A 144179-nucleotide genomic window follows, 5' to 3' on the forward strand; every position below is an offset into this window, starting at 1 on the left:
TAATCAGGGGCAACATCTGTCTACCAGCAATGAGGCAAAACTGCCACGCACTGGTCTGGTTTCCCATAAGCCAAGGTGTCTTCTCCAGGTGACAGGGGAGTTGAGGACCTCACGTAACCCCCCCATCCGTCCCAACCAAATTCCCATAAACGCCAGAGAAATCACATTCGGTGGAAACAAACTGAATGAAAAGAAAGCAAAACTTTTTATGAAATCATTTTTAGCCATTTCAGTCACAGCTCTGTTGGGATAAAAAGTCTTCATTCAAAGCAAAGACAAACTAAGCTAGTATTCCAACTTCTCGCTTTCTAAATGTGTGTTAATTGATCGAGGTGGCTGCTCGCAGCAGTGGCTCTTTACTCACTGGGGACGTTGGGTGGTGTCTGAGGACATTTTCTGTTGTTGTGACTTGAGGGGCTGGGTCCTGGCATCGAGTGGAAAGAGGTCAGGGGGCCCTCAAGAAACACCTGGAGAGCACAGCACAGCTCACACACACACCAGGCGTCGATTTCAGGGTAGGTGCGAGGGTACAGAAAATTTGCTTTTATGAGACATTAAAAAAATCACTTCCTAGGCCAACTCGTAGTACAGACATAACTTGCAAAGGAACGCTTAATTCAGCAACGATCTGCGCATCGCCCACACCCACCCAAGCAAAATCATTACGAGTTTTTCTCTACACCCTGGAGCAGGTCTGAAGCTTCACTTAGCATCATAAATGCAATTATTATTATTACACGTAAAAAGACAAATATTTATTCAGCAGTTACTACCTTCCATGAAATGAGGATGCCTGCTTCCTTGTAGCTGTGGGAACTGATGATCAAATGCAAACAGTAAGTGCTCAATTAGTATTAGTTGGAGCTGGGCGCTCTGACCGCCATCCCAGGGGCTCGTTTCTCAGGTTAGAGCATACGGGGCGTTATGCGGTGAGCTGTCGTCCTCCGGTTAGTCCTTCACCCCCGCCAGCCAGCTGCCTTGTCTCCCACTCTGTGTTCCCCAGATGAAATGCCCGGGCCAGGGAACCGGCAGAGCCCAGCCCGGCTTGCTTGGATCCCCTGAGGAATCCAGGGATCAGAGGCGCGCAGGGCCTCCGGGCCACACGCCGCACCCCCGGAACGTCGAGGGGGGCGACAGGCTAGCCTAAGCTGGGCTCCTTGGCCAGCGAGGCCCAGGACCCCCACGTCCCGTGGCGCCTCCTGCCGAGCTCTTGAGGACATGGTGCTTTGGTCTTGGCGTTCGGGCAGCCGCAGGCCGGGTGGGGCGGCCACGCAGGGAGCGGGCCCACAGCGCGTGGCCAGGCCACAGCCATGCTCGGCAGCCCGCGCTCCCCGGTGGCGGGGCCCAGGCCCCGGCTCTCCTGGGCACCTGGGTCCTGCGCAAGGGCTCCTTCTCCACCTGGCCTTCCTCGGGAGCCAGAGAGCTGCGCCCCAAGAGAGCGGGAGAGGACACGCAGGAAACGCAGGAGTAGCCATGGCCCACGGCCCCACGTGGCCTTGACAGTGCCCCCAGCACTTGGTCACTCCCTCACCGGCAGGACGGTGGAGGCGTCACGGGGTGAGGGCTACTCGGGGTGCTGGAACCCAACAGCCAAGCCGCCGTCTACACCTGCAGGACAGTGCCATTGAGGAGCGGGAACGTAGCTCTGAAGTCCAGTGCCGCGACCGCATCCCAGGCCAGTTCCACCAAAGGGGTGGCTTGTGCTGAGCTCCCTTTTCCCACCCGATCTGAAGGCCATAGTGGGCACAGGTTAAACGTGGCCTCAGGGTCAGTGCTCACTCCAGGGCCCAGCTCACGGGGCAGGGCCAGGACGGACGGGCCATGGTGCCCGGGCAGGACTCAGCGGTGTGGGCCCAGCCAGGACGAGGGGAAGTGGGAGCCCAAGCACATGGGCACGAGCAGAGTTGCCTCGGTTTGACCGCGCGTTCCGCTTCACATCGTGCTCAGAGCCAGCGAGAACCACCCGGGAGCCCCGTGCCATCCCCTCTCCCCTCCGCAAACTCTACACCACTTCAGGGAAGTTGTACAAACACACCCCAAATTGCCCTCACTAATGCATTCGTGTGGTTTTCCCACGGATGTTGTTAAACAACACAACCTCTATTTCACACTTGAAGTACAATTCTTCAGCCTTTTAGACTCGATCACAGTCATAATCGGGGAATGCTTTCTGGCCTCCCATAGAAATAGGCCGAACACCTCCGCTCACGCGCGTGCACTTTCTACTAACTCGATAGCAGGGTGACCCGAAGCAGCGTACAGTCTTGAATCGTTCTAATTAACTAGTACATAGGATTTTATCTAAATACATCAGAAAAATGCAATAACAACAGACACAGTAGGCGACGAACACCCCAGAGTTCCTGGGAAGCTGATGGGAAGACTGAAGCTCTTTCGTCATCTCTCCTTTCTTCCAATAGACCCTGGTCATATTATGGTGAAGGAGGAGAGAAATCTGTGAATACCGACAATGAGGAGAGGCGAAGATGCTCATTGGTCTTTGGGGATCACGGTCAGTTTTTCACTCTGGGATTTGTGACACTTCACTCCCACAGATCAGCTTAGACTTCAGGTTCAGGGCTGAGGGGTTGCCCACGATTTCACCCCACGAAGATGCATCCAATGTGAGGACAGTTCCAAAAAGCCCAGAGGGGGATCCCGTGTCCTGCGGCTTGGCTGGGGCCACATGACCTTCCAGCCACTGAGCAAAAGCGCTCCTGGAGTGTCCCGGTCCTCCAGTCCCAGTGTCCTGAACCCCACTTTCCCCATCTAATTGGAGGGGGCGTTGAGTCATACTCTTTATTTTTTTTAATTTTAATTTATTTTTTATTTTTTCTTCATCTTTATTTTCTTTTATAATTTTACATTTAAAAAATATGAGGGCTCCCCCAGCAGGGCGACAGGGCATCCTCACTAAATTGTTTGCTTTTAGAAGAGGCAAGCAGCTTAGAAAATTCTTGCTGAGAAACTACAATGAGAGAAAATACTAACAATGCAAACAAAAGTGAGCAACAAGAATATGGCTTCAGAGAGGAGGCAAGATGGCGGCTGAGTGAACTTCCCGGTTACTAGCTCCTGGGGGGAATCGGCTGGGAGGCGTCGGAGACTCTTTGGGACCGGCTGTTTCGGGATTTTTCCCGGTCCGGAGGTGTCTGGACATCGATTTGGAGGGAAGGTAACAGAGAGGATCCATCTGTGAAATATACACGGAGATCCCAGCTACGTGTGGAGGATTCCCTCCTTAGATAGGACTAAGGGACCTGAATGATAACGCAAAATGCTCAAACATACGTATTATAGGCATTCCAGAAGGAGAAGAGAAGGGAAAGGGGTCAGAAGGAGTGTTGCAGGAAATAATGAATGAAAACTTCCCAAATCTACTGAAAGAGACAGATGTACATATCCAAGAAGCACAGCGCACTCCACTGGTCATAAACCCCAACAGGCCCACCCCAAGATATATACTTGTCAAGTTATCCAATGCTCAAGACAAAGAAAAAATTCTAAAAGCAGCAAGAAAAAAGAAAACCATCACATACAAGGGAAACTCCATAAGATTAAGTGCTGATTTCTCATCCGAAACGATGGAGGCAAGAAGGCAGTGGTATGATATAGTAAAGGTACTAAAGGAAAAAAATTTCCAACCAAGAATACTCTATCCAGCTAAACTAGCATTCAAAAATGATGGAGAGTTCAAAATATTCACAGATAAACAGAAACTGAAAGAGTATATCATCAAGAAACCTCCCCTTCAAGAAATTCTTAAGGGAATTCTGCAGGAAGAAAGGAAAAAACAGGACAGTCAGAGATGGAGGAGAGTGTAAAAGCAACAAGAAAGACAAAATAGAAGGGGAAAATAAAATAATACAAACAAAATATAACAAACACAAATCCAACCAAAATATGGCTACCATAAATAACTCTCTAAATGTAATAACACTGAATGTCAACGGATTAAACTCACCTATCAAAAGATTCAGACTGGGACACTGGATAAGGAAATACAACCCATCTATATGCTGCCTACAAGAGACACATCTTAGACCCAGAGACTCATGGAGGTTGAAAGTGAATGGCTGGAAAACAATCATACAAGCAAACAACAACCAAAAAAGGGCAGGAGTAGCTATATTAATATCAGACAAAATAGACTTTAAATGCGAAACAATTGTGAGAGACAAAGAAGGATACTATATTTTAGTGAAAGGGACAATTTGTCAAGAAGATTGAACAATCATAAATATTTATGCTCCTAACAAGGGCGCCTCTAAATATGTGAGGCAAATGCTGGAAAAACTAAGTGAAAGAATAGATGCATCTACAATTATAGTGGGGGATTTTAATACACCACTATCAACTCTGGACAGAACATCTCAAAAGAGAATCACTAAAGAAACAAAACATTTGAACAGTATATTAGAAGAGCTGGATCTAATAGACATATATAGATCATTACACCCAAACACAGCAGGATATACATTTTTCTCAAGCGCACATGGAACATTCTCCAAGATTGACCATATGCTAGGCCACAAAGAAAGGCTTAATGAATTCAGAAAGATCGAAATCATACAAAACAATATCTCTGACCACAGTGGAGTCAAGCTGGAAATTTGCAAGGGTCAGAGACCCAGACTTCACACGACAATTTGGAAATTAAACAGCACACTCTTAGAAAAACAGTGGGTCAAAGAGGAAATCTCAAAAGAAATCAATGACTACCTTGAAACAAATGATAATGATAACACAACATACCAAAATTTATGGGATGCAGCAAAAGCGGTACTGAGAGGGAAATTTATAGCCATAAATTCATATATCAAAAAAGAAGAAAGAGCAAAAATTGGAGAACTAACTGCACTTTTGACGGAATTAGAAAAACAACAACAAAGTAACCCAACAGGAAGAAGAAGGAAGGAAATAACAAAGATAAGAGCAGAACTAAATGAAATAGAAATAAGAAAGCACTTGAAAAAATAAACAAGACCAAGAGCTGGTTTTTTGAGAAGATCAACAAAATTGACAAACCTTTAGCGAGACTAACAAAGAAAAAAAGAGAAAAGATGCAAATACACAAAATAAGAAATGAGAAAGGCGATATCACCACTGACCCCACAGAAATAAAGACTATCATAAGAGGATACTTTGAAAAACTATATTCCAACAAAAATGACAATTTAGAGGAAATGGACAAATTCCTAGAAATACATAAGCAGCCCATACTGACGAAAGAAGAAATTGATGATCTTAACAAACCAATCACAAGCAAAGAGATAGAATCAGTCATTAAAAATCTCCCAACTAAGAAGAGCCCAGGGCCAGACGGCTTCACAGGTGAATTCTACAAAACATTCCGGAAAGAACTAACTCCAATCCTGTTGAAACTATTCCAAAAAATTGAAACAGAAGGAACACTGCCTAATTCCTTCTATGATGCCAACATTACCCTAGTACCAAAGCCAAACAAAGACACCACAAGAAAGGAAAATTACAGACCAATTTCTCTAATGAACCTAGACGCAAAAATACTTAACAAAATACTTGCTAATCGTATTCAGCAACACATTAAACGAATTATACACCATGACCAAGTGGGATTTATTCCAGGTATGCAAGGATGGTTCAACATAAGAAAATCAATCAATGTAATACACCATATAAACAGATTGAGAGAAAAAAACCACATGATTATATCTATAGATGCAGAAAAGGCATTTGACAAAATACAGCACCCCTTCCTGATAAAAACACTCCAAAAGATCGGAATATAAGGAAACTTTTTGAACATGATAAAGAGTATATATGAAAAACCTAAAGCCAACATTGTTTACAATGGCGAAATCCTGAAATCCTTCCCTCTAAAATCAGGAACAAGACAAGGATGCCCATTGTCTCTGCTCCTATTTAACATTGTCTTGGAAGTACTGGCTCGGGCACTGAGACAAGAACCAGATATAAAAGGCATTCAAATTGGAAGGGAAGAAGTCAAAATTTCATTATTTGCAGATGACATGATCCTATATATAGAAAACCCTGAGAGATCTACAACAAAGCTCCTAGAACTCATAAATGAGTTTAGCAAAGTCGCAGGTTATAAGATCAATGCGCAAAAATCAGTAGCATTTCTATACACCAATAATGAGCAAGATCAGGAGGAAATCAAGAAACAAATACCATTCACAATAGTAAATAAAAAAATCAAATACTTAGGAATAAATTTAACTAAAGAGGTAAAAAACTTATACATCGAGAACTATACAAGATTGTTCAAGGAAATCAAAGAAGACCTAAATAAATGGAAGAATATTCCCTGTTCATGGATAGGAAGACTGAATATTATTAAGATGTCTATCCTACCAAAACTGATCTACACATTCAATGCAATCCCAATAAAAATCAACACAGCCTTCTTTAAGGAACTAGAAAAACTAACTATGAAATTTATTTGGAATAAAAAGAGGCCCCGAATAGCCAAAGACATATTAAAAAAGAAAAACGAAATAGGAGGAATCACACTTCCTGACTTCAAAACATACTACAAAGCTACAGTAGTGAAAACAGCATGGTACTGGCATAAGGAGAGACACACAGACCAATGGAATCGAATTGAAAGTTCAGATATAGAACCTCATGTATATAGCCATATAATATTCGATAAAGCCACCAAACCCTCTCAACTGGGAGAGAATGGCCTATTCAACAAATGGTGCCTGGAGAACTGGATAGCCATATGTAGAAGAATGAAAGAGGATTACCATCTCACACCTTATACAAAGATCAACTCAAGATGGATCAAAGACCTAAATATAAGAGCCAAGACCATAAAGACCTTAGAAAGCAGTGTAGGGAAACATCTACAGGACCTTGTAATAGGAAATGGTTTCATGAATATCACACCAAAAGCACGAGCAGCAAAAGAACAAATAGATAAATGGGACCACCTCAAAATTAAAGCCTTCTGCACCTCAAAGGATTTTGTCAAGAAAGTAAAAAGGGAACCCACACAATGGGAGAAAATATTTGGCAACCATATATCTGATAAGAGACTTATAACTTGCATATATAAAGAACTCATATATCTCGAAAACAAAAAGATAAACAACCCATTTAAAAAATGGGAAAAAGATTTAAACAGGCACTTCTCCAAAGAAGAAATACAAATGGCAAAAAAGCACATGAAACAATGCTCCAAATCTCTAGCTATCAGGGAAATGCAAATCAAAACTACAATGAGATACCATCTTACTCCCATAAGATTGGCAGCCATGAAAAAAACAGTAGAATACAAATGCTGGAGAGGATGTGAAGAAAGGGGAACACTCATCCATTGCTGGTGGGAATGCAGAAGGGTCCAACCATTCTGGAGGACAGTTTGGCAGTTTCTCAAAAAATTATCCATAGATTTGCCATATGACCCAGCAATACCACTGCTGGGTATATACCCATCAGATGTGAAAACAAGGACACAAACCGATATATGTACACCAATGTTCATAGCAGCATTGTTCACCATCGCCAAAAGTTGGAATCAATCCAAATGTCCATCAACAGATGAGTGGATCAATAAAATGTGGTATATACACACAATGGAATACTACTCAGCTGTAAGAACCAATACACTACAATCGCACGTGATAACATGGATGAACCTTGAGAATCTTATGTTGAGTGAAGCAACCCAGGCATTGAAGGACAAATACTATATGACCTCAATGATATGAAATAAGTTAACTGCCTCAGAGAGCTAGAGTCTGGAAAAGTGGCTTACTGGAAATCGGGGGGTGGAGGAAGGATGTGAGTTAATGTCTGCAGGGGTGGAATCTGTGATGAGCTGAGGGTAAGTATGAGCACAAAGAAGGGACAAAATGGGGGCAAGGGGTTACCTTCGGGTGGGGTTTTCTGGGTTTGAGGGGGGCTGGGGATGGGAAGAGTGGTAATATGGTCCAAGAAATAGGTGGGAGGGAGGGGCAACATACAAACATGGGAGAGTGTCAGAAGTTCGTTGAGAACTAAATGTTGAGTAAAACGTATCAAAGTATAAGTAGGAGGGTTACCTGGTTAGGACGCTCAGGGGGTATGGTCTGATGCGGGACGGACTCCAGAGGGAATAGCTGAAGGCTCATTTTGCCAAGGTGGGTTCTACCATTGGGTGGGGTGGACCCATATCCTGGGGAAGACTAATGCCGTCGAATAGGGAGAACTGTATCTCTCGTGAGAAAGGACGGCTCCCAGGGCATTAGATTGGCAGGCAATGTGGGCCCTAAGGGGAGGGTAAAATGGATGTGCAATGGATGGAACAAAGGTAAATAAGGGGGCAAAAGAGGAGTTACGTGAGAGTACACGAGGATGAATATAAAACAGCTAATATTACACCAAAAACATATAGGGGACGACAGACTAATAATGAAAACCATAAGACAAAACATAGGATAACTAAAAAATTTAGAAAACTGTACAACCTAAAGTATGGACCACATAGTAAGCACAAATGTTACCTTGTTTGAAAACTATAGTTTCGGAATCTGTACATCAGTTTCAGGAAATATGGTGTGAATAAGTTAAAAGATTATTGCTGTGGAAGGGAAAAGGTTTTATGGTGGATCTGGGGAAATACTGTATATTGTATATATGAATTTTGGTGATCTAAGACTTCTGAAGCTGACATTATGTTGGGATTCACTTTACAGGAAGTTTTGGATCACAGAGTGGTTCAACAATGGCAGCGGAGGAATACTGATATGGGATGTTATTGACAAGATATATATGGTTGACAGGGAGTTATACAGGGCATATGCCCAGGGTATATGGTAATGTCTATATATACTCATAGTGGAAACAATTAAAAACGACAGCTGGGGGGGTACTGGGTTCCTGGCCGGGGGGTCACTGTTGTGGGCCCTGGGAGAGCAGCGGCAATCCTCCAGGTGCAACGGCAAGAACCAGGAAGGAAGGAGGGCCCAACAGTGGGCTCTTGATACTAATGGCTACACCTTTGAGCCTATACACCTGCAATAAGAACAAGGCCTAGTGTAGCATTGTGCCTGGGGGTTTCCTCCTGACAGCCTTCATGTTACTCAAATGTGGCCACTCTCACAGCCAAACTCAGCATGTAGATGTGATGCATTCCCCCAGCGTGGGACACGACACCCGGGGATGAGCCTCCCTGGCACCGAGGGATCACTACCACATACCAGCTGAAGAAGCAACTAGAAAATGACCTTGAATTAAAGATTCAATGTGGAACAGCAGAATATACCTGTCTACATATAATAACATGACTTCGGGAAGCAGTTTGACCTAATGTAAGGGGGAAATGGAAAGGAGAAATGAGATTATAAGGCTGTGAGTCTCTAAAAAAGAGTCTGGAGGTTGTCAGAAGGAATAGCCCTATGTACAACTGAACAGAGTCTAAGAGACAGATAAGGTAGATACAACCCCAGGTATTGGTTCTTTTGAGGGATAAAGAGACCCACGGGTTCTATGGTCATGGCAGAAGGGGTTCACTGCCATGACAGATGGCCCTTCTTTGGAGCTGGTGTTTCTGCGTGATGGAATTGGACTCAGAGGGGATCTCTTTTCACAAGACTTGCATGCTACTTTATTGGAATTGTAGTTGGTGCTGGGTTTAAGATATATGTAGGGGATTTGAATCTCTGGACTGATAATATGACACCCAGGCCCAGAGCCTCAACAGACTTCAGCTCCTACACTTTGACTTATTGGACTTACTCCACTCAGCTAACATGGAGTTGAAGAAGGTCAACCACCACAACATGGAGCCTAGAGTGTCTACAACTAGAAGCGGGAAGAGTGCATCCAGTACCCATGTGGAATCTAAGCCCTCACTTGACATAGGTGTGCAATGGACACAACCAATCCAATGTCCACAGAGAAAATGTGGAATGGGTGTGGGAACAGTAGCCATGGGGCTGCTGGGTGTGGGGAACGGGAGGAAGAGATGAGATGTGGAGGCATTTTCGGGACGTGGAGTTGTCCTGGATAGTGCTTCACGGACAATTACGGGACACTGTAGATCCCCCCAGGGCCCACTGGATGGAACGTGAGAGAGGCTGGGCTATGATGTGGACCATTGACTATGGGGTGCAGTGATGCTCAGAGATGAACTTACCAGGTGCAATGGATGTGTCATGATGATGGGAGAGAGTGTTGCTGTGGGGGGAGTGGGGGGCGGGGGCGGTGGGGTTGAATGGGACCTCGTATTTTTTTTTAAATGTAATTTAAAAAATAAATAAATAAATAATTTAATTTACCCCAGTGAAAGGTCTCACTCTGCCAGACTAGAAGGAAAAAGCCAACATATATCTAAATCAAACAAGAAGTCTACCAGCGAGTGAGAAAGCAGCTGCTTTTAAGCGAAGGTGAGGCAAGAACAGTTATCAAAACAGATGTGTGTTGGGAAACGTGTCCACTGTTATGTAACTTTAACTGTCAAACATGATATTAGGTATCTTGGAAAACCTCTTTTAGGGGGAGGATGGGGTGAGGGGGGTGGGGGTATACAGGGACCTCACATTTTTTTAAATGTAATATTAAAAAATAAAGACATAAAATGTAAAAAAAAAAAAAAAAAGAGGTTCCCATATAATCCCCACCCCACCCACACCACCCCTACCCCATCAACAACCTCCTCCATCATTGTGGCACATCCACTGCACCCCGTAAATACATTCTGGAAAACTGCTGCAGCAAGTGGACAGTGGTCCACATTGTAGTCCACACTCTCCCCCAGTCCACCCAGGGGGCCATGACAGGACACACAACGTCCAGCATCCATCCCTGCAGCACCACCTAGGACAACTCCAAATCCTGAAAATGCGCCCACACTACATCTCTTTAAACAAGAAGAAATGCAAAAACTTCAGTAGCCTTTTCTGTCACTTACTGTTTGAATTGTTGTTACAGGACCTTGGAGCTTATGGACCCAACGAGGGCCTGCACCTAAGAACGTGTGACTTTGCTGAGGTCTGATGGAGGATGGTGAGGAAAGGGGGCTGAGGCTGCACCCTCAGCGCCCTTCCTTGTCACCCTTCATCACCCGCCTTCCCTCCCGCTCTGTTCTCTGACGTCACAGGAACTTCTCTCCTGCAGCTGGGGGCTGCATGGGACAGTGGACTGAGAGTCAGACCCACGCCGGGACGCTGTTGGAAGCATCCCAGGGGCCTCACCGCTCTCGGGGACAGGATGCGCCCCTGCCCAAGTTTGCGCTGCCCTTCAGACGCGATGACGTTTGTCTACAGCCTGGCCCGTGGCCAGCCACCCTTCTCATCTTTTGTTGTCACCATGACTGCTTTACAAACTTGCTTCATGAAAGCTGTCTTCAAGGAGACAGGCAACTGCAAAAATGGCTGGTAAAAAAGAGAAAGTTAAGTAACCTAAAAATATGATGTTTATGGAGAATTTGGGGCTTTGAAAAAGTCTCAGTATAATAAATTTGGGGTCTGTTTATTCTCATTACCGGAATAATGTGGCAATAAATAAAAAAGGCGTTTTGAGCTGAAAAAGCAGTGGGCCCTGTGACCTCTGTAGTGATCTGTGTCCTGTGTACAGGGCCCAGGCACTAGCCGGGGTGATGGATGCCAGAGAGCCCAAGAGCCGTGGTCTGAGCCTCGGCCCAGCCGTGCGCAGGGGGTCGCTGAGCTCCGGCTTCCTCTCCTCTGAACCGGCACAGGGAGGGCGCGCTTCAGCACCGTTTGGGGAACGGCGCGATGCGTGGTGCCAGCACCCCACCTGCTCAACCCGGTCCTCGTCTTTGATACCAGGAAACAGTCCCTTTCCCTGACTGAGGATGAGTGAAGTAAGAAGGAAGAGCCAGGTTAAGCAGGTCTAATATTTAAATTCATATTTAAAGAAGCCTCTGGCTTCCTGTGTTCTGTTTCTGGGTTAGGCTTTGAGGAAGAGTTTTCGCCTTTAGATGGTAAATGTCCCTTCTTCTTGCTACTTGATCCTTTGTTTCTGTGTTCGTCATTTGAAACTCTGATTTTGCCTTTCGCTGATCAAGAAGAACGAGCGTGCTATTGTAGTTTTCAATGTAATAACTCCCCTCTTTGAATTTGCCTGCTTGCCATGTTCTCACCATGTTCTTTCCTGGATTTTATGCTCATGTCGGAGAAGCCGTCCAGAGGCTTTGATTTCAGGGCCAGGAAGATCATCACGTGATTCTCCTTTGCTCTATGTCAGTTGCTTCAAAGTAACAGACGAACTGGGTGTAAAGGATAAGGAAAAACAAATATGGGTAAATAAAGGGAGAAGAAAAGTACCTGAGAGAGCCTTAGGTTATTTATATTGTGCCCCTTGATTACAAAATGCGATAAGAAGAAAATGGGTTTAAAATTTGAAACACCTATGGCTAAATAGAAAGCCCATGAACTAGCATAGACCAAAAAGCCTCCCTTGACTGCACGTGCCATTTACTGCGCATGCCATTTCCAACATGTATTACGCCTCGCACCTGAGATCTTATTTTTCTCCTGAATGACTGTCTGTTCGGTGTCATTAACCCTTTTATAAATGAGAAATCTGGGACTCAGGGATGAAATAATTTTCCTCACAACCAGTTGACAGTGTTTGCGGAAACCTGGCCATTCTCACTGAGATCAAAGTCCTTTCTAAGAACCCCATTGCTTTCCATGCCAGATGAGTCCTTGTCACTCCCCAAGCCTTTCAGACATGTCACCTGCCTGGAGCCCCGTCAGGGAGGAACAGGTAGGAAAGAAAAGACACATCTTGACCCTTGGGGAGTGGAGTACATACAATGTTAAACACTGAATTTGGGGACATCTCTGTAAATCGAAATAAACCTGCTATTTCTTACCCCAAAGTTTCTCAATCTTGACACTTTGACCTGTAGGACTTGGAATTCTCTGTTGGGGGCTGGGGGTGGCATCCTGTGCTTCCTACAATGTTTAACAGCATCCTTGGGCTCAATCACTAGATGCCGATTGCACCTGCATCTGTGACAATGCGGAGTGTCTCCAGCCGCTGCCAGGTGTCCCCTGCGGTGCCAAATCACCCCCCAGATGGGAACCACTGCTCTATCTCTATCCAGAACACGAGTCATAATTACACCTTGTTGTTTATGTTTTACTGCTTAATTATTCATTTCATCATTCAATGAAATATCAAGAATGTCCTTGCAACCTCCATGTCCTCAGTCCAAATATCAAGGGAAAAGAGAAACAAAATTTCTGCAAACCTGGTACACCAAGAGCAAATAACCACTGTGCCATTTGGACTGATGTCTGGGTACAGGGTTTTTATAAACATATTTCAGAATCAAATAAAAATATCTGCCTAATGATATGTAGTTTCAGAGTAAACACTTCATTTTTCTTCTAAATGAGCATTCGGTTTACAGAAATGGAAAACTAATGTATTTTGCTGCTGCCAGAAACACTCTCCCTGGTATTCCGAGACCTTTGTTGATTACTTTTTAACTACATCATGTTTACATTATTCAAGTCCAAAATATCTCAATGATGGGCATAAGGATCATCTTCAATTTGTTTCCTCCTCTGACTTGAAAATTCAGTTTCATACCTAATTGTAAAATAAAAGGAGGGACAGCTTGATAACATGGAAAACTGAGCAGAGGTTTCCTGTCCTGCTAACCAAATTCCTACTGAAAGGCACACAGAAACATCAGAAAACAGAAGAAAACTCAAAGAGCATTAAAAAGGAAGCACCTCTCCACATGCCTCACAATTGAGGCATTTCTGCGGCATGCAGGCACCGGGCAGTACCTTCAAGGAAGACCCTGGGGCCAGAGCAAAGGAAGTGATGAGAAGAGTTCCCGAGGAAATTCGTGAGGTCCCCCTAGATGGAGGAGCTCGCGCTGGAAACACAGTGCTGTCTGAGAAGGACGAGTCAGGTCAAGAGGGAATCCTTTGGTGGCTGTAGTTATTCAGGCTAAGCTGCCCTGGAGGTCAGAGGTCAAGGGCACTTCACCAAAGAAGAGAAGTGGGAGGCTCCGACACCCGTCCCAAACTCAGTGTGCTTCTCAGCATGACGTGGGACGTGGGACGGGAAAAGTTGGCCCCCAAGGTCCAGTTTCATCCAACCAGAGAATTACGCCCAGACGATGTTCTTCTGAGTTTCCTCTCAGCCTTCTGGATCATTCTGGCATGAGTGCAGGAAGGAGAATTCCAAAAAGAGTCCAGGATGACGGTGAAAAGAATCTGAAGAAATTAATCTGTCAACACTGTTTGGGGGAAAACATCCCAGATCTGAAGAGAACACCTCTTACTTGATTTCTAAGTATAAAAAAACAGCCCCTTTCTGAATTCTTGAGTTCACTATTTAACTCTGTCATGGAAATTCCGGACAATTCAATTATTTATTGATAAATTAATTTGCCTATTCTGAAAAGCCAAGAAAGCCAGCTGAAAATATAAAAGAAACAAGAAATAGCAGGAAGATGGGCCTATTTATAAATGGTATTTATGAAACAGCAATAACCATTTATTTAACATTAATTTCATACCAACAATGGGCTAATTATTTAGAGAAGTTGTAGGTTTACAGAAAAACCACTCAGAAAATACAGAGTTTCCATATACTCTCTCTATTATTAACAGCTTGCATTAATGTGGTACCTTTGTTAAAGCTGATGAAAGACTATTTTAATTGTACAATTAATTATAGTCCATAGTTTACATTAGTGTTCATTGTGTCATACACTCTTATCTTTGTTTTTTAAAGTTTTGTTCTAGTACCGTATATACAACCTAAAATTTCCTCCTTTAACCACATTCAAATATATAATTCGGTACTGTTAATTGCATTCACAATGTTGAACTAACTTCACCACCATCCATCACCAAGACTTTTCCATCACCTTAACCAGAAAGTCTGTCCCCATTAAGCGTTAACTCCCCAGTCCCTGCCCCCGTGGAAGCCCCTGGTAACCTGTGGTCTAGTGTCTTCACTCTGTCAATTTGCTTATCTCTTTTAATTGAATGCTCCCTCCTGCTGGTTGTGTGGACCTACTCTAGTTATTTAACCTCTCTGGGTGAACAACTCCTTGATTCTTTGATGTTTGTAACTTAGATCACAATCAGTTTTCCTAAATATTTCATGAATACTTGAAAAGAGCATATTCTCTAATTGTCACCCTCAGCTATCTATGCTTGTTCACTAGATCGAGTGACACATTTCTACAACCTTTCTATAGGTTGTAGATGCATTGTATATGGTTTGTTGAAAAGTGTGCTACTTTTTGCATGATCACTGTAGATTTGTCATTCTCTTCATTTTCTGTCAATATTTGCTTTACTTATTTTGAGACTCTGCTGTTGGGTGCACACAGGTTCAGGCTTATCAAACACCCTGGAGAATTTTCCCATTTCCCATTAGGTAAGAACTTTTCTTCAGCCTTAATACCCTCTTTTGGCATGAAAGGCTAGAGTGTCTGATTCATATAGCCACATTAATTTTCTTCTGGTTAGTATCTGTATGGTATGCCTTTTAAAAATCTTTGCACTTTTAATCTTTTTAGATGCTACATTTTAAAATGATTTTTTGTGAATATCATATTGTTCACTTTTTTGAAATCATATCTGAAAATTTTGTACTTTTAACTGAAAAGTGAAATCTATTTTCACTTGTGGGATTTAAAAATATTTGGAATAGTTTGTACAATCTTAATGTTTTATCAATGCTTGTCCTTCCTCCTGTGTACTAGATTGAGTAACCTTTGTTTCCATTTATTTATGTATATATGTATGCATGTATGTATGTACCTTTCATCAGATTTAGAAATTTTGCCCTCATTTCTATTCCTACATTGGTAACTCTTGAAGCATAACATTAGGTATTTGACTTTCAACTCTAAAATTAATCAATATTTCTACTCACCTTTCAAAGAAGATATAAGACTTAGAACTCTTTAACTCTGATCATCGCTTCTTAAATCTTCCATGGTCTTAGGACCTGGTGCTTAATTTCCACTTTCTTTATAAGCCAATCGATCTAGAAAATTTCCCAGAAAAAAACATAAGAATTTAGAGAGATGAAAAATAAGAAGCAGAAGTTATGAGACCAGTAAAGAAGACCAAAAGGTTCAAAAATATAACTAACAGGATTTTCAGATGAGACAATAAAGAGGACGGCAGAGAAACAATATCAGAAAGATAATGACTCAGAAATTTCCAGATTGAAAGACGGGCAACTACATGTTTTATAAGCACAGTGAACCTTGAACAGCACGAATAACAGAAATCCCCATTTATTTTTTTTGTACAACAGGATGCCAGAGATATAGAGGGGATCTCAAAAATAATCATAGGAAAAAGAGATTATTAACAATGAAATAGCAATTAGTTGCGAGAAAATCTTTGCTTCAAGAATAAGGGAAGCTAGAAGAAAAGACAATGAAACCTCCAGATTACATAGTGATAGATATCAGCCAATATAAATTCTATACCCAGATATACTATTTTCAAGAGTGAGGGTGAATAAAGAACTTGTCACACATAAAGAGACTCAATTTCATGTGTTCTTTTCATTGAAATGATTATCATCGAAGAAATGATTAAAGGACTAGATTGCTTGGTATCGCCTGGGCTTTGCTGTGCTTGCAAATTGACTGTGAAGTGTCAGTGGAGTAAAGCAACAAGGGTTTCTTATTCTGGCCCTTATTGTGCTGCCCAGGATAAAACCAACAAGATTCACCTCTTTGCTCATATAACATCTCCCACAGGTTGGGTCACTGTCTCTCAGTGTACAAGAGGAACTCCAAATGAGTAACTTCTAGATGTATAACCTAGAAACCCATACATATGTGCACATAGAGACGGGTGTGTTTATTGTTTCATTTCCGGAGTGTTAGGGCATGAATACAAATTATATTGTACGATGGGATACTGCGGTGCGGGATCACCAAACATTTTATGGCTCACTCCTGAGCCTGAAATGCGCACTCTCTGGACTTTTAAGAGCAAGTTTGCCACCCCCTGCTACAGAGCAATTAAATTGTTTCAACATGGATATATGTAAAAACTAAAAAAAAAAAAAATTAATGTAGCATAGCAGGAAAAACAGGATTCAAAAGACCGTATGATTGCTGGGACACTGCTTACCTCTGGGACAGGAAGGAAAGGAAAGAGGAGGGTGAGAGAAGGGAACTTTAGTAACATTATTAAAAGTCATTGTTTTAATAGATGAATTGTATTTCAAGGTAGTACCTCTCAACATCAAGGATGTGGGACTATGACACTGGAATATCCCATGTGCTATTCATTCTAGATTGTGCCATTTGTCTTCACGTGCCCCCATATTCATGCACATACACACACACACCCGCACATCAGCCTATAACCTTTTTGAGGGCAAGAGCCATTTTTTTTAGAACTTTGTGTCCCTAACACTTCACTGTACCTGGAAAAAATCGGCTACCTTTCATACCTGTGTCGAAATAACCGCAAGACACTGTGTTCTCTGGGTTGGGCTTAAAATACTGATTTTGAAAATGTCAGCTCCGTGGTAGAAAAAAAAAAATTATACCAACCATCTGGTGCTTTTCATCCCCAAAGTTTAACACTCTGGTGAGCTCTCAAAGCACAGGCTTGAAGAGAAGCATAGAAACAGTTTCTTCATTTCCCAAGATGGGAGCAAGTGTTAGGAGACATTTTAATGCCAAACAGGTCAATCAGGATATAATTGTCCCTGATAGACACTCTAGAAATCAGAGACATTCTTCACCTAGAGCTGAGTGCCACTTGAAAAGATGACAGCTTTCCTGCCTTTACAGACATCAAAGACAATCAAAGCCTCAAGTTCCAACCTGATCCTTGCAATCGAGCACCCCAGCTCGTGAGGCCAGAGTGAAGGCAGCAGCAGCAGAAGGAGAAAACCGTGTTACAAGCTGAACGTGAGTCATGAGGAAATACAAAGCCCACTGCCTGTCCCCAGGGTCCTTAGGTGACTCTGAGTCCAACTACCCATGGTTCTAACTGAGGCTGAATTTAGACCGACCCACTTCAGAGTGCGTTGGCGGTGGGCAATGGCTGCCCTGGAGATGGGACTTGGGAAGCACTAAGGAAGGAGCCCTCTCCACCTGCCGGAGGTCCTATTAAAGTCTCCTTTGGGTGAGCTTTAAGCTTTGCAATTAAATGCAAACAGTACCCGGGAGAGGTAGCTCCTTCTTCCAGATCAAACATTGACACCTAACTCGAATTCATTTGAGCAGTTGCTTGGCCCATAGCAGAGTTGAGGAGCAATGAGACCATCAAGAAATAATTTCATGTCTCTGGTTAAACCTTGTTATTACATTTAAGTATGTGTTTTAGACGGTTCTAGTATAGCTGAATGCCCGTGTGATTCCTTTCAGACAGAGTCTCTTAGCTAGAGTTGGACTTTTCCATTATTGTCTGGCAAAAAAAAAAACAACCAAAAACCTGATACTTCCCTTTAGAAAACAATTTGTTAATATATTTTTAATTAAACTTTTTATTTTGAGATAATTGTGGACTCTTACGAATAATAATAGATAGTAATAAGTAATACAGAGAGGGTCCAGGCACCCTTTACCCAGTTGTCCCCAGTGGTGACATTTTGCAAAACTATAGTTCAGTGTCACAGCCATATTTTGCCCTGGATGCAGTTAGTTACAGAGCGCGTCCCTCACCACCAGCCTCCCGCACCCCGCCCAGTTCCTGCTTCCCTCCCCTTCTCCACCAACCACCAATCTAGTCTCCGTTTCCAAATTTGGCCATTTCAAGAGCTGTATGTATGGAATTAGTCGTGTTTAATTTGGGAGGACTGGCTCTTGTCTCTCAGCATAATTCCTTCGCGATTCTGGATTTGCTCCCGTTGCTGAATGCATCTGTTGCTGAGCAAGACCCCGCGGTACGGCTCGTCACGGTTTGTCTCGCCAATTGAAGGACACCTGGATTGGCGCCAGTTTGGGCTGTTAGAAGAAAGCTGCTGTGAACACGCGTGGACAGGGTGTGTGAAGTTCAGTTTTGATTTCTCTGGGATCAATGCCCACGGGTGCGATTGCTGGGTCTAAGTTGCATGTTTATTTGTTGCAAGAAACAGCAAAACTGTTTTCCAGAGTGGCTTTACCATTTTATATACCCACTAGAAAAACACAAGTGTGTCCATGTATTTTTAGGAATATCAAAAATTCCATGCCCTTTCACCCAGTAATTCACCTCCGGTGACTGCATCCCAGGTTAATTGCTCAGAGTATGGAAACCCAGAATAAATAAATAAGTAAAAGTCTTATATATTTTATTGTTTTGACACTATGGAAAGGTAGAAAGCAAGTTAAATGGTTATTATCTATTTAGTCCTAGGGGAAAATCAAGTTAAAACTATGGTTCTAGAAAAGCATAATCAACAGGGAAAACACATTGGTCTATGTTTCTCAGGCAACAATGAGTCTATTACATTCTTTGTTTTCAACATATGGTCGTATCCTTGGTACCACTGTGCACACTTGCTATCTAGGAAGAATATAAGTCTGGAAAATGTTAGCTGGGTAGTGAGAGTAAGAATGTTGTTGGGGGGGGGAGAGGGGGGTGGGGGGGTGGGGTTGAATGGGACCTCACATATATATTTTTAATGTAATATTATTACAAAGTCAATAAAAAAAAAAAAAAGAAATGATTAGGGTCTGAAAACTTCCTGAGGCCATTAGGCCGGGGTTGCACGTCAGCTGGCAGCACTGCGCCTCTCGGGGAGCGAGCAGTGAGGAGGGCTGGAAAGGTGACTTGGGGGCAGGTAAATGAAGGGGCTGGAAGAAACTTTAATCCACATCACAATTTGGATGAGGACCAGCCATGGTTGAGAATTAGCAGGAAAAGATAATACAAAACAAAAACCCGCCTCAAAAATTATGTTTTTCAAAGATGGGTTGAAATAACAATCATGCTTTGTTTCGTTTCATTTTTAAAGCAAACAGCAGCCTAACTGGTCAAGGGGGAAAGACCTCAAGGACCTTTCCTGCATCTTTAAGGTCTTTGGAATTCATTTCTGTTAAGCTCTTGAGTGGCCCAGTATGGGAAGAGATCAAGGGCAGTGTACCCGTGGCTCTCTCTCAGGTAATGGGTCTGGGGATCCGCATCGCAGAAGCGGATCAAGTCCTAACCCAGAATTCAGTAGTTTTTAACGATCCCGTGATTAAATTTATTTCCTGTGGAAGCAAGCAGCCTGCCCAGGGTGGGGTTACATCAGGTCCTCCACTTGCTTTCCCTGGATGTGCTTGTGGAGGGAGTCATGGGGGACTTTTGTAGACATCACCGGGGCATCCAGGAGGGCAGCTGGAGCCCTTTGACCTTTGCACAGCAAGAAGGCCGCTGATCTCTGCAGGGTTCAGCACCCCTCTGGGCGGCCCCTCTCTTGGCTGCAGCTGGCACAGGGCTTCCTCTCTCTCCTGGCACAGGGCTCCTTTCTTTTTGGGCCTTCAATAGCAGTCTTGACTCGCTTTCCAAGGTCAGCTGCAAACTATCAGACGAATGGCTCATCTCTCTCCGGGGCCCCATCATCAAAAATGACCGAGCTCTCTCTCTCCCCATTTGTCTTCTCGAGTGAGTGTCCATTTATATCAGCCCACCGAGGGGGCGGGGACTCAGCCTGAGTTACACCTTACCAAAGTAGCCCAGTCAGAAGCCTTGCATTGATTTATCAAGTAAACTTCATCAGAATTTAATGCAATCAAAAGGTATCTTACCCACAGGAACAGATCTGTTTACAGACATAATCTTTCTCTTTTTGGGATTCATAAATCATCTCAAACTATCACATATGTCTACATCAAAAGTTCACATACTGTCATCTGTGATAGGGTATCTTCTAAGATAATTGCTTTCATAGACAGAAGTCCACTCTGACTGGTCTAGGACAAAGGGGAAGGGATGCTCTATGGGCCAGAGAGAGTTTAGCCAGGCTCCTCAAGTGTTCCAAAATGGGAAGTCAGGAATTCTGGCTACTTGCTGTCTCTCCCCTGGTCCTAGGACCCCTCTCTTTGCTTCTTCTTGACTTAGGCGTGAATCTCCTCCTTCCTTGTAGTTTCCAGCCATGACAGTAGTTTTATGACCTGCCACTTCAAGCCCCCTCTAACTCACTTTTCCAGTTTCCCAGGAGACAGTCTATGATTGGCTCATCCTGGGTCTGGAATATTGTCTTGGGACCAACCAGTCTGCTGTGGATATGGAGGTGGACAGATGAAGTGCAAAAGATTGCTCCTCTCCGGCTTCATGTGATTATTTACCTCTCTCTTCTGGAAAGTTCTGTAATGACAGGGCTGACACTTAATCCATAGCTGTACCCCAGTGCCTTGCAAAGGGTAAAGAGTATCAGCATGTATCTGTTAAATGCTGATTTAATGCTGAATGTGTGAGAAAGGCATTGGTTAGCATGCCTTCTGTAACCATGCCTTTGTCTGAGGAATTCAAATTGTGCTTTAGTTCCTTAGCAATAGCCTAATGTATACTTACCTGCTACAACCGGTATGATTCCTTTACTTTCCCTTTCTCCAAGATAACTAACTAATCAAATGCTTCTACTTCCTCCCTAGAGGAATGCTATATTTAGAATTGAAAAAAAAAATAATGATTTGGTTGAGCATTCCAGGTGGAGGACCACAACTGCGATCTCCACACCGAGGTGAGGAGTATTTGCACACGGGCATGCCCCTTTGCTGAGCCTACTTTTTAAATTTTGCAGTGGAGGCAATATTAATATTAGTGATAAATACATTTGTATGGCTGTTGTACGGATTTAGTGAAATAATGCCAGCAAAGTGACGGGCAAGTGCCCAGAAAATAATTCAGCCTTGAATACACAGTTGCTGTGTCTTTTCTAAACCCAAGTTCCACCATCGTTGCCACCCCCTTCTCACCCCCATCACACGCCCAGGACGGCAGGTACAAGGCAACCTTTGTGGCTCACCAAGATGGACAAAAGTACTCAATGAGCCCTATTTCTATTGTTTGAGAAGCAGCGTGAGGCAAAGACATGTAAAAGAAAAATAATTTTGAAAAAAAAAATCTGATTTATGCCTGCAATGACATGCTGTCAACTTTTAAGCTATATTCATTAGCTCGTGGAAACTCCTGTGTCCCCTAGCTCTTCAGGTACAGTTCTGAACCTGGTGAAGACTTCAGCTCACCTTGGAGGTGAAATGGAAAGCACGGTCACAATGAAAGGCAGTTCACCAGAAGCGCGGATATGGAAATTGTTTGTAATTTAGTCATTCTTCATTGTGTGTGATTTGGAAGTACTAGCCCACGTACAAATGACGATCGAATAAAGGGTTTTAAACATGCATTTTCTAGGATGTTGATTTACTGGGGGAGGAAAAAAAGTGCTGTATCCTGCCAAATGATTGCAGCACCTCTGAAATGGTAAGGTCATTTTGCTGCTGAAATGTCACAGCGAGATTTTTTAAATAGATTCCTGGTGCCGTTTTAATAATGTCGAGGTTAAAGATAAGGAAAAAGAAGTATTTAACAATGAAAGTGAAACAGAAATATTGCTGCTTAAAGTGGGTTTTAGGCATAGCCTCGAATTATGCCAATGTCAAATATAACTGCAAAATATATCTCTGTATACTGCTAATGTTTTTCTAATTGTTTTCTTCATTATGAGTAACAATCAATTCCCTAGCTCCAGGCTGATAGACCCTGCTAGATCTGCTGTTGTAGATCATAAAAGCAGTGCCTGGAGAGGCTTGGAGGAGGAGACGCAGCAGGCGGTGGAGGAAGGCACACAGCTCATTCAAAGCAGAAATCTCAAAGCCTGGTCTTCAGCGGGCATTTCTCAGTGTCCACCCAAACCCTTTCTCTTGACCTGAGCCATCCTCCAAGGCCCCTTTGGACCAGGGCTGTCCTCCAGGACCCATTCTCTCAGAACTTGCTGTAGATCCGTGTTGAAGGCACGGTCCAAGCCAGGCAGGTTCCTCCTCCCTAGAATGTGTGTTGAGGAAACGAGCCTGGGAGGTGGGAGTTGAGTGTGTTCTTGGCTTGGTGTCCATTTGCTCCCCTGTGGAAGCCTCTAGTTGCTCAGTGTTCCTTAGACTCCCCTGATCTAGGTAACTTTCTAGTAAATTACCTTGTTAACCTTAAGGGACTGTATTAATGAGGCTGCTTTATCATAAGAGAAATAATCAATAAAGAGGTTTAATTATCCTACTTAATAGATTTGGAAGTAAGGAGCTCAGGATTCACCACGGAGGTCAATAACCCTTTGGCAGTTCCCTTGGGCCCTTCCCTTCAAAGTCACGAGATGTTTGCAGGAGCTCCACGCTCACATCCAGAGTCTAGCCACAGAGTGGGGAGAAATATTTCCTCCCTGTGCCCAGGACTTTTCCCCCAAAAGTATCCAGCAGCTTTCCCAATTTGCCGGTTTGGAATCCTGGAGCCTCCTAGAGCCATCCATGTCTGCAGCGAAGGTGAGGAAAGCCTGATTTTCAGCCTCCCTTAGAGGTATAAAGGGGAAGTGACAGGGACTGGCTGCTGGGCCACCAGCCCGCGGTGCCTGCTCGCTGGTCAAGGGGTCCTTCAGGTGGCAACCAAAGTCCTAAAGAATGTGACAATCTAACCTGGGAAACCCGGGGTCCTTCAGAGCCAGGTTCACGGCCCAACAGTTGACCCACACCCACGTGAGAGACGAGTGGGGGCAGCTTCGACCCCACCCTGCCCATCACACCCCGTGGGAAGCTCAAATGCTCAGCAAGATCCCACACAGCCACACACCTCAACACAAGAGATGAAATCTTTCTTTTTTTCTTTATTTTGTCCTCTTCCCTCCCTCCTCTCTCTCTCCCCAGAGGTCACGGCTATCATGTGTTTCAGTATCACACCCATTCATAGTTTTTACATGTATTTTTCCACAGATTTAAGGGCTCATAACAATACATAGCATCACATTTTATATAATCCTAAAATATTACAAAAGATTCTTGTGGCAGTTTGATATTATTTATGAATTCCAAAAAAGAAAAATTGATTATGTTTGTAAACTGGTCTGTTCCTCTGGGCATGATGCCCTTTGACTGTATTAAATTCAGAGGGTTTACTTTTACTTTATTAAATAAAAATTAGAGCTTTGATTCGACCATGTCATTATGAAATGCAGGGTTGAGTTTCTGCCTCCTTGGTGGGCTAGGTAAACAGACGGTCAATCAAGAACAGAGAGGTAGATACACAGAGAAGACACACAGAGGGAGAGAGACATCTCCATAAACGTGGCAGAGGCCCTGGGAAGAGTGATGAGCCATTTGCCTGGTATTCTACGTTTGACCTTGTGAAGAGACCAGTGCAGCTGAGCTTGGAGAGAAACAAGCCCTGGGAGAGAGACGAGTCCTAGGCCAGCCTACAGCTGAGATCGGAAGAAGCTGGGACCACGGAGCCTTAAGAGGGAAGAGGAAGGCTGAACCCTCGCAGATATCACCGGCCATTTTGCATCACCGTGTGGTAGGTGATTTTGGGAGAGAAAATACCGCTTACAATACCTTGAGTTGGACTCTTTAGGTCCTTCTAACTATAAAGTTTTACCCCAAATAAATACCCTTTATAAAAACCAACAGATTTCTGGTACTTTGCATCAGCACCCCTTTTGGATGACTAATTCAATATCATACTGCCTATATCATATATTTAACATTAGGCTTTTGAGATTTATCCAAGCTGGTGCATCAGCTTCAGTTCATTCATATCAACTACTATGTTGTATTCCATTGTGTGAACACATCATTTACTGGTCATTCTAGAGACTTGGGAATTATTAAATTTTTTCCACTTTATGATCACTATAAACATTTCTGAAAGATACACACGTCTTCTCAGATTTAGGTACGATCACTGCTCTTCTAGCTATCTGCCTCCGGGTTAGGTTTCTGGCATGAAATGTATGGGTGTCTTTTACTAGATATTACCATTCTCTTCTGCATCCTCTATTGTATTTTCACCAGCGGTGCACAGAAGTTCCATTTTTCTACTTCTTAAGCAATGCTTGGCATAAGAAGTTTAATCTTTTTGCCATTTGAATGGATGAGAGAGAAAGGTTAGCTCTTTGCCGTTTTTTACTTGTACTCTATGAGTAGTGAGTTTAAGCATCTTTTTAATGCTTAATTCTCCTGTGGTTTCCTTTTCTGTGATTTGCCTGTTCATATCTCCTTTGTTTTTATATCAGTTGAATATTTTGTTCTTTTTACAACTTTTTAGGACCTGGTGCTACATACTCTGAATACTCATTCTTAACCACCTGTGCCCATTGTCAATGTAAAATCCCAGTGTGTGGCTTTGCTTTAGGTATCGTATGCTTTATAGACGTTTTTCCTTTAAATGTGATAAGTTTATCATTCATTTCCTTTGTGATTTGTAATTTTTGAGTCTAATTCAAGAAACTTTTCTGTATCCAAGATCACAAAGATAGTCTTATCATTTCCTCTTAAGAGTTTTATTGTATGGCTTTATCATTTTTGGGTTTGTAGTGAACATTGACTTCATTTATGGGTGGGAGGAAAAGTAAGGGTATAAGGGCAGATATTTCCATGAGCTGGGCAGTATAGGATAGCACTGTAGAATGCTCTGGCACTTCCTCCCTTCCTTAGAGGGTCCCCTGTCACCCAGCACTGCCCCACGGGTGGGAGTTCTTTTTGGGCTCTCTACTTTGTTCCCATGCCGCTCTGCTTATCCATGAAGGGATGCCCCATGGGTTTTGTTGTTATGTAAAAAATAAAAAGCAGGGCATTTTACCTCGATATTGACTTTTATCATGCTAACATTAGGTTGATATTTGCTTGGAGTTTTGGCAGACATTATTATCCTGTTAAGAAATTTCCCTTTCATTCCCAATTTGCTCAAACTTTTAAAAAAAATCATATCTGGGTGTTGAATTTTCTTAAATAATATTCTGTTGTTATGACTTGTTTTCCTTCAATCTGTTAGTGTAGTGAACTCCATCCACAGATTCTTGATATTAAAATAGCAAAATGTAAATGAACCCTGCCTGTTTCATGGTTTAATATTGTATGTGTGTGCACAAACACAGACAGAAACACGTATACACATGCATGTGTGTGCGTGCATTCAACTTGATGTTACTTGATTTGGGTTCTACAGGTATGCTGAAAAGTGAGAGAATGTATTTCTGGTAAATGTCATAAATATTTCCATCCATTACTTCCAATCATTTTGCATTATGAGGTTGATGTTTTGGGAGCAGCAGTTTATCAAGCCTGAGAAAATCGATCTTCTCAAAGAAGAGGTGGCGATTTTTACCTAGGAATATTGTTGGGTTATCCTGGGTCATATTTCCATCTCTTATTATTGTATTTCATGTTTCCACACCCAATCCACATTCAACTGATGGTTGGGTTCAGGTGTGCCACTTGAATTCAAGCTGGTGTCAATTAAGCTTCCCTGGGACTGGTTTCACCTGGAACAGAAGTGCGTCTATACCAAAGGCCAATTTTGCTAAGATGCTAACATATATTTCTGAAAAGGTTTATCAAACACTTGAACTGACCAATAGTTTAATGGGAGACAGATGTCCCTCTAGAAGCTCAAAATTAAATTTACACAATCCAAGCCTAACAGAAGGTAAATATATTGCAGATTCAGACCTTTATGCAGGATCTACAACCTCTGCACAAAGAAAAAAATAAATCACTTGACGGAACCTATTAAAATATCCTTAGGAAACAGCTAAAATCAAGTCAAAGGATCTAAAAGAAAAGATTGTCTCAGCAACTCTTGTCTCAAGATTGGATAGCTTTCAGAGATTTAAAAAGTTCTTAGCGAATTCTTAGCCTTGATCGAATGGTAGACAGGGCTTGCTGCAGTAATGTTTTGCAAACAGTGCATTAACATTATTAAAAGTCCAATTCTAGGATATACATGAGCCATCATGAAATTAGCTATGCAGAAAGAAGCTCAGAGCAAAAGAAGTTGAATAAAAGATGTGGCTCTGAAGTCATAACTCAGATTGTCTAATATAATTCATAGAATTGTTCTGAGGGTGATTCCAAAAGTAAATTGGAATAGTTGGAAAACTTTCTAAGCTAATATCTTTTAGACCAACATTATGCATCTATATGTGAGTGTTGATGGGATCTTTTCTTTACACTTACTCTATTTCTTTATAGTTACATCCTATGACCACAGGCCAACTGGGAAAGCAATCAAATGGGAATTAGGATATTTCTAGGAAATATTAAATCCATTGAAATCTCAGATGTTGCATGTAACTACGGCAACCTGGGCCTTGGTGTGATAAGAACACAGATATTTTCCTGAGACCCCTCTTGTTCCGTATTGTTTGCCGTGGATGACATCAGCCAGGGAGAGCACTGTCGATTTTTGCTGATAGATTGTGATCCAAAAGCGACAAGCTAAACTGCTGGAATGCCTCTTGGCGACTTTTTAAGAACATATGAAATTATAAACCCAAAGCTAAGAACAAGACAAGCACTGTGAGGCAAAGGTATTCCAAGCTTGCAAAGGGACCGCCCCGAAGTCTAAGGTGAACCGTGAGGTGGGGGAGCTTTGACGACAGCTAGACGTGTAGCTGCAGGCTGTGCTGCGACTGTGTGTGGCCTCCGCCCAGTTCTTACTGACTCATGGAGTTGTTGGTGGAGGAGGAGAAGTTCCTTCTGAGACCCAGAAGCTACAGAATGTCTGCATCTTGGGCTGCAAGCCGCCCGAGGATGGTTCTGAAGCCAGAGTGGGCAGGGCTGGAGGTCAGGGTAAGGCAGGCCGTGGGCATCTGGCTGGAGCCAGAGGGGTCTTCCCCACCAGTGGCCTTCAAACTGAGAGAACCTTTTTAGGGGGCCTCAAATCAGAGAAAATCCCAGGAAAGAGGTGGGGAGTTCTGAGTTCCAGGATCCGAAGGAGGCGGTGGGAGGAGGGCACAAGAGGAGCACAGCCATTATCATCAAAAGCACGCGGGTCCCTGGAGGACAGGAGCCCCTGTTTCCCACGCGCACCCACGCCAGCACTTGGGACACTCACTTCGTGCGTGTGTAATGGAATCTTTTCTGCAGTGTAAGGCTGGTTTTCCACCTGTGGTTATGTTTTAAGGTTGCCTGTAAGAAATGATATTTTTATGCCCCTGAAATGTCCAGAAATTGGACCCAGAACATCTACTGGGAACTTTGGTGAATGAGGGAGGGATTTTTTATTGTTTGAAAAATATTTCAGGTGCAGGAGAACTTTTGCATGCATGCCACTTATTCAGCTAATCCACAGAGCGATACCCGCTTGCTGTGAACCACGCGCCCCGCTAGATCCAAGGCCCCTTCCGCCCCCTCGCTGCGTGCCGCGCAGCCCCTCAGCGTGTCACGTTCCTTAGCGCGTTTAACGCTCCTAAGTAACAACCCGATGGCGGGTCCTGCCACACTTCCTTTCTACAGGTGAGAGCACGAAATCCAGAAGAGTTCAACGATTTGTCTCGAGGATGTGGAGGGGCTGGGACCCCCCTGGGTGGCCGGGCGAGGACCGGAGCTGTCCTACCCTGCCGGCACGTGGAGACGAGTGGGAGCAGCTCCGTGTCCGTCCTCCCCACTTACAGCCTGCTGGGGGAGAGAGTGACGCCAGTGAAATCATCACGCAAATAAATCCGTGGTTGCCCTGATGGGTGAGGCTCACGGCACTGGGAGTGCCGCGGAAGGGCTCACGCTGCTCACGGTCTGGGCGGGCTTCCCGGAGAAAGCGGCTCTCCAGGGGACAGCTGAAGGATGAGTGCGCTGCTGACTTGGTTAGAGGCTGGAGGGGGGTTTGGGCTGATGCTGAGCAGGCGTCATCCAGCTTCTGTATGAACATCAGGTATTCCCGACACGGCGGACACGATCATCTGAAACCGCCATCCCTAACCCAGCGGCATCGGCCTCGCCTGGAAGCGTGTTAGCCATCGAGTCAAGAACTCAGCGGGCACCAAGAGTCTGATGCTCGCTCCAGTTTGGTACCAGCTGCTAGAGATGTCTCAGCGCGTGCGCCTCCCAGAGCCCCTTCCTCAGCAGGTGCACCCACGCCCAGCCCTGCTGGGTTTGGCTGCTGAGCGCCCACAGCTGCTGCCCTCTGCCTTGGGAGCACTTCCCTCAGCCACATGGAAGCCTCAGCACGTGGGTGCACGGCCACCTGCAGCCCACCCTCCTCCCCCCACCCCAGCCCCACCCCACACCTCTCTCCAGACGCCAGGCGATGGTGGTGTGTTTGACCGATGCCAGGTTGGCCTCAAGTGGAGACCAAATTTTGTTGCAATTGTGTTCCAGCGCTGCAGAGGGGAGGCGCCTTCTAGTTTAGGAGCTCTGCCCTGCGCTCTCCTGCCTCTTTCTCCCCTTCCCCCCAGAAGGCTTCCCTGATAAACCCCTGGAACGAAGCTCTCCGCCCCAGGCTCTGTTCCCAGGGATCCCCCAGGCTGAGAGGCAGCTTCAGTTCTGCGGTGAGCAAACAGGGCTTGAAGCAGCACAGAAACGAAGTCGAGAGGCACAGAATGAGGAGCAAGCAGCCCCAGGCCCCCTCGCTGGCTGCTGCTGCCTCTGCCCTCGGCCTCTTCCTGCCTCTCAAGCACCCAGTACCTTCTCCCAGTTCATCTTTCTCAACAGGATTTGCCATCCCATGTATCAAAAAACTAGCAAGGTCATTGGTGGGTGTGAAATCCTCCCATGTCCTATTTTACAACAAACCATCCTTGGGTTTTTCCTTGTCTACCTGCAGACATCCTTAACCCTTCCCAAACTTCCCCTCTCCCAGAGGCTGCCCTCTGAAGCCTCCACCCATCATTAGTAGGTAAGGGTTTGAGTGTTTGGTTTCTTATACGGTAATTACTCTCCTGTATGTAGCTTGGCTATACTTATTAATTAAACACACAGCCTGTAGAGTCATGTGACACAAAGAGGCAAACCGGATGCTTTCTCCCAGGACCTTGAGTTTTGAGCAGAGAGATGTAAGGCTGCAGAAAAGCAACGACCAGCCCGGCTGGTTCCCTGTAATTGCCAAATGCCCACGAGGCCCTCCATCCTTCCGGGGACTCAGGCTCCCCTTGGCTGCCTCTGCTTTCCGCCACCTGGATCTTTCCCTTTTCCTCCCATTTCTTCCAAAATTTCCTTCTTGCTAAGGTGAGACCAAGACATTTTTGTTGTTTGCAACAAAAATCCCTTACAGACCACTGCACGGCACAATGGCATGGATGAATGAGTGAAGAATCAATGGGTAAATCTCTGATATGAAGACGCCCTGTCACTGTTTCAACTCTGAAGGTAAATTTGATTTTACTACTGCAAAATGGATTTTGGATCAGGCATCCTCCCTGTGTCTTGTGGCTAAGCCACCAGAAATAAGTGGCCACAGCGACCCCTTGCAGGACAGGTAAAAGGGAGGGAAGGGGGCAATCCCAGTCCTGGGGGCCCCAGCCTGGAGATGACCGCATCACTGTCCACCTGCAAGGGACTCTGGGAAACGCAGGGAGGACCCATTCTTCTAGTTCCTTGAAGTCCCAGCCCGAAAGCATCGTCTCCACTCCCCTCCCTTTCCACCCCTTTTTCACTTACCCCTACTCCTGGGTACGCCCTGGCACGTGGTCATCCCTAGAGGTGCCACTGGAGACCGTCCTCGTGGGACCGCCGAGAGCTCCCTCCCATCACTGCGCCCCGAGCCCCTCCCTGCTGCCCTTCCCCGCGGCGTTTGATGTCCTCTCCTCTTCTAAGCTCTCCTGCCTTCAAGTCTCCAGCAGTGTCCTGGGTTGTGGTTCGCCCTGTTTCCATGTTCTATTTTACTGCCCATTCCTGACCTCCCAAAGCTGACAAGCTACTCTCCCAACCTCTTTTACTCTCTCCACATTTTTTTCACAGAGTCCCCATCCGCTTTCACAGCTTGAGTTGGCACTTCCCTGGACATAATTCCTAAAAGTGTGTGCTGAGCCCGGCACCACCTCAGAACTACTACAGAAATGCACGTCTGTCGATTTTGGGGTAGACTCACCCTCATCTTAGTCACACACTGAACTCTGCCAGCTTGTGCACTCCCCACTGTCCACTTCGGGCGCTGCTGGCAGGACCGGGGCTGCCCCTGGTCCTACTGACCTTTCCTGTCCAGTGCCTCCCACTGACGCTGACACACGGCCTGGGGTTTTAGTGACTTCTGCCTGGATTATAATTGCAATCACCTTACTGGCTTTCCCTTCCGGAACTTTCCTTTTCCTGCTATGTCCATGGTCTGGGATTAATCTCCTTAAACCACCAGCTGCCCCGTCCCGCCAGCTCCTTGAGCCTGCGTGGTGGTCGCTGAGTCCCCGCCAGGGCCAGCTCCCTTTGAGGAATGCTGGGTGCCCTCAGGGGGTGCCATCCCTGGCTCTCCCTCCTGTCCATTCCCTGAGCACGTCCCAAACCACCTGCCCAAGGGTGCCTGGCCTTTCCTCCCCGCTTTCCCTAAAGCTCCTTTCTATCCATTACTAATGACTGAATTTCCAATTGTCCTTCGAGGCCCAAATCAGATACTATTTTTTTACCATGAAATTTCCCCAGTCCTCACCCTCTAGACTTCACCAAGTATTCTTTTTCCATTCTTTCTGACCCCATGGCCCTAACGCCATGGATACACGAGTGAAGAATCAATGAGTCCGTCTGTGATAGAAAGGCCTCCCTGCCACTGTTTCGGCTCTGAAGTTAAATTTAAGTTGCCAATACTAGTTTTAGACTCTCCGCTTTACACTTGTTTTACACTATCAAAGGTGTTGTGCCAATTCAAGTAATCTTCCTCTGAAGCAAAATATATTGACATCTAGCTCTCACTTTAACATCCTCAAAACCAATATCTGTTTGTCTACTTATTTCACAGTTGCTAGAAGCAACTGAGGGAGATCTACCAGCTCTTGTTGGGGTTGGACAATGACTTTTGCCAACTTCAGCCACCAGCACGATGTTGTCCCGTGAACTGCTTGCCCCATGTCATTCTCCTTTCATTTTGACACTACATAAGTAAGAGGTTATGCTTCAGGCATCTGCACAGGTGGGATCTCTTGTGTGGACGATATGACCACAGACCAGGTGGTTCCAAACAACGGGAACGTGTTCTCTGTCCGTTCTGGGAGCCAGAAGTCTGAAACCAAAGTATTGGCAGGGCAGGGCCCTCTGCTCCGGTGGGCGCTCTGCCCTGCTCGTGCCTGGCTCGGCAGTGTGGCTCGTGGCTCCCGGCAGTGCCGCGTCCATCCCTGCCTCCGTCTGCACGTGGCTGTCTTCTCCCTTATGAAGTTGGCAGTCACATTGGATTAGCCCCTATGACCTCATCGTGTTCCATTGTTGACGACCCTCACTCTTTTCTTTTTAAAGATTTTTTTTCTTTATCCCCCCTCCCCATCCCATTGTTTGCTCTCACTGTCTGCTCTCTGTGTCCATTTGCTGTGGGCTCTCTGTGTCTGCTTGTCTTCTCTTTAGGAGGCACCAGAAACTGAACCCAGGACCCGAGGTGGAAGAGAGGTGCTCAATCACCTGAGCCACCTCAGCTCCCTGGTTTGTTGTGTCCCTCACCATCTTTCCTCTTTGTGTCTCTTTTGTTGTGTCATCTTGTTGTGCCAGCTAGCCACCCCTGCTGGCCATGCCAGCTCACCTTCTCCAAGAGACACTGTAATGGAACCCAGGACCTCTCATGTGGTAGGCAGAAGCCCAATTGCTTGAGCCACATCCACTTCCCCTTATTTATTTTTAAGATTTATTTTATTTATTTCTCTCCCCTCCCTCTCCCCCTCCCCCCCATTGTCTGCTCTCTTCTGTCCATTCACTGTGTGTTCTTCTGTGTCCGCTTGCATTCTCAGTAGCACCGGGAATCTGCATCTCTTTTTGTTGTGTCATCTTGCTGCGTCAGTTCTCCATGTGTGCAGTGCCACTCCTGGGCAGGCTGCAATTTTTTTGGGCAATCAGCTTTCCTTGTGGGGTGCGCTCCTTGCACGTGGGGTTCCCCTACGTGGGGGACACCCCTGTATGGCACAGCACTCCTTGCATGCATCTGCACTGCACTGCACGTGGGCCAGCTCCACATGGGTCAGGAGGCCCTGGGTTAGAACCCTTAGTAAAGCCACACTCTGGCGTCCCAGGAATGAGGATTTGAACATGCCTTTGGTGGGGGGGGGTAAGGGGGTGTAGGGAAGGGGGATGACAAAATTCAGCCCGTGATGTTACCTTAGAGAAAAATTGTTTAAGCAGAAAGACAGTGCATCTACATTCACTCTTCCCTATGTGCATGTAGATTTTTGTGGCCAAAAATAAATAGAGGCTAAGAGCAATACAAATTTCAAAACAGAAAGCAATAGCCTGTACCCTTGACAGGAAGGCCCTGTGAGAGGGCTTAGATTTCCTGTCTACGTTAGCAGAGGAGTTAGCGCCTTGTTAGCGCTGGTGTAATGCTGACAATGGTGTTTGTCCTCCCCCAGTCCCTTCCCCGGGGAGGGGACGCTGACTCATGGGCTGCCGAGGAATCGGTGCGGTAAGCTTTCCTGATGGGAGAGTCCCTTGAGCTTATCAAGCAACGGCTCTGGACTGTGCAACCAACGATATCGATGGATAGCTTTAGGGCTCATTTGGGCAGATCCATGAAGCCAATTACTTCATAAGATGGCATTTCATCGCACTTGCCTTCGATCCACTCCGGCTGACTCATTGATTAGAGTTTGCTAAAGAACATGAGTGTAACTGCCTGGGATCCAGAATTGCTGGGAGTTGTGTCCTAACTTTAGGAGAGGTGCTTCTGACAGTGCTCCTGTGATTTCCTTAGGCTGGCTTTATTATTCTGCCATTAGGTAAGGTTTAGTAATTTGCTATGACATGGGAGAAAATCTACGGTATTATTAGACAGAATTGTAATCCTTTATTCTTGTACAACTCAGTTGGAGCTGCCTCCCCGCCTTCCCTCCCTTTTTATTGAAGTATTTGATTATTGAATCTAGACACATATTCATGCATCATTGGCTTAGTTTGGAGGAGTCAATTAAATGACAACTCCTGGCTGAAACATATATGTTAACAGTTACTTTATATTTTTTCAGCTTAAATGCAATAGAATTATGTTTTGGTATGTTTCTTTTATGTAATGTAGAACTATTAACAAAAGCAACAATTGACAACTAACAAATATTATGTGATTCTGTGCACATGGGTAGTTGGAAAATTAGTTGCAAATAAAATACATTTTTTCAAGTGATAGATTTTTGCACAGTTTGCTCTCCTTTGACCTCTTGCTGATGCATAATTAATAGAGAGATGTATTCGCCTAACTACTGACTTTTGGAGACGGCCCGCGGGTGTCTTTTCCATCTCAGAGACCTGATACAGTGTGACATCCGATGACATTTCTGCCATCAGGAAGTAGAGTGGTTAATGGGAGGAACAAGTTTCTTTCTGGAGAGAAAAAAGGAAGAGGCAGGAGACAGTTTTCTCAAGTGAGGGACATGGAATTTCCTCCAGATCCCTGATGTGAGTAGAGGACAAATGGCAACTCTGGAACAGGGAATCAAAACTGGTGTGATTTCTTAAAAATAAACTCTTTATTTTAGAACATTTTTAAAGTTACAGAGAAATTACAAAGATTGTACAGATTTCCCACTTATTCCACAACCAGGTTCCATTAGCATTTTTTAAAAGCTCCATTGAGATGTAATTCACATACCGTACATTTCACCCCCATAGAGTATACGACTCAATGGCTTTTCGTGTACTCAGAGCTGTGCAAACATTACCACATTCAAATTTAGAGCATCTTCATTACCCTGAAAAGAATCCCTGCACCCAATAGCAGTCGCTTGCCTTTGCCTTCAAACCTCACAACCCAAGGAAACTACTCATCTACTTTCTGTTTCTACGGGTCTCGCTGTTCTGGACATTTCTCAAAAATGGAATCCTTTAGTATACAGTCCTTTGTGACTGTCTCCTTTCACTAAGCACTGTGTTTCCAAGAGTCTTCCACATTGTAGCATGTATCAGCATGTCCTTCCTTTCCCTGGCAGAATAATATTCCATTGTATGCCATAATTTGTTTACTCATTTGTCCATTGATGGACATTTGGACTGTTTCCATTTTTGGCTATGATGAGTAATGCTGGTATGAATATCTGTGCACAAATTTGGGGGTAGATATGTTTTCATTTCTCTTGGGCAAATACCAAGAAGTAGAATGGCTGAGTCATATGGTAACTCTAAGTTTAACCTTTTAAAGGACTTCCAGATAGCTTTCCAAAGCAGTAGCACAATTTTAAATTCTCGCCAGCAATGTGTGAGGCTGCCAATTTCTTCACATTCTCTCCAACACTTATCTCTTTGATTATAGACATCATAGTCGGTGTGAAATGCTCTTTGTTTTGATTTGTATTTCCCTGATGGCTAATCATTTCTAGAACCTTTTCATGTGCTTGTTGTCAATCCGTATATCTTCCTTGGAGAAAGTCTGTTCAGATCCTTTCTCTATTTTTTTATTGGGTTGTCTTTTTATTTTTGAGTTGAAAGAATTTTAAAAATATATCATAGGTACGTCAGCTATATAATGGGTAAATATTTTCATCTACACTGTGGGTTGTCTTTTTATTTTCTTAATTGTGTACTCTGAAGGGCAAAAGTGTTTTAATTTACATGAAGTCCAAACTATGGCACATAAATGCCCCTTGTGCTTTTGTTGTCATATTTAAGAAGGTTTTGTCCAAGTCAAGGTCATGATTATTAACACTTATGTTTTCTCCTATGAATTTTATAGATTTTGATATCACATTTAGGTCTTTGATCCATTTTTTGAGTTACTTGTTGTACCTGGTGTGAGGAAGGGGCTCAATTTAATTCTTTTGCATGTGGATATCTAGTTGTCCCAGCACCATTTGTTGAGAAAAACTTATTCTTCCTCACTGAATTTTCTTCCACCCTGTCGAAATTTAATTGATCATAAATGTATGAGCTTATTTCTGGAATATCAATTCTATTTCATTTATCTATATGTCTATCCTTATGTCAGTACTACACTGTCTTGACTGCATTAGCTTTATAGTAAATTCTGAAATTAGGAAGAATGAGTGTGCAAATTTGTTCTTCTTTTTCAAGATATTTTGCCAGTTCTGTGAGTTTTGGGATCAGCCTGTTAATTTCTACAAATAAGCCAACTGGGCTATTGTTTTAATATCCTTGCAGCTAAAATGAATAAAGTACAATAGGTTGGCGTAACAATAGGGCTTTATTAGCTCATGGTTTCCTAGGCCAGAAGCCTTGCTTTCTCCTGGGATTGGCATCTTCTGACTGGCCAGAGATCTTTGGGGTCACTGGTTATTCTGTCACATGACAATACTTAATGGTGATGCATTCTCCTTTCTCCTCCGGGTTCCATTGGCTTCCATTTTCTGCTGCTCCCTGTGGCCTCTTCTTCTGTTCCCAGTTTCCTTTGCTGGAAATGACTTCAGCTTTCTTGGATTAGGGTCCACCCTCATTCAGCATGGTCACACCTTAGCTAACAACTTCTTCAAAAGTCCTAATTACAAATGGATTCACACCCACAGGACCACGCGTTGGGATCAGATCATGCCTTTTATGGGTGACATGATTCAATCCCCAACAGATACTGATAAGAGTTGTCTTGAATCTGTAGATCAATTTGGGTCGTATTGTCATCAATGACACCAACATGTCATTTAGCAACATGAATTTTTTCCATTTATTTTATTTTTTTTAAGACTTATTTTTATTTTATTTATTTCTCTCCCTTTCCCCGCTCCCCCCGCCACCCCAGTTGTCTGTTCTTGTGTCCATTTGCTGCGTGTTCTGCTTTTTGTCTGCTTCTGTTGTTGTCAGCGGCACGGGAATGTGTTTCTTTTTGTTGCGTCATCTTGCTGCGTCAGCTCTCCTTGTGTGCAGTGCCATTCCTGGGCAGGCTGCACTTTCTTTCATGCTGGGCGGCTCTCCTTACGGGGTACACTCCTTGAGCATGGTGTTTTGTCACGAAGGGGCACTGTGTTTGTCAAATGCTTTTTCTGTGTTTTTTGAGATAATCATATGTTTTTCACCCCTGGATTCTATTGAAATGGTATAATCCATTAATCGAATATTGGATATTAAACCAACCTTACATTCTTGGGATAAGTCTCACTTGGTCATGATGTATAATTACTTTATATGACATTAATGTGTTGTTAGTATTTTGTTGACTTTATCTCTATAATCATAAGAGACATTTCTTTGTGGATTTCTTCACTTGTGATATATTTTATGGTTTTGGAATCAGAGTAATACTAGCCTCAAAAAATGAGTTGGGAAGTGTTGCCTCTTCTGTTTTTTGGAAAATTTTTGCAAAGAATTGGTATTGTATTTTGTTTAAATGGCCAGAATTCACCAACCGAGCAATGTTTCTTTTTAATAATTTCTATCTCTCTGTTGATATTCTCTATTTGATGAGGCATTGTCATCCTCCCTTCATTTTCTTCTTTAAGCCTGGTTTTCTTTACTATTTGAACTTATTTATAATAGTTGGTTTGAAGTGTTTGCTAACTCTGACATCTGGGCTCTTTCAGAGGCAGATTTTGTTGCCTTCTTTTTTCTTCTATATGGCTCACAATTCCCTATTTCTCTGTATGTCTCGTAAGTTTTGATGAAACTGGAAATATTTAGATAATACATTTTGGCAACTCTGGAAACCAGCCTCCCTTATATATGTCTTTTTGCTGTTGTTTAATTTTTTTTCTTTGTAGAGTGATTTGGCTGGACTCTTTCAGTAAAATCTCTTTCCCTGTAATGTGACAGCAGTGGTGTCGCTCTTCAGAGGGTACTGCCTTGAACATCTGTACCGTCACCCTGGATGCCAGTGTTTTTAACAGGGCTCTTTTTGACTGTCTCTTTCCCCAATCTCTCTGACAAGTCCTTCTGCCTTTCAACCTCACACCCTGCTGTTAGGTCCTGTTAATTGTTTGATGGTTGCTCTCTGTTTTCAACAACACCCTGGGGTGCAAATGTCTTCAGAGTCTTATACCTTTAAATGTTGTTCTCTTTGCAGGGGTAGTCTTCAAGGCCAAGACTTTGAGGCTTATTCCAGTCCCTGGAGAGCTTTCATTAGTGGTCTCTTTCCCAGATTTTCTGGGAAACTTCCAGGTGGTTTATGATTTAGCTTGTTGTTTTCTTAGAGCTACCAGCCTCCTCTTAATTGCTTACTACCAAAATCTGCATTGTTTTTGAGAGCCTGCTTAGTCTTTTACTTTTCCACACTCTGTTCCAAGTAATGTCCATTCTCCGGGGAGAGCTTCAGAACATTCTGGCTCTGTTCTTATGGATTGTCTCTCCCCATGGGCAAAGCCTCTGTGCCATACTCCAGACCTGGGGACAGGGGCAGTGGCCCACTTCCCTCTGGGTGAAACCCTGCCTTTAGCAGGGTGGGCGTAACCTCTTGACTTCTTGGCTTACGTCTCCTGCTCTTGACCTTCCACCCTACTTGTGAGTATGAGTTGGGCAAGGGCAATAGGGTCCCAGAATTCTCCACATGCCAGGTTAGAGCTTCTGCCCTATGAATGGAGGCTGGCATGCTGGGAGAGGGGGAGCCCTGTGTCTGTCACTCCACCCACCTGGAGTAGGGCTTCCATCACGCTTACCGGGGTGGAGGGTGTGGAATAGGTCCTTCTCAAATGCCATAGACCTTTGTTGTTATCGCCAAGATTTAGTAGATTTTCTTGGTAGAGGGTGTTTTCATTTGTTGTATACCCTTACAAAAATTTCTAGGGATTTTAAATTTTTGCTTATATGTAATTTTCATATATCATTTTTGCCATTTATTAATATTTCACTGAGGAGAGGGCTCACGTTGCTCCTGTGTCTCCTTTCCAGAAGTTGCCTCTGATTTGGCTTCTTGATGATTTTAAGGAAGGTAGGCAGGGACACTCTTAGGTGCCTGGGCTCACTACTTTTGGATATAGGAGGACTATTCTATAAACATGAAACCTTTAAAGTTGTTTTTATATCCATATGGCTTTTTAAAAAAACACTCAGGAATTAGGTTGAAGGATAGGAAAACTCTGATGCATCTAGCTGGGTGATCAATTGGTAGAGAACTCTGCATTGGTGGAGACCATCTTATTTTGATGGTAAATTTCTCAGTAGAAACAAGCTATTATACAGGTTCTTTTTGGTAACATCTTTTTGCTCAGTTCAACTCTTTTGGACATGTCCTAATCAGCTCCCTGAGCAGATTGTTAGTAAATGAAAATTACTTTACAATTCAAAGCCAGGTTGTTGATTGAAGCTTCATCCAGGGGTATGTTCACTTTGCCTTAGCTTGAGCAGCATGTCCTAAAATGAGTCAATGAAACACCAGTCCTGTAAAATGATTTACAGAGAAAAGAAACTTTGGTAAATGGCACAAGATAGTCATCTATCCATCCCCTTGTTAGAGATTCACACCAAATATTAGTATACAGAGTACTATTAATATTGAATGAGGTTTAGAAGTCTATAGAGGAAGAAACTATTTCAAATCTGTCCATGGAAGAGATTCCTAAATGTGTTTGCAATTGAGCCCTTTGTGGGCATTTGTTAATATTACCTGAATCTTACATTCCTTGGAATATCCTTTGGTAAACAATTCTGTCATTTAAAATGTGCTTCTCTGTTTACTTACATTATTCTTTTCTAGATCTTCATAGACTTAATTTTGTTTTGCACATTAAAGGTTCAAAATACATATGATTTGTTTTCATCCATGTGCCAGCCCTATGATACTCATTGTGTTTCTTATTTGCATATTTTAGTCACATATTTTTTTTTTTAACTTAGGAGACAAAAATTAATGTGAAGGGTGCCTTAACATAGTCAGCATTTCTGAAGTGCTAGTACATAAAGATTGCACAATTCCATTCATTCTTTGTATATCAAATGTTATCAAGTAAGTGTCCACAATGTGCCAAGTACAGTTTGGGTGTTCTTGTTCCATCAGGGGAAAGAAAAAGCCCTTGTTTTGATAGAGCTTCTATTCTAACTATGTGCCTTTGGGTTATTGCATAGACTCTATTATGAGAAACATGCAGAAAATGAGTTTTGCTATTTCAATGTGTTAGAGGCTATGAGTCATAATGAAGATGTATCATGAGAAAGTTTGACAATTTTAATCTTTACTTAGAACAAGCTGATTTAATTCATGATTTCCCAAAATGTACCCAATGGAGCACTATTTCGATAGAGCGTGAATATGTGCCTTGCCAAATGGCTTCCAAATAAAATAATTGGGGTACTCTGGATTTAGGAATATTCAGCATGTTCCCTTACTAACGACCTCTTAACATCTTTGTTTTTATTGTGCCAAGTGAATCTGTGTGCATCAGGGGGTAGGTTTTTCTACAGAGTTTCCCACACTTATTATTCAGGGAGCAAATCCTGAGTGTGATATTTCATAAATCACATTTGGGTAAATACTAGTCTATTGTCTACATACATAAGAAATGCCAATACATGCATATAAGAAATTTGTAAATGAGCCAATTTTAGAAGTCCTAAAACTAAGGAAGAGAAAAAGGAATCTCAGGTGGAAAGATGTGTTAAAGTTATAACCCTGAATGACTTGAAGCTTACAGATGCTTTATACAGTCAAAAAATAATCAAAATGGGGGAAAGTCAAGCTCCCTAAACTAAAAACAAGCTGAAACAAATTTACCTAATTTTATACCAAAGTGGTAACATCATAACACAGAGAAAAATTATTCCAAGTAATCTTTGAAAACTGTAACCTGATTCTAAACCTTTGTGGTAATATCCTAAGGATGAAAAGAACTACAGAGGTATCTTAAAATTCACTGAGCGGTTTTATTGTTAGTAATTTTGGTATTATGATTTTGACGCCATTTAATGCATCTTTTAGAATAAGGGCTATGTTAATGTTATTAGTACAAAAATAAATATATTCACATTTAGATTTGAAGGGAAAAATAAGCTGTCATGCTAAATTCAAATGGGAAGTACTAATACAACTAATGATTTAAAACTGACCCACATATGCCAACACACAAGCATACATACACAGGCACACACACATCCAACCTCTATCCAGAGATGGCCTAGGAGCAGTACACTTCAGAGGCATTGAGCACACAAGTTCAGATTTGGTTTCTAAATACCATTGTCCATTAAGGCAAGATAGGGGTCAAACATTAATTGCATGTCATGGGGTATCCCTTTGGCTAAATGTGGGACAATCTGATCATTGATAAAAAGATTCTGATGATAAAAAAAAAGGAAAAGAAAATACATGAGCCCATACACACACACACAAGCACACAAACACAAACAGAACACACATAAAAGAAAATCCAAACCAGAAAGTGTGGTAGACAATGAGACATGCAGTCAATTTTCCCTTCAGGAAATAACTTGAAAGCCAGCCACATGGAGTGCAGTCAGCGCAGAGCTTCCAACTGTCAGCTTGTTCACATTCTGCTTCAAGTTCCGGCGACCAGCCTTGATCAAGGTTATGCCATTTGGGAGGAGGGGAGCCCAGTGAGGCAGGGGTATTAAGGTCCAGATATTTTGACCAAATATAGGACAATTGGACAATAGCACAGTTATGAAGAAAAAATCATTTGCAACCATTGTTAGCTGATAATTAAAACCACTTCTTACCCTGCATATTGGATAACAATTAAACGTTTACCTGGAACCACTCTATCCTCAGTTGATAACATAAAATTCTTCTTTACAGAAAAGTACCAGAGAATAAATAAGAAGAAATGATAGAATTAGGAAAACACCCCTTTGAAATTCCCCATGAAATAATTGTTAGAGGCAAGGATCATCTGTGAAGGCCAAAATCTTAAGTAAGTATTTAATGAGGAAATGATAATGCTTGGTTCCTAATTATATTCCACCATTACTTGCTATTTGCAAAGGGGGTAATCCTTCCATGGATATTCCTTGAGATCACATCTGAGCGACAATCTTAGGAGGAATATTTGTGGGATGCCCATATATCATATACTTCCTGATAAAAGTCACCGAGAAGTAAACAGCATCATCTGTGAAGTGTTCTTGTTGAAAAAATATTTAGTCTAATGTTAGTCAAAACATTAAATCTAACTGCTAGTTTGCAGGGCATCTGGAGTTAAAGGATTAAGTTAAATGTCACAAGGACACAATCAATTATGCCAGCATATGGGATATCTGGCATGGCTTCTTTGAAAAGTCATTATCATGAGTACAAAGGTGATGAAGGTGGTGGGGTGGGTTCTGTATATTCCCTACTTTGCCAATTTGAATTGTGTTCTTTCCCTTGCAACTAAGAAAGTGCTGAACAATAGAGATGTAACAGTAAAAACAATGGGCAAATAGAGATGTTTATGTGTGGGAAACTTCTTTAGAATTTTAGTAAGAGAAATGACATTTTTAATTTTTAAGTTTTCAGTAAGAAACATTTCAAATAATCTTAAAAGTACAGAAGATAATGTAACAGATTATCCATGTACCCACCTCTGAACAGATATTAACAATTCAGAGCTCTCTATTTAAGCATTTGCGTGGTTTTAAAATGCCAAGGTAGGAGAGGGTGTCCTGTTTGTACCATCTGCCAGCCAGGAAGGTTTCCTCAAGTCATCCAGGATTACCAGTTTTCAGGTTATACTGTCAGAATTATCCAAATGCATACAATATACATTCTATATCAAATAGCATTCGTGAACATTGACTTATCCCTTGTTTTCTCCACATAATATACTTTGGAGATTTTCCCATATCAATACGTACAGAGCTCCGTCGTTCCGGTTAACAGCTGGGACACATTCCTTGGAAGCGAACCTACTGGTTTATATTGCGCTTGTGTCTAACATTTTGCTATAGTATAAACATAGAATTCATGGAATGACTTTGCACCTAGGTGATTTCAGATATATGCAGGTTTATTTTAACAGATTTCAAGGAGTGAAAGGTATAAGTCAAAGGTTATGTAAAACAATTGTAATTTTTAAAGGCTTTGCCAAAATCTATAAAGGTCATACAATTTATACTCCCACTGGTAATGTATAAAAGAGTCTATTCCATAAATGCTGACCAAGTTTGGGTTATCAAACCCTTGCCATTCTGATGAGTTAAAAAAAAAAGTCAACGTTTTAAGTCGTTTTTTACATTGAGCATCATTTCATATATTTGTCAGTTGTATTTCATTTTCTGTGAACTTCCTATATTTTGTGCTCATTTTTGTATTGGGCTTTTTTTTTCCTGATCAATTTGCCAAAACCATCCACACGTATATATACTGGCACTTTGTGACTTGAATAGTAAATAGCTGTCCCAGTTTCTCGTTTGACTTTTCACTTTTTTGTTATGGAACTTTTTACCAAGTAGAATTTTTTTTTTTAGTTGTATAGTTAAATTTATCCATTTTCTTTTGAGTTTTGTGTCATCTTTAGAAAGGATTCCTCACAATGAGATTCTTTTAAAAAACTAGTGTCTGTGCCTTCCGCGTGTTTTTTGGTTTGTTTTATTCAAGTTTTCCATGTATGGCGCCACGTCCCCTACAACTTGAGCGGGCTGTCATGGTTTTGCAGGACCGCTGCCCCTTCTGAAGGAAGAGGCCCAGGCGGGCGGCAGCAGCACCATGTGGACAACTGAATTGTCGCACAGGCTTCCCCGCCCTATCCTCCGCCCCACGGAGAGCCCTGACGTCTGACAAAAAACGTGGGTGCTTCTGCAACGAGCGCCGACTTTGTCCAAGGGACAGCAAAGTGGGCTGCAGTTGTGTTCACTCAGTGCTACCATCATCGTCCTGTGCCCAGTACCCCCGTCTCTCAGGTGGCCCCTTCCAGAAGCCACCTGCCCGCAACGTGCTGGGGCCCACCTCCAGCAGGCCCTCCTGGACTGCGGGGGGGGGGGGGGGACAGGGACCCTGAGGGCCTGAGGGCGGACCCTGCGTGCAGTCCTCAGGGGGCAATCGGGTGCGACAACCTCAGCAGGAGGAGAGCGGAGCTCACCCTGGCTGGTGTGGACCCAACTTTGTTTTCTAATCACGCTCCCGGGCTGAATACTGATGGATTTTGTGCTGCTCGTGAACTCATCATGTAGCTTCTAAGCAGGGGAAATGTCCCGGTTCATTGCGAGTTGATACTGAAAGTGTTTGATGAAAAGAGCCGATTTGTCCTTTTCCCCATTGGATTGAGCTTTGAGTTAACAAAAAGTTGCCACTGAAGCGGTTGGTCAAACATCAAATGACTCGCATCTGATGGGCCTTTGAAGAGCAGGTGTAAACATGCGGGACAGGGCCCTAAGCAGGGGCTGCACAGCACCGGGAGGTTCTCATGACTGGGAACAGGGTTTAAATTTTAAACAGCTCTTAGGTAAGCTCTTTCAACTCTGCTTTCCTCTGTCATGATGACACTGCAAGTACAACTAACCAGAATCGCACGAAGCACAGAAACTGTCGTGGCGGGCAGCATGGCCGGAGAGGAGCCCAGGCCATGCACCTGCGCTGCCGTCCCCTTCTTGGCATTAGGGCACGTGGGCAGCTCTAGCCTCCACGTTCCAGCCCCTCTCCAGGACCCCGCTCCCTGTGGCAGCTCTGTCAGTTCATTTCAAATCTGTGCTCATGAGGGGCTATGGGACCAAACTGCAGGGGGTTAGAGCTTGGAACACTGGACGCTGACTTCCATGGAGGCAGAGCTGCTCTTTCTCCTTCTGGCTCATTCCCAAATCCCCAGTATCTAACAGTGCCTGGTGTATAAGAGGGATTCCGCAAACATTTATTTAATGAATAAATAAAGATTATCTTTGAAAATAGTGACCTAAATAATGAAGACCAACCCTTAAAATGAGGACAGCTAGAAAACATGTACGACGTATTAGAAGTCCTGCAGGAGAGCCCTGGGAAGCTAACGAGGTAGTGAAGAATGACAGGCAGGGGGCTGAGCTAACCCCGGGGGCTGCTTGACCCTGTGGGCACTGGCTGGTTCTGGAGGGGGCAGCCACGAGGCTGTGAGGCTGTCCAGTGAGGAGAGGCAGCCCTGGATTGCTGTAGCAAGCAGTAGGCTCTGAGTTATGTCTACAGATTTTAAAATACAGTGTCTGTATTTTAAACAATATTATACAATGTAAAATCACCAGGCACATAGGTAGACAAGAGAAATGTTTACAAATCCACAGAAAACGCAGGACTAGGAACAGATATGAAGGACCCAGAAAATGGAGTTGTTGGCCTTTAAAGTAAATATGATTAGCATGTCCAAGGAACTAGTTGCCTTTGAGAATTTCTACAGAAATCCTGGAAACCATATATAAGAAAGAATCAATTGGAAATCGCAGAACATAAAAATATATGAACAAAAGTTCAGAATTGAGGCTTTAACCTAGATTCAATGCAGAATGAATTAGTGAATTGGACAATGGACAGATGGCCATGCCCAGAGCAAAATATGGACAATTTATGGAAAGTACAGCAGGGAGGATGGTGGGAGAGGGACTGGCACACGTGTCACTGGGGTCCTTCGACAGAAAATTGGGCAGAAAGAATGTTATATTCACTGAGAACATTTCAAAGCTACTAAAAGACAAAGTCATAGATCTAAGGAGAGCTCTACAAACCCCAAACACAATAAAGTAAAAACAAATACACAGGGAAGCAGATGTGGCTCAGGTAACTGGGCTCCCACCTATCCCATAGGAGGTCACTGGTTCAGATCCTGGTGCCTCCTAAAGAAGACAGCAAGCTGGCACAATGGGACAAGCATGGCAAGCTAGCACAGTAGGAGACACAAGAAGAAAAAAACATAATGAGAGACATGACAAAATACAGGGCAGAGATTCCTGGTGTCTCCTAAAAAAGACAGTGAGCTGATGCAACAGGCAGGCATAGCAAGCTGACTCAGCAAGATGATGCAACAAGAGTTGTGGGAGGAAAAACAGAATGAGAGACACGACAAAGCAGGGAGCGAAGGTGGCTCAAGCGATTAGTCACCTCCCTCCCACATCAGAGGTCCCAGATTCAGCTCTCAGTGCCTCCAAAAGAAACAAGGAAGATGAACAGACATAGCAAGTGAAAAACAACAAAGTGTTGGGGAGAAATAAAATAAAATCTTAAAAAAATATACACTGAGATACATCACAGTAATACTGGTGAAAATTAAATGGAAAGGGAAAATATCCTTAAAAATATTCCAGAAGAAAATGGCAGATTTCCTTCAAAGGTGCACTGTTAGCTGAAACTGACAGCTCTCCTCTCAGCAGAAGAAATAAAAGTGGGAAGACAGTGAGATAAAAAATTAAAAATGAAACAAAACCTGTTAAAGTGCTAAGAGAAAATAACTGCTTACTGCCAAGCTGGAATTCTATACCTAGCAAAATGACCTTTAGTAATAGAGGGAATCAGTATGTTTTCAGGCAAAATAAATGGAGCAATTCTATCATCACCAAACCAGAAATGCTATAGCTCATCATGCAGGAGAGAAGGCTGTGATGAGAAAGAAAATGGTAACTACGAGGGCAATTCTAAATAACATTGACAGTATGAATCGTAATCTCTCGTTCCATAGAAATTTCTCTTACTCCAAGCTTCTGAAGTGTCACTCTACCTATGCGTATGTTGATGTCAGCCCAGGAGTCAAGCCTTCGCCTATGCAGATTGCTGCAGCTCTCGTTATGAAGACCCCTTCTTCCAGGTCTTGTATCCCTCAAATTCTGGCCAACTAAGTCAACCTTGAACTCTGCCTCCTTTCCCCTCCCTGTGCCGCAGCCTGGACAAACAGATGGCTCAACTTGCTTATTTCTCTTCTCTGGGGTCTCACTGCAGCACTCTCTACTGTGCAGTAATACAAAATCATTTCTGTATCGTCTACTTTTCCAGTGGTTTATAGGGATAGGTTGATTTTATTACTTACATGCAGTTCCAAGTGAAAATCCATGATTATTTTTCAGCTGTTCTCACACTCTTTGTCTTTTAATTGGAGCATAAATCCATTTTCATTTAAAATTACTACTGATATATTTGGGTTTAAATCTACTTTCAAACTGCCAACAATATTCTTTTTGTTCCTTCTCTTGAATCTGTCTTTCTCTCTTGCCTCTCTTGCTCTCATTTCCTATTGAAATGAGTATTTTTAATGTTCCATGTGTCCATCTATTAGCTTGGAAGTTATACTCACTATCCTTAGTTAAAGTCATCTAGGAATAATTGGTATGAATACCCTCTTCCCAGGTGATATAAAAACCTCAGAATATATTATCTTTCTTTACCTCTCCCCTGATTCACATATAGTCATTCTTTATTTTAACTTAATAGTTATAATGTTGATCATTAAATACAAAACTACTAGCTATACGAAGGGGCGGTTTAACGTAGCCCACAACCAGGGGAAAAGTCAGTCACTAGAAACAGATCCAGAGTGGAGAGTGAAGGTGGGAACTTCACACAAGGATCTTAGAACAACTAGATAACCAGGCTTCAGGTGCTCAAGGATATATGAAAAGCAGGACTACGAGGAGGAGAGAAACAGTCATATGAAAAAAGCAAATGAAACTTCTAGAAGGATAGCCAAATATATTTGACCACTGGGATAGAGAGAGCCCAGAAAGTTTCCCACATATATGGTCCCTTGATTTATGGTAAAGGTGGCACTATAGAACCTTGGAAAAAAGAGAATGTTCTCAAATTAATAGTGGTAGAAAAACTGGATGTCCAAATCTATCATAAAAGAAATGTGATTTCTATTTCATACCATATGAAACATTAATTATAAGTAGTGCATGGATCTAAATGTGAAAGTTACAACAATAAAAATTTTCAAAGGGTATATAGTCAGGATTGGTCACCCCAGCCAGCACAGTAATTCTCTTTTTTTGCCTGTGGCCAGGTGGGAGTCTTAACTTCCAGTTCAGTGGAATCACTGTTGTGTTCCCCAGTGGAAGTTCTCCTTCTTTTGGAACTAAAACCCATAGACCAGCAGAGCTTAAGGTTGCAGGGAAGGGAAGTAAAAATTTTCCTAGTGGAACACTAGTGATAATAGTGAATGATACCACTCTTATTTCCACCCCTTGCTTCCTGGACCCATGAATCCTGGGTATGAGAGAAACAGCACCATAGAGTGGATGCTGATTTAGAGCATACACAGCCTCCTGGAAAGCATTGCCCCTGCAAAGTATTGCCATTCTAGTTGGTGCTGTATAGTCTTCAAAAGGCTATTCCATTGTTCAATCCATCCAGTGGCATCAAGATGATGGGGAACATGGTAAGAACAGTGAATTCCATGAGCTTGTGCCCATTCCCACACATCATTTGCCATGAAGCAGATTCCTTGATCAGAAGCAATGCTGTGTGGAATGCCATGGTGGTAGATAAGACATTCTGTAAGTCCACGAATGGTAGTTTTGGAAGAAGCATCGTGTTTAGTCAGGAAAGGGAAATCCATATCTAAAGTATGTCAATTCAATTAGAACAAATCACTGCCCCTTCCACAACGGAAGTGGTCCAATGTAATCAACCTCCTACCAGGTGGCAGACTGATCATCTTGGGGAATGGTGCCATATTGGGGGCTGAGTGTGGGTCTCTGCTGCTGGCAGATTGGGCACTGAGCAGTGGCTGTAGCCAAGTCAGCCTTGGTGAGGGGAAGTCCATGTTGCTGAGCTCATGTATAACCTCCATCCCTACCTCCATGGCCACTTTGTTCATGAGCCAATTGGGCAACGACAGGAGTGGCTGGGGAAAGAGGCTGAGTACTAGCCATAGAGAAATTCATCTTATCCAATTAATTATTAAAATCTTCCTCTGCTGAAGTCACCTTCTGGTGAGCATTCACATGGGACACAAATATTTTCATATATTTTGCCCACTCAGAAAGGTTTATCCACATACTTCTTCCCCAGAACTCTTTGTCACCAATTTTCTAATCATGTTCCTTCCAAGTCCCTGAACATCCAGCCAAACCTTTGGCAACAGCCCATGAATCAGTGTATAAAGATACCTCTGGCCATTTCTTCTTTCAAGCAAAATGAACAACCAGGTACACTACTCGAAGTTCTGCCTACTGGAGGATTTGCCCTCACTACTTTCCTTAATGGATATCCCAGAAAGGGGCTGCAGTGCACAGCTGTTCACTTTCAGGTGGTACCTAAATATTGTGCAGAACCATCTGTAAATTAGGCCTGAGTTTTCTCTTCCTCAGTCAATTGGTTGTGACAATCTCCCCAAGAGGTGATCGCTCTGGACTGGGAAAGAGAAGGTAACATGACAGGAGCGGTGATCATGGACATTTGACCAATTCCTCATGTAACTTATTGTACCTTCAGGACCCACTCAAGCCCTATTTCATGTATACCACTTCCACTTTATGATGGAGTGCTGCTGTGCACACCCAACTTTGTAGTTTGGTGGGTCACACAATACCCAGGCAACTCAGGTCTCAAGGTAACTTGATAACGCATGGTTAAGCATTCAATCCACTAAAGTCCAGTAGCAGGCCAAAAGCTGTTTCTCAAAAGGAGAGTAGTTATGTGCAGAGGATGGCAGAGCTTTGCTCCAAATCCTAAAGGTCTACATTGTGATTCTCCTATAGGGGCCTCCCGAAGGCTCCAGACAGCATCTCCATTTGTCACTGAAACTTCTAGCATCATTGGATCTACTGGATCATATGGCCCAAGGGGCACTGCAGCTTAAGCACCAGTCACAGAGCCTCCCCTTGTTCCATTCCCAACACAAAACTAGCAGATTTTACCAAGGTTACTTGGTAAATGGGCCAGAGTAGCCTACCCAAATGAGGAATGTGTTGTCTCCAAAATCCAAAGAGACCAATTAGGCATTGTACCTCTTTTTGGACATAGAAGGGGCCACATGCAACAGCTTATCTTTCACTTTAGAAGGGATATCTCAACCTGCCTCCATACCACTGGGCACATAGAAATTTCACCAAGGTGGACGGTGCCTATATTTTTGTTGGATTTATCTCACATCTTCTCTCATGCAAATGCCTTACCAATAAGTCTAGAGGCATTGCTACTTCTTGCTCACTAAGTCCAACCATCAATATAATGGACCAGTGTGATGTCCAATCACCAATACAGTGAACCAGTATGATGTCTTGTGGGAAGGAAAGATGATCAAAGTCCTGCAGACAATTTTATGACATAGGGCTGAGGAGTTGATATATCCCTGACATAGGACAGTGAAGATATATTGCTGGCCTTACCAGCTGAAAGCCAACTATTTCTGGTCATCCTTAAAAGGGCAATTGAGAAAAAAAAGCATTTGCTAATTCAATAGCTACAAACCAGGTAACAGGGGATATGTTGATTTACTTAAGCAACAATACCACCTCTAGGACAGCAGCTGCAATTGAAGTCCCCATCTAGTTAAGTTTATGATAATCTACTGTTGTCCTCCAAGAACTGTCTGTTTTCTGTACAAGCCAAACAGGAGAATTGAATGGGGATGTGGTGGGAATCACTGCCATGTATCCCTCAAATCCTTGATGGTAACACTGATCTCTGCAATCCCTCCAGGAATCCAGTATTACTTTTGATTTACTGTTTTGCTATGTAGGGGCAGTTCTGGTGGCTTCAACTTGGCCTTTCCTACCATAATAACACTCACTCCACAAGTCAGGGATCCAATGTGGGGATTCTGCCTGTTACTGAGTATGTTCATTTCAATTATGTAGTTGGGAACTAGGGAAATAGCCACCAAGTGTGTCTGGGGACCCACTGGTCCCACTGTGAGATGGATCTCTGCTAAAATTCCATCAGTCACCTACCTTCCATAAGATTCTTCTCTGGCAGATCACAGTGATGTTTTGGGTCTCCTGGAATTACTGTTACTTCTGAGCCAGTATCTAATAATCCCCAAAATGTCTGAACATTTCCTTTCCCCCAATGGACACTTACCCTGGTAAAAGAATTAGGTCTCTTTAGGAAAAGTTGGGAAGAAGTAGGAATTTAGTAGACTATCTATCTATTTCACTTCTGGGGACCCACGATCTATTAGTCCATGCCATAGCTCTATGCAACTCAGACTATTTTGATTGCTCCATTGAGTCTGTCTTTCATTGCGGTAGCCATGCCCACCTTGCCTTTGGTGATTAACTGCTGCTACTTGGCTTCTACCAGCATGAGATCTGATCATCTCCATAGTCACTATGACATAGTGTTTAAGGATTCTAGTTCTATGACAGCAGTTCTCACAGTAATATCTGGGCTACAGAGAAGAGCAACCACAGAACTAATCAGGGAAGATGGAGTTAGTCCTACAAATTTATTCCTCATAGTCCTGGTTAAAGGAGTGTCCTCTTTACGTTCCTTGTGTGGGTGGGCAGGTCTTAAATGGTAAATCCTTTCTAACTTTCCAATCATTCTAAGCCTTTGGAGTCCCTCTTTCACAATATACCAGGATAAATCAGGTTTCTTGACATCAGACACGCTTGGCCATCTTTTGGTCCTTGTTTTAGCCAGCCACCTGAATAAATTGTTAGAGAACTTTCTAACCCCTTCAGCTACAGATTGAATCCAGAATCTCTGCTTAGTGGGCCCATATCGATAAATTCAGCCTGATCCAACTTTATATTCCTTCCACCATTATCCCATATCCTTAGTATCCATTCACACACATATTTCCCTGATATCTGTCTATATAAATGAGAAAACTTATGCAGTTTCTTTAGAGTATAGCATACTCCCTCATGGGTCACAATTTGAACTTCCACTTTGGGGTCTTATTGTGATTTTAGTCTAATAATAGGCCTCCAAGAGAAGAGGGTGAGAATTAGAAATGCCTTGTAAACTACTGACCTCAGGGCATTCCTTTGCATTTTTGTCTGGTGAGAAAGGATCAATCTCTTCAGGCAGGTGTTGAAAGGCAGACACCTCAGGGCAGGGTGGAGGTTGGGCAGTGCAGGAAGGAGTTTGGCTGGTACTTGCCTCTAGGCTGAGAGGAGGTCCAGACTCCCTGGGGTAAGACAGAGGCTGGGTGATACAAGTATGACATTGTGTGGTCTCTATAGGACAGTCCCCACCAATATCATCATCAATTCATATGTCTCCATCCCAATCATCAGGGTTCCACTCCTTTCCAATAAATGCTTTCACTTTAACATCAGACATACTGTGAGGCTGAGATTTTAGTTTCCATTGTAACTCTGCTCCTTGTACAATGAGACTCTGAGTCTGGTTTTCAGATACCTCAAATCTGTGGCTATATGGATCAAGATTTTCTTTCAGAGCACATGTAGGAATTTTCATATCATTCATGTGGCATTTAAGGTACAAATTTGAAGACTTCAGCTCATCCCTTTTCTTTTGTAACTGTATCCAGAGTATTTAAGAACAGCTGGCCAACATCATTGTTCATTTTGACACCAAAATCTCTGTTAAGATATTGAAAACACTCTCTCCCAGATCCTTGTCTCTTATAAGCATGGAAGTAGTCAAATCCAGTGGTGATACATTGCCCATCTCCATGAGTTGGCAATGGCAATAATCATGCCTCTTGATTATGAGAAAGGGAGTCATTAGTGCCCTTGAGTTCAAATTAGAGTAGAGGTACAGAGCCAATCGCAAAACTCCAAGAACCACTTCAGAAATCCCATTTTTAAGATTCAGTTTCTCAAGAATCACCCCACTCCTCGTACCAAGCTGTATTTGTCAGGGTTCTCTAGGGAATCAGAACCGACAGAAGATATTTGTAAGTAGTATGAGATTTTATAAAATTCCCTCATGCTACCTTGGAGATGCACAAGTTCAAATTCCTCATGGCAGGCTGCAAACCAGGGGCTCTGATGAATGTTCATGATGAGTTCCCAGGAGAGAATTAGAGCTGGAAATTCTCTCTCTAAATGCTGAAATCACTTCGCCTTTTAAGGTCTTCAACTGATTGGATAAGACTTCACTCGTTGCTGATGGCAATCTCCTTGGTTGATTGTAGATGTAATCAGCCATCTATGCAATCAACTCACTCATGATTAAAGTCCATGGGATTTCCTTCTATTACATTCTGCCCAGTGCTTGCTTGACCAAAAATACTGGGCACAATTACCTGGCCAAGTTGATACATTAGCCTAACCATCATAGTGGGTGAATCTTACCAATAAATATTGGGCAAAAGAAGTCAGATCCAAAAGAACACAATCTATGTCATTCATTTGATGTGATATTTTTTAACAACTATAATATTTATAGCTATGAATTTTGTATTAAAACTATAAAGAAAAGGAAGAAAAAAGGGATTGCCATAAAAGATGGGAGAGGAATTGCCCTCGGGATAGGTAGATGGTGATTTGTTGGGGCATGGGGGGCCTCTCCGAGTGTAGCAATCTTCTGTTTCCTGGTCTGAATGGAGTCTCCCAGATGCATATTTTGTGACAGATCATGGAGATTTACATTTATAAATTCTTTACCTTTTTCTCTGTGCCATCTGCATAACAGTGAAAGTGTTTTAAAAGTGAAGGAATAGAAAAAGGAATACAGATTTTAGTTAGGTATACTTTTAGGCAAATAGCTCTAACAAGAGTAAGGCTTAGACTGTGGCAAAGCAAGGAGGAGGTTTCCATTTCATTTCCAGAAAAAATTCAGGATGTGGAACCTGCTGATGGAAAAACTGCTTGAATCAAGTGCAGGCGTCAGAAACTTCAAAAATGCTTTTAAGCTTTTAAGATGTATTTATATATCAAATTATTTAAAGTGTATTTTTAAAGCAATGAATGTTCATTAAAAATAAGAAAGGAAATGCAGTTTATAAAATGCAAGGAAGGAACACTTGTAATCCCACCATTAAGAAGTAAACACCTGACACTGTGGTATATACTCTACACCTCTATATCCATGTCTGGATATCGGTTCAGCTATATCAATACTAGGCAAGGTATTTCCGAGGTGTTCAATAAATGCTATTTCCTCTCCTACCTCCATCATAGGAAATTGCTTTTATTATTCTGTTTGAAACCTGTGATTTTGATCCAGCACCGTAATATAAAGGAAGAACAATTTTTTTTTTTAATTCCAAAACTTTGACATTGTGGAATTGAATAGCTGCTGTTTTTACAGCAGGGCTGTTTCAGTGATGCATATAATTATCACCAGCTAACATTTATTGAGCACAGACATTGGGGACAGACATTGCACTGACACAATCTGAACAATATTTAAAAGACAGAGGCAACCACAGCAACCTACATAAAAGGAATTGTTGATATAAAAAAGCAACTCGATTTTCTTTGGGAAATATTTAATTACATGTGGGCATATTTGCATAGTATATTTGCGATATGCCTATTTAAAACGAGAGAGGAGATATATTAAAAGTATCACAAGCTACAGATAAATAAGAAATCTAGCTATTTCCAGTTTGGGGGAAAAATACGCAAGTGCAAAACTGTTGTTCTACCCATTTCTCCCTGGGTCATATCTTCCAGTCCCATAAAGATGACAGACTCATCTGTATTGCTGATTATGGAATATCTGTCTTTTCACCTCCTAAGCCTTCTTTCTAATTGCCCACGGGCCACCTCTGTCTGGACTTCCACAGGCAGCCCCAGAGCATCTGCGGAAACCCAAATGCATCGTCTTGCCCTTCACGCCCACAAATGCCTTCTTCAGCTCCCTACCTGGGATGGCAGCATCACCCACCTTTCCAGCTTGAGTCCTCGGAGAAAGCTTTGACATTTTTCTGTCTGTCCCTCACTCCACGTCTTACGAATCAGTGAGCTTGTTGATGCCTCTTCAATCCCTCTGTCCCCCATTTCTCCTTCCCCTCCTTTCCCTACTGGCCTAGCACCCTTCTCCCTTGCTACTGGAAGACCCTTCTAGAAGGTGCCCTGCTCCTCGTCTTTCAGTCTTTTCCCTGCACCAGCCATTACCTTTTCTAATTTTTTTTTAAGGAGGTGCTGGGGAATGAACCCAGGACCTCGTACTTGAGAAGCAGGTGCTCAACCACTGAGCTTTATCTTTTTAACACACTGATCATATGTTATATCCAAGCTCAAAGACCTTCCTGACCCACTCCCTCCAGGGCAATGTAAAAATTTCTAAAAGAGACAGCCATGTCCCCTCTTTACCTACCCCAATCTAGGCTAACATCAGATGCTTCCCGGTCTGTTGCAGATTTCCGCCAGGGCTCCTTTTACTCCACAGGCACACCATTCAACGTGGTGCCTCCATGCCTTTATTGGCAGAGTTCCTATTTGCCTGCAGCACGTTTTCTTCCTTTCAGTTCCAACAAACTGCAATTTCTGCTCCTTGGCTTCCCGTCTTTCTTGCAAAAGTCTGGAGCAGAGCCTACTCTACTTAGTCGCCTTCCATATTCACCTGGGCAGAGTTCTCATTCTTTTTCTCGATAAGCCTATGAGTATTGATCAGTTGTCTGCCATCAGCTATGCCAGGCACTCTCCCAGGCCCTGGGCATATAAGGTAAATCAGAAACGTTCAGGTCCGACTCCTTGGGATCTTACCTTCCAGGGGTGGAAGGGAGAACTTAATCACTACACATGATGATTTTAGAGTGGGTGTTCTGAAGAAAGTGCAACAGAGTGGTGGGATAGACTGTGACTAGGAGGGGTCCATCTGGCTGGTAGAGTCTGGGAAGTCGCCTCTGTAAGATGCCATGTCATGACATGTCTGAATTATGAGTCAGAGCTGGGTGGGAGGGGGGGCAAAGCAGCATGCTGCAGGGAAAGGGAATAGCATTTGCAAGACCCTGAGCTGAGAATAGAAGGGTGGGACAATGGGATGTGAAGAGCAGGGTGGGGTAGGGGTGCAGGTAGCAGCTGAGCTCAGGCTTGGCCACAGTGTCTGATGTGGATGCTTGTTTAAAAATTGTTGGGGAACAGATGTGGCTCAGCCATCTGGGCTCCCGTCTACTATATAGAAGGTCCAGGGTTTGATGCCCAGGGCCTCCTGGTGAGGGCAAGCTGGCCCACACGGTGAGCTGACCCATGCAGAGTTCCAGACCCACACAGGAGTGCCACCCTGCCCCACGCAAGAGTGCCGGCCGACTCTGAGAGCCGGCGCAGCAAGATGACGCAACAAGAGACACAGAAGAGAGAACATAAGAAGACATATCAGAATAGGGAGACGTGGTGGTGCAAGAGAGTAATCGCCTCTCTCCCACTCTGGAAGGTCCCAGGATCAGTTCCCAGAGCCACCTAATGAGAAAACAAGCAGACACAGAAGAACACACAGTGAATGGACACAGAGAGCCGACAATGGGAGAGGATAGGGGTAATGGGGGGGGGGGGGGGGAGTGATAAATAAAAAAATAAATCTTGAAAAAATAATGTTGGTGGCTGCTCCAAGGATTGTAACATGCATCTTCAATTTTTACAGTCTAACTTCGAATAATACTATACTGCTTCACAAATTATGTAAGAAGCTTACAACTATATAATCCTGGTGTCTGTCTTGTAATTTTTGTATTGCTGTTATAACACACTTTACTTTTCTATAAACTATAAACCCACAGTACATTGCTACTACTTTTGCTTTAAATGTCAGTTATCTTTTAGGGCAATTTAAAAAAACCTGTCTTTTATATTTTCTTCATTTTAACCATTTCTAAGGTTCTTCATTTCCTTTCATAGATCCAAGTTTCTGAATCGTAGTCCTTTTGTCTGAAGAACTCCCTCTCACATTTCTTATAGTGCCTGATAGCTGATAATGCATTTTCTAAGTTTTTGTTTATCTGAAAATATAAGTATTTTTCCTTCATTTTTGAAAGATGGTTATGCTGATTTGAATTCTCAGTTGAAAGGGTTTTTTATGGCTCTGGAAAGATTTCACTCTATTGCTTCTGGCTTGCGTGGTTCTGATGAGAAGTCAGCTATAATCCTTCTATTTTTTCCTGTAGATATAATGTAATTTTTTTTCTTTGGATTCTTTCAAGATTTGCTATTTATGCTTTTTTTTCCCTCTAGCAGTTTGAATATGATATGTCTAGGTTTTTCTTTTGTGTGCCTTAATTTCTGGTATTTTTCAAGCTTGGAGTTCTCTAAACATTTTGAGTGTGTGGTTTTATGTTTTTAATTGTTTTTAGAATATCATTATCTCTTCAAATATTTGTTTGCTATATTTTCTCTCTCTTCTCCTTCTGGGATTCAATTTACACCGTGTTAAATGTTTGATGTATCCCCGCAGCTCTGGGATGTTCTGTTCTTTGGTGTGGTTGAAATTTTAGGCTTCTTTAGATTCAGTGGGGTTGGTTCTGTTAACCTGTCTCCACAGCCACTCTTTTGTTTATTTTCCTGACCTGTGTAGAGTCTACTGATAAGCTCGCCCCAGGCGTTCTTCATCTGCGGGCTTCCATCTAATCTGCTCAGATTCCTCCAGCTCCCCTTCTTGCCATCTCCCTTTTCCACTAATGCCTTTGACATGTTAATCATGGTTATTTTTTTTGTCTTTATTCATTTTTTTTAATATTACATTTAAAAAATATGAGGTCTCCATATACTCCCCACCCCCCTCATCTCTCTCCTCCCCCCATAGCAACATTCTCCTCCATCACCATGAGACATTCATTGCATTTGGTGAATACATCTCTGAGCATCACTGCACCTCATGGTCAATGGTTCACATCATAGCCCACACTCTTCCATGTTCCATCCAGTGGGCCATGGGAGGACATACAATGTCTGATAATTGTCTCTGCAGCACCACCTAGGACAGCTCCAAGTCCCGAAAACACCTCCACATCTCATCTCTTCCTCCCATTCCCCAAACCCAGCAGCCACCATGGCCACTTTCTCCACACAAATGCCACATTTTCTTCGATTACTAATCACAATAGTTCACGAATAGAATATCAGTAAGTCCAATCTCATCCATATTCTATTCCTCCATCCTGTGGACCTTGGATTGGTTGTGTCCACTCCACATCTATATCAAGAGGGGGCTTAGATTCCACATGGATGTTGGATGCAATCCTCCTGGCTTTCAGTTGTAGGCACTCTTGGCTCCCTGGTGTGGTGGTTGACCTTCAGTAAACTAAAGTGTAGGAGTTGAAGTCTGTTGAGGCTCAGGGCCTGGCTATCATATGGTCAGTCCAGAGATTCAGATCCCCGGGGTATATGTTAAGCCCCAGCACCAACTACAATTCTGGTAAAGTAACAGGAAAGGCTTGTGAAAAAAGATCACATCTGAGTCCAGATCCATCACACAGAAACACAAACTCCAAGAAAGGGCCAACTGACATGGCCCTGAATTCCATTTGCCATGACCATAGAACCTGTGGATCTCTGTAGCCCTCAGAAGAACCAATACCCGGGGTTATTTTAATTCCCTTTATGATATTTCCAATATCTGAGTCATTCCTGGGTATGCTCCCATTGATTGCTTTGTGTCTTGGCAGTGTTTTTTGTGTGACTCTGAATTTTTTGGTTTAAACTTGAACATTGCATGTAGGATAGTGGCTGCTGGGGTAAGTAGTATTTATGCCTGAGCATGAGCACGCCCCTTCTGCTGCTCCATTGAGCGAGGGGTGGAGCTGATTCAGTGGGGTGGAGAGCCAGGGCTACGGGCTTGGACTTTCTCTTGGAATGACACTGCCGCACCCTCTGGGCTGGGTCTCCCCCGGAAGAGGCCCCCTGCACACTGGTGGATTTCTGTTGCTTGGGCCAGCACAATGAACAGGGTGTCCAGCTTCAGCCTGTGCCCCCAGATTTGGGGGCTGGGACTTACTCGGAGATCTTGCTTCTTTCCAAGCGAAGGACACCTGCTATGTTCTCAGGACGGTTCCCTGGCCCTTCCTGGAGGAGGGAAGGGTTTTTCTTTTCCCTTCCTCCCAGCGGCATGGCGCGTCTACCTGTCTTCAGATCTCTGTTCTTCAGTGGTGCAGGGTTCAGGTGGTGTGCCCCTCCACCTCCCTCCTCCAGGGCTATACGGGGAGGCAGCATCTCCAGCCCTGCCCTCACGCCAGGTGGAGGCCCATGGAAGGAGGCTGCGGTCTCCTACACACACGCCCCCTAAGATGGTGCCCTGCGCTTCCTCAACCAGACTCTTCGCACTTGGCCTTCAGCAGCGAAATGCTTGCAGCTCATTCTTCCCCGCTGCCGGGGAGGCAGCCCCATCCTGCCAGCATGCTCTGCCACAGTGAGGCGAGTGCCATGTCCTGACTCTCCCCAGCTAGGCATTTTTCCTTCTGAATTTCAGGCTAGCAGTTGCCCTGCCAAATTATGACTGTTCATTATCGGGTTTTCTCTTATTGTGAGATGGAAGTGACATTCTTCCCTGCTTTCTACATCCTGCGTGGAAGCAGGAAGAACCATGTAGCCTGTGAATCCTTGGTGAGAAGTATACGAGGCCCATAGTAGATGCTCGTGAATAATCTGATTTCCGTTCATGATTCGAGAGCCTTGCATTACACTGGGCTCTGTTGATTCATGTGGCCTATTCTCCAAACCCAGACAGGGTGATCCTTTTAAAACAGAAATACTCCATCAGCGTTCCATTGCTCTTAGAAGAAATGCCATTGTTTATGTGGCCAGTGGAAACCTGCATCTCCTGCCTCTCTCCTGGGTGCTCAGTGGGCTGTGATGGCCCTGAGCTGCTTTCTCTCCAATGTCACACGAAGCTTCCCACGTCCTGCTTAGGAGTGCATGCTCCATGTGTCTGGACATCTCCTTCCTCCCCTGAGATCTGCAAGGCTCATTTCCTCACTTTTTTTCTCATATGTCACCTCTGGAGGGGCCTTCTTTAAATTAGTGCCTTCATCACTCAGTGTGCTATCCTGATTTATTCCACTTGCTGGCTCTGATACATGCTCGCGTGTGCTCCCAGCACTTGATTTGTGTATTTGTGCCTGTCACCTTTGTCAGGTGTGCGTTCCACGGGAGGATGGACTTACTTGGCTCCCTGCTTCGTCCCCAGTACCTAGAGGAGGGCCTCGCACCTCCCAGACACCCAATAAATCAAGGGCTACTGAATCTATGAAGAGACGAATCATCCCTTCTGCTTCCAAGCCTAGAGTGCCCTGCCTAGACCCGCTACCTGGCATTGCCCAGCTGAGAAGCAGTTCAACCACAAATTCCCACCAACAATAGAAATGCCTGGGGCTCCAGCTTTTTAAAAAATCCATTTTTATTCACACATGTTTTAATCTCTGCCCATGGTCATTTAACCCATAGGACCCTTTTCTCCCAGTTAGCAATAACCTGGACTTTCATTCTACTTCTATGTCAGCTGTGCCATAGTAGCAGTCAACAAACTGGCTGCCCATAGCCAGGCTTGGAGGACCATAGGGGACCATCCTTTCGTGACTACTCAACTCTGTCAAGGAAGCAGGAAAGCTGACATAGACAGTGTGTGACCATGAGCATGGCTTGTTCCAATAAAACTTTATTTACTAAAACAGGTGGTAGGCCACGTTGGGCTTATGGGTGTAGTTTACGGATCACTGTAGGATTCCTGCCCGCCTCCTCGAGGTGTCATCTATCTGAAATGTGGAAATGGGTTCTACCATGTCTTCATGACATGCTATTGGATGGACAGAAACTTACTCTCCCTTATTTAACTCTTCATTGAGTTCTTCCCCCAGGCCAGGCACTCACTTCATCTCCCCAACAGCCTTGGAAGTGAGTGGCATTACTCCCATTTGGCACTAAAGGTACCCATCTTGGGGTGATAATCCACTAGTTATTGCACCTGGAGAGAGTGGACCGTGGAAGGTCCAACTGGTGTCCGTTACACTTCTGTCTTCCATCTCATCTGGCATTGAGGCTGCTCCCCCGCATATGCTAGATGAATCCCTATCACATCTAATTAGGTGGACATTTAGGTGGGGGTGTGATTGACGTGGGGCTGCCAGTCAAAACAGGTGCAATTCTGGAGCTGCCAACTCTGGGCCCAGTGCTTTTCCCAGACTCCTGCTCTATAAAACCAGGGAGAACACCAGGGCAAGTCCACTTGTGGAAAGGAAAACTGCTCGGTGAGGACTCCAGCCTGATAAATGTCCTTCCAAAAGGAGGCTATTGCTTTTATACATAAGATAATCGAGTAGACTGTATCAGCCAACCAGCTTTGAGGTTGAGCCAAATAGCTAATGAATCACTTGGTCGATCCTGTTACAGTGGTAAGACGGAGCAGCCCAAGTAGATGAGAAATTAGGAAATAACATTTTTTCCCTAAAGGAAGATGCACAAGTCATTGTGAAAACTGCCATCGAGTTTCTGTTGGTGCCATGTGAAAAGAGTGGATTTGCTCCACAAAAATTCCAGATTAAGGAAGTATGCCCAATTGGTTACTAGAGTTACTAGAAGATGCCGTGTCATTTGTCATCACTCACTTCCAGTTTAGAATAGAGTTACTCAAGCATTGGATGGATGTCTAATGTGCTTATGATTTGCCAGTGGTCAAAAAGTTTGGGGTGATCACCCATCCAGGATATTTTAAGAGCTTTAGTGAGGGTGGAGGTCTAATCTAGATTCCAGTCTCTATGGCATTCCTTTATGTCTAAGAGCAGAGATATCACTGCCAAATAATGCCTGTTGAAGAAGGACAGCTGGTGTGGAGAACAACCTGCCCAATTAGCAGCAGCTCAGCTGTTCCTGTGCTAGATATTTTGGCTCCCTGCAACAATCTTGGGAACTTCTATTTACATCCAGAATGATATTCCTTATTGTTTTCTGCAAAGCAAGGAATGTCATGAGACATCCTACCTTGTACACACAGCATGTTTGCTTTTCCAGTCGTCCTGGCTCTGCTCTGCCCCCAGTTGAATGCATTATATTTGAAGACCCTGGAATTATAAACACAAGACCATCCACACTTCAGCCGGACAGGAGTCCAAGTTATTAACAATACTCAGTGCCTGTGTCTAGAGGTTGCAAAAACAGCTGAAGGAGAGTTTCTAGCTCTTGAATAGCTTGATGCACTGATCAAAGTGTTGGCTGGAAAAGACCATGTTGTCTTGCAGGTGGGAAATGGAAGACCAGCTCAGTGTAGATGGCAGGGCAAGAGTCAGCACCTCAGTTTACCCTCAAGACCAGGATTGCTCCCTTTATGCTGCACAGGTGAAGACTGGAAGTTTGGGAAAAGAGAATGACTTTTTTTCCAATTGGAGTTCCCGAGAAATCAATCTTTTTTCTATAGAGAGAAACTTGGTGATGTTTCCCCCTTCTTGCAACCTCGCCAAGTCTTCACAATACGCCTCCCACTACTGAAGGAGAAGCGATACCTTAACCTGCCTTTCTATTGTACTCAGAAGGCAGGGTGAGGAATGGCTATGCTGAGTGCAAAATGCTCAACGAAATAAGGGGGGTACATCTAGGGACCCTAGAAGCCACTCTTCCCTTCTCAAAATTAGATCTGTGGGATCATGAGCTTTCTGCTGGGTTGGAATTGGTCCCTAAGCATCCTTGAAAACTACCTCTTTTGCTTCCTATCTTAGGCTGGAAGCAGGATTTGGACTGGCATATAAACAAGAAGAATAAACACATTTTCAAACAGATGTGGTTTGAGGACGAGTCCACACTTTTCTTAAGGCCACTGAGTGAATATTTATTGCTTATGGACCTACCCATGCTGCTCTTGGGATTTTCTAAAGCAGTTCACATTTCAAATATTCTGTCTCACTGCCTATGGAAGTAAATTCATACATGCAGGAACATGTTTCCAGATGCTGATTTCTAGAATATGGGCCCTGCTACTTTAACGGATACAAAAAATTAAATTCACACTTCCTGCCGTCAAGGAATTTCTAGTCTGGATGGAGAAGAGGCTTACACGCACGAATGTGTGTGAACAAGAGAAGAGATGTTTGTCTGAAGGCCAGGACTCAGTGCCGAAAGAGTGAGAGTCTGTGTTGCTGTGTATTTGGAAGAGGCGTGTGTACCGCCATGGTGGGACAGAGCCACCGGTTCATTTGTGACAGCTCAGGGAAGGTGGCGGTAGCTTCGCCTGCCCTCGGGTCACCAGCAGTGCGGTGCAGCTGCGATTCCTCTGGTTTCCTCGTGCCATACTGGCATATTGCACTCTTATTTTATGCTCAGTGGCTGAGCAAGGCTGGAGTTGGTGCCAAACATTGCAGCTGGAAGGCTAATTTGCTTTCTAGAGGATGACAGGAAAATAAATTCCCACCCCCTGACTCCTCCCAATCTAATTTTTGAGGCCAGCTGAAGCGGGCTCCTCCACCGGTGGATGGTCTGTTAGCCGCTTCGTTCCTTCCCACCGAGAGCTGGGTTCTCGCGCCGTCATCGCGCTCCCAGGGTTCACAGGCCCAGCCCGTCCACCATGCTGTCTTCCTGGTCTAAACCCATTTTTTTGCCACGTGGACTCTTCCTGGTCCCGAGTGTGCTACAGTTGAGCTTTCTCCAGGCCATTCCTTCGTGGGCTTCAGGGATCATGGATCCGTTTGCTGTACCCTGATATTAAGCACTCAAAGATATAAATTAGCCCTAGAAGCCTAGTGCTGCACAAAGCAGTAGCCCCCTTCCCCATGCAGGTAAATAATAGCAACAACAGCAAAGAAAAGCTCGCATTCCTCATAGCCAGGGGCCACAACTTTCCTATAATGTCAGAGAGATTCGCATAAAGAAACATTCCCTGCTGACAACTCAAGCCTGAACCTCTTGTGACTACAGAGAGAGCTCCAGAGTCGCTCAGGTATCCGGAGAGCAAAGCCAACTCTAGATCTGATCACCGTGGCTACCAGTCATTACTTGGGAGTCTCTGTGACCCTCGACATCGTTTTCTTTTTCAATCCTCACTGCGGCTTGATGTGACGGTTTTTATTACTATACACAATCTGAAGATTAGCAGATTGAAGCTTGGGGACCTGAGCTGATCTACCTGGTGCCACAGCCAATAGGATGCAGAGCTGGGTTTATGACCCTGGTCTGTCAGATGCCAGCCCCAGGCTTTGTCCCACTGTGTCAGCTTGTGTCGCCTGAAGTCCCCCTGGACAACCTCAGGCCTGATGCTTGAGCATGACGAGAGGACATCCCAGGAAAGCAACATGGTGCAACTGATAGAGGGTCTGCCTACCATGTGGAGGGTCCAGGGTTCAAGCCCCAGGGCCTCCTGCCCTGTGCGGTGAGCTGGCCCATGCGCAGTGCTGCCACGTGCACGGAGTGCCTTGCCATGCAGGGGCATCCCCACGTAGGGAGTCCCACATGTGAGGAGTGGGCCCCGCAAGGAGAGCTGCCCCATTTGAAAAAAGCGCAGCCTGCCCAGGAGTGGCGCCGCACACACAGGGAGTTGACACAGCAAGATGATGCAACAGAAAGATGCAGTTTCCCAGTGCTGCCTGATAAGACAAGCGGACGCAGAACACACAGTGAATGGACACAGAGAACAGACGACGGGGGAGTGGGGGAAAGGGGAAATAAATAAATAAAATAAATCTTAAAAAAGAAAAGAGGACTTCCCCGCACCACTTGAGCAACTACAGTTATGAAAGCACGTTGCCTCTTGAGGTCTTCCCCTGCTTTATGAGTAAGATCTCCCTCGCCCTCCCAGTGCGCTCCTCAGGCCCCTCATTCCTGGGCAGGGGGGGGGGGGGATGGTTCAGAGTTTACAAAGAGGTGATGAGGTGAGGTCCCCCAAAAGATAGCCATGTCCTGAGCCCTGAACTGCGGGTGGCACAGAAGGACTTTGCAGATGCTACTCAGTCGGGGGAGAACAGCTGGACCACCTGAGTGTGTCTTAAATGCGACCCCAAGGGTACTTTTTTTGGGAGGGGCTGAGGGGCTGCCTGGACAGAAGAGCAGACGGTGAGGTGAAGTTGGAGGCGGCGGTGGCGGCAGCCGCCTGAGCCCGCAGAGGCCCCCCAGGAGGCTTGGGACGCCGGGATTCCCAGTGACTGAATCAGACTTCTCGTCTTCAGGACAGCGGGAGAGCACGGTGGCGTTGAAGTCGTGCAGTAGGCAGTGATTCCTTACAGCGGCCATCGGAAGCTCATACAGAGCAGATTTGAAGATTACCAAATAACCCGTGTTGAGTGGGTAGCCCCAGCGGGACTTCCAGGGCCATTCCTGTGCTGACCGGGCGTGCGGAGCTCAGAGAAGATTTATCATCGCGAGTTCGCCGAGCCCAGCGCGCTCCCGGGCTTGTCGTGAAGCCTCCTGCAGGGCCGGGGCCCGCGCTCTGGAAATGCTGCCCTGAGGAAAGCAAAGCTCTCCCTCGTGGCTCCTGTCTTGGAGGGGCTTCTTTGCTGGGCAAACCGTTTGTGTACATCCATCCGCCCTCCTGCCTGCTGCCGGAAATCCAGGAAAGGGAGAAGGCCTGTGTGTGAAGGTTGGAGCCATTTATTTTAATAAGAAATGTTTTCATTTCTTCTAAGGCCTCCAAAAGTCACACTTGTTTTTCACTTCCATTTGAAAACTTATGTAAAAGAAATATCTGTGAAAAAAAAAGTTTTAAAGATGCGTGTCCCATTGAAACAGCAGTTATTCACTAAATGCAATTATAGTTACTTTGTTTGGTGAGAATAAACGTTTATTCAAGCCAGAAACAGAGCAACATCTCACTTCCCTTCATGTCACTGTCGAGGTCTTTCTGGAAAGACCAGCTTTGCTGGGCTCTGCGGCTTCGTCCAGGACAGGCTGAGGGACGGGGAGGGAGCCGGAGCGGGGGCGCATGAGCCTCCTGGGGCTGCTGCAACGGCCACGGGCTGGGCGGCCGGAACCCATCCACAGCTCTTCTCTCCCAGCTCAGGAAGGGAGAATGCGAACCCAGGGTGCCAGCATGGCCACACGCCTCATGGTCTCGAGGGAAGAGCCCTGCCGTGCCTCCCGCCAGCTACTGTGGTCCCACAATCCTTGGTGCTTCGTGGCTTGTAGCCGCATCACTCAAGCTGCCCGCATCGTCCCACAGCCTTCTCCCCTGCACCCCCATGTCCTCATGTGGCTTTCCCCTTGTTTTTCACCCTTCCCCTCCCCGTCCTCGGTGGCCTTCTCCCCTGTTTTCTCCCCCCCCATATCCTCACGTGGCCTTCTTCCCTGTGTTTCCACTGCATGTCCTCCGTGGCCTTCTCCCCTGTTTTCTCCCCCAGCCACGACCTTACGTGGTCTTCTCCCTTGTTTCTCCTCCACATCCTCATGTGGCCTTCTCCCCTGCATTGCCCCCCCACGTCCTTACGGGGCCTTCTCCCCTCTTTCCCCTCCATGTATGTCCTCTCGTGGCTTCTCACAAGGACCACGCCAATGATCCAGAACCCACCCTGATCCAGTCTGGCCTCACCTTAACTTCACTAATCACATCTGGAAAGACCCTTCTGAGGTCCTGGGATGCCAGGGTTTGGGGGTGGGGGCGGGGGTTGTTCAACCCAGTACGGAAGGCAAACGAGTCTCTTTCCCCAGGGAAACAAAGAGGAAGGAGAGGGGCAGAGCCAGAAATGCCTTGAGCAGCCTTTCCTGCCCTGAGACCAGGCCAGCGTCCAACCCCACATGGGCTGGTCGGAGAAGGGGACAGTAATTGCAGGGGCCTGAGGCTTTTTTGTTTGTTTGTTTGTTTTGTTTTGTTTTTTCCTTTTTCTTTTTTTTGTCTTTATTTTTTTAATATTACATTTTTTAAAAATGAGGTCCTCATATACCCCCCACTCCCCTCACCCCACTCCTCCCCCCATAACAACAACAACCTCCTCCATCATGAGACATTCATTGCATTTGGTGAATAATTCTCTGAGCACCGCTGCACCTCATGGTCAATGGTGCACACCATAGCCCACGCTCTCCCCCAGTCCACCCAGTGGGCCATGGGAGGACATACAATGTCCTGTAACTGACCAGAGAACCTGCAGAGCTTGCTCATGCAGGGCACCTCCCACACAGCCTGGGCCCTGCCTGCCGCAGGCACTGCAAGGTGCCCTGCGGAACAACCTGTGCGCTCCCGGGAAATGCGCTATGGCAGGCCTGGCCCCTGACCCGCTGGCTCAGCTCTGCTTTACCCAGGTCCCCGGGACTCACCTGAGCCAGGAGCAGCAGGGCTGTGGCTGTGTGCCGTAGGAGGCACTGAGGACCCAGATGTATCCCTTCCAGAGGGGCCAGGCCCCTGGAGGTGAGCGTCCCACACGGTGGACGCCAGGCTCAGCGTCCTCCTCGCTTGCTAAGAGCAAACCCTTGGCATGGAGTTTTCTTTTTTTTCTTTTCTTTTTTAAAGATTTATTTATTTATTTAATCCCCCCCCCCCCCCCCCCCGTTGTCTGTTCTCTGTGTCTATTTGCTGCGTCTTGTTTCTTTGTCCGCTTCTGTTGTCGTCAGCGGCACGGGAAGTGTGGGCGGCGCCATTCCTGGGCAGGCTGCTCTTTCTTTTCACGCTGGGTGGCTCTCCTTACGGGGCGCACTCCTTGCGCGTGGGACTCCCCCACGCGGGGGACACCCTTGCGTGGCACGGCACTCCTTGCGCGCATCAGCACTGCGCATGGGCCAGCTCCACACGGGTCAAGGAGGCCCGGGGTATGAACCGCGGACCTCCCATGTGGTAGACGGACGCCCTAACCACTGGGCCAAGTCCGTCTCCCAGCATGGGGTTTTCTAAGGTGCTGCATTCACGGAGTTGCCCTTTGATCAGGAGGCTGCTGGGGTGGAGGAGCTCCTGGGACCTCTGTGGCCGGGGCCAAGCCCTGCGCATCTGCACGCCCGATCCCGCCTGCCCGTTAGGAGCTTTGCGAAATGCAGATGTCTGGGGCCTGCCCAAGAGCAACTGGGTCAGAATTTCAGAGTGAAGTCAAGCGTCAAGTGTTCCTAAAATTCCAGCTGATTCTTTTTTTTTTTTAATATTTATTTATTATTATTATTATTTTTTAATTACAATTAAAAATATATATGAGGTCCCATTCAACCCCACCGCCCCCGCCCCCCCACTCCCCCCACAGCAACACTCTCTCCCATCATCGTGACACATCCATTGTACCTGGTAAGTACATCTCTGAGCATCACTGCACCCCATAGTCAATGGTCCACATCATAGCCCAGACTCTCTCACGTTCCATCCAGTGGGCCCTGGGGGGATCTACAGTGTCCCGTAATTGTCCGTGAAGCACCACCCAGGACAACTCCACGTCCCGAAAACGCCTCCACATCTCATCTCTTCCTCCCGTTCCCCACACCCAGCAGCCCCCATGGCTACCGTTCCCACACCCATTCCACATTTTCTCTGTGGACATTGGATTGGTTGTGTCCATTGCACACCTATGTCAAGTGAGGGCTTAGATTCCACATGGGTACTGGATGCACTCCTCCCACTTCCAGTTGTAGACACTCTAGGCTCCATGTTGTGGTGGTTGACCTTCTTCAACTCCATGTTAGCTGAGTGGAGTAAGTCCAATAAGTCAAAGTGTAGGAGCTGAAGTCTGTTGAGGCTCTGGGCCTGGGTGTCATATTATCAGTCCAGAGATTCTAATCTTCACTGACCATTGAAGACCACTGACCAAGGCTGGTTTCAGGAGGAACTTAATTCAGGGATATTTGAAAAGAGGAGATTGGCTCTTCTCAAACCTGGAATGGACCAAGGTCATTCATCCTCGTGTGCTTTCCCACAGGGGCCGGGGTACGAAAGGTTACTGGGAAGCTCCACCTGTGTGTTGAGTCGTCTCACTCCTCTTTCAATTAAAGGCCACGAGGACAAATCAAAGAGGTGCAGATCAATGATTTTGCCACATGGACACACCTGTGGGTGTGCTATAAATACGATCCCAGAATACGTATTGATGCCTGACTTCTTTGACTCCTTGCTTGCAAGATTCACTCATGTTGTTGCGGTCACTGTAGTGTGTTCTTTTTCATCAATATATAATGTTCCATTGCATGAATATAACTTCTTTTGATGGGTTGCCTCCAGTTTAGTGCAATTTCTAGAACTGTTGCTATGGACACTCATGTTCACACATTTCAGTGCACATCTGTGTGTGTATCTCTTGAACGTAAGCTAGGAATGGAATTGCTGGGTTAGCTTTTGTAGATAGCATCCAATTGTTTTCCATCTCTTAGTATTTATAATTATTTTATCCACTGTAGTGGGCTTGCAGCGGTATGGTAGTCATTAGGGAAATGTAAGCTAAAACTTCAATGAGGTAGCAATATACACCTGTCAGAATGCTAAAGTTAAGGGGAAAAAAAGATAATGATGCCAAATTCTGGTGAAGATGCAGAGAAACTGGAATCCTCATACAGTATTGGTAGGAATGCAAAATGCTAAAGCGACTCTAGAACACCATTTGCAGTTTCCTACAAAACTAAACCTACAGATGCCATAGAACCCATCAGTTGCACTCCTGGGCATCTATCCTTGAAAAATGAAGAAATGAAGATGTAGAGTTACACAAAAACCTGGGCATGCATGTTTACAGCAGGCTTGCTGATACCTGGGAAACAGCTCTTCTGTCCTTCGGTGGTGACCATTCAACGAACTGCAGCACATCCATACCAGGCATAATTAAGTGAAATTATGGAGACCCTAAGCACCTTGGGTGAATTTCCAGGAAAAAAAAGCGCCAATTCCCCAAGGTTTCATAACAGGTGGTTCCATTTGTAGAACCTTCTTGAAATGACTAACTTCTAGCGATGGGGAGCAGATGCATGGCTCCTGGGGGCTGAGGAGGGGGCGTGAGGGGGAGGAAGAGGGTGGCTCCTTGTGCTGGCACTGTTCCACATTTGACCCTGTCAGTGGCAATACCAGTGGTGACACTGAGCTTCAGCCTCACAAGATGCTGCCATTGAGGATACCGAGGGTGCTTGAGATTTCTCGGTGTCATTTCTTGCCACTTTATTTGGATCCACAATGATCTCAAACTAAAAATTTAGAGACGTGCGTGTGGTGAGGATAAGGCCTCTGCCTAACATACGGGAGGACCTGGGTTTGACCAGTGGGAACTCCTGGTGAGAAAGAAGAAGAGAAAGCGTGCCCACGCGGCAAGCCATTGCCTGCATGACAAGCTGAGTATCTGCGTGGTGAGCAAGTGCTCACGCGGCGAGCCAGTGCCTGCATGACAAGCTGAGTGTCTGCGTGGTGAGCAAGTGCCCACGCAGTGAGCCAGTGCCTGCGTGACAAGCTGAGTGTCTGCGTGGTGAGCAAGTGCCCACGCGGCAAGCCAGTGCCTGCGTGACAAGCTGAGTGTCTGCGTGGTGAGCAAGTGCCCACGCGGCAAGCCAGTGCCTGCGTGACAAGCTGAGTGTCTGCGTGGTGAGCAAGTGCCCACGCGGCGAGCCAGTGCCTGCGTGACAAGCTGAGTGTCTGCGTGGTGAGCAAGTGCCCACGCGGCGAGCCAGTGCCTGCGTGACAAGCTGAGTGTCTGCGTGGTGAGCAAGTGCCCACGTGGTGAGCCAGTGCCTGCGTGACAAGCTGAGTATCTGCGTGGTGAGCAAGTGCCCACGCGGTGAGCCAGTGCCTGCGTGACAAGCTGAGTATCTGCGTGGTGAGCAAGTGCCCACGCGGCAAGCCAGTGCCTGCGTGACAAGCTGAGTATCTGCGTGGTGAGCAAGTGCCCACGCGGTGAGCCAGTGCCCACGTGGGTGCCTGCACGGCGAGCCGAGTGCCCGCATGGTGAGCCAAGTGCCCATGCGAGTACCCGTGTGGCAAGCCAAGTGCCCACGTGGCAAGTCAAGTTCCTGTGTGGTGAGCTGAGTGCCCATGTGAGTGCCCGCGTGGGTGCCCACGTGGTGAGCCAGTGCCCGTGCAAGTGAGTCACACCGCAAGATGATGCAATAAAAAAAGACAGACAAAGGGGAGAGTCAAGGTGAAGTGCAGCAGAGACCAGGAACTGAGGTGGCACAATTGATAGGGAACCTCTCTCCACATCAGATGTTCCCAAGGTCAAATCCCCGTGAATCTTAGAGGAGAAATGAGAAGAGAAGACAAAAAGAGAAATAGATATAGAAGATCACACAATGCATGGACCCAGACAGCAAAAACAGCAGGGTGGAGGAGGGGGAGGGGGAGGGGGAGGGAGAGGGAAAAAAACTGAAAATATAATTAAAACGTGTCTCACCCAGCTTTCACAGTTGTTATCAGCAGGAGGGCTGTGTGAGACAAGCCAGTGCTCAGAGCTGGAGGTGGAAGTCCGGGGATGATTTTAATGCCCGCAAGCACGGTGAGGATTTAAGTTCAGGGAGTGAGTCAGGTTCCACCTGTTGAGATCAGCTTACCACATTCCGTTCTGGCTGAGCAGTTTTCCTGCATTCCAGTCACAGTGCCTGTCTGTCTTTAGTTTCTGCCTTTGATCTTCTCTTTGTTACTCTTTTCATTTTTTCCTTAAATAAGAAATAGATTAACAAAGAATGTTGACAAGTGATATGTGGGGCATAAGGAGTGACAACTCAAAACTCACCCGCTGGGACCCCAGAGCCTGACCGTGAACCCTTCTCAACGTCCCGCCTCGACTTGCCAGCTTCTCCCTCAGACTCCGTCATCCCTTGACTACCCAGTTTACCCTTCCCTGGTGTTCTTTTTAATTTTATCACATATGTTTGTAACCCTAAATAGCATATAGTATAGTTTTTCATGTTTTCGGAATCTAAATAACTGTAATTATCCTCTAAGAATTTTTCCGTCACACACGTTTCCCCTTCAGTATTATGTTTCTGCAATTCATTCACGCTTTGTGTGCGTGTAGCTGTACTTCATTCAGTTTTCTGGATGTGTAGGATTCTGTATTATAGTTATTTATTTGAAGGACATTTGAATTTATTTTACTTCCCTTTTTGCTTTTAGAGGCAGAGCTGCTTTGAACGTTTTCTTACAAGCTTCCTTGCGTACATAAACAAGAGCTCCTTTAGAAAAAAATGTTTCTCAGCCCTAAATTCACATCAGAATCATCTCAGGAGCTTCATAAAAATTCTATGTTTGCACCCCACATTAGACAATCTAAGAAAAATCACTGGGGGTAGGGTCAGAGTCATGAGACTTCTACAAGTCCCGTTTGTGATTTGAAGGTACCACCGTGTTTGAGAGCTACTGTTTAGGGTAGATACATAGGAATGGAGCTACTACACAACAGGATTTACAGATCTTTTGCTTTATTTAAGAATGCCAACACGTTTTCCCGTATGGTTGCATCAATTGACGTGCTCTCCAAAAATGTATGAATTTCAATGTCTTTGCATTCTTGCCAACATTAGATGCAGTCAGACTTTAAAATGTAGGTCAGTCTGGCATGTGTAAATAGTGCCTCATTTTAATTTGCATCTCTGATTACTAGCGCTGGTGGGAATCGATGGTCATTTCTATTTTGGCACCTGTAAAGTATCTGTTCAGGTTTGTTGTCTTTGTCAGCTTTACTTGGGATTGTCTTGCCTTTACCATTCTATAGGAGGTATTGTATATTCAGGGTACTCATCCTCTGCCAATTAGATGTGTAAAGGTATCGTCTCCACATCTATGGCTTGTCAGTTCTCTTGCTTCATGATGTCTTCTGTTTCTTTGATGTTTTTCACTGTTTCTGTCTTATTTAATTTGCTTCTATTCAAGGACAAAAGACATTTAGATATACTCTCTTCCGAGAGTCCTTTATTATTTTGCCTTTCACGTGTAAGGTTAGGGTTTACCTTGATTAGAGCTGTGTGCCGTGTGTGGTGGGGTCATATCACGGGAAGTGGGAGCTGGTGATCTCAGGTGCCATTTATTTAAGTCTTCACTGGCCGGCAGATTTTCAGCAGAGTTCCCACCAATGCATGGGCACACGCCTGGCCTCTCTTGTCTCGTCCCCTGGCACTCATCTGGCCCTGTTTCAATGCCATGCTGTCTAGCTACCATAGAGCTGCTTAATAGCTCTCGCTGGCTAGCCAGGTAATTCCACCTGCACTGTTCTCTCTGGTGGTATTTTATCTCTTCTTGGCTCTTTATTCTTCTTACTAAATCTTAGAATCGGCTCAGAAAGTTCTGCAAACCCCCACTGAGATTCTGGCAGAGATGACAGTGACTCCACACACACCTTTATTGTGTATCTAGTAGAGTCTTTTTTCCAAGACCAGGATTTTCTCCTCCATTTATTTAGGGTTCCTTAATGTCTTTCACTAAAGGTTAACAATTTTTTTCTATAGAAACCTTGCACATCTTTTGTTAGATTTTTTTCCCTCTAAGAACTTTATACCTTTTATGCTTTCATAAATTGTGTTTTTAAAAAGTAACATGTCTAATCATTTGTGGCTGATAAAAAGCAATGCAGTGGATTATTGTGTCTTGATTTTTGTAGCTAGCAGTTTTTCTAGTCTCTTCTAGTAATTCTAAGAATGCATTTATATATTTATTGATGGTTGTAAATGGAATACACTTGGACTGAAACTTATAGACAATCATTTCATCTGGGAAAATGACAAATTTCTTTGTTCTTTTCCAATTATTTTCCTACCTTTCTTAATTCCGATTAGTTTTCATGCCTTACTGTACTGTCTAACATTTCCAGGACAAAAAAACAAATCCACTACCAGAATAGATGAGTTTAACATATCTCTCTGAGAAATAAATAGACAAGCAGGCAAACCCATCAGTGTATTAAAAAAGCATAGTTAATATACTCAGTGTCATAAATATTTTTAGAACATTGTACTCCAGTGAAAAATTTGTATTCTCTCCAAGCTGACTGGGACACCCTTGGACATTAATAATATATGGAAGCATAAAACAAATATCAGAGAATCACCATCTTACTGTCCCCATTCTCTGGTGACAGTGATGTTCCATTAGAACTGATAAGAAAAGGTGCCTTGACAATCGCATATGTTTGGAAATAAATACATTTTTGAGCACCTCATGGTTCAAAGATCAAATCACAATGGGAAATAGCAAATATTTAGAATTGAACCATAATAATAATCCTGCATATCAGATCTTTTAGAATGAAGCTAAACAGTACTTACTAGAAAATATTCTTATTAGAAAAGAAGAAAAGCAGAAAAATAATGAGCTAAGCATTGAACTCAAGGAGCTAGAGAAAATTGAGTACATGCAGAGACATTTGAAGTAAGGAAAAATGAAAAATAAGAGTGGAAAAATAATTAAGAGAAAACACACAATAGGAGAACGTAAGTAACACTCAAGTTGTTTTTTAATAAAAAGTCACTAAATTGGCAATCTGCTGGAAATTTTGACTAAGTAAAAAAAAAATAGAGAAGGCAAAATAAGCAATCCTAATAATGGAAAGGGAACATGATTACATATTGTGGAGTCAGAAAATATATTAGGATATTATGAACAATTTGATTACACTATATTCGAAAGCAATATATTAATATAAATATTAATTTATAATATTTAATACTTAGAATTATATAACTGAAACTTCATTGAAGAAGAAATAGAACTGCTGAATATTCTTAAACCTTTAAGAAATGAAATAATTATTTTGAAAACTTTTTTCTAGAAATATCACACAAGGCCCAGGCAACTGGTGCATTCTACCATATAGTCATGAAACAAATAATTTCGCTTTAAATAAACTATTCAGAAAAATCCAAAATTCATTTTCCCATAAACTTGATACTAAAACCTCCAAGGACCATATAAGAAAGGAATATCTCAGGCTAGTTTAATTCATGAAAATAAGAGAAAATTATAAACAAAATATCTCTAAATCCAAGGGAACTTTGGTGGGAGTGCTGGAAATGTTCTGTATTTTGGTTAAGGTGTCGTTATTCAGAGGTATAAAGCTGTCAAAGTTCATCAAAATGTCCATATAAAAGGAGAACATTTTATTATATGTGAAGTATACCTCAATCTCAAGGATATTTTTTGTTTGTTTGAGATTTATTTATTTTTATTTATTTCTCCCCTCCCCTCCCCTCCCCTCCCTTCCCCTCCCCTCCTTGTCTGTGCTTGCCATTTGCTCTCTGCATCTATTCGCTGTGTGCTCTCTATATTTGCTATTCTTTCCAGGAGGCACTGGGACCTGAACTCAGGGCCTCCCGTGTGGGAGGGATGTGTCCAATCACTCAAGTCACCTCTGCTCCCTGTTTGCTGTGTCTCATTGTATTTCCCCACTGCATCTCTTGATTGCGTCATCTTACTGTGTTATCTTGTTGCATCAGCTTACCTTTGCTCGTTTTCTTCAGAAAGAACCAGGAACTGAACCTGGGACCTCACATGTGGTAGGCAGGTGCCCAATTCCTTGAGCCACATCTGCTTCCCAATGATGTAATTAAAATGTTTTACAAAACACATCTAGTACTAATGTAAAAATTGTAATACATCATGAGTAAGTTTGACTTCACTGAGTGATCCAGGTTACCTTAGAATATCAATAAAATAAATTATTACATTAGCAGATTAAAGGAGAAAAATCATTTTTTCTTCACCTATGGCAGAAGAAACAATTGCATATAATTCACCTTTTCATTTTTTGTTTTCATTAACAAATGAGGAATGGCAACTTCCCTAACCTGGTGGAATGTTTATTTTTAAATGTCCGCAGGCAGCACTCTCTTCTGAAGGAACATTGAAACCATCCCATTTAAGAAGAGGAAAAGCACAGAGGGAACAAGTGCTCCCTTCCTATTGAACGCTGATCACGCTACCATCTTGTGCGCTATAGAGTGAGGCTATGTTATTGGGTGCATACAACAATAATTCTTAGTATGTCCTATGAATTGCATGTTTTATCATGATATATCACTCCCCTTTATTTGAGTTTAATTTGTCTGATGTTCATACAGCCACCTTAGCTTTATTTGTTTACTTGATAAATCGCTCATAGTTTTAACTTAAAAATTCCAATATCTTTATGTTTTAGATTTGTCCTTTATAAATAGAGTATATGTGACTGATTTTTTTTTAAAGATTTATTTATTTATTTCTCTCCCCCCACCCCAGCCCCAGTTGTCTGTTCTCTGTGTCTATTTGCTGTGTATTTTTCTCTGTCCGCTTCTGTTGTTGTCAGTGGCATGGGGATCTGTGTTTCTTTTCGTTGTGTCATCTTGTTGTGTCAGCTCTCCGTATGTGCAACGCTATTCCTGGGCAGGCTGCACTTTCTTTCGCACTGAGTGGCTCTCCTTACAGGGCGCACTCCTTGCGCGTGGGGCTCCCCTACGCGGGAGACACCCCTGCGTGGCACAGCACTCCTTGCGCGCATCAGCACTGCACGTGGACCAGCTCCACAGGGGTCAAGGAAGCCCAGGGTTTGAACCGCAGACCTCCCGCATGGTAGACGGACACCCTAACCACTGGTCCAAGTCTGCTTCCCTAGATGACTGATTTTTAATCTTTTTTCCTTTAAATGAAACCATTTATAAAATTTTCTGTTTCATATAACTGATAATATATTTGGATTTATTTCTTCCCTCATATGGTGTGTGCACGTATGAGTTTCATATGCCTTGCATTCTACATTTTCCCTCTCCTTTCTTGCTTTTTTTGGCTATATTGAGTATTTTTTCTTTTTCTCTCTACCTATTCAGAAGCTATCTGTTCTTTTGATTGTTAGCCTATTTTGTAAAATAGAAAATTAAAAATAATCTAAAGTCAATTACACTCTTTATTCTTTTTCTGAGTAGACTACTTTAACTCACTTAAGTCCTCTTTGTTTATGAACTGTCATTTGTGTGTATTTTAATTCTAATAGGTTGACCCAAACAAACTTTTTAGATAATAAATGGTCAAATACAGCAATTGCATGTTTTCACTCTTTCCTGAGTCCATGTTTGTTTATGCCTGCACCTGTTTTCTGTGACTTTCTTCCTCATAACTTCCATCTGGGACCACTTTCCTTCTGCCTGATTTATGACCTCCTTCAGTTTTGTTTGTATGAAACACATTTATTTTGCCAATTATACCTTCCTCAACATGCACGTCAGTTCTGGAGAATTTTAATCTTATCTCTTCAAATAGTGCCTCTTGCCTTTTCTCCTTCCTCCCTGTTGTATCACAGACATACTGGGCTTTCTCAATGTCTCTTTACCATCTCTTTCCTACTCACCATCTCTTAGTCTTCTTGCTCCATATTCTGTTAAACTTATTTAGATTCTTTTCCACTTCAATAATTTTCCCTTCACCTTTGTTTAATCTGTTTATTCCACCCAATTACTTTCTTGTTTCAATTATATGCAATGTGCAGGGATGTGTGTGTGTTTGCCTGTGTGGATTAGTCCTAGAAATTCATTTTCTTTTCTGTTGGTCATTGTTATGGTCCATTGCTTTATTCTTATTTTTTCTAACTTAATGTTAGATGTTAAACATGTTTATTTTGTATTCCATATCTGATCATTCTAATCTCTGAATTACTTACTGTGACTTCAGTTCACAATTTGTTTTCCCACTTACTTACTGTGATTTTTGATTGTGAGTTTCTGTTTTTGGAACCTTGTCTCTGAGAATCATTTGCGCTCTAGATTGAAGGCAGCTCCCCCAAAGAGGATTTGGGTTTGCCCTGGGCTGGCGCATTCTTTGCCCACCCAGGGCCACTTTGCACAGCTTATCAGCCTGAGGTTATTCCAGGTGATCCGAGAGTGTGATTTTGGGCTGCAGACCTGCTTGAAGGCAGACTTACATTATCAGGAGAGAAATATTTCCTCCACTCTGCTCCAAGGAAATAGCAGGAGCGGAGCCTGTTGCCAGGTACGTGCAGATGGGTTATTCCGGTCTTTTATCAACCTCCTTTCCCCAGGTGGGCCTTGCCCCTTGCCTCCCCCTCCTCCATCGCGTACCCCCTGAGGCCAAGGGAAGGAAACTTGTGGTCAGCTGGATTAGCCAGCACTTCCGGAAGAAATGGCTTCAGTGCTCGGCTTGGCTGTCTTCATTTCCACTTTCCCTGAGATTTTTACCTCTAAATTGTTTTTTTTCTTTTCAATTTCTTTATGTTGCCCACATGTATTTAAAACTTGGGGAAGTATCTTATCAAGCCTCGTTCAAAAGCTGCTCATTAGAGGCCATCTAACCGGCCCTCGTGACAGAGCCGGGAGCCCAGGGTTTCTTCCTGTCCCTCAGATGCCCCAGCTTGTCCCCACCCCTCATGGGGCGCTGACCCTCCAGGTCCACGGGTGGCCGGCTGATCCCTGCCACCCAAGGCCCAGCTCAGTGGCCTGTCCTCAGCCTGCTTCTCACCCGCCTGTCTAGTGTAGACCCCGCCTCCATCACCCTGTGCCTTGATTTCTTAAATTGGAATTAACTTGTGATTGCATGTGATTGCCTCTTAGAGCATGTCTCCAGGCTCTAGAATCGAAATGCCACAGGGGACGATTTGTCCTTGCTCACTGCCGTTTTCATCGTGCCAAGGCACCCGGAAATACGCAAGTCCTCAGTAAGTCCTCGCCGAATGAATCAATGAGTGAATGGAAGTAACAGGGTCCTTTGGGGAAAGCGAGGCCTCTAGATGGAAGGAAGACAAGCCACTTACCTCCTCTTTCTTCTCTTTATTTCTGTTTGGGGAAATTAAAATATTCAGCTGCAGAAATGTAAGAATTGGTCTCTGCTCATTGTCTTAGTGTTTATCTTCCAATTTCATTGCACATTCTGCAGATTTGTGAAACAGCCATGCATCCACGGTGGTGACTGCTGGGGATTTCAGTGGCTTTGTATTGTATTCCTCGTGTTATGGAAAATCTATGTGCATAGGTTGTTAGGGTCAGCAGGAAACTTGTGGCTTTCTGGGCTGTAAATTCCTTTGAAAATCTATTGATTATCACCATTTCTGCAGAGAAGAAAACACATACATCACGAAGGTATCTTTCTCTGGAAAGTGACCCAATCTGAACTGGCTTCAAGACAAAGCCCATTTTGGGGTTGCCTGTGAAACTTCCAGGGGAAGGACTGGCTTCAGTGCAGCTTGAACCTGAGGTCCCAACAGCACCATCAGATCGCTTTACCGTGTGTGCTGTGGCTCTGGGCTGCATCGCGGCCTTCCCACCCTCTGAATCCCCTAAGAATCAAGTTCAAGCCCAGCGGCAAGGGCAAACCTCCTCTCTGGAATAACCTCCCAAGCCCTGACTTGGCCCAGTGGGGCGCCTGAAGCCACGTGGCCCTGCTGAGCCGACCACACAGCGTGGGAAGCAGGCCGCCCTCTGCCTGGCTCACGCGGGCCATCCCTGCAGTGCCGGGGGCTCAGACACGAGGGACACCCCCTCCAACACACACACAGGGGCGTGAGGTTCCAGGGGCAGGGCAGCTTGATTTAAGATTTCCTGAGTAAACACAGTTTACACATATATTCAAATAATTGAATCAAGTCAACAGGGAGACTGGTCTCTGTGAGGGCTCCGAGAAACAGAGTCTGAGATGTCTGAGATGAAAACGTATCTGGGAAACTGAGGTAATCTCAGGAAGCAGCCAAAGGCAAGGCAGTGGGTAGCAGTTTATTTAGCAAACATGCATCCGGCAGGTCTGCAGGGCCAGGCTCCAAGCCAGATGCTGTGGCAAGCAGGGGAGATGCTGTGCCTTCCCAGAGGACCGTGTAAGTGGAAGACGTGCAAGTAAATATCTAACGAGAGAGGCTCAGGTCATTCGGTGCATTAGGGAAAGTAAAACAGTATTGTGGAGAATGACCGAGGTGACCAAGAGGGCTTCTCAGAGGAGGTGACATTTAAGCAGAGACTGAGTGAGCAGGAGGTACCCAGGCAAAGGTTCAGGGCAGAACATTCCGATTCGCCCACACACAGTGCAGGTGTCTGGGGCAGGGACTTGAGCACGTGCCTGAGAGCTGCAGAAGCCCCGTCCGTGCTGGCACGTGTGGTCGGCGGTGCAGAGGGCAGGCAATGGCCGGATCACACAGCCATGGCGGGAGGGCCACGCTCACGAGTTTGGGTTTTGGTCCAAGCACCATGGGGAACTGTTGAGCAGTTTTCAGCAAGGCGAGGGCATGTTTTTAAACCATCTCCCTGGAAGTGAGGTGGAGATTGGAGGGCAAGGGACAAACGAGAGTGACAGAGACACACACGGAGGCTTCTGGAGTTGTCCAGGAGACAGCTGGTGCCGATGTGACGTGGGCGTCCGAGGAGATGGTGCGGCTGGGAGGCATTGGCAGGTAGAGCACTGAGAGGAAGGGGTAGCTCGCTGCGGCCAAGGCTTGGACCCGGTGGCAGGTTTTACCAGGCGGAGAAGATGCCGGGCTGGTGTACAAGGGCGCTGGCCCAGGAGGGAGAGGTCAGGGGATGCTGCTGGCCTCCAGGAAATAAGCAGGAGAGAGTGACGCGGACGCCAAAGCCGGAGAGACTGAACTGGGAGGAAGCAGGTCTCGCTGGGGTGCTGGAGAGATCGGAAATGCAGAGTGTCAGCACCCCACATCCGACGCCAACTTGGGAATCATTGGCTCACTGTCAAGAGGCGCGTGGACCCTGACCTGTTCCGTGAGCCTGCGGGAGCTCTTGGAGAAGACCTGGGCTTCTCTTTTGGACTCTCCTCATCTCCTCATGAGAACTACACGCAGGAGCCTCCCTTGCTGGGGCCCGAAGAAGGAGGCACAGCAGCCCCGGGGCTTGCATCTCACCTGCCGCCGCATCGGCAACGATCCACAAGGAGCAAGGCTCTGGAGGGGTGTCCGGTCCCTGCCAAGTCTGTGTCCATGGGCAGGACTGGTGGGTCTACTGACAGAACCAGATACTTTAGTCAAAAGTAAAAGAAACCACCCGAGCGGAGCCGAAGGAACAAAAGGATGAATTTATTGGAAAGGTGCAGGGACACTGCCCTGAAGCCACGCCCGGGAAGGCAGCGGTGGTGGCTGCAGGCTGGGGCAGGACATCAGAGGGCCTGAGCTGCCAGGAGGGTGGCCCCCAGCTCCGGGTCTCCCCAGCTTTGCTCTGACCTCTGATCTCCTGCTCTGAGTCTCTGGCTCCATCGGCATCTCTGTGCCTCTCTGCTCACTCTGTCTCTGGGTGCCCATCCGCCTGCTTCTCTCCCCGCTCCCTCCTCTCTCTCTTTCTCTCTCTCCCCCTCTCCCCGCCCCTCCCCCATGCTCTCTGACTTTTTACAGTTCTGGGGGGAGGGGAGATGCCTCCTGCTTCCATATCTTTGTGGGTCTTTCTGTCTCAACGAGCGTCCCCTCCTGTGGGTCTCTCTTTGGTTGCAGCATGCCCCTGTCTCTAGCTCTCTTTCTAAATTTTTTCGTTGCGTGGCCAGAGATGATCAACCCAAAATACCTGCCTCAGGTGGAGCAGGTTAAGTCACTTCCACTAGTGATAAAGGAGCAGCTCTAAGTCCCAGTTCCAATGTGATTGGACCAGCCGAGGTCGGTTAACCACCTTGAGCCAATCAGCAGCCGCCAGTGGGAGCCTTGAGGCTTCCAGACACTTTGGGGGCCTCCCTGAGCTGGGAGTGGTCCCGAGCTGCTTTCAGAGGCTGAGGCTGTGGGCTGGACAGACCCCCACCCGACGCCCACCGAGGAGGTCCCTACAGGATGCCGCGTGCAGCCTGGAAACCCCAAATCCTGAGCCTAGTTTTGGTCCTGGGCTCCCCTCCGGGTGGCTCTGTTGGATTGTGACACCAGCTCTGCGCCAAGGAGATTTCCCCACAGGGAAATTAGAGTGGGGTGGGCACCTTCCCGTCCTTTCCATTTGCAAAAGCTCAGACACGTTCCCAAACCACAGGCAACAAAGGAAACAGCCAGCCTCCCCAGAGCCGGAGCCCTTTGCGCGCCCCGGCCCGCGCCGCAGCCTCTCTGCAGGGGCGACGGGGGAGCGAGGCGCCGGGGCCCCCGGACAAGGGCCTCGACCACCTCAGGGAAGGGGGGCTGGATGTGTCGCTGTTCCTCAAGGGTGATGGCTGTTCGCTTGAGCAGATGACGGGTTAGGATGAGCGGAACCAAGTATTTTTAAAGTTTAACAGAAGGGAAGCAGGAGCCCCCCCCACCCCCCCCCACCCCCATAAGCCACGCAGCCCACCCCCTCCCCCTGAGGCCACACGCCACTCTGTGGGAGCAAGTCGTGGGTTTGGAATGTTCTGCTCAATTCAAAGAGAGGAAAGCCTGAGAGCATCTTCACTTTCAGAATCTGGGTGCCAGCCTCCCCCACGCCCGCCTGCCCCAAGCACCTTCGATAGTCTCCATCGATCCAGATTCACCTTCATCCCGTGCATGGAGCCTCCATGCCTGCCTGCCTGCCTGCCTTCCTTCCTTCCTTCCTTCCTTCCTTCCTTCCTTCCTTCCTTCCTTCCTTCCTTCCTTCCTTCCTTCCTTCCTCCCTCCCTCCCTCCCTCCCTCCCTCCTTCCTTCCTTCCCTCCTTCCTCTTTCTTTCTTCTTTCTTTCTTTCTTTTTTCTTTCTTTCTTTCTGAATTTGTGTGTTTTCATTTGTTTTAATTTTTATTTATTCCTCCCCCAACCGTGGCTTGCTTGCTGTCTGCTGTGTGTCCATTCACTGTGTGCTCCTGTGTGTCTGTATTTAATTTATTTATTCTCTCCCCTTGCAGCTTGCTTGCTGCCTGCTCTCTGTGTGCATTCGCCACGCACTCTTCTGTGTTTTTGCTTGTTTCCCTTTTTCCGTTGCGTCACCTTGCTGAGTCGGCTCTCCGTGGCACTTGCAGGCCAGCGGCGCTCCACAGCAGCGTGCGGGCGAGGCTGCCTTCACCAGGAGGTCCCGGGACATGAGCCAGGGCCTCCCATACGCTAGACGGGAGCCCAGCTGATGGAGCCACAGCCGCTTCCCTTGCCCTTTTATTTTTAACTTTTTCACCATTCTTTTTTTTCGGACCATCTCCCCCTTGTGGACTTCCATTCTAATTTTGAGCCTTCTTCTTCAGGTACTTAACTCCTCACATAAGATATTTCTTAGACTATATGTCTAAGCGTCTCCTTCCCTGGCACAGAGCCTGCCCCTGAGCAGCAGGAGAGGGGGCCGGCGGGAGCCTCAGCAGAAGAGAAGGCGGGCGGAGCTCCAGGACGGACACGGCAGCGCTGATCGGGCCACGTCCACGTGCGTCTCAGGGCCCTTTCGACTCGATTATTGGGTGGGAGACAGAGCAGTGTCCGGAAGACCACAGCGCACTTGGGACGTCCAGCTCGCACACTGGCCGGCTCTAACGATTTTAAAGGGGGGCTCACGAGGGTACAGCCGCCTTCTGGTATCCCGTCACAGGCAGACAACACGAGAATGCTCAGTGCATTTTCTTTTCTCACCTGTTCCCCTGGCCCTTATCACTTCCCTTTCCTTCAAAGCTCCGCGCCCAGCCCTGTGTCGCAGGGGTGTGGATTCAGTGCTGGGAGGGCCCTTCATTCAGCGGAATAAGGCACCGAGAGGCCCAGAGCCTCTCTGCAGGGCCCAATGAAGCTGGCTCATTGTTCTCCTCCCTCCCTGTCCTCCAGCAATCCCTCAGCAGACCCGAGGAGCTCATTCCCACTGCCCACGTGGCCGGGGAGCCACACGACTCGCATCCAGCCGAGGACAAAGGGGCTCTGCTGGGGATTCTGGGAAATCTCCTTCCCTTCTGACAAGGGGTGCCCTTCTGGCACTGCCATTTGCCAAGTGCAAACACAATCCTGGATGACAGCTGTGCCACTCCCTTGATGGAAAGGCCTCCAGATGCCCCCATAGCCCCACAGCCTTTGAAAATATGTACTGCCTATATGTCACAGGCCACTTGCCATTTTAACCCATCCCGATGGGTCAGTTCAGTGGCATTAATTCTGTTTACAGGGTTGTGCTACCATCACCATGTCCATTACCAACAGTTTTTCATCACCCTAAATGGAAACTCCGTCCCATTGAGCAGTAACTCACCGTTCTCCCTACCCCTGTTCCCCACCACCTCCCATCTACCTTCTGCCTCTGTGAATTCGGCTGTACCAGGTATTTCTTGTGTGGGAAATCATACAGCATTTGTCCTTTTGTGCCTGGCTTATTCCACTTAGCATAAGGTCCCAAGGTTCGTCCACGCTGCAGCATGCACCAAAGCTTCCTTCCTTTGTACAGTTGACTGCTTTCCATTGTAGGGCCAGACCACATTTTGTCTATCCAATCATTTGTTGATGGGCATTTGGGCCATTTCCACATTTAGGCAATTGCAATAATGCTGTGACGAGCATTCATGAACATCTATCTGCCCGAGTCCCTGCTTTCAGCTCTTTTGGATTTATATGCAGGAGTGGGGTTACCAGGTCACATGGTAAATCTCTGTTTACCTTTTTAAGAAACTGCCTAACTGTTTTCCACAGCAGCTAAACCACTCTACATTCCGTCTCCAGTCTTCTTATGAGAGATAAATAAATCCCCGTCTGATTAAGCCTTTTGATAAATTAATCACAGTTTCTGTTACCAACAGCCAAGAAGCACAGCTGACGGAAGGTTGTGCTGAATTGGGTGGAAGGGGCGGTGCTCAAGCTCAAGTTCCCAGACTTCTCTCACAGCCAGGGACCAGGACAACGGTCCAGAGGCTTCCCCTGAGTTATGTAGGAGCACCAAGCTGAACAGGTGACGTCGTCTGCCTGCAGTGACCCCACCCCCTGCCCCGGGACGCCACTGAGCTCCATGTCCATGCACCCTTGGCCTTGGAACCAGCATTTGGCTTTGGAACACCACATCTTGCCCCCATTGAGGGGAATTCTGCACAAGAAATTGTGCCTGATCTTGACAGCGGAAGTGGGCTAAGGAATAATGCCTGTGCATTGCTCCCCTTTCCAGCACAATCCAAGTGTGCATTCTGCAAATGCAGAATTTTCTCCCCGCCCCCCCCCCATCTCATGCAGGCAGCACCCACTAGGGCTCCTCAGGACTGGCTCTGGGAGAGCGGCCTGCAGACAGCGTTCTCATACTTACTAGAGCTGAGTCCAATCACCTCTGTTCAGGGAGACAAGTTGATGGAATAAAACGGCCGCGGCAACCCAAGAACACAGTCTACTGCGCTGCTGGAGGTGTGTCCATCCCTCAGAGAACGGGGAAGGAAAGGGCCCTGTGTGCGACACACACCCCAGCGCTGGACAGACTTACTGTCTTCTCTGTTTATTTTAAAGCGTTGGCGAGAATGCAGAATCTGACTCAAGGATCTCCTCTCCATGAAACGTTCTCTCTTCTTTCTAAGACACTAGAAGATGGGGCTAAACAGAATATAATTTTTATTAAAAATGTTGTTAAATGTTAAAGACCTTTTTAAAAAAGAATGCATTGATGTGTCCCCCGTCGTCAGGGACAGGAATGCGCATGACTGGTGCTTGCTGTTGGACCATCTCCCTCCCTCCACGGCACCCAGGCTTCCAGCCGTGACCTTGGCAATTCCTGTGCAGGTCTCCATCCTCATCCAGGTCTGTATTTCTAAGCAACACGGAGCGCCCTTTTGCATGTCTTCTCTAAATGAGAACCTACTATATAAAAAGGACAGCTTTTTTCCGCTTACCGTATTTGTGTGGGTCAGCCATGCTGCTATTTGCAGCTCAGGTTTGGTGAATTGTCAGTGTCGCGTAGGATTCTGCTCTTAGATATGTCACAGTCTGGTCTAATATGTGCCCAGTCTCCTGCTGCACAGATAGATCATTTCCAATGTTTTTTCAATGGCACATCACACTGCTAGCACATTCTCCTATAGGCTTCCTGATGTGCAGGTGCGTTTGTCTACGTAGACCTGGAAGTTCATGCCTGGTGGGAGGATTGTCCTGTGTCTTTAATTTTGCTAACTAGTCCCAAATCGTTTTCCATCTCAGGTGTACTGATCTGGAGCTTTCACTTTTCTGAAGCTCCTGGGTGATTCTTAGAGTCCAGTGATACTGTGTTGGCCTTCCAGCCCACAGAACTCTGAGACAACAAGTTTGCATTGGTCCAGCCTCAGAGCTTGTTGTAATTAGCTAAATAGGACAGGTCACTACTGGAGTTGCCATAAATCTTGGGCCTACGGGGCTAATAAGAGGATGCCCTCATAAGGTTGATGATGGGAGAAGAAGACACTGTCCCTGTAAAGCCCTTTCCCAGACTGTCACATTGTATTGCTGGATCAATGTACTTGCACATTGCCACGGTCCCTCAGAGAGCTTGCCTTGGCTGCATGTGATGATGGCAGTTGTCTTTGGGGGCATTCAGCTTACTCTTGTTGTGGCTTCTGATTAGGATATGGAATCCATAACCAGGGGCCAACATATAATCGTGCCCATTTCAAAGTTCTTCCACATGCAAAGCCTGTGCTGGGCCAATGACTGGCCTTCAGGAAAGCTCCAGCTGACCTGGTCGGTCCCAGTGAGGTGGAGGTCCTGGCAGAGGGGGCCAGTGTGACCCACTGCCCCCCTCATTCTGCTGCAGAGACCACCCCTTGTCTCACGGCTTCCTTGAATGAGTGCTTTTGGAGGAAGTAAGAGCTGCATCCCCTGCCTGATGCTCTGCTCTCCCAGCTCCTGCCCCGCTGACAGCTCTGAACTGCCCTCTCAGCTCAGCCCCCTCCCCCTCACCGTGCGCCTTCGCCACCTCAAGGTCTCACCTTCGCACGGGGTTTCTAAGGCGTGGCCCGCGGGTTGGCATTCTCCGACTCCAGCATCTCTTTCCCTCACGAAGCCTGAACTGTACCCGCATCAAGCGCTGGCGCAGCATCATGCTAGGAAGCGCTCAGGCACTTAGCTAGCTGAATACAGAGGCAAATACAGAGGGTGAGTTAATGAAGAATGAATGAATGAATGAAACAAAAGAAAGAACTCTGTAACACATGGACCAGCTGACGACCTTTTTTGGCTTTTGAATAGAGCAGAGAAATATTGCTAAATGGGACAGAAATGGAGAGGGCTATGGGGAGAAAGTGAAGTTCTCCATGCGGGGACACATGAGGCTAGCGCTTCCCCAGGTGTTCCTGGGAGACCCCCGGGCCCACGAGGGCGGCGAGGCTCCCGCCGTGGAGTTATGTCCCTAGTCTTGACCAGCCGTGGAGGCGCCGCTGCCCGGTGATCAACAACAGCTACAAAAAGACAGGGAGACTTCGTGGTTTTTCAGGAGAGAGAGAGTTTCCTTGCATGCACATTTGACCAAGGATTAAATGTTGTGCCAGCCCCTTTTCATTTCCCATCACAAAATGTGCTTTTTGTTTCCTAAAGGAGCCTGCCTTTGCCATCGCCCCTTCCTCACAGCCGGGCCGAGAACAGCCCCCTGCCCCAGCTGCTGGCTCCCCTCGGGCCTCCCAGGGAGTTGGCATCTCCACCGGAAGGACTAGGCCCCGTCCTCTCTACCCATGGCTTCGTTCACCACAGCTAGCAGACTGGGCACTCAGGATGTAGTGAAAAATAATCCACTAAAAGTCAGACAGTCAACTGATGAATCAACTTTCAACATCTGCGCAAAAGGTAAGTGAAGAAAGAAGGCATTCTTAAATATTCCTAAAACAATATTTTATGTTTGGGCACCTCATCAACAAACTCTAACTCCGGGGAAAGACAATGCATGCCCCGGAAGGCACTGGACCCCGCGAGCTTTCCACGCACAGCCCCGTTCGGAAGCGAGTTAACACGCAGAGCCCACGGCTTCCGTGGTGGCAGGAGCCCAGGCTCCAGGCTGCTTCCAGCCTCCTCTTCTTATTCTTCCTCTCGCGTGTTGCAGCAGGGGCCTCAAGGAGCGAAGGAAGAGTGCAGAATGCGCCCCGAACTCGGAGAAGGAGCACGAGCCTCAAGGCCGCCCGGCTGGAGCTGGAATTTCTTCTGCTTCTGGAAAGCCGATGGTTGTCTTCAGTGTTGTTGGTGGATTTATGGTGTGTTGGGTAATTCTTCAAGTGGTCACCTAAACTGCTTGAAAATAGAAGCGGCACAGTGTCAGCCGCCAAGAGTGCCTTTATCTGCCTGGTGGCTTATTTTGCTGGCTGGCATTGCCCTCCACCAAGCATCGGCGCTTAGGGGCGATTTTGGAAATAGACTTACTTGAATGGTGAGCATCTTTTACACGTTAAAGCACCTAAGTGGGCTTATGGAAAGAGAGCACACCCTTTCTTTTGAAAATATTTTTAAAAACCCATGTATAATGATTTGCACACACAAGAATGCTGGTGGCAACGTTTTAGGAGGATGGAGAAAAATTAGAAATATTTACCGTTCATTAACTTGACATGCACAAATTGTCACGTTCCATTCTTGAAGGAATAATATACATCAGGTAAAATTAATAAACTAGAGCTATATACATCAAAATTGATACTCTCTGAAACAGTGAAACTCATTGTGAAAAGCTATACAAAACAAAATACAATGGACACAATTTTAGACATGCAAGATAATTTTGCATGTTGCTACTGAACACACACACAGAGTGAAACTATGAACACAGGGACTGGAAGATATCACAGTATTTGGAAGATGGAAAGAGGGTCACAGACCCTGGAATGTCTTTCTTTTGACTCTGCACCATTCAATATCCTCAAAACACCTGAACTAAAAATGGAAAATGTAATATTTGCTAAGTAGTGGTCTCAGATCCGTGGATTTTTTTTTTTGCATTCTCCATACATGTCTGTATATTAATCCTTCATATAATCAATGAGGCAAATTTCTGTCTATGAAAGAAGGTTCTAGTTGACCTTTACCCAAGTCTTAAGCTGACCTAGAAGAATGTGAATCGATTCCCATCTCAGGCTCCTCATTGCAAAGCTTTAAAGATCTGAGAAAGGGGAGAAAGGTTGCAAAAAGGGCACATTTTTGCATTTAATAGAATAATTTATAAAAATTAGCAACACACATCAACTCTTGATATAATACTTTTCATTTACTCAGTCCTTCACTTAACTGCCTTCTTTGTTAAACATTCTTGGAATACACTCACCAAGCACTGTGCTAAATTACTTGGAGAGTTATAACATAAATTAGGGGGAAAAAAAAACAGTCTTTACCTTTAAAGGTCCTAGTTACATCTTCATCATGTCCTTAGACTCATGGATGAGGACACGAGTGGAAACAAATTCCTTGTGTCTTTGAGGTCTAGAGTCCTCCGAATATTTCTTGAGATTACGCAGTTCACTGAATGCACATGGATACAGCATCAGTTATCTATTGCCATGTAACAAATTTCTCCAAACCGTAACACCTTAAAACAAGCATTTATTATCTTCCAGCTTCTATGGGACAGGAAGTAAACAGTGGCTTATTTGGATATTTTGCACCTAGGGACCCTCAAGGGCTTACAGTAGAGGTGGCAGTCAGGGCTGTAGGCGTCTGGAGGCTGGAGGGGGCTGGAGGGCCACTATCAGGGTCACTCTTATGGCTGGTGGCTGGAAGCCCCAGTTTCTCACCCACAGGCCTCTCCATAGGATGGCTCAGGACATGGCTTCCCTCAGAACACGTGACCCTTGGGTGACTGAGGCAGAAGCTGCAGTGTCTTTTCTAACCCAATTTACACCTCCTCTCTTTGTATTCTGTCGGTACAATAGGGGAGGGGGTGTGGCGTGAAGAGGTGCATGCTGGTGGGGCAGGGTCATTGGGCGCCATCTTGGAGACTGGCTACTCGCGGAACTTTCTGGATCAATATGGCCATGGCGAAGCCGCAGGTTCCTTCATCTGAGCAGAACACTGAGCCACCAGAAACAGCGAGCATTCCTGCCACCATCCACCGTGTTCTCACCTCACCACAGAGCGATGGCATTTATAACTGCTGGGCTGAGCTTCCACAAAATGAGCCTCTCTTGTATCCCTTTAGCACAAGTGAGACAGACCAGTGTTTGCCGAAGCATAACCCCCAGTACTAACGACCTTTTAAGATTTTATTAATTGTAGAATCTCTGAATCATGGACTTGAGCAACCGCCGCTCTCACAAGTCTCTAACCCCCCAGGAAGTTCAACTCCACAGACATTGGCCAACTCCCTTCCTGACCAATGTCCTGCTGGATTAGGAAACTCCAACGTGCTTCCTGTCCATTAGCAGGATCACCACCTTACTCAGACCCCATCCGTTCCCGTGTTCATTCTGAAATGGCCAATCAGTCAAGGTCTCCTCACACGTGGTCCCGTGCTTTCTCAGCACCAGCCAGGAGGTAACAACCCATGCTCATTCCAGAACCACAGCACCAGGCCAATTCTGCTTTGGTGGAGCCCACACCTGCAGGTGGATGACACTCAGAAGCCACAGATGAGGGCAGTGGCTCGGGGAGGGTGCAGGCTTTAGTGTGGATAAGGGTTAAAGCCTTTGCCAGGGCTAGAGTTTCAGCCCAGAACAACGTGGACTTGGAGAAACCAATGGGAGTGGGAGAAGGAACAGCTAAAGGGCCACGTGACTGGAGAGAGAGGCCCTGGGGGGTCCGAGGCCTTGGCCAGCAGGATTTGGGGTGGGCCAAGATGCTTACCTGGGGTGAGCGTGAATGCGTTGCATTCTGGTTACATCTGCATAGTGACACCTCAAAGAACTCCGCAAGGGCCTTAGGGAGGTGACCCGGGCACACATAGGGCCTGCACCCCATCAGGGTCTCCCCGTTGCTTTCGGAGTAGAGGCCACACCCTCCGCATGGCTTGTCAGGCCGCCAAAGTTGGGCCTTCTAACTCTGGCCACCCCACATCACACACGCCTCATGCCTGAGCCCCGGCCCCTGACTGCCCCGGGACCGAGGTCCCCTGCCACAGGGTCCCTGCACCTGCCCTCCCCGTGGTCTGGACCTCTTCCCACCTCCCCACCAGAAATCTGTAAATCAGTGGCTCTCCACCAGGGGACCGGTGGCAACACCTGGAGACAGTGTCGGTGGTCAGAGCTGAGGAGGGGGCCACTGGCATCTCGTTGGCAGACACCTGCTGCCCACCTCCTGGGACCCACAGGGCAGGCCCCACCGCCAAGAACCAGCTGCCCCACACATCAACAGTGCTGAGGTTGAAAAGGCCTGCTCTGGTCTTGCCCCCAACGTCCTTCCCTGAGAGAAACTTTCCCTGAACTTTCAGACCATTTGTTCCCCTTTATAGACCTTTAAACAACTGCTCCCTCAAGCCAGTGTTTTAGTTGTAATTTCCCATTTATTTGTGGACTATGCAGTTAGCATCTATCTCCCCTTCTCAGTTCCACGAGGGTGGAGATAGAGGTAGTTTTCCACCCTGTTCTACATGCAGTGCCTGGCACAGCACCTGGGGCTCTTCCAGAGCTGGATAAAGTAGACGTTGGTGGGAAGCACCGTGTCTCAATTGATAGAGCATCCATCTACCTGTGGGAGGTCCAGGGTTCGAATCTAGGGCCCCCTGACCCATGTGGTAAGCTGGCCCATGCGCAGTGCTGCCATGCACAAGGAGTGCAATACCACGCAGGGGTGTCCCCCACATAGAGGAGCCCCACACGCAAGGAGTGCACCCCACATTGAGCTGCCCTGTGCGAAAAAAGCGCAGCCCACCCAGGAGTGGCACTGCACACACAGAGAGCTGACGCAGGAAGATGATGCAACAAAAAGAGACACAGGTTCCCAGTGCCGCTGAGAATGCAAGAGGACACAGAAGAACACACAGAGAATGGACACAAGAGAGCAGCCAAGGGGAGGGGGAGGAGAAGGAGAAATTTTTTTTAAAAAGTAGACATTGGTGAACAGGATGATGGGTTCTCAGGACGTCTACGGAGAGTCCACCTAACCTCTCAGACAGGGGATCACCGCTCATGAGCACAGTTAAACGTCCTTTATGGCTGCACCAAAGCAGAGCTTGGAATTGTGCCAATGGGGCCTCAGGGGGCTGCTAGCGTGAGTGTGTTTCCATGTACAAGTCATCAACTAAAAGCAGATCTCAGGCTGAGGGAGCCTGGAGCACATGGCAGGGAGGGGCCCAGGAGGCCCCATGGCTCAGGGCACACGTGGCATTGTCGTGACTCTCTTGCCATAAAGCTCCCTGACAGCAGCAGGACGCACGCATTCTGTGTGGGCCGCTCCGCCACGCACAGACGTGTACCCTGCCCTGGAAGCAGGGACAAGGTCACCCCTGCTTTGCTCCAGCCTAATAAAAGCTGTAATCTTTCCCAAGGAGGGTTATTAATGGGAACAGCGGCTCATGAGCAGAAGCAGAGGACAAGTCATCAATTACGGCAATTACAGGGGCGTCCGTCACCTTCCTGGGTGCGAGCGGGTGCACCGAGGCCCGCTGCACTTCACTTCTTCCAGTTTGCTTCGCGGGGATCCATCTCTGCTCAGCTGCTGGCTATGGACTTGCGCCCTCATATGGTTCAGAGTTAAAACAGGAAACGCCAGTGCCTGACCCACTTCCCAATAACCATGTTGGGAACACGGTTAGCTGTGAGGAACAGAAAACTCAGACGTAGTGGCTAAAGCGGGCGTCTGTTTTCTCATGTAAGTAGCCATCAAGAGGTGGTCGGTGGTCAGCTTACGCTCACTGGCTCCTGCATGGGGTGGGCTGACCCCATCTCCCTGCTCCACTGTCTCCCTCCCCATGGGTTGTTGCCCCGTGGTCTCAAGACGGCTGCCATAACCCCACACCCATCACGCCCATGCCAGCTTCTTTTACCAGGGATCCCTGGCTGACCTCTGCTGACGTCTTACTTGACCATGTATCACGTGGTCAGCCTTTGGTGCAGGAATAGGGCGAGCAAATAGAGGTTTCATTTTAGTCTTTCTAGTGAGAAGATTTCATTTTCAAAGAAGAAAGGGGATGGGAATGATTGCTTTATCAGCCAACCAATACTGTCTGCCAGGCTATCCGACTTCTTAATTAATCCACATCGCCCTGCTGGAGGCAGACTTGCATGGAAACATTGACGGCGTGAGGACAATCCACTCGTTTATTCATTCCCAGTATAGAGAGATATTTATTGCTGGGCCATGGGCCACCGCAGCAAACAGGGCTCTCGGTCCCCTCCCCTTGAGGTCAACATATGCAAAGACACGCTGTTCAGCTATTTACCAACCTGATGAGAGCTACAGCAGCGAAGGGCGGGTGGCGTGGACCCATGGGACGGCGGATAATTTTAGCTTTTATCATAGAAGATGGAGTTTAAGCACCCTAGGACTTAGGTAAGCAAAGGGGCGGGGCTTGAAGGAAATCCTGCACTCCTAAGCCCCCAGTTGCAGTGAGGAAGGAAAGGGCAGGACCATTTCCACAGACGGGGGTCTCAGAGCAGAAACTGATTCAGGAAAAGCAGAGGCGAGCCCTTGCAGGGAGCCCTCTCCTTGCCATCCCCACTCCTCACTCCCTGCCAAGATTCGCTTGGGAGCAGTGCTTCTCAAGGCACCCACTCTAGCTTCTGCAGCCCGGAAGGGGCTGACAAGAAACACTTGCTGCATGAATGAGTGGGTGGGTGAATGGGAGCCAGCCGCCCCTCTTAATTCCTGGCTGCTTCTCTGCATCCCCAGGGGCACGTGGGCATATGAGGCCCCGGGGTGCCCCCAGTGACAGGACTTTTTTTCACCTGTACCCAGCACTGAGCACATGTTCGTTAATACTTGGGGAGTGGATTTGAACGGCATGTGGATCCTTCCAAGCAGGATCCCTGTCTTGTCGTGTTGATCTCTGTATCCTCCACCCCTGTAGTCCAAAGCCTTCTGCAGGCAGGCCTTCCTAGGACACAGAAGGAGAGGAAGAGGGAACAGAACAGCCCTGGGCCAGTTCCTGCGCCTTCTCCTCCACCCCCTTAGCAGCCACCCAGGGCCGGGAGAGGCCAGGCTCGCTCTCCCCGTGTTTACTCACAGCCAGATTTCTGATGTAGACCCCTCTGGAGAATCCATTAAAAATGAGATCTGATTAATCAGCTTTGTACCATGTAGCAGGGACATCTCTAGCTATTTCAAATTCCCTGGAAGCCAGTGTGTTCTAAATAGCCCAACTACAACCTGCGACCGATGCAAAGCCTCCTTCCTCGTAAGCATGTGCTCGCATCGTGTGCTCAGAAGCAAACTGCACCCACCACGGCATCTACACTTTGGTATTTCTCACAATCTCATTTAAAACCTACAGGGGAAGCTGTTTAGCTTATGGGCCGACTTTCAGCGATCTTGAGGGACACGAAAGAAAGCCCTTTGGGGCAGGGAAATCCTGCTAAGAGGGCTCTGTCCCTGCTGAAAAGAGAGAGGGTGGGCTCGGGCGCCTGTGCGTGCCCACCGGGCTCCTCTCGTCCTTCCCCTCCTCTCTTGCTCCCGGGGGCTAGAGGGCCTGGGGCTGGGGGGGCACGCTGGGCTCAGGCCGGGCAGCTCGGTGGCCTCTGCAGGGGGCAGAGAGGAACCAGGACTCTGCAGGTGAGTTGGATTGCTTTCCTGTCACTTGGCGGGGGGTACCCCCGGGCCCTTTCCCCGCGGGCCTGGGTTTCTCCTCGGGAAGCCTGCGTGTCCTGCAGGCTGGCTAGGTGCTCTGGGGGAGACTGAGGCGAGAGCCCAGGACACCCCGGTCCTTTGAGGACCCCTGCACTGCCGCCTCCCTTCCCGGCCCTCTTTGCTTTGATTCCATCTCCCCCAGACCCTCAGTACCTTCAGGCATCAGTCCCCGCCCCCCCCCCATAGGCTCATGTGCGCCTCTGTTCACATACGTTGACACATGCACACACCCACATACATGTAAGCCACATGTATACCCACACATAGCTCACATACATACTCCCACCATGTACATACAAAATTCTATCTGCACTCACACCGATGCACACACATGCATGCCCACACTTGCACACACACCCACCCACACCCCTGGCCCATGACACTGCTGCAGTGCCCACCACCTCGCCCTCTTTTTCAGGCTGCACAGCCAGGCTCTGTGGGCCTGAAGCTTGTACAACTTTTGACACCTTCCTTGATTATTTAAAATGAGCTAAAAAAGCACCATAAACTATTGGTGCCTTGCAGTTTCTGGCCCTTCTAAGATGTCTCTTTTGGATCTGATTCCCAATGTTAACTCAGGCTACCCTCCTGAACTAGAACATTCTATGACTCCAAGCAACTTGCAGCCTTCCCTGGGGTCCCAGCAAGCTTCAGCTTCGGTTTTATGAGCTTCAGGGTAAATCCAGTTCTGCCCTTTCTCCTCTGAAACTCCTCTTGGTTTGAGATGATTATCCTCAGACAAAACTGAGTAACCTTACACGTTGGGGGCAGAGGAAGGGCTCTTGACACCCACACAAATGTCAGAATGAAATCGAGCCTCCCCAGCTAACTCCCAGCTAATCAGATTGCAGGAAATTCAGGGGAGAGAGAAACCGCCTTAGACGACACCATGGGGATTTAAGCTGCAAACTCCAGAATGCAGGAGTTTCTGTGGGAAAAATGACCCAGTTTCTTCAATAAATCAAATTCAGGAGGTTGGCTAGAGAGAAGAGGGTGCAAGAGAGTGACTTGACAGAAAGCAACCAAAGGCACACGATGGACAGCTGGGATCTTCATTCCCAGTAAATGTGAACATGTACTTACGGAACAATAGGAAATAGGAAAGCTGAGCGCTCCCTAATTATTTGTGATTTAGGAAATTATTAACAGTCTTAGGTATGATATTGTTACTAGGCTAGGTTAAAAAAAGAGATCTAATCAGTTAGAGATATGACTGAAGAATTGAAGGATGAAATATAATGATACGGGGGCTTTGGCTGGAGTAGACAGGGGCTAGGCAGACATGCCGTGGGCAGAGCAGGTGTTCCCCCAGGAGGCAATGCAGGAAAGAGGGTGCAAGTACCAGAATCAGGCTGAGGCTAAACTAGGGGGAAAAGATGACTGGCTTACTAGACACTAGTAATTACTTGATCCAGAGATTCCTAGAAACTGAGAACCAAAGGAAGCGATGAAGAAGTAGGCCCAGAAATGTTCCAGAAGCAGAGCGCCTCTGATCACGTGGGCAGCTCCTCTGTCCGCACTCTTCAAGCCATCTCCAGAGAAGGCGCTGGGCTAAGCTCACTGGGTCATTCAGAGCTAGTCACCTTCACGGGGGGGCAAGACCAGGGCTGGCCCGGCATGGGCAGGGCAGGGGCCATCATTTCCCAGGACATTATCAGGTGCTGTGGCTGGAGCAAGGAGAGTAGGCGCTGGGCAGTTCCCACCGAGGGGGAGCCCCGGGACACCACCAAAGCCTCAGTTGTTAACACAAACGTCGTCTCCAGTTGGTGACGTACGAAGGAGAGAGACTTTTGAACAAAGTATTTGCAGGCAGGCTTGTTTTGATTTTTCTTTTAATTTATGAACCATTTCAGAAACAGAAAGCATTCTCACAGAGTCCCATGTAACACCACCAAGATTAAGAGATAAATGTTCTTTCTCCATTTAAGAGAGCAAATGCAAGTGAAACATTGCAGGGAGCTAAAACACAAAGCCTGACCTTACCCCAACTGCCTCCCTAGAAGAAGTCGTTCTTCTGAGATGTGTGATGTTTGCCACCCCCCGCCCTCCAGGCTAGACTGAGACCGTGGCGGGGGCGAGGAGGGGCACTAACAAAATCCCATCTTATGTGCGTTTTCATCATTAATTACCTGAGCACAATCATGTTCTACCTTGTGCAATATACTTCTTGCTCTCAATAATATATCTGATACATATTATCAGTGTGTGTTGATATTCCTTTTCTCTGCTGTCCAGCATTCTCTGTGTGAATACAATCCAGCTCATTTACACATTCCTTGTTGCTGAAAGGCAACGTCTTCTTTCCCTTTTGGTTCCATCCAACGGGGTCTCCATCCATGGCCATTCTTGTGCATGTCTGCTTGTGTGCGTCTCCGAGAGTATCGCTAAGGTAGATGCCAAGAAGTAGAATTGCGGGGCACAGAGGGACACTTTCATTGCTCCTGGGTGTTGACAAATTGCTCTCTAAAGAGACTGCAGTGAAGTACAATGTCTGGGAGCTCCTGGAGGCCCACCTCCTCTCCAAACCTGTGCCAGAGGCCGACGAATGCCCCCCAGGATGCCACGTCCCAATCTCTGGAAACTGTGAACGCCACCATTTGTGGCAAAAGGGACTTTGCAGGTGTGATTAAGGATCCTGCAATGGGGAGTGCATTCTGGATGATACAGAGGTCTCCAGTGTCATCGCAGAGTCCTTCAAAGAGGCGAGCAGGCCATGGAAGAGTCGGAAGGTCATGGTCATGTGCTCACAGAAGCAGAGAGAGACTTGAAGGGGCTTTGCTAATGGCTTTGAAGGTGAGGGAAGGGGTCCTGGGCCAAAGAATGAAGGAATGCAGCTCTAGCCAGGGAGTGCTGGGAAGCGGATTGTCCCATCAGAGCCTCCAGGAGGGCGTGGCCCTGCCAACTTGACTTTACCCAGACAGACTTGGACTTCTGCCTTCCAGAACTGAAGGAGAACAAACACCATTCCTTAAACCACTCAGGTTGTGTCGTTTGTGACTGCAGCCAAAGGCAAGTAAGGCAGCTGTGTAACATCCTGGCTCCTCTCCACGTCTGGTGGGCACGGTACCCTAAAGTTTACTTTGCATTTCCCTCCTTACTCATGAGGCCAAGCGTTTTTGTTTCATGTGTTTATTGGACATTTAGTTTTCCTCCCCTACAGATTTCTTTTTCCAATATTTTGTCATTTTCCCCCTTATTGTTAATTATTGTTATTATTATCATGCATACTCTGGATATACAAACTTTGCCCCTAATACATGTTTCAAAAAACATGTACTCAATTTATGAACTTGGCTTAATTCAAACGTTTTAAATTTGAGGTAATCAAATGCATCCATCTTTTTCAAAAGAAATCCTTCAGTATCCAAGCGAGATAAAGATACTATGCTATGTTTTCGTTTTAATGTTTTGTTTATCTCATTGAGTCTTTTAACCCATCTGGAATTTATTTTTGTATATGGTATGCTGTAGGGATCTAAATATATATTTTCCCATATGTCTAGCCAGTTGTATCCCCATATCTCCATGGATGGGAGAGGAGAGAAGTGTCTCTCTGATACAGATCCCCCACAGCTCTTTTGACTTCCACCCAGGCAATTGGGCTTGCTTCTTTCTCACCACAGTCTAACCCTCTTTGGCCCTTGACTCTGTTACAGGACTTTAGAATCAGTTGTCAAGTTCTGTTAACTTCTGAGATTTGGCTTGAGATTACATTGTGTCTTTACCTTTATCTAGGGAGAACGTCCATCTCCCTGGCATTACACCACTAGCCACCCAGCCCCCTTGCTCATTCTCACCCCCTCTCTCTAAGCCTCAGCAAGTCCCAGGGGTCAGTCCTTGGTCGCAGACTCTATTGTGGGTCAAAATCACTTGAAGACTCCTTGAAACAAAGAGGGCAGAACGCAGCACCAGTTTCTGAGTCAGGTTGGGCCTGAGAATGTGCATTTCCAACACCTCCTGTGCTGCTGCTTCTGGGCCTGGGCCACCCTTAGGGAGCAAGTCTCATTTTAAATGCCATCCATTCCCCAATGAATCTTCAATTTTCATCTCCTACCCAGACCTTCCCATACCTTAACTCTAGAGTTGTCTAATAATCTGACAAAGAATGATCACCTGAAACTTCTCAAATCCCAAAACAAACTCGTGGTACCTATCTCAGTCACAGTACCCCTTCCAGGTCTTGTCCATTCCAGGGGAGGGAAGCACTCTCCTTCAGTAGCTCTGGCCAAAGACCTGGAGTCTCCTTCACTATCCTCTTCTCCTCATACTCCATGCACAATTCCCCAGCAAATCTATCAGCTCTATCTTCAAAACCTATGCAGCATTCGACTGGTCTCACCACCTCCATCGTGACCGCTGGGATGCGTATCACCCTTGGATTATAGCAAGACCCTTGAACTTGTTTCTGGGTCCGACCATTGCTTCCCCTCCACTGGTTAGCACACAGAAGGCAGAGCCATTTAAAACCTGAGTCCGATCAAGTCCCTCCCTTTTTAAACACCCTCCAATAGATTCTCATCTCACTAATGATAAAAAGCCAAATTCCTTCTACTAGTGGACAAAGTTCTACCTGAGCTGTGCCCTGCCTACTTCGTCTGCCTTGAATTCCACTGTCTCCCCGCTCCCACCCTAACACACACACACACACACTCTTCAGCCTCCAGGCTCGCTGCACTTGCACCTTTCTCAGGTACTGCTTTATCCTCTGCCTGAAACAGATCTCCCCAGGTATCCTCAGAGCAGCCCCCCCTCACTACTTCCAGGTCTTTGCTCAAATGTCACCTTATCAGCAGTCCTCACCAGTAAGCCTTTCCCAGAGAGCCCTATATAAAATAGCACCCCTCCACCCCTACGTTCTCACTCTCCCTTACTCTCATCTTTTTCTTCCATGTGATCTGTTAACATCTGATATACTATACATTTTCTTATTTATTTGCTTGCTGACTGTTTCCCTCTAGGATTCTACTCCATTATATCAAAAACTCCATTATACCAGGGCAAGGTCTGGCTTCTGAAAGTTGCTCAATGCACACTCACTGAATGGATTAAAAGGTTGAGTCTTTAGTCCATGAACATGGTTCACCTCATAGTATGATTAGATCTTTTATTTCTTTAATAAAATTTTATTATTTGCTCTAAAAGGACTGGTACCTCTTTCGTCAGATTTATTCATAAGTACTTTTTAGGGTTCTTGATGTTGTGAATGCCATTTTAAAACATGACAAGATCAATTATATTTTTCTATCACTTAGGAATACTACTCGTTTTTGTTCATTGCATTGTGTCCACCTGCTATGTTTAACCAACACAATCAGTTCCTGTACTTTTTTCCCTGTTGGTTTTCTTGTTTTAACAACAATCATTCCATTAGCAATGAATGGTTATCGATTTCTTCCTTTCTAATCCCTTTAGTTTTTATTTCTTTTCCTTGTCTTGTTATGCGGGTTAGGACCTCCATGGTAGCACTGAGCAAAGTGATGCTAATCAGCGTCCTTGATTTGTTTCTGATTTTAATATGGAAATTAAAACTCAAGCTCCCAAATCAACCTGTTTGCAGATTAGAATCACCAGGGAGAACCTATAAAAAATACTGATGGCTGAGACGTAGGGTTATTTAATAAGTATCTAGTAATTCATTAATATTAACTAGTTAGATATTTAGTTAATAAGTCTGGAATGAGACCAGGCATTAGTGTGGTTTGCAATCTCTAGGTGACACTACTGTGTAGCTAGATTTAAGAAACCCTACCCTACATAATTGAGACCACCACCTTTTTTCCTTCTCTACAACCAGTAGTCACAACCTTGGTGCAGAGGTGTGCAACCTATTTTTCTTTCTTCTCTGGTTTTCTGGCACCTAGGGATTTTATTTTCTTTCTTGTAAGCTCTGGTATACCTATATATTCAAAAGCACATCTGTCATATTTAATTCACTACTTATTGATTTCTGTGGCGAAGGATGTAAGGTATCTCTGCTGTAAGATGCTCCAAATAAAAAGTATCTTATAAACCCTTTGCATACTCAGCTCTACCACAGGGAACACTCTGGGCTGTTGTCTTTTTTTCCCCTGAGATGGTTCCCTCATCTGTTTACTCATTGTTTGTTTGTTTTTTTCTCACTGTCTGCTCCTTGTTTTTGCTCAATGTCTGCTTGTTGTTTGTTTGTCTTCTTTATGAGGCATGGAGAACTGAACCTGGGACCTCCCATGTGGGAGGCGGGCATCCGACTGCTTGAGTCACATCTGCTCCATGATATCCTCTTAAATGATCCCAAGGGGCACTGGGATCCTTGTTAAGGCCACAACAAAGGTTCTCACATTAAGACTGCATATTAAGATCACCCAGGGAGCTTTGGAAGATCCCACATCCAGATCTTACCCCACAGTAATTTCATCAGATAAGCTGATGGTGGGCATCGGTAATATTTTACAACTTTCCAGGTGACAGCAATCTATTGCCTTGTTTGAGAACCAGAGACCTACACCGCCTCAGCCCCATCCCAGACCCAGAATCTGCAGAAGAGTGCCCTGGAAACCAGAATGTCTTAGAAGCATGCCAAGTGAGTGCTATGCTGTGCAAACCTGGGGCAGCATCTGTCCTCTGGACCATTGACTCCTTGCCAAGTTGGCCTGGAAGCCCACTTGGCATTGCAGAAAGAGTTCACTCTCTCTTGCTGCAGCCCAAGCTCACAAAGTCATCCTGTGGTTATTTAGTTAAACAAATATTCTGACTCATTTAACAGGACTGTGGAGATCATTTGTCCTTCTCTGTGCTTCTGTTTATTCATCTACTCTGTTACTCATCGAGCATTTATTGAGCTCCTCTTATATGTCAGTCTGCTCCCTTATTTTGTTTTCAGAGAATTTGCCTGACCTAAGAATGGTTAAGTTATGAATTTTTGGGGTCTTCCTATCCAAAGCGTTTAAGTTCATAGCAGAAAAAATAAACTAATTGGGATTTTAAAAAATATATGGCCAAAAATGGCAGAGACCCATTCTACTCTTTTTTACGGGGATGGCTTCTGAGTTTTAATCCGACAAATGATGCTGTCTTTCCTGGCTCTCACTGCCTGCACACAGGGGCAAGATAAAAGATAAATGGTCCTCATAAATAGCATAACAGCCCCCGGGCGATGAAGGGGAGGCTGCTTTGATATGCAACACTTCACCGCACTCTATTTGCAGAACTGGCTCTCCCCAAGTCTGGTGTCCAAAGGGGAGCACGAGCCTTCGCTTTGCCCTCACGAATTCCTAAAGCTGCCTAGAAATTCCCATTGGCAGCCCCTTATTAGAGCATCGTAGAATCACAGAAGCCCATATCCGCAGGTACCCTTGGAGCTACCTCATCTACGCTCTCCAGCTTAGAGGGTGCAGGATGTGCTGAAGGGCAATTTTCAGTGGCAAAGCCGAGGCTGCAGCCAGGATGGCCTGTGCAGCCCTCTATGCCACTTCGCATCAGGAGAGCATCAGTGCTGCCACCCGGTCCAAAGAAATGTGATGAAAACATAAATAAAAGCTGTTGGAGTCCAGCCAAACATTGCATGTAAGCTGCAAAGCTCCATAAACAAGAAGATACTTTTATCATGACCATCATTCAGTTTTTGATTCATGATCCAGTGCAGTTGGACTTACAAAGGACTTAAGATGGAGGATTAATCATACAATTTTGCTTTCCCTCATTTCCCAACTTTCTATGAAAATATTTAAAATATGTTTTTAAAATAGGGAAACATTTATATTGGAGACGTGTACAACCCACTTGTCTGAAATGTCAAGGAAGGTGCAGATATAAGATTACCTCCATATTCGTTACGTACGATACAGAGAACACAAGGCCTGAGCAACTGAACGGGTCATCCAGAGTCAAGGAAGCACCTGAGGGCAGCAGAGGCAGCCACCAGGAGATGCAGAAAGGCATTTAGCAAAGGAAGGGACCCCACGGGCAGCCCGACACACTCTTCTGCTCCCAGGGGAGCAGGCAGCTTGCTGGCAGGAGGGAGTTCCCGCTGCAGGATGCATCCCCCCCCAGACTCTCCATCTTAGGGGGCAGCCTGCTCACAAAGGCCTCACCAGAGGCTGGACCATGCCGGCGCTTTCTGGTCCTAGAAACGTCATTTGTCACCTAGGTGGCTCCCATCACGTGCCCTGCCTGGTCTCCATATAGAGGAGGCGGAGAAGAACCAGATTCAGGCTAGGCCATCAAGGGCACATGGCCTGTTGGAAGAGGGGGTGCGACCTGTGTGATGCCCGCTAGGGTGGGCACCCCAGGGCACCCCGAAGGGGACCTAACTGCCTTCTCAGAGCCGACAAGGGCTTTCCTGTCAAGGGGACCTCGGAAAATGCATGAGGGATGATTTATGTCTTCACCAGGCTAAGTAAGGGTCAGCTGTCAGAGGAAGTGGAGCTGGAGGCAGTGACCTGCCGGGCAGAGGTGGTCCAAGGTGGCGCTCCAAAGGCATTCCGCGGTGGGAACCAGGCAGGAGATGCCCAGGGAAACCGCGCCACAAATTCAAAGATTCCAACATTGCATCATCCTCATTTTATTCTGTTCTTAGTTCACTTTGTCACTAGAAAATCCAATGAGGACTTTTATGAAGACACACATAATTAATGGAGATAACTCATTAATTTACATGCCAGCTAATCAATAAACAGGTTAATCTACTTGGGCATCTGGAGAATGACGGCGTATCACCCGATTTACATTGCTCTTTAGTCTCGTTCAACATCGTCGGCCTTTGGGCGGCTATTAAGTTGACAGTTGAGGTCACCCGTAGAACCTGATAGATTAATTCCCACCAGAATGATGTTCTTCCGGGGTAGGAGTGGCATATTAATAGCCCACGACCGCGGGATGGCATTTCCTATCAGGGGAAAAACAATTTCTCTGCACTTCAAAATTGCCAATCTTTTAGTTTTACTACAACCATCTATTTAATTTTCTTGCTTGCCTTTATGTACTTCAAGTACCAGGAGAAAATTACAAACTTTTTTTATGATTGACTATGTCATTCAGAGAGCAAGAAGACTTTTGGGTCCTAACGGAGAGAGAACACAGCCCAGAGCCAGCTGACTAGGGGTCTAGAGCTCTGGGTGAAGGTTGTCTTGAGGGGCCTGAGCTGTTGCGTGATTTTAGGTCAAAGCTTGTGCACCAGAAGAAACCAGACGAGTGGTGAAAACAAAGGGGCCAGGCAGGGAGGCACCTGTGGCTACCTGGGCAGAGCTCAGCTCTTCTCAAGCAGGAAACCTCTAGGTAGTCCAGCAGCTCTGGTGGGCGCTGCCTTGCAGAAATCCACCGCAGCTCTTAGAGACTGCCAAGGATTTTCCAGAGAAGTCTGATTGCAGCAGCTCCCTCACACAGGATTCTTAGCTGCAGAAAAAACCTGAGCTCACTTAAGCAAAGCTTTGCTCAGCTCACTTAAGCGAAAACGAGTTTATTGTCGGGATTTCAGTGCCAGAATGCCAGGGACTGGTGCTTGGATGCCACGCAGGCAGGTGCTGCTGCTGGGAGCTGGACCTCCCAGCAGCCCCCACCCCTGTGACACTGGGGGCCAGACAATGCCCGCCACGCCCACTGCTGCACAGCCAGGCGCCCAGCTCCATTCTTGCTGAACCCCCTCAAGGCTCTCCACCTTCTTCTGCTTTCCCTTCCCCAAGACTGACAGGTGCCTTTAGCTGGCACCCAGATCACAGGCACCACCCAGCTACAGAAGAGTCTGCGAAATGTAGAGCTTTGCTTTCCAGCCTCCGAAGTGCCGGTACGCAGGTGAGGAAAGGACCCGGGTTGTTCTGAGTGAGGCGATGTCCAATATGTGCCTGAGCAACGAATCACCGGGGTCAGGCCTGGGCAGGGGAGACGACGCGGCTCCCTGGGCCGGCAGCTTGCCGCCTGTCCGGTAAACTCCTTAGAGGTGGGGATCTTATTTGTTCACCGGGTGCCCCTCATGGCATCTCGGCTGAGGCGTGGTGCTCGGGAGGCCAAGCAGAGGACACCCTGGTGAGGGAGGTGCTTTCGTGCCAGCCCCATCTCCTGAGATCCTGTCCACGCTTTCGACCCTGAGCACGCCGAGCACCTGCTCTTCTCACTCAGCCTTGCCCCGTGCAGAGTTTTCCTCCCCAGTACAAGAACACTCCTGGGAAAAATTTTTATCCAAAAAGAACACAATTGAACAGAGCTGACTCACTCATTTTAAGAGCTGATTAGGAAAGAACTTTGATTTAATTAATTACATAATTTGCAGAAATCGAAGGCAGAGGACGCACAACATCTCGCCGAGGTCGATCAGGAGAGCGCAGCCCGCTGCTCTGCAGGGTTTTCCTGACCCCACACTGGCTCGGTGTTTGCTTAACTGGGAAGGAACCCAGTGCCTTGAAAATACTATGCACCCAGTAAATGTTTGAGGAATATATGAACGTATGAATGAAGACTAAGTGAATTAGTGGATGAGGCTAACTGACACCCCATTCGTTTTTCCGGAGCTTTCCCAGGGGCTCTTCTGATCTCCCTTTGCTCTTCTGCAGGTGAGTGCATCGAGAACACAGCAGGGTGAATCCCGCCCACAAGACTCGGGTGGGAGAGAAAGGAATCTTGCTTTATTTTCAAGTGACCCAATTTCCGTGGCAGTTCCCCATCTCTGCAGGAGTTGGACACCGCATCTCAGGTGGTTCAGGGTCCCCGTTTTCACGAGACCTGAGTCTGGTTTGGGGGCTTTACCCAAAGCCACCGCATCAGGGAGATAACTTGCTCCCGGTTGTCGCATCTCCAGCCTGGCGTGCACTGAGCTCCGGTCCTCAGCTCCCTTTTCTGGGGCCACCCTGCCACGGCACCATGACACCCAAGTGCTGTGGCCACTTAGGATCTGATACTCTCAGGCCTCTAGGAAAATTGTCTGTGGCTTCCCGCAGCACACTGTGGCACACAGGAACCGGGAAGGCTTCCCAGAGCCTGCTGGCCTCAACCCCGCCTGAGGCCATTTTGGGGCCACTCAGGGGAGTCGGGGTGCTCCAAGGACAGGCTGATAGCCCAGGCCCCCACTGAAGCAAGCACAGGGCCCTCTGCATTTCATCCTGAACATTATTCTGTGGTTTCTGCTGCCCTCAACCCAGGGGCAGGATCCGAGGCTGCCCACCCTTGGGAAACCTCCCTCTCTTCTCTCCTACCTTCCTCTCCAACTCTCTCCCTTGCTCCCAATCCAAGTCTCCTTAATTATCTGGCAGTGGGAAAGCCTGATTCTGGGTGTATTTACATGTCCAAAGTCATCTCATTTGTTCATTCCATAGCCATGTTTCGGGGGCTGCTATGTGCCAGGTGTTGGGGACACACGAGGGTGCAGTTTGGAAATAGATTGGACAGGGTGTCCAATCACATGGTGCCCAGTGGAACTGTAGACCCCATAGACAAATGACTCAGGAAACACAGCAGACATTTGGGCCTTCTAGACAGATCATTTCAAATGGGCGGCAGGGCCGTGGAGGCTGGTGGACACAGGGAAGACTCTGCCAAAGGGACCTATGGTTCAACAGTTAGAGTGCTCAGAGCAGAGTGAGGAGGGGACAGGGACACGGCAGCAGATGAGGACACAGGCAACAAGGCCCTGGTTATACGCAGGCGTGGAGAGCCTGGTTGAGTTTAATTTTAAGTGTGAAGAGAAGCCATCGTAGAGTTTGAGGCAGACGTGTGACGTGGTTTGAAGGGCTTAAAGTCAACTCTTCCGAGATAGGTTTCCATTATGCACACGTCTTAAGAGCACAGTTTCATGAGGTTTGAAACATTACATGCCAGTCTAACCATGGCTCTGAAGAAGCTAGATGTCCACTGCTCCAGAACCCCTCTTGTGCCCTCTTATGAACCCTTGGCACTCACTGATTTGCTTCTGTCACCGCTGGTCAGCTTGGTCTGTCCTAGAGCTCCATGGGAACAGAGCCTCACGGTGTGTGCTAAAGTAGGCCTCGTCCACCCAACAGAACGCAGTCAAGGTCCAGTCACGTTCTTGCTGGTATCAGTAGCCCATTACTCTCAGCGCTGTGGAGCATCCCATTGAATGGATATACCACAATGTATGTGACATCTGCTTTTGGACATTTGTTTTCCATTTGGGGCTATAATAAATAAAGGTGCTGAGAACATTTCTGTACAAGTCTTTCTGCGGTTATAAAGCCTTAGGTTTCTTGAGGAAATACACAGGAACAGCATTGCTGAGCATGCAAACAGCATGCGTTGACTGTAAGAGGTCACCACTGGGTTCTCCCAAGTTTGTTCCACTGTGTAACTCCACCAGCGATGTGCGAGAGCCTCAGGAGAGCTGCGGCCATGCCCCGGGCTGAGAGAGTCAGGTCCAAAGACCCGCCTCGGTGTTTCCCAGGGCAGGGGCTAGCACGGTGGCTGGTCCACGCAGCGCTTGGGCTGGGTGCGCAGCCAGCAGCCTGGAATCAACTGTGAGAAAGCCCTTCCCATTCAGCTCTGCAGGGCTGCTCTCCCACGCCTGTAACACTCACCTCCTGTTCTCAGAACTAGACTGTGCTACTTTGAAAGAGTGGCAGATTTGCACGCACTTAGAAGATGTCATACAGAGAGCTCTGTGCACACTTTACCCATTTCCCCCAACAGTAAACTGTGGTGCCGTATCCCAGGCTCACCTCCCTCTAACAGAGAGAGCCCCAGCTGCAGCACAGCTCCTTCTCCACGTGGCTGGAATTTAATCACCACGTTTTATTTTAGTATATTTTCTTCAAGGGTTACCTCCTATTTATAACAAATGATACTAGTTTTCCATTTACAATAATGATAAAAGTTTCTCCCCTAAATAAATTGGTTTACATTTAAAAATTGAGTCATTTTAGAGACTATGTTACATAAGTGATGGTGCTGGTAGAGTGCAGACACGGCAACAGCGGGAGACAGATGATGATTGAATCTGGGAAACTCTGAAACGCGACTATCAAATGAAATCTTCTCAGGCTTTACTTTTGTCGACACTGAGCAACTTCCCTGAGTCTGACACATTGTGAACAAACCCATCCGTTCATGCAATAAACCTTTATTGAGAGCCTTCTGAATTTAAAGGATGTACTAGACCTTCTGGGTGATCCACAGATAAGATGAACCAGATACGTACCCTAGTTTCAAATAAGTCACAGCATCGCAGGGAAGCATTCATTCATCCTATAATATTTATCGAGCACCTGTCAAGGGCCAGGTGATGTTCTAATGTTGAGAAGGCTGAAAACACTGGACAGCTGCCCTTTTGGAGTATACACCTAGTCGGGGAGGCAGGCAGTGAGCAGGATTAGTGTCACTTCTATGGAGGAGAGGAACTTCATATAAAGATAAATGCCTGGAGGTGGCTCAACCCACAGGTGGATCAAGAACGGCCTCTCTAAGGAGTGACATTGGAGCTGAGACTCAAAGAATGAGAAGAAACGGCAGGTGGCATTCCAGGCAGAGGCACCTGCAAATGCCAAGGCTGCAGCCCGGGTATGAGATTTGTATGATCGTTCCACAGCAGCTGCATTTCAGTGCAATGAAGTACCAAGTGGACTGAAAGGTTCAGAGGTTGGATGCAGGAATGTACAGGTGAGGCTGAAAACTGCCTGAGCCCACAGAGGCTGCAAGCCAGCTGTGCAGCCAAAGGAGGAGCTGCAGGAGTGAGGGCAGAGGCTTGGAGGGAAAGCTTGGAGGGAAAGCACATATTTGCAAGATGTCACTGGCACAAAAGCCATTTGTTGGGCATAAGGCTCCATCCTCTTTAGTGACTCAGACACCCAAAGGTTCACTTTCTAAACCCCTTGATGAGAAAATGTTTCTTAGTGCCCTGGACGCCCAAGGTGGCCGTTGATTCCGGTCAAGCCCGTGGGGATGTTCTAACAGATGTTTCTGTGGTCAAAGCCAGCAAGGGTCAAGGGTCATGGGTCACTCAAGAGAAGATCTACACTGGCTACTCCAAGGATTGGCTCTGCCAATTTCCACCTACGGCTTGTACTTTCTCAGCACAAATTAAAGAAATTGGCCAGTGAACTTGTTGCAGTAATATGAGGACCAGGACTCACTTGATTCAAGCAAACCTAAGCTACTAAATTGCCCATTGTGGCAAGCAGCTTCAGGGACATCCACCTGAAGGCTGGAGTTCTCGCCATGGTGTGGCCCCTCCGCTGAGGGTGGGTGGGCCTAGGGCTCACTGAAGACGAGAGCATGGCAGAGGTGATGAGGGGGATTCTGAGAAGACTGTGGCTTCTCCCTGGGCGCCCTTGCTCCTTCTCTGGGGGCTTCCTTCCAGCTTCCATGGCCTGCAGCATCTAAGAGGAAAGGCTCACGTGGCGAGGAACCCGGAGCTGGCTGTATGCAAGCCCACCTGGACCAAACCCTCAGCTGGAACCATCCAGATATTTCTCTCACAGGAGTTTTCAGTCTTTCAGTGCCTAATTTGGGGACTGATTGTTATGCAGCAATAGATAACTAATATTCCCAGTGTAGGTGCTGCAGAGTGCTTTGCCCACCATTCTGCTCATGACAAAGGACAATTCTCCTGATGGTGGTTGGCTGGGGGGGGGCAGCCCTCTACTCATTCACTCGTTAGCCAGTCGGTCACATACATCCCTTTATCCCCACTGCTGCGTGACAAGGTTCCTGTTAGACCCTGGAGGAAAGAAAATGAATAAAAGCCTCTGCCCCTAATGAAGTCACAGTCTAAGGAGGTGACATGTATGTACTTAAGTATTTGTATTCATTGAGAGGGATGGTAACCTGTTCATTCATTCACTCTTTCATGAACCCAGCAAACATTTTCTGAGCTCCCTGCACAGTGCTGAGCTCTGTGCTGACAACTGGGCTCGGTCCAGGGGCCCAGGAGGGCGTGGGTCCTTTCTTCCTTGAGGCAACCGTCAGTCAGGATATCTTCTCAGGTTTGGAGTGCTCACAAAGAAAGAACAGCTCCTGTGCTTCAGAAGCCAGAGAGGGCTTCAGAGAGCAAGTACTTGAGGGAAGTGAGGCTTGAAAGAAGAACAGAGATTTCCACACCACCAGGAAGGAACAAGGTATTCTAGGGAACAGAACATGCAAACACAGAGGCTCAGGGAGGAGCCTGATCTGGCCTGAAGAGGAAGGTACTGTTTTGCCTTTGTCCACCCCAAGGAGCAAAGCTCCAGATGCTCGCCACAGCATGCTTTGTGATGGTGAATTTTAGGAAGAGCCTAAATACCCATGGGACTTGGCAGTTTAGCACACATACCATGGAGCTCTGTGTTGCCCCAAGAACAGGGAGATGGGGCTTGGGTTTTGGGGCTTGTGGTGGGTTGAACTGTGACCCCCAAAAGATACCTTTGAGTTCGAATCCCTGGTACCTATGGACATGACCTAACACGGTCTCTGCCGATGTAATTACTTATCAGGAGTTATATTGGGTGAGGGTGGGCCCCAACCCTATAGGATGGCTGTCCTCAGAAGGAAAGAGAATCTTGGGCAGTGAGACACAGACACAGAGAGAAGACAGCCATGGAAAGAACAAGGCAGAGAGGAGCATGGTGCTGCCACGAGCCCAGGAATGCCTGGATAGGCAAGGAGCAGTGGCCTTGCCGACACCTCAATTTCAGACTTTTAGCCTCCAGAATTGTGAGAGAGTAAATTTCTGTTGTTTTAAGACACCTAGTTAGTAGTAATTTGTTACAGCAGCCTTGCCCACTAATGATTACAAGAACAACAACGAAAATAAATAGATCTCACAGCCTAAGCACTCACTAAGTGCCAGGCACAGTTCTAGGCCTTTTGCAGTTATTCATTCATTTACTCTTCTCCCCAGACCAGTGAGGTAGATTCTGCTAATGACTTCATTTTACAGATGTGGAAATGAACACACTGAAGTGTTAAGCAGTTTTCTGCAGGCCCCACAGTTAATCAACTGCAGACCTGAAATTCTGACCCAGAGAACCTGGCGCCTGAGTCTCTGTGGCCATAATGCAATAAAATGCATCAGAGACATCTAGGATGGAGTAGACAAAGAAAAGTTAGGTGGAATATTTTTGAGAGCAGAAAGATAACTTAGAAAAGGCTAGACAGCTACTTTAAATTACTGAAACACCTGCATGAAAAGGAAAAAAAAATAGAGTTTGCCATCTGGACATGACATTTATGTTTATTATAACACCGGTATTTTATGCAGATGTGCATGGTTGTCAGTTGTCACGGAGACACAGCTTACAATGGGAAAGATTTATGCTCCCCTTTCTTCACTTGGATCCAAAAAACAGCCCCACAGTTATTAAAACATAACCACTGCCCTGTGAGCAGCATCAAGAGAGCTAAGGAGTGTCATGAGATGTCACTGATAATCCTTAAGGGTGTTATTTGCTTTCAAGGTTGAAGAAGAGTTTTGGAAAGGCCGGTGTGGGGGTTGAAAGTTTGTCTTGAATGAAATAAAATTGTATGGATAGGAGTTTAAGTGGGAAATCAATTATTCTAACCAGGGAACTCTGAGTCCTGACATGGCTCAACATCTCTGATTGTTATGTGGTGTTTTTACAGACATAGAATCTAAAGGCTGGAAGGAGTTTGAACATTGAACTATTCATCTAGGAAGATCAAACTGATTTCTTCTGACTTTTCACTAAGGTACCACTGAAATATGATTTATCAAGCTGTCAGTTTTGTTACTTCTGGAAGGCATTTCAAAACATCCAACAAGGATCTGAATTAATTTCATAATAATGAGAGTCTATCAGACTATATCTCTGATATTTTAGAACACACTGCCCAATGCTTTCAGTTATATGGTCAATTTTGGCTCGCTATTAGCATGCATTAGTAAGATCATAACGTCAGTACATTTCAGAGAATCACGCATCCCAGTCCCATTCCTCCAGCTTGGAATAATTTTCATCTCAATGGGATGTTGGCCATGACTTTGATTCTAAGCAAGTAGTAAAATTGAAACCTATTCCTATTTTTCTTTCTTCCCTTTCTTTCTTTCTTTTTTTTCTTCCTTGCTGGCAAACTGCTTAAATCTTTTTTTGAAACACTGTTCCCAAGAGGTCTCATTTACTACTAAGAAAATTTAACTTAGTTTCAGAGCTGAAGGAAATGTCAACAAAAGCAAGATTTTAATGATCACCTGGTTGCATTTAACATTCAAAAAATAAGTCTCTTGTTTGGGAAATTCACAATAATTGAAAATATATAGTTTTTAAATTATGTATGTGCTTCTGGCTCTGGTGCTGTGAGAATAGAAAGCATCTACTGAGATGCCTGTTTTCTGGGCTGAACCTCAGAACATTTGAATTTCCAGAAAATCGCCGAGCAGTTCTGCAGCACACATGCGTAAAACGTCCTGCGCCATCGTCCGGCTGGCGAGGCTGGTCCCCTGTGCTTCTGAGGGAGCTCGTGATGGGCACTCCAGGGAAGGCGGCTCTTTGCGCTTCATTGTATCAGTGCCAGCAATCGGGAGGAAGCAGCATTGCCCTTACCCATTAAGCACGTCTGACCGTCATTCCAGCAGGACCAGGAAAATAAGTACAAACAAGGAGGCCATGCAACACTGTCTCAAACAATGCCTGCGAGACGGGACCACTGTGAAATTTTCCCAGGAGGCTTGTCATTCCAGCCCTTGGCTTCAGGTGTCATCCCTGGTCATTCTCATGTGCTCAACCTTTGTGAGCCTGTACAATTCTTGATCTGCAAAACACACATAGCACCCGTTCCCTGGGCTGTGATGATCGACGTGATTACAAAGGCTGAAATAAAAATGTAAAGCATGCTATAGCAATGATCACATTATTATCCCATGATAGCTCATATCTCATTATAATTTATATTCATTATTTTAGTATGTTATAAAAGCATGACTACACTAATGTTATTGCAGTTAAATGATATATAATATATTAACTACATATTATTATTTTCATTTGGAATTTTTGGCCCTTACTCTGTGCCAAGCATTACACTAAGTGCCTTATCCAGGGTCTCCCACTCAATCCCATGGGACCCCTAAGAGGCAGAAAGATTATTATCTCAGTCTTACAGGTGAGAAAATGGAAGCAAAGAGGAGCTGCAGTGAGTCCACAGTGAGCCTTCCAGACCCCTCTCCCAACAGGGGCCAGGGTGCTGTGGGCAGGCAGCTTTCAGCCTTTGGCCCCTTCAGAGATTGCCTCAGTTGCAGAGAGAAGCTCTGCCCGAGGTCCCCCCTTCCCGGGCAGCCCCATCCGGTGACTGATGGCTGCAGAGGCCAAAAGCCAGGGCCTTACTGGGCCGTTTTAGCCGCAGAGTGTGGAGGGTAGGCTGGTCTGTGGCTCTGGATCCGATCTCTTCTCTGCTCCCTCTGCCCAGCCCTCTCTCCCCCTTCTGCTGTCCTGGGTCCATTGGCACTCCCTAGGAAATATCCTGGTGCACACGCCTTGCTCCATCTCAGTCTGCTCCCCCAGGAGCCCGCCCTTGACAGCGGTCAGGAAACTCAGCCCAGCCCACATGGCCAGGAGGTGAGGGGGCTGAGGGGCAAGCCACGTCCCCCTGGCCCCAGCACCTTCAATCCTCGCTCCTCCTCTTCTTCCCCAAAACTTCTAGAGGCCTCCAAGTTCATCTTCACCTCAGGCCTGCTCGCTACTTTATTAGGACTTTTTCCAGAGTCACTCTCCCACCGCAAGTCTGAACGAGAGGGGAAAAAGTATGTTCACACAATAAAACGTCACCAGCTTGCCTAAATGAGGAGAAAAACAGTTTTAATTAGTGAAAATCCCAGATCATAAAATTCTTTTAGATGGAAATTTTTTTATTCATTTTGAATAAATATGTCAAGTTTATATAGCAACTGAGGAAAGGAGCTCAGAATAGAAGCTCATTTGTTCTCTGATCTGTCAAGCAATTTGTCCTCTTGGAGAAGTCAAGGCACAGCTTCTACAGTGATGTCCAAGTCACAGTTCATTTGCTGGACACACTTTAGCAAGGAAAAAGGAATTTGCCTCCTGGCCCATGTCTGAAGGGTCAGAAATTACAGGTTATCACAATCTCAACTAATGACTTTTACTGACACCCCTTTCTTTGCAATTTTTCCTTTATTTCAGCTTCTTTTTTCTTCCACACAGAAGAGTTGGGGTGATACGTCTATCATCTCATCATCTTCAGGTCCTAGAAATCCCCCATCATTCTGGGAAGAGGATGGCCTGTGACAACATGTTAGAATGTTCTAAGGTAGACAGACGCTACTGGATCCTCTCCAATGTCATCCATTCCTTGGGTTCAAACACTTCCTCTTCAGGAGAGCATCACGGAAAGCCCCCTAAGCTGAGGGGCATAAATGGTGCCCTCTGGGAGGTGCCTTTCCCAGGAAGATGCCCAAATTCTCTAGCCAGGCTTTCAGCTCTCAGCGTCCTCTCATGAGGAGGAGGTGGCTCACAAGCCATTCCCCATCTGCCCTGTTACTTAGGACAACTGCAATTGAAGTCCAGTGAAGGATGTGTTTCTGAAAAATGAATGTGGACTGTGACTGTGTCAGGCTGAGTCTTGGAGATGAAAGAGGCAAATGGGACATGATCTTCAACCCCAAAACAGCTCACAGAGAAGCACAGTAAAATTTGCTGAGCACCTTCCCTGGGTCAAAACTATTCTGAGTGTCTTCCATAGAATGTCTCAAAAAGAGTATCATTCTTGGTTGCAAACACATTACACATAACTACTACATGACACAAGCGTTGAATGGAGGAAAGAAGAAATGAATGGATGAATGATAGGGTGGACACCAGAAGCAGCTTCGCACAACACAAAGGGCATACCTGTGGACAGGCCCCTGTCTGCCTTGGCCCCTCTGCTAACTTGGGCAGCTTGTCTGACTCTCTGGACTTCCACTCCCCTTCAAATGTGGAGTGGCATCTTCCCCTTCAGAGTAGTTAGCGGAAGCAGGTACAGCGTTTGTGGGAGCTCCTGGCACCCCTCCCTCATTCAGTAACCGTTTCTCACATGCCAGCTATGTTTCAGGGTCTGAGGTAGGAAGTGGGAGCATGGAGGACCCTGGTGGCTCAGAGGTCACAATATTTTACAGCTTGATGCACAAGAAATGAGTCACCTCAAAGACAAATCCAAATGTTATGGGAAGAAGTTGTCCTGTGACTGGGGACCTGGAGATCGATGGAGGAGATGGTGATTGAAGTTGAACTGCAACATCGAGCATCGTCTTCAGTAGGGAACTTGGGGGCGAGAGCTTCTCAGGCAGACAGGAAGCAGGGACGTGAGCAGAACTTCTACGATGTTGACTCTACTGAGGAGAGCAATAGAACATAAAGGGAGAAGTCTGGCTCCTGTCAACTCAGGGGCCTGCTTCCCCCGGGGAGTGTCTCTCTCCACTGTTGTGAGTACAAAGGAGCCTCTGAAGTGTCTTCAGTGCGTAACAACCATCCTGAAGCTCAGTTGAGGAAGCTTAGTTCAGGAAGCTGAGCTCTGTGTGGTTTTGAGGAAGGACAGACTTCAGTCCAGAGTGCAAAGTAATGACAACTTGTTTAAAACAGACCGCTGTAGGTTGCAAGTGACAGAAAACACAACACAAATGACCTTCCAGGAAGAAACAACTCATTGATTTGCATTATTGCACCTCCTCTTACAGCTCAGCTCTGCTTTCTTCAGCGTCAGCTTCAACTGTGGGTAGCTGCACATGAAGGCCAGCAGCTCCAAGTCTATCTCCATGAGCTCAGCAACCCCAGTGGAATGCATCCCTTAAGCCATTGCACCAACAGAAATTTCAGAGAGGCTTATATTGGCCTGGTTTGGCCAATACTTATGGCAAAGAGGGCACAGTGACCTGACTGGCCAGGACTGAGTCAAGTGGCCACCCTCTGAGCTGGGTGAGCTCTGTCCAATCCATGTGAACTGAGAGTATGGGGGTGCTGCTACTGACAGCAGGCAGGGTGTTACAGAAGGAAGTGCAGAGGAACAGGTTGAGACATGAACAAAGTTGGCCAAAATAATAAACCCACAAACCCCATCTTCTTCACCTGTCCCAGGGCAATATCGTCTTCCTTCTCTGACCTACAGAACAAGGTTCTCAATCTTTTATTATTTTTTTCAGCAGGATCCTTATACTGAGCCTCAACTCAAAAACCAAGGAAGGGGAGATGCTCAGTGATAAAGAGGGCCTCAGTATCCATTCAATTTGCTCATGACCAGGGCTGCAAAATAAAAGCACCTCCCTAGACTAATATCAGATGCCAAGGGAAAGCAGCTCTGCCTTCTTCTACGAGCGTGGCAAGGTTCATTCTCCGTTAGCTTGGCGCCTTAGTGGGCTCTTCTCTTAGAAGTATGCTTTCTGATGTGGGAGAGAATGAAACATCCTCCTCACCACCTTCTGCCCCCTCCTCCCTGATTCAGGAACACGAATAATAGAGGGAGAGTAAGACCAAGTCCCAAAGATCACAGGTAAAGACCCTCGACCTAGCTCGGCCCCAGTTTAATGAGCCCATAAATTCCCCTTTTCTCTTAGTTTAAAAATGAAAGACTTCTCTTTCCCTGAAATATCAAAATATTCATGGACAGCATCTGCTGTTTTAACAGCAGAATTCTTGCACTGAACTTCCAAGTATAAAACACACAGAGGTTCCATGTTGATTGCAGTAGATAATGCATTAAAAACGCTTCCCATATTAGAGCATATTCATTCATTCTTTTATCCACTCCACAATGTGCACTGAATAAGTGGGTATAAGTTTCCTATTGCTGCTATAACCACAAACTTAGTGGTGACACATATTTATTATCTTGCAGTTCTGCAGACTGGAAGTCCCAAATGGGTCACACTGGGCTAAACTCAAGGTGTCGACAGGCAGGACTGCATTCTTCTTGGAGGCTCAAAGGAGACTCCGTTTCCTAGCCTTTTCCAGTTTCTAGAGGCTGCCCACATTCCTTGGCCCGGGCCCTTCCTCACCTTCACCAGGGAGGGGCAGTGAGTTGAGGGTCTCATGTGGCAGTATGCTGACACTGACCATGCCCTCTTCCTCTTTCAGTTAGGAGGGCTCCTACAATTACATTGGGCCAGTGGACATAGCCCAGGATAATCTTTCCATCTCAAGATCCTTAACTTAATCACATCTGCAAGGCCCTTTTGCCATTTAAGGCAGGGGTTCTTCACTGCTTTTGTTCCATGGACCCCTTTGCCTTCGGGTGAAACCATGGACCCCTTATAAGTCCACTCTAAACTGTATTATTTAGTAAACATATCACACTCGCTTCAACACGTCCCCACAAGAATAATGGTTTTTTGAACTTCAATTCCAGCTCACAGACCCCTTGTTAAGAACCTCTCGTTTAAGGTAAACTATTCACAGGTTCTGGGCATTAGGACACCTGGGAAGTGGCCATCCTTAGGGGTCACTGTTCTGCTACCCTAGTGGGAAACTGGTCTATTGTCCATTTAGCAGAAGCGGCCATCCCATTATTTCATGGGCATAAACGCAGGCCCCGCTGTTTTGGCATCATCAGGCGGATGTGATGAAGTCACAGCAAATGGAGCCCCAAGCTGGGGGGGACCCCGAACCTCCCTCACCATGTTGCCTGAAGGGTGCCGGGGCCACAGCAGTCCTCGCAGGCCTGGGACACAGCGCTGGCCTCTGCCCTGGCGTCACTAACTACCTGAAAGAGGAGCAGCACGTCAGGGACCCAGCTTCCTCTTGCCAGCAGCAGCTCGTGCATCCTGAGCACATTCTAAGCACCTCTTGACTCCTTGGAACTCAGTTTCTTTATCAAGCCCAATGATAAAGAGCATTGCTAAAGGGTAAGAACGTTCTGGTTTAATTTTTCATGAGGGCAAACATAAAAAATTCAGACTAATACAACCCAAAGTGAGCATCCAGGACGCCAGCCAGCCCTGACATCTGCCTCTCAAAACAAACCCCACTGCTTCCTGAACCCACCTCCGAGAGCTGCTTCTGACCTAACTGGAGCCAAGGCTGCTCCTGGCCGGCGAATCTGGGGAGACGGCGTACGCGGCGCGCACGTGCCTGTGTGGGGGCTGGCGGAGCAGGCCCGTATGTTTATCAGAAGGTCGCTCCTAATAGTTTAAATTTAAATTTTTTATGGTTTTCTTCATGAAAAATTTAAAAAACTTGGGGATAGGGGCCACATTAAAGAAATCCAGAAGATTAAGGAGCAGCCCCATCCTGTCTTGAAACCCCAGCCGCTGGCTGCTATGTTTGTTTCTGCTCAATTGTCACAATTGTGTTTGACACAAGACATTTCCTGTTTTGTCGTATTAAGAATCCTGCCAAAATGCTTGCCTATCACCCCTGCGCCCCTCACCCTCTCCAGCTGCTCTGAACGCATGAGGGTGGGCCGCTCTGTGTGTTCCCTTCAGAGGTCTTGCTGAACCAAATTATTTCTTCTACTTTATCTCTGTGCTGCCACATCCCTGAAGTTCCTAGGACTGCAAAGTCACAGTCCCCACACCCAGGACACCACTGGGAGTCAGGTGCACTGCGCATGTCACAGGCCAGTCAACACGTTGGTTCCACATGGAGAGGATGCACTGACAACAAGCCAGTAGGGTTTTCCCAGGACGGCGTTTGAGACACGTTTATGAGAAGAGGGATGCAACACACTGGTATCTCAGAATCGGAACACCTTGGTAAGGTACACTCAGGCACACCTCCAGAGTTGCAGGAGTCAGGTAGAAGGGCCTTGGAGGTGGCACCGAGGTCACAAGGACTTAGGCACAGCTCACCCTTTGGCGAATGAATTCATGCCCCTTAGTCATTGCGATAGCTCATTCCTCCAACAGTCAGTGACTGTCTATGTTGGGTCGTGCAATATGTTGGACAGCAAGACAGCCTCTGCACTCTGCATCAGGCAGGTGTGTCCAGCACACTCTGTACCCCACAGATGCCAGGGGTCAGTATGGCAGAAACATCTGGCTGAGTCTTGGGAGCCCACGGGACAGAGTGCTTCCCAGAAGACACAGTATCTGTGCAGAAACTTGGGGACAAGGGGCGGGGGGAGAGGCAGACAGAGAGAGGGCAGATGGCTGTCCAAAGGAGAGGAAATGAACTGTGCAAAGGCCCAGAGGGAAAGCCAGTATGGAGTATTCTGGAACTTCTTTTGCATGGAGAAAGATGGGAAGAGGCAACAGAGAAGGCTAGAAATCAGGGCAGGGACTAGGTTTTAGGGGGACTTGTGGGCTTGTTAAAGAATCCAGTGTTCTATTTTAAGAGGGCTAGGAATAGGTTGTGTGCTCATATACAAAAAACAAAAAAATCCCCTTTAATTGTGCATTTCACTCCCTTTTCACAAATGTATATACCCATGTAACCACGACCTCAATCAAAACTCAAAATATTTCTGTTGTTCATAAAAAGCTTCCTCATGCCCCATCCCACTCAAACCCAGCCCTGTTTTGGTTGCAGTCGACCACCATCTGCTACTTCCAGGGTCGATGAGCTGTGTCTCTTCTGGACCTCCACAGGCATGGCATGGCAGCGAGCGCTCTTTCATGACAGACTTCCTTCGCTCAGATTCATCCGCTTGCTGTGTATTCATAGTCATGCTTTTCCACTGCTGAGCAGAATCCCACTGTGTGATGTTCTCCAGATGTTTTTTAACTATGTGCTTGCTGAACGACATGTGGTTACCTCTACTAAGAATAAGACTGCAAGGAACATTCATCCACAATCTTTGTACAGGCATTTGGCTTTATTTCTCTTGGGTAAGTGCCTAAGGGTGAAACAGTTAAGTCACAGGGTAGCTGTATGTTTACCTTTTTAAGAGCCTACTAAACTGCCTGTAGGCATTTTAAGCAGGGACAAAAATGATATTTCAGAAACTTTCTGGCTGCAATCTTGGAGAAAGGGTCGGTAAGGAGCCAAGCTGGAGGCAAAGAGAATGATGTGCAAAGGCAGGGCTTCTAGGCTGGCCAGAGGTCGACCAACGAGAGAGCCAAGCAGGTGCTGGAGGGACCTGGGGACTGGCTCGAGGTGGGGGTTACACTGATGGGGCCAGGAGGATTCTCACCGTGGTGATCTTGGAAAGAGGTGGGCCATCCGCCAATTTAGAGAGAACAGGAGGAAACGTGGTGCTTGGGGAAGACAATGAACGTGGCTTTGGAAGACAGTGAGTGTGGTGGTCTTGGGACATCTGTGAATAGCTGGACATACCCACAGGGAAAGTGCTGCACAGGCCGACACCGTTGGGAGCCATCACCACTGAGCTTGAAATGAAGCTGCTAAGGGAAGGCACACCCACTTACTTGCAGAACAACTTCCTGAGAGTTCCAGGAGAAGCAAGCATACAGTTTTGCAAATCTGGCATGAATTTGTTCTCTAGAGACAGGAAGGAAACATGACTGGAATTTGAGAATGACCCTCAGAAGTAAGTTAATTGGTGTACAATTTACAATTAGAGAGGAGAGGTCACTTGCATACATTGATGTTTGATGGAATTAATTTAAACACTACACATAACCTGATGTTGCTCCAATTTTCCTCATTACCACCTACTGACAGTTGCTGGGGGCTAATGGTAATGAACATTTGACGATGAAGAAAAATGTGCCCAGCACTGCACGGATGGAGAGTGCACAAGCCTTTTGTTCGCTCGGCCAGTTTCTTGGTATTTTGAATTTTTCTTTTGCTTACATTTCAGTCCAGCTTGGGAATGCACTATTCTTTCTGTGTTCCTTATCCAAACCCCTGAGAGATGAAATAGCTCCACAAGTGCCAAAACTTTCCCCAAGCAAAGCAGTAAGATCTCACAGCTCCCCAAGCCCCAGGGCAAGCCGAGCCCCCCTGGTGGAAAGAGTGCTCGTCCGGAGAAAAAGATGTGCAGGACTTAATTATTTTAAGGTAGGTAAGAACCCATGTGGCTGAGATGAAAGAGAAGCAGGACCCATGCCCACTTCAAAGAGGAAAACTTCTAGGGCTAACGATGGGAAACAGTGAGACAACAACCACAAGAAGTGCATGTGTGTCCATCACAGAAAATTGCACAATGAGAAAAAGCATGAACAAGTGCTTTAGAACGGTATATACTAAAATGTCATTTATAAATACATTATGAAATATTATGACCTAAAAAAGAGTAGTAAGAATTATATAGCAAATACATAGCTTACAAGTAGAACTGTACACATTTGAAGTTATTCTCAATGGGTATGCTTGCAATTTGTCCTCAGCTCCCCCTCCTGCCACTGGGTTTTCTTGACAGTGCCCATCTCAAGGTCCTTCTCTACTCCCTCTTCTCCAAACCCAGGGATGGAGTCACAGGTATGCAACCTGCTGTCTCACAAGGGCCTCACGTAGAAGGTCCCCAGACTTGGTTTAATGCTTTGCTCTCACCATCTTGAATTTCTTATTAATTCATGAATAAGGACTAGCATTTTCATTTTTTCTGTAGGCCGGTAAATTATGTACCTGGTCCTGTCTAGATCCATATTTAAATGCTCCCCCAACCCAAGCCAACATCATTAGCAGATTCCAAGGCCACTGCTTGTCATTCTTAGCTGAAGCAGCTTTTAGTTCCATTAGGATGAGAACTAGAAATAACTTCCTGTTCCTTCATCATCCTTTGTCATCACAGGTCAGAGTAACAATAGGGAGCATGGCAGAATTTGTCATTTCTATTTTTTTTTACAGAATTTATTAAAACTTCAGTGACTGAAGAGGAAATCAGGAAAAAAAAGTTCTATTTCCAATAGTAACTAAAAGAAGCAAACACATAGGAATAAATTTAATCAAGGATGTGAAGGGTTACACACAGAAAACTACAAAACATTGCTAATAAAGAAGACCTGAATAAATGGAAGGATATTCCACATTCATGGATTGGAAGACTAAATATTGTTGAGATGTCAATTCAACACAAAGCAATTTACAGATTCAATGCAATCCCAATCAAAACACCAATAGCCTTATTTTCAGAGATGAAAAAGTCAATCATCAAATTTACATGCAAGGGTAAGGGCTCCAAATAGCCAAAATTCCTTGAAAGAGAAAAACAAAGTTGGAGGACTCATACTCCCCAATTACAAAACTTTTCACAAAGTTCCATCAATCAAAACAGCATGGCACTGGTGCAAGGACAGACATATAGACCAAAGGAATTGAATTGAGAGTTCAGAAATAAAGCTTCACATCTATTGCCAATTGATTTTTGACAAGTGTGCCAAGTCTACTAAATGGAGAAAGAATAATCCCCTCAAAAAATGGTGCTGGGAAAATTGGATGTTCATATGCACAAGATTCAAGGTAGACCTCTACCTCTTACCATATAAAAAGTTAACTCAAAAATGTACAAAAGACCTAAATGTAAGAACCAAAAACTATAAAACTCGTAGAAGCAAATACAGGGATGCATTTTCAGGACCTTGTGTTAGTTAATGCTTCTTTAGACTTTAAAAGCATGAGCAACAAAAGAAAAAAATAAATGAATGAACTTAATCAAAAATTAAAAACTTTTGTGCATCCAAGGACTTCATCATGGAAGTAGAAAGACAGCCTACAGAATGGGAGAAAATATTTGGAAACCAGCTATCTGATAAGGGTTTAATATCCAGAATATATAAAGAAATCCTACAAATAAAAAACAAAAAGATTTTTTAAAAATCCAATTAAAAATGGGTAAAAGACTTGAATATACATTTCTACAAAGAAGACATACAAATGGTCAAAGAGCACATGAAAAAATGCTCAACATCATTAGCAACTAGGGAAATGCAAATCAAATTCACAATGAGACACCATTTCACACTTGCTAGAATGGTTACTATTTTTAAAAAAATAAATTATAAGTATTGGAAAGGATGTGGAGAAATAGGAACACTCATTCGTTGCTGGTAGGAATGTAAAATGGTGAAGCTTCTGGGGAAAACAGTATGGTGTTTCCTCAGAAAGCTAAGTATAGAGTTACCATGTGACCCAGCAATCCCACTTCCAGATATATACCCAAAAAATATGGAAAGCGGGAACTCAAAGAGATATTTATATACCAAATTTCATAGCAGCATTATTAACTGTTGCCAAAAGATGAAAGGGTTAACAAAATGTGGTAAGTCCACACAATGGAACATTAGTTAGCAGTAAAAAGAAATGACATTCTGATACAAATAACGATATGGATGAACCTCAAAGATATCATATTGAGTTGGATAAGCCAGACACAATGGACAATTGTGTCTCACTGATAGGAAATAATTAGAACAAGCATATCCATGGAATCAGAAACTAGTATACAGGCTACAGGGGCCAGGGCAGGGGTGGGAAATGGGAAGTTAATGCTGAATTTGTGCGGACTTTGTTTGTGGTGATGGAAGGCATTGGTAGTGGATGGTAGTGATGATGGCACAACTTTGTGAAAGTGATTGATACTGCTGAATTTTATATTTTAATGTGGTTAAAAGGGGAAATTTGGGGTTGTATATTTGGTACTTGAATACAATTTTAAATATAGCCACATAGGACTGACTGTGCTACACAGTGAACCCTAATATAAACTAAGGACTCTAGTTAATAGTACAATTATAATAATATTCTTCAATCAATTGTAACAAAGCTATCACACTAATCCAATGCATGAAGAATAGGGTGTATATTAGGGAAACTATATTTTCTGCATGATTTTTCTGTAAACCTTCTCCTATAATAAAACAATATTATTAAAAATTGTGTTGCCAGTTGCATCCCAGGCTGCTTTGCGAGAGGCAGCATCATCCTTCCTGCATGGCAGAAGCCACAGTTGGCTGACGCTCCAGTTCATGCTGAACACAAAAGCTTATGGGGTGCTCGGATCCCAAATTTGCTTAGTGACCTGGGGCTTGGCATGTGGAGGTGGCATGGCCGATGATGCAGAGTCCAAGCCACAGATCTGGGCCTTTGTCACGCAGGTGACGAGAGGCTCGCGCGGTATTCCCGCCCAGGTGCCGAGGCTTGCTTGAATCTGTTGTTTGCGTGTTTTCTGCCAGGGCTTGGGCAGGGCATTGCATTTCTCTGGGCCTCAGTTTCCTCCCCTGGGAGATGAACGGTGATGCCCCCGGCGCACTGAGCCGTTTGAGGGTCAAACGAGCAGATCCATGAGAGGCACGCAGAGCAGTGGCTGATGCCTAGCCAGGGAGAGAAACGGTTGGTGAGAGGATGCCCACTGACCACCGTGCACGAAGGCACGGAGCCCAGCCCCACAGGCTCTCCATGACCATTTGTTGAAGGGGTGGGTTCCACAGAGTGTGCGGTGGTGGTGACGGTCATGATGGCGGTAGAGGGCACAGGGGAGGCCCTGGAAGGCAGGTGGACACAGCGCTCCTGCTTGGCATGGCTGCCAGCTTGAAGCATGCCCAGCCTCCTACAACCCAAGCCAAAGACAGGCGAGTTCAGGCGGGGCGGGTGCCCAGATGGAAGTGCCCCAGGGGCCCTCCGTGCGCCCAAGCCCCTTGGAGCCCCTTGAGCCCACTGCTAGGCTGGTGCTCACCTCCACCTCAGTGGCAGCAGATGACTTCTTTGGGGACTTGCCTCCTTCCTCTTCAGCAGTGACCTTTGGTGGTGACTGACTCCAACTCCCAAATCAGAAGCAGCCCGCAGGGAGAGCTCTTGGGTAAGGGAGCCGCTTGGGGGCCGCTTAAAGGGGGCAGCATTTTGAGGACTTAGCGGGTCTCATGAAACCCAAGGGCCCAGGAACAGCAAAGCGGGGCGTCTGGAAGGGGCAGGCACCAAGCGGGGGAGATCTCTCAGCAGCCCCCTGCCCACGGGGAGCTTCCCCCGGCACTGGTCGTGCTGGCACGCATTTGTCTTCACCAGGCTTGAAGACTGCCCCTTTGCCTCTCACCCTACATTTCCGATCCCCCAGGGGTGAGAAGGAGCCTCGCCCGATTGGGCCGGGTGTCTGCGTCCCCGAGGCCGCCCTCCGTGTTTCTGCAGCCCATGCCTGTGGATAAGGAAGGAAGAGGGAGCTGTTTGCTAAGCAGCGATTTCCTAAAAATCTTGGTTTCCCTACCAACAGAGGGGTTCAAGCGCAGGCTGGAAAACCAGCTGAATAGCGTGGCTTTTAGGCCCTCTTGTCCCAGAGCTGCTTCTGTGGATCCCATCATCATAACCAGGATTTCACTTCCCAGGAGCCTCTTGGGGTCCTCAGGCAGAAATAAATCCACCCCCCCAAAACAAAGTCAGGACAAAATGATGAAGACAAACTCTTCCTGGGCCAGGCGCGTGTTCTGCTGGCTAATTTATATGACACCTGGAGGAGAAGCGGAAGCAGAGGAGAGCGCCAAGCGCCAGCCCTCCCTGCTGCTGTGGCTGATTGGAGCAGACAGTACTGTCTGATGGAATTTATGGTCTTGCACCATTAGACCTAAAACTTTGCTTTGTACTTGCAAATCTGGGTCCCTCTGTCACATTGTAAAACCCTCCCACTGAAATCTTGAATGTCAACAAGATTAATCAAAAGCAGCACCGGTTCTGTCCCTTTTGGCATTGTCAGCCCACTCCAAGGAGACTGTGGCCGCAGGCCTTAGAAGTGGGTTCTCAGGGATTCGGCCACAGGCTCCTTCCAGATTCAGCAGCACCGCAGTGTCGGGTGCATCGCCGGTTTCCCGGGCCACAGCCTGGGAGGGGTAAGGCAGCAGGGCGTACTCTTTCTCACGTTTGTGAGGCCAGAGGGCCAGACCCGGGGCCCCGGCAGGGCGGCGCTCCCACCCAAGGCTCTGGCGGGGACGCTCCTCGCCAGGTCCAGCCTCTGGGCTCCAGGCCCTTGGCTGTGGCAGCATCTTCTGTCTGCCGTCGCTCCCGCGTCACTCGCAGTCTTCCCTCTGTCTATCCCCACCCAAAGTTCCCTCTCCTTAGGAGAACCATCCTTAAAGAGGGGCCCTCCTGACCTCGCCGGAACCTGCTCACGGCTGCAAAGGGCCCAGAGCCAAGAAGCTTGTGGTTACTGGGTCCAGCTTAGCACTCGGCCGTGTTTTTTGGAGGAAACACAAGTCAGCCCACAGCAGTCAGGTTTGAGCCGGTGCCTTAGAATTTTAACTTAGAATTTAACTGGAATAACTCCCAAATTTGGCATTGGTGTTTCTTCAAACTTAGGAAAGAGTTGGGGGGAGGGATTGAAGATGCATTGATTAAGTCATTGAAATTTGGGGTTCTGTGGGACCCTGGGATGAAAAGTCATTTACTTTAAAAGTTCTGAAAATCAACTGTTCCCTCTACTAAGTACCACATGGAAACGCCCATCCCACACCCTCGCGAGCTGATCCAAGTCAAAACTGCTCTGGGAGGAGAAATGCAAAAAGGAAGTGGTGGGTTGGTCTAAGGACAGTTTCTATTCCTTTTGTAGTTTTCTGAGGGTAAAACAAATTACATTGCCATAGAAAGTTCATTTTATATACATTTTTCAAAAGGTTTCTCGGCAGATTTAGAAACTGGACAAAGATAAGATCGGACCCAGTCGTACAATTTAAACTGAGTTAAATATAATCTGATTTATAATACTGGCCCCATAGAATAGGACATGTATTAATAAACCATCTCTGAGGAAAACCTACATTAGCATTCCAAAACTTATCCCAGGTTGGATCTTCTCCCATAGATCATCAGGCATTAAAATTCCCCACAGCTCTTGGAACTGCAAATTTGCTTTGCAGAAAGTCAGATAATATCTAGTCCACTGGCTCATTTCTCAGTGGGCTAAGCTGTAGACATTGCAAGAGGTTTCCAAGCTAAAGACACGGCAAGGCATGCTGCTGGTTTCTAGGTTGGCACTGGCTCAAAAATGGCAGAGGTTATCTTGCCAGATGCCCACCGCAGCCACAGACAGCAGCTGCAGAGATGGGAGTTTCCATTCAAATGCACAAGTGCTATGCTCAGGTGTGTCGCTGCAAACAGCCTTCTCTCAGGCACACAGTTGTGGCGTACAGGGTACTTTGTGTCATTGGACAGTTCTATTGTGTCCAAGTATTTAATCTATTTTTAGAAATAACTCCATGAGACATGACATAAAGAACAACGTTCAGTGCCATGTAATCATGGAACTGGTGTCAACATACTTAGTAATTGATTCATTGCTGTGCAACCTGATGCAGTTTTCTAGTTGAAGAAGATGAGAAATTCTTCACAGCAAAGGCAAGAGTAAGCTGGAAGAGGAAGTAGGAAGCATTTTTAGTTCTTATGCAAATATTTCCTTCTTCATCTTCTTAATCGGAGATGTTTCCTCTAATCCCAATGACCCCATAGCCAACCATACTGGTAGGAACAACCCTCGTTTTCTCACATAGCCTCTGGATGACCTTGAGCAAGTCACTTGACATTTGCAAGCCTCCATCTTGTCATCTGTCATATAGAGATCCTAACAAAAACTTAAAGGAAGGTAGCCACAAATTAGCGCTGCCAGTCAATAAATAATTTTTCTGCCTTCCCTCTTCTCTCACAAAAATGGGCACAATCTCATAATAAAAAGCAACTTTTCAATTTGAAAACAATTCTATTAAATCTTATTTTAGAGTAGCTTTAGATTTATGGGAAAATTGTGAAGGTAGTGAAGAGAATTCCCTCATACCCCATGCCCAGCTTCCCCTGTTCTCAAAATCTTACGTTATTAAGGAACATTTGTCACACTCAATGCATGGCATCAATTTATTGTTATTAACCAATGTCCATACTTTACTCAGTGTGACAGTTTGAATTTTGTGAATCTCAAAAAGCAAAAGGTTATGTTTTAAACTAATCCATTTCTTTGGGTTCAAGACCCATTTGACAGGATTACATGAGTGGGGCATGACTGAAGTGGAGTCCCAGCCCCTTCTGGGTCTGACAGGAATGGACACTCACTTGGGCAGATGGAGGAAAAGGGGAGCTGCCACATTTCATCCTGAGTGTATGAGAGAGGATGACGTTAGCATGAAATCCCAAGAGGCTGGGCCCATGGAGTAGCTCAAGAGGAGACCAGCCCTGCTATGTGCCTGATAACATAACAGCTGAGCTTGGGAAAAGAGAGAACAACTGAGAATGACAGAGGAAGTCCTAGAGACAAGCCCTACCAGCTTGCAGCCGAAATCAGGAAGAAAGCAGAGCAGCTGAGCCTGAGAGAGGAAACTCAGAGGGGAAGGAGAGACCAGGCAGAGATTGCCGCCATCTTGTTTCAACACATGGCAGCTGACTTTGGTGAGAAAGTACTTCTTATGGTGCCTTGAGTTGGACTTTTCACAGCCTGGGAACTGTAAGTTTTTACCCCCAAGTAAATACTCTTTATAAAAGCCAACACATTTCTGGTACTTTGCATCAGCAGCCCTTTGGCAAATGAAAACATTCCGTTTTCCTTAGATTTTCCCTAAGGTCCTTTTTCCTGTTCCAGGATCCCACACAGGATCCCCCTTGTATTTATTTCCTCTTGCTGAGGAAAACCACAGAGGGAAACTGCCCTTCTCATCACGGCACACCAAGGGGACACACTGTGTACCTGACTTGTAGCTGTGACTGCTGGCCTTTATCACCCTGCGTGAGGGTGTATTTGTCAAGATCCCACACTACAGATACTCCTTCCTCTTTCTACATGGTGCTCTTTGGAAGGAAGTTGCTAAGTGCAGCCTCCACTTAAAGAGTGAGGAGTTCTAAGTGGAGTATCTACATAAACTATTTGGAATACTTCTTCATGGGGTGATTGCCGATTCTCCCCCATGTACTCATTTCTCCAATCGTTTATCTCAGTGTGGACTCACGGATATTTATTTTATACTTTTGGTTGTAGTCCAACACTACTTTATCACTTTTGTTCAAATTTCCCCCCTGTGGCCATCCAGGGATCTTTCAGTTGGGGCTTGTGACCCTTTGACTTACCCCGTCACTGTTGGTTTTGATGGTTGGTTTATTCATTTTTTAGCACTCACTTACTTTCTGGCACTACAAAACGCTTCAGGCTTATCTTGTATATTTCCTGCCAGAGTTCCAAAATCACACATTTCTCCAAGGAGCCCTAGAAAATGGTACGAGAAATTATGGGAGAAGAGTATTAGAAAACACACTCTGCATTATTCTGCTGAAAACCTCACAATTTTGAGTCTCCAGACCATACAGTATTTTGATTAATTCGAACTAAAAGTTTTAGGAGGTAGGCATTTTGAAAACCGCTGGCTTGCAGGTTGTTAAGCGATTCGGCTGTGGTGGGGGGGGGCAGGAATGGGACCCAGGTTTAGTTGGCTGCCAAGCCCACACCCCTCATTTCTCCACCCCCTTCCCATTTAGACGTCCACTTTTTGTTTTGACGTGTGGCCCTCAAGGGTGTGGAAATAGGACTGAGAAAGTATGCGTGATGTTGGCGTGGCCGTCCCTGCGGCCGAACGCTGTATTTTGTACGTTGGACTGAACGCCAGCGCTCGTTGTCCCGCCTTGGCCGACTCCGTGGCTATGAACCTAACACACGGCGGTGTGCTCCTCCATCCCAAGGGCCCTTTGCGTTCCCTCTGTCACGGAGAGAGCATTCACAAACAAGAAGATTCCAGAAAGTCTCAGCCATTGCTGAGTTTCACAGCCACTCATACCAGGGGTCCTGCAAAACCCTATATCTGATTCAGACCTTTCTCCCGGTGTTCAGCTAAATGTGCTGGGATGAGGACAGGGTGCTGCCACCTTCTACTCCAGGGAGGCTGGATGAGCGTTATTTCCATTAGCCCTAAAAGAGACCCTAGAGTAAAATTTAATACACTCCTCAAAACACCACTATGCTCTCAACTCAGAGGTGTGATTCAAGAGCAGGTGAGATGCAGCGGTGGAAAACGAAGCCCATTTCCTCTTGAGATAAGACACTGGTCTTAACCTTTCGAGTTGAAGACATTCTAACAGCATGTTTGTTGTTTGGGTAATTGTTTCAACTTTAAAAATAATGTGAAGAGTTTCAGACTAATCTCTGAAAGCCCAATATTTATATTTAGGCTCCAAATTTCCCTGAGTCCTTATTCGAACGATGACACTTCCCTCCAGGTGGAATCCAGGGCCTGGGCTCTTTGGCACCACCTGTAGACTCCTCTTGGGCATAAACACTTCTTGTAAGGGGCACAAGGACCCTTCCCTTGTACCACACACAGTTAACCCAAGGCTGAGCAGTAAGGGACCTACTAATATGTTTCTGAGGAAAATAGATAAAATGTGACTTGTCCCATCCACTATATTATGAAATTGAGCTATTTCTCACTTCACTGCCTCTGATGAAATAAAAGAAAAGGAAGGCCTTAAATTGCTGAGCAGCAAGCTGTACAAAAACTTCATTTGTATAAACAACTTCCCTCATGACACGTGGCTATTTGGGCTTTTTTTTTTAAGACAAAGAAAGGCAGTTCATCATTCTTGTTCTGTTGTTTGCTCATTTTGAAACACAAGTTTAGAATTAGGAAAGGAGAATAGAAAGACGAATGGCAATGAAATGTAAGCAAAAATGAAGGTGAAAGAGGCAGAATACACCAAACTAAAACATCCTATATTCTTGACTCAAATAAATATGGCAATTACATAAACTCTGAGCTATGGAGTCAACCAAGGTGAGAGAACCACTAAAATCAAAGAATCACACAGAAACCGGCAAATCATTACTTCAAATTAATAAAGGGAGAGTGGGCTCAGAAGGTGGAATTGATGTCTGCTCAGTGGGAAAACCCAAGCTGAGGCTCTTAAAGATCTTCTAAATATTCTGCTCTTTCTAGACTTATTGGGCAGGTTTGGCAGTGGGATGGCTCATAAGCCCCACGCCCAGAAAATACGGACGCCAAGACCCTCCCAGCAAGGCCAGTGAGGATGGGTCTCCTGAGGGAGACGGAGACCCAGGGCCTGATAAGCGAGAGAGAGGTGCTGTCCAGCTTGGAGGACATGTCCCTTATACAGCACCATCTGGTCCAACAGAGAGTGAGCGCAGCCACGCTTGTCACCCGTGCTGCGTAACAAAGAGCCACGAACCTGGTGGCCTAAAGCATAACCCACCCATTAGTTCACAGTGATTGTGGGTCCCAAGTCCAGGCCCCGCTTTACCACATCCTCTTCAGAGATCCTACCGGGTTGAAATCCAGGGGCAGTGGGGGCTGAGAGCGCTTCTGAGGCTCAGGGTCTGCGTCTAAGCGCAAACAGTTGCTGGAAAAATCCACCTCCTGGCAGCTGTGGGAGTCGAGGCATCTAGCTTCTTCAAAGGCAGCAGGCAAGAGCTTCCCATGCTTTGGATCTCTGACTTCTTCCATGTCTGACTTCTAGCCTTTTTCGGAAAGGTTCCGTCTGATTAGATCACTTCCTGGGGACAACCTTGGATGAACTTGAAGTCAATGATCGTGGACCTCAATGATACCTTCGAAAGCCCTCTCTCTGCCATATGACAACCCCCCGAGGGGGTGATATGCGGTCATAGGCTGGGCTCCACCCGCCCTCCAGGGGAGGGTATAGGCAGGCCACGCACCCCAGGGGGCCAGGAACCTTGGGGGTCATCCTAAAATACTGCCTCGCACAGCTGCCTAAGCTAAACGAGTGTCTAAGGCTATTCTAAAAGCATAAAAATCCATTTCTGGAAAGAAAACACCACTGGAGTAGCTATTACCTAAGGACGAGAACGGCAGTAGCTCATGACAGGCTCTGACAGAGGGAGCTCTCTCAGGGGCTGCATTTGTCTCCGTGTGAAAGGCCCCATTTGCTAAGGGGACGTAAGTGCTCTCGGGAAGGCGCGGACACTCTGCAGGTGCAACAGGGAAATTCGTTGAGTGTCTTTCTCCTAGGTGCATTGGCACCTGGGATTCCCTTTGTAATTTTTTTTTTTCCTTTTTAAACACAGAATGCACTTGAGAGTCCCCTGACAGCTCTCAGGTGCCCAGTGAGTGTTTAAAAGGAGGCTTTACTGAGCGTCTATTTCCCCCCTCTTTGTGCAAAGGAAAACAGTGGGAGGGTCCGCAGGGCAGTTTTGCGTGGCTCCTGGGCTGGGAAATGGAGGGACCACGCACAGCCCCGGCCGCCAGGCCGCCCCTGTCAGCAGACCAAGGGCGCATTCGGCTCAGGTGTGTGGGTGGGAGCTGGGCAGGCGCGAATCCTCCAGGCATTTCAGGCAGAGAAAATTCCGGAACCGGAAACTGCGGACACGTTTTATTTCAACTAAAGACCTCCAATCCATGGCGGACGCTGGCGCTCACCACGGAGGGCCGCGCAAACTCACAGCGCACAACAAACAGAGGTCTCCAAAGCCAGGGTGGCGCTGTGGCCGACCCTCGAGCCCTCGGAGGAGCCTGGAGAGGGAGAGACGCCGTTCTGTTTTACTACGTTTAAAATTTTCACTGATTTTCTTTTTAAAGATTTATTTTATTTCTCTCCCCTCCCCCCTCCATTGTCTGCCCTCTGTGTCCATTCGCTGTGTGTTCTTCTGTGTCTGCTTGTATTCTCGGCGGCACTGGGAATCTGTGTCTCTCTTTGTTGCGTCATCTCTCTGTGTATGCGGCGCCACTCCTGGGCAGGCTGCGATTTTTTCGCGTGGGGCGGCTCTCCTTACAGGGCACACTCCTTGGGCATGGGGCTCCCCTAAGCGGGGGACAGCCCTCCATGGCAGGGCACTCCTTGCGCGCATCAGCACTGCACATGGGCCAGCTCACCATACGGGTCAGGAGACCCTGGGTTTGAACCCTGGACCTCCCATGTGGTAGTTGGATGCTCTATCAGTTGAGCCATATCCACTTCCCATCATTTTCACTGATGATTCTGCCCCAGTTGTCTGTTCTGTGTGTCCATTTGCTTCATGTTCTTCTTTTTGTCCACTTCTGCTGTTGTCAGTAGCACAGGAATCTCTGTCTCTTACTGTTGTGTCATCTTGCTGTGTCAGCGCTCCATGTGTGTGGTGCTATTTTTGGGCAGGCTGTGCTTTCTTTCGCGCTGGGCGGCTCTCCTTACGGGGCACACTCCTTGCGCGTGGGGCTCCCCTACGCGGGGGACACCCCTGCGTGGCACGGCACTCCTTGCGCGTATCAGCACTGCGCATGGGCCAGCTCCACATGGGTCAAGGAGGCCCGGGGTTTGAACCGCGGACCTCCCATGTGGTAGGCGGACGCCCTAACCACTGGGCCAAGTCTGCTTCCCCCGTCTTTATTTTAAAATTAGAGCATCTGACTACATGGAAGGTAAATGAATCACCTCCATCTTATTGTGTAGATAACCGCGGTAATCACATGGGCTGCTCCCTGCAAGACCTTTCTTATATTGATGCACATGTGTGCAAGGGTGTGCGCGTATGTGCATGCTTGTGGGATGTGTGCATGGAGAGGGTTTTCCAAAAATGGGATAATAGCATACACAGCGTTTTATAGCCATTGTTTTTCTCTAGGAACTTCTCAGAATCACCTGCTCCTCCTGCTCTGCTTGCATGCCTGTCCGTCTCTTGGTCTCTTTACGGTTCTAATTCTCCCCCGTCTTTCTCTTTCTCCTTCCCTCTGTTCTCCCCTTCTTCCTACCCCTCCAGTGTGTAAATGTTGAATTTGTAAAACAATACCACGTTTGATATTTCGATATTCATCATTCAAATGAAAAGTAATGCCGGCTGATATTTACGTTACTAATGAGGCATATAAAGAATTTTTCTTCTTAGAGTTGTGCTGGGAAGCAGGCAGCTGCCTCCTGCCTCTTTGGCGCTTGGCTCTGAGTGAGCAGCTCACCAGGAATCTGCGCAGCCTTTCCTTGGCACCCCGGCATCGATGCCTTCAGCAGCCTTGCTGCCAGGCCAGGCTCCCCTCCCTCTCCACCTGGCCCTCTGTTGGCCATCTCCCTCTCCATCCAGCACCCTCGCCTCCGTGGCCCAGCAGCTGGTTTCCCACGGAGCCCACGCTCCTCTGAGAAATGCCTGTGCTGACAGAGTCTGCAGGACGCCCCCGAAGACCCCTAAAGGCCTGCCTCGACTGGCCTGTCCACCTCGGCGCCTGGCCACCACTTTGGAAAAGGACTGAAGCTCAACTAGATGGGCAGGATGTCCTCCCCTTCGGGCACTTGCTCACCTCCCAAGATCCTTACTATTATTGGCTGACGTTTTTAATGGAACACCTTTCCCACTTACCAAATTTGTTTTAAAAGAAAAATGTCTAAAATCTACTCTGAGTGAAAGCCCTTGTCGCTTGTACTGAGCAGGTAACCACACAAAGAAAGACAATGGGGGCCAAGCAATGGCCTCAGAGCCTAGCTGCACAGGAAGCCTGTTGCAGACCCAGCCCCGGGAGCCCCCCTCTCTCTCTTAAGGGACATTAGCAGGGAAGGGGGCCTGTAAAGACGTGACAGCACAAGGGAGAGGCTTTCTCCTTAACCCCTGAGAAGTGAAAGAGAATTCCAAAGAGATGGACTTCTTTCTTGGAGGAAACAGCTACCTAGTCCCAAGATATTGGATTGACCTGAGGACCTCCCCAGACTTCACGAAACCCTGAAACTGGAATGACTCTCTATTGGCAATGAATAACAGCCACACAAACACATAGCAAAACAAAATAATACAGAACCAAAGGAGCCATGGGGTGAGATCTTGGTCAGCGGGGCTCAGTCACACCTGTAAACAGACAGCAGGTGCAACGTGTGGCCTTTAAAGCAGCTGTGCTTTGTGATCCTCATTATGGGGCTGTAAATCGAGTTCGTAGAGGACGGGGCTCCACTAGTAAAACATGGGTTGGCTCGCATGTCCTGTGTGGGTAAGAGGGGCCATGCACCCTGGGGGGGGGCATAGCTCACGCAGGGCTCAAGGGTCTGGTCGGAACCCCATGACCACACTCAAAGGGGCTTGAGCTTCCTGGTCCCAGGTGGGTCTGAAATTCTCCCTGGGGATGCCCAGGATCAGGGGGGCTTTGAGGACCAACAGGCCCTGGTGTGTCCCAGCGGTCACCTAGCAGCCGAGAGCCTCTGGGCAAATCACCTAAACTCTCCCCGGCTCTGCCTCCTTGACAATTGATCCAGCTGTTGGGAGGATTGACGGGCAGGGCACTTTTGAGCCCGAGCTGGGAGAGCCCCCCACACGTGCAGAACACTCAGGGGTCCAGATGCGCCCTGCCTCGTGCCGCCGCTGCAGCCACACACGCGGCAGGTCACATTATAGAGACAGGGAAACTGAGGCCCAGAAATGTTAGGAGCCTGTCTACTCACTGCGTGGTCCAGTACCAGGTCAGGTGCTTCCCGTGACTCTGTGAAACACAGCCCTCGGCAATAGTGCACAGCAGTGGCGTCATTAGTGTGACTTTATTTTGATGATTACTGTTTTCCATGTTTTCCTTGAACAAGCCGCACCTGGTGATGTGGCTCTCTGGGGTCTGCCATTCCAAGGCTGGCGACCACCAAGCAAGGCTTTCCACGGACAGCTTCTCGCTGCCGTTACACGTCTGCGCAGCTGCACGGGCACCCCCTGGCAGTCCCCCAGCCCACCTGAGCCAGGAAACCTGAAACCGACTCACAGGCTGAAAGCTGCAGCCCCCTCCCCAGCCTGCACATGCACATCAGACCATCCACATCTCCCCCCGCCCCGCCCAGATTCAAGGGCGTCCCACCTAGCCCTACCCCACCAGCCCCCCACGTAGCAGGATTCCCAGCAGACAGCTCGTCCAGCACATGCCGCCACAAGGTGCAGGGGCCCCGGCCAGTTTCCTGGCTTCTTTGTCGGCGCAGAGTTGGAGTCCACACCAAAGCTTGAATCCATGAGGGAAAGAGCTTTGCTAAGCCGTGAGGGTCAGGGGTAAGTGACAAGACTGCCTCCCCGAGAAAAGGAGACTAGGGTTTTTATTAGATTTAGACAGAGGTGGGGACAGGGACGCCGTTGGCTGAGCCCACCTGTCAGCTGGAGTCTGCAGAGTGGGCGTGCGAGGAGCTGGGGGGCTGAGCTCACGGCTGCTTTTTCCATCGTTTTGGCTGCACTCCTTGGAGGTCCTTGGTCTCGGGCTTTTCAGCCTGGGGCATGTTTATTAGGTTTAGAGAATGGGAAGCAGCAGCACAGGTGCTTGTTAGGGAGAGAATAACAGGAATTTGCCAGGGAGTGGAAAACAGGGACTTACTTTGTGACTGAGGATGGTTTCCCTTAATAGGTAACAATGCACTGCTCCATTGCTAAGGATTATGGGGTGAGGTGACATGGTTAAACCTGAAATAATATTCATTAGCTACTGCATTAGTCAGTCAAAGGGGTGTTGATGCAAAATACCAGAAATCTGCTGGTTTTTATAAATGGTATTTATTTGGGGTAGGAGCTTACAGATACCAGGTCATAAGGCATTAGTTCCTTCCCTCACCAAAGTCTGTTTGGAGCAAGATGGCTGCTGACGTCTGCGAGGGTTCAGGCTTCCTGGGTTCCTCTGTTCCTGGGGCTTGCTTTTCTCTGGGTTCAAGGTTCCTTTCTTCCTGGTGCTGGCTTCTCTTTCTTCTGTGGGCTTACTTGCTGGGGATCCAGCTTAAGTCTTCAGCATCAAACTCCAACATAAAAACTGCAAAATCAGAAATTCTCGCATCAAAAGCTCCAACTCTGTTCTTTGCCACGCCTTATATCTGTGAGTCCCCACCCCACCCCCGATGACGTGGCCCAATCAAAGCCCTAATCATAACTCAATCATGCCCAGGTACAGACCGGATTATAAGCATAATCCAATACTTCTTTTTGGAATTCATCAATTATATCAACCTGCTACAGCTACATTTAAGATTAAGGTGGCAGTGGAGCAGACATCATGTGACCACTTTAGTCCCTTCCAAAGACTCTCCCTAAAGCATGGATTTCCTCTGCTGCTATCCCGTTAAACGAGCTAACCAAGAAATGCTCCAGGCTGGGAAAGCGCCACCTTCCCGCTTGCCATTTTGCCTGGGGCACGCAGGGCTGAGAATAAAGGCCCACCCAGCCAGTGCGTCGTCCTGCCGCCACTGCCCAGGGTGTGGCACAGCAGTGGTTCAAGAGGCCAGGAGCAGGCTCAGTTACAAAGTCTCAGAGCAGATGCCAGGGGCGAGCTTGCCAAATAAGGGGCCTGAGAAAAAGCCCGCTCCATTGATTCAGGCCCACAGCAAGTGGGTGTGGATGGGGAGGCAGTGGGAGACGCCGACCTCTGTGACCTTTCAGGTTTTTCTTCCTAGAGCAGAATATGAGACCAAGAGCAGGAACTGACCAAGTTCCAGGAGATCGGGTGCTGGCTCCGGTGCTACCTCGGCTGTCCACTCAGAGGTCCCGGTTGAGGGCCACACACTCCCCTTGCTTTCTGGGACCCCTCGGGCAGCATGCTCGGTAGGCCTTGACCTTTCTGAGATTCTGCTCAGTGATTCCTTTGAGCTTCAGCAGACATTTGCTGCTGTGCATGCAAGAAAACAAGTGAGCCGAGCTGAGGGTAAGAGACACAGGTCTCCTGTCCAGACACCATGGCTCCAATGAGGGAAAGAAGCACTCCTCCTTCACCCACCTAAGGGCGTGCCATGAAGTGCCCACGCGGGCAGCTTGAGCCTTCAAGGCAGGTTTAGGGAAATCAAGTTCTGGCTCCTCCATGTCACTCTTCTTTAAACTTGGCTGGGAAGAAGGACGGTGGCCCCTGAGTGATCAAGTCACCTGACTGTGTATGCCCTTCTCTCCCGTCCACTTGTTCTGCCCTGGAGTGGTACACGTCAAAAGGACACTTAGGAAAACAGAAGAAGTCCATGGCAGCCAGTGAGACAAGTAGAGTCCGGAGAGAAAACATCTGGATTTTCAACATGGTGTTTTCAACGCGTGTGCTTTTCCTTTAGAGGTAAAGACGCTATTTTGTGTAAAGTGGAAAATGAAAAACAAAAAACAAATAAAAACAGCAGAGTAACTTGCATTTTCCTTTCAGCCTTCTGGATTTAAGACTCTCTTCTTGATGGAGAGAAAAAAACATGAACACGGTCTCAGGAGACCTGAACGCTGGGCTTTCTCCCGTCTCTAAATCGCTATTTGGCTTTAAGCAAGCACTTAATTGTTTTGAAATTTTGTTAAATATTTTGTACAGAATAACTTATTTTTCATGTGGGCCAGAATAAACTTGTTAGTATTTAACTTAGACTGAAAACGTCTTTATTGTGTCACATGGAAAGTGATTTTATTACATCCTCAGATTAACTCCTTTAATAATTAAAAATAGTAAGAAAATCAGCACTGCTCTTTGGGCACTAAAATATTTATATCTAGTTGATATTATGGAACAGCATGATTTCTATCACTTCTTCTTGAAAATAGATGTTGAGCCTCTGAGTGTAGGTTGGAGGCCACCTGTGACCTGTGGCCTAAAAACATACCTCGATGATCTTAAAACAACTCCCATTTTAATTCTATGTGTCTCTGCTTTATATTGTGTAGTCTTCTCAGGACATGTGGCTGCCTCATCTGTTGATATGTTTTAGAAATAGTCTTTTGCCTCCAACAACGACTGTCAACTTCAATTTAACTGTGCTTAAATTCAGAACCTGATTCTGGCTAATGATGGTCCTTAAATAGAAAGAAGAGAGGTCAAAGTACATTTCATGTGCTTTGCCATATACACACACAGTCAGGAGGGCACACAAACGATTCAAACCCTCTCCAATTTTCCAAATAGAAACCACTGCCTTAGTCCTCTGTGATCCTGAGACTTTTCATTTATTCATGATCAAACATCAGGTAAGGGAGGCCCTCTCCCAAACAATTGCTTGTTTTCAGAGTTGCAAGAAATCCGACGCACACCGCTGGGTGTTTCCTTTCCAGGGCAGCGAGCTGAAATGAAGCAAGCCAAAGGAAGGAGCCTGATCTTGTTGGAATATTTATATTGTTTGAGATAACCTCAAGAATCTTGACAACCCTCAGACGTGACCCACCTTCCATCCCTGCTTCAGAGAAGGAAAGCAATAAAGCGGGCTCAGGAGGTGCGGGCTGGCAGATTCCTGCCGCCTGCTTGGACCAGCGCTGCAGAGGAGCTCTATTTTCCTACTTCAACTTAAGGCAGTGCATCCTCCGCCCTGCCTCCCGCCTCCCTCCTGGCTGAAGCCTTAACATTGAAAATTCTGTTTAGTGTTTGATTCCTGGAGAACAGAGCCCAATTGGCAGGATCTCGCTGGCTTTCCCATGCTCTTTGCAAGTTTACAAGATACAAAACAGTGCATGCAAAACCCCCGGAACCATCATTTCCACTTGTGAGACGAACAAAGAATACAAACTACAAAATCTCCTGTAAGTCTAGCCCCCTCTTTTTTTTCTTTTTAAATTCATTTGCAGAAAACCATTTACCCTGCTCCCTCTCTTCTCGTTCATCTGTGAGGAGTCACTTTTCCCTTCTACTGTCCCTCTGGAATGTCACTCTACTATTTATTATTTTTAGAGCAAAGTTGTGAAAGTTTCCCATATGTTTCCGGGAATGGGTGCTCCCCAAGGAAAGGCAGGCGCCGTAGCAGGTGGTCCCCTCGGAGGCTGGTGGAGCTTCCGCCATCCATGGAGGTTGTTCCGGCCCAGGAAACAGGAGGCAGGGAAGAGGGGGAGGTGCAGGGGTGTGCCGAGCGAGCTCACCTGTCCCTTGCTCAGAGCTTGAGTGTGTCACCTGGGCCACCTGTCGGCTAGGGATGACGGCCTCTTGAGTCCACCGGAAGCTGTCTCCTGTCCAAACTCTGACTGTCACCCCAATCCTGTGTTTCCTCATTCTTGTCACTGGGTGGCAAGCATCCATCATGTGTCTCCTCTGTGCCAGGCATTGAACTAGGCACTGGACACACAGTGATGGGTGATAGACGGGTTCTGAATTCCAGGACCGCACCAGTGGCTGAAGAAGGTGAGCGAGTGGGCTGCAGGTGACAACGTGGCACCTTGGAGGTGCAACAAAAATGCTGAACGCAGCAGTAGCAGCCAGCCCCGAGCATCAGCTCCACGCCAGGCTCGTCCTAAGCCCTTGCCTGTCGCAGCTCACCTGCAACTCTCGATACCCTCCGAGGCACGTTGCACGGAAGGGCATGTAGAGGGAAAGAGAGCTGAGGAGGCCTTCCCAGGGTGGTAGGGCTGGTCTTGAAATCTTGATGGAGAGGTGCCTGGCTGTTCTGATGCGAGCCGCCGCATCGGGGGCATGCTGAATCGGGGGCATGCGAGGGAACAGTTTTGACCCTGAGACCTGCTGCTCCCGCCTCTCTAAGCCACAGCAATGAACCCTGTTCACTTGCTCCAGGAAAACAGAGCACAAAGTGCCGGCCAGGAGTGCACAGCTGCAGGGCCACACACTCACACACATGCCCGAGAACTCTGGAGGAAAAGAAGTCCCCAGCTGTGTCCACATGGCACTGCAAGTCTAAACAAAAGAGGGGCACACCGTTTTATCATATTTCTATCATAAAATATCTCACTATAGTTTATATGTTTAGCTTGATAAATTAACTGGTGGCAGAATCATCCAGACAGAGCAAAATCCAGGGGTCTTGGAGCAGCTCCCTGGGACCCAAAATGTCCACAGGGCTGACACCAAGAAACCAGGACTGGACAAACAGAGCAGAAAGGAATTTCCTTATTTGTTGCTTATTTTTGGCTGGAGACCATTGGGTACTGTCACACTGTAGCAGGAGCAAGCTGCAAGTGGAGGACGGCGGCACCAGCTCACGCTGGCCTGACTCGCTTGCTCTGTCCTCTTTGGCCTGAGACCTTCTCCCCATCCACCTTGAGATCAAGTGGGGAAGGGGCCACTTCGACCCCTCCCATTGTGAAGTTCAGATCATAGTCAACCTGGGCTGCCCATCAACCCAGGGCTAAGCCGATGCAGTTCCCAATGCACAGTTCCAGGGGCCGCAGCAGGGAACCAGCTCATCCGGGAAGGAAGCTGGAGAGCCTTTGTTAGGTTGTGTTTTGTTAAGCAAGCAAAACGTGAAGCCTTCACATCTTTAGTGATTGATTAATGACCTTTTAAAGGACCCTGCTAAATGAAACAATTGGAGAATGTGGGAGCAATTAAGGAACTTTTGCAAGGCAGTTCACTTATCAAAATGATTTAGACACAATTTCAGCTGGAAGATTGCCCCTTACGCCCTAACAACTGTCAAATCGTATCCAACAGCCCCCAAGAAGACTATTTTAGGCACATGGGGAAAATGCCACCCTGAACTTTGAGCAGCAATTACAGGTGTAAAGTGTAACGAATATCGGCCACACAGATTTGGGCTGAGCCTCTCCAGGAGCTTCGATCTGCCCACCCCAATGGCAGGCAGACCCTTTCTCGCCTTGCGTTTCGGGTGTTTGCCGTTCCCATTAGCATTTTCCAGATAAAAGTCACTGTCTGGAAAGGGTAAAAGCTAAGCTAGATCAAGCGATGCGGCACTTTGTTCCAACAAAGCTGCCTTTGAAATAGCAATTACCACTGTGTGCCAGGTAATTTACGGAAATGGAGCTAAAGCTACCACTGGGCTTTGAACAGCCATACTGTCCCACGTGTTTAGTTGCCTTTTCTTTTCCCTCCTCAGGGTGTTCAGGTTGGTGACGATGGGCCTGTCCCTCCTGAGATTGTTCCAGCCCCTTCTGCTGCTCGTGCAAGGGCTCGTCCAGAGCGGAACCTTCAGGAGTAATTTCTTACTCCTGTAGGGCGCCAACCCCGGCCCCCTGACCCCCAGAGGGGAGAACACAGGTGCCTTAGAGTTCCGTTTAAAAAGCCCCACAAGCCAAGGTCATCACTGGACTCGAGCCCCCAGCCCCGCCGAGGGCTGGTGAACGTGCGTGACGCGGCTGACCGCCGGCTTGGGATGGCGAGACCTTCATTTGGGCTTTCGCCCTTGCCAGGGCTGCGCTTGCCCAGATGGCCTCTGCATCTGTATCGCAGCCAGAATGGAAACCCCAGCCCCTCCTCGCGCCCCAGCTCCAGGCAGTCGTCTCTTCCAGAGCTAGTGGCCTGGAGGCTTCCATCGCTGCCCGACCTAGAGGAACTCGTCACGAGCCAAGGCCAAGCGTGGGACTGCTCGCACGGCTGGCGTTTTGACTCTCTTTCCCACTGCTTTCACCCAGAGCTTGCTAATTCCACATGACGCCCTTCCCACATTTTGCAGTCTTCTAAATCCTTTGCATCACTAGGATCTTTAAAAAGTGGTTTGGAATTACAGCAGGAATGGCGTGGAGTGAGGAGCTCCTAGAGTCAGCTCCTCCTAAGGGCAGTTAGCACACACCCAGAGCTCTCTGGAGCTGCTGAAGCACCTGTCTGGGGCCTTCTGGAGGCCAGAAGAGCATCCTGCAACGACCTTGGGGGAGTGGAAGGAGGAGACGGTTCATCTGCAGAGAAGACTCATTAGTAGAGGCTCCATGCCCCGGAGGCCAGTGCCATCCTCCATGGGAAGCATGAGCCGCTTCAGGAGCTGTTTCCATGGCTGGAATTGGAAGCTCCACTTCCCAAAACTGGGAAAGGAAGAGGCAGTTGGGCACCAATTTCAGCTACTGAGGAGGAAATGCAGTGGGCTACAGTATAATCCTGAGAACAGCTAAAGTTTGAGCCTGTCCAAGTAGAAAGAGGCTGGGAGCCACCATCTGAACTCCACGTCCGGCATGAGGAGCAGCAGGGCGGACTGAGGATCCCAGTGCTGGGGGGACGAGCTTCTTTCCATCCGGGTCAGATTGCAGCTCCAGCCTAGGCCCCAGTGCCACCTCCAGCAGAGAGGAGGCTGCGGGGACCTGTGCCAGCCTCTCTGGGAAATTACTGGCCAAGCCACAGAGGCTGCTGATTGTCCTACTCTGGCAGCGTGAGCCACTGCAGGAGCTGTTCTGTGACAGGAATTAGAAGCTCCATTTCCCAGAAACAGGGGTAGAGGAGACAGTTGGCTGCTGATTTCAGCTACTGATTGGGAGACTCAGACTGAGATGGCTAAAGAATAACCTTAGGAACAGCTGGGGTATGAATCTGTTCAAGTTGGAAAAAGGCCGGGGGTTGCCATTTTGGCTCTGCTCCGAGCCTGAGGGGAAGCTGGGCTGACCAAATATCTCAGTGACAGGAGGAACCGGTTTCTTTCACCTGGATCAGCCCATAGCCCTAGCCTAGGCTTCAGTCCCACCTCTGGCAGGGAGGAGACTGGCTAGCTCAACATCAGTCTATCCAGGTAACTGAGGGTACCTGTGGCTAGCACAAACTGAATAATCAGAAGTCTACTGGGGCAACTGCGGTCATCTTGGACCCACCCTGCATAGATCGCTGCCCACACCTGCAGCTCCATCCCTGCCCCAGGCAGGGGAGAAAGGGGAGTGAAGCTTCATCAGTCTCTCTGGGCAACTACAGTCTAGGCCTGCACGTGGATTATTCCACACAACTGTGACTCTGTCCCTACCTCTGGAAAAAGGAGAAAGTTGGGAGAAGCTTCATTGGTCCCCGGGGCAATGAGGGCAGCTTGAGCCTCCACAGTTTATAGCACAAGTTACATCCTTGATTCCTACTGCACAACTGGCAAGGGAGAAAGAATAGGAAGCCCTAAACTAAAGAGAAAACCTGCACCCAGAAAAAATACTCCAGTAATCTAGGTGCCAAGACACCAACCAAAAATTACAATCCACCCCAAGAAACAGGAAGCTATGGCCCAGATAAAGGAACAAGATAAGCCTCCAGATGACATGAAAGAGTTGAGACAACTATCATAGATGTTCAAACAAATCTCCTTAATAAATTCAATGAGATGGCTAAAGAGATTAAGCATATTAAGAAGACATTGGATGAGCACAAAGAAGAATTTGAAAGCATTCATAGAAAAATAATAGATCTTACGGGAATGAAAGTCACAATAGGGAAACGGACTTTGGCCCAGTGGTTAGGGCGTCCGTCTACCACATGGGAGGTCCGCGGTTCAAACCCCGGGCCTCCTTGACCCATGTGGAGCTGGCCCATGCGCAGTGCTGATGTGCGCAAGGAGTGCCGTGCTACACGGGGGTGTCCCCCGCGTAGGGGAGCCCCACGCGCAAGGAGTACACCCATAAGGAGAGCCGCCCAGCACGAAGGAGGGAGCAGCCTGCCGAGGAATGGCGCCGCCCACACTTCCCGTGCCGCTGACGACATCAGAATGTCAAATACCAAAGACAAAGAGAGAATTCTGAGAACAGCAAGAAAAAAGCAATGCATAACATATAAGGGATACCCAGTAAGATTAAGTTCTGATTTCTCACCAGAAACCATGGAGTCAAGAAGACAGTGGTCTGATATATTTAAGATACTACAAAAGGAAAACTTCCAGCCAAGAATCTTATATCCAGCAAGACTGTCTTTTAAAAATGAGGGCAAGATTAGAATATTCACAGATAAACAGAAACTGAGAGAATTTCTGAGCAAGAGCCAAGATTTTCAGAAAACACTAAAAGGTGTGCTAGAGCCAGAAAAGAAAGAAGACAGAGGCCTGGAAGAGAGTCTAGAAATGAAGATTATATCAATAAAAGTAACTGAAAGTGTCAAAAGAGTGATGAAAATAAAATATGACAGATAAAACTCAAATAGGAATAAACTTAACCAATGATGTAAAGCACTTGTATTCAGAAACCTGCAACCCAATGTTAAAAGAAATCAAAAAAAGTCCTAAATAACTGGAAGAGCATTCTGTGCTCATGGATTGGAAGACTAAATATCATCAAGATGTCAATTCCATTCAAATTGATACACAGATTCAATGCAACCCTGATAAAAATTCCATCAGCATTAAAAAAAAATTTGAAAACACAATTATCAAACTTATTTGAAAGGGTATGGAATCCTGAATAGCCAGAAACAGCATAAAAGGAAAAGCAAAACCTCATTTCCGGACTTTAAATCTTACTACCAAGCTATATGGTAAAAACAGCATGGTACTGGCATAAAGACAGACACATAGACTAATGGAACCAAATTGATGGTTCAGAAACAGACCTTCACATGTATGGTCAAGTCATTTTTGACTAGCCTGTCAAATCCACACAGCTTGGGCAGAACAATCCATTCAGCAAAATGGTGCTGAAAGGACTAGTTATCTATAGCCAAAATAAGGAAAGAGGACCACTGTCTCACACCTTATCCAAAAATTAACTCAAAACGGATCAAAAACCTAAAAATAAAAGCAAGAACCATAAAACTTCTAGAAGAAATTGTAGGAAAATATCTTCAAGACCTGGTGGTAGGTGGTGGATTCTTAATGGAGGTAAGAGGACTGAGATGGACTACTGATGTTTAATGTATGTAGAATAGAAGTTTTAATTAGCTTTACTGTAAAAGTGTGGAAATGTATGGAATGGATGGTAACAAATAGTGAGTAATAGCCAGTTTAACAATGAGGATGTGGCTGAAAATGGTAGTCTAGGGATGTAAATGCCAATTGAGGGAATGCTAGAGAGTAATCTAGGAACTGAATAACACGGGAAACCCAGAGGTGGATGAGAATTGTGGTTGATGGTACAGATTCAAGAGTGTCCTTTGTGAGCTAGAACAAATGTA

The sequence above is a fragment of the Dasypus novemcinctus genome, chromosome 24 (assembly GCF_030445035.2).
Source record: "Dasypus novemcinctus isolate mDasNov1 chromosome 24, mDasNov1.1.hap2, whole genome shotgun sequence".
In the NCBI taxonomy this organism is placed as follows: domain Eukaryota; kingdom Metazoa; phylum Chordata; class Mammalia; order Cingulata; family Dasypodidae; genus Dasypus; species Dasypus novemcinctus.